The 144,179-nt window shown below is 40.7% G+C and overlaps 6 protein-coding genes and 1 long non-coding RNA gene across 10 annotated transcripts in view; 4 read left to right on the forward strand and 3 right to left on the reverse strand.

The window, feature by feature from the left end:
- si:ch211-284k5.2 (uncharacterized) overlaps positions 1 to 3,660 on the forward strand; it is a 10,653-nt gene extending 6,993 nt beyond the window's left edge. Inside the window, exons 6-7 of the mRNA XM_051380905.1 lie at positions 2,141 to 2,324; positions 3,431 to 3,660. Of these exons, the coding sequence (XP_051236865.1) occupies positions 2,141 to 2,324; positions 3,431 to 3,544 (298 nt within the window). The 3' untranslated portion in view covers positions 3,545 to 3,660. The remainder of the gene's footprint in view (positions 1 to 2,140; positions 2,325 to 3,430) is intronic.
- Positions 1 to 11,138, reverse strand: part of LOC127352507 (uncharacterized) — a 100,411-nt gene extending 89,273 nt beyond the window's left edge. The window contains exon 1 of the long non-coding RNA XR_007881124.1: positions 10,963 to 11,138. This is a non-coding gene — a long non-coding RNA (uncharacterized LOC127352507). The remainder of the gene's footprint in view (positions 1 to 10,962) is intronic.
- itga11b (integrin, alpha 11b) lies at positions 9,760 to 43,762 on the forward strand. 2 transcript variants are annotated; one of them, XM_051380805.1, is made up of 30 exons: positions 9,760 to 9,866; positions 20,838 to 20,949; positions 26,087 to 26,196; positions 26,393 to 26,484; positions 26,761 to 26,875; positions 26,970 to 27,097; positions 27,789 to 27,937; positions 28,017 to 28,161; positions 28,266 to 28,431; positions 28,818 to 28,888; positions 30,617 to 30,761; positions 30,896 to 31,044; positions 31,533 to 31,676; positions 31,755 to 31,958; positions 32,049 to 32,179; positions 32,338 to 32,510; positions 35,329 to 35,468; positions 35,596 to 35,706; positions 35,900 to 35,985; positions 36,068 to 36,272; positions 36,378 to 36,476; positions 37,561 to 37,637; positions 38,206 to 38,289; positions 38,391 to 38,502; positions 39,776 to 39,889; positions 39,977 to 40,063; positions 40,134 to 40,244; positions 40,329 to 40,424; positions 41,379 to 41,492; positions 42,120 to 43,762. In XM_051380805.1, exons 1-30 carry the CDS (start codon positions 9,812 to 9,814, stop codon positions 42,198 to 42,200), a joined length of 3,606 nt encoding a protein of 1,201 aa, XP_051236765.1. In that variant the 5' UTR covers positions 9,760 to 9,811; the 3' UTR covers positions 42,201 to 43,762. The 2 variants fall into 2 exon arrangements, with proteins under 2 accessions (XP_051236765.1, XP_051236766.1); XM_051380806.1 differs by having other exon boundaries at positions 39,980 to 40,063.
- A 1,253-nt stretch (positions 43,763 to 45,015) lies between these two features.
- fem1b (fem-1 homolog b) lies at positions 45,016 to 51,364 on the reverse strand. The gene is given in 3 exon segments (XM_051380823.1): positions 45,016 to 48,412; positions 48,414 to 49,986; positions 50,966 to 51,364. Coding segments are annotated over 3 exon segments (1,884 nt in total). The 5' UTR covers positions 51,214 to 51,364; the 3' UTR covers positions 45,016 to 48,349.
- Positions 51,365 to 60,000: 8,636 nt separating this feature from the next.
- cln6b (CLN6 transmembrane ER protein b) lies at positions 60,001 to 74,436 on the forward strand. 3 transcript variants are annotated; one of them, XM_051380882.1, is made up of 8 exons: positions 60,001 to 60,278; positions 62,506 to 62,626; positions 63,837 to 63,935; positions 64,012 to 64,200; positions 64,295 to 64,350; positions 64,935 to 65,057; positions 72,595 to 72,723; positions 73,964 to 74,436. In XM_051380882.1, exons 1-8 carry the CDS (start codon positions 60,220 to 60,222, stop codon positions 74,130 to 74,132), a joined length of 945 nt encoding a protein of 314 aa, XP_051236842.1. In that variant the 5' UTR covers positions 60,001 to 60,219; the 3' UTR covers positions 74,133 to 74,436. The 3 variants fall into 3 exon arrangements, with proteins under 3 accessions (XP_051236842.1, XP_051236843.1, XP_051236844.1); XM_051380884.1 differs by having other exon boundaries at positions 60,215 to 60,278; positions 62,314 to 62,626; XM_051380883.1 differs by lacking the exon at positions 64,935 to 65,057.
- Positions 74,437 to 77,601: 3,165 nt separating this feature from the next.
- On the forward strand, positions 77,602 to 85,007 carry calml4b (calmodulin-like 4b). The gene is made up of 5 exons (XM_051380912.1): positions 77,602 to 77,703; positions 77,819 to 77,849; positions 78,397 to 78,537; positions 81,340 to 81,528; positions 82,076 to 85,007. Exons 1-5 carry the CDS (start codon positions 77,701 to 77,703, stop codon positions 82,171 to 82,173), a joined length of 462 nt encoding a protein of 153 aa, XP_051236872.1. The 5' UTR covers positions 77,602 to 77,700; the 3' UTR covers positions 82,174 to 85,007.
- A 5,348-nt stretch (positions 85,008 to 90,355) lies between these two features.
- Positions 90,356 to 92,798, reverse strand: rxfp3.3b (relaxin family peptide receptor 3.3b). Its single transcript, XM_051380868.1, has one exon. It carries the CDS (start codon positions 92,527 to 92,529, stop codon positions 91,330 to 91,332), a length of 1,200 nt encoding a protein of 399 aa, XP_051236828.1. The 5' UTR covers positions 92,530 to 92,798; the 3' UTR covers positions 90,356 to 91,329.
- Between the last annotated feature and the right edge of the window lie 51,381 nt (positions 92,799 to 144,179).

Consider the following 144,179-nt stretch of genomic DNA (forward strand, 5'->3'; position numbering starts at 1 on the left):
TGTTCCACTAACAGTAGATGTTGTTTGTTCCACTCACAGTATTTGTTGTTTGTTCCACTAACAGTAGTTGTTGTTTGTTCCGTTAACAGTAGTTGTTGTTTGTTCCACTAACAGTAGTTGTTGTTTGTTCCACTAACAATAGTTGTTGTTGTTCGTTCCACTAACAGTAGTTGTTCTTTGTTCCACTAACAATAGTTGTTGTTTGTTCCACTAACAGTACTTGTTGTTTGTTCCACTAACAGTAGCTGTTGTTTGTTCCACTAAAAGTAGTTGTTGTTTGTTCCACTAACAGTAGTTGTTGTTTGTTCCACTAACAGTATTTGTTGTTGTTTGTTCCACTAACAGTAGTTGTTGTTTGTTCCACTAACAGTAGCTGTTGTTTGTTCCACTAACAGTAGTTGTTGTTTGTTCCACTAACAATAGTTGTTGTTGTTTGTTCCACTAACAGTACTTGTTGTTTGTTCCACTAACAGTAGTTGTTGTTGTTTGTTCCACTAACAATAGCTGTTGTTTGTTCCACTAAAAGCAGTTGTTGTTTGTTCCACTAACAGTAGTTGTTGTTTGTTCCACTAACAGTAGTTGTTGATTGTTCCACTAACAGTAGTTGTTGATTGTTCCACTAACAGTAGTTGTTGTTTGTTCCACTAACAGTAGTTGTTGATTGTTCCACTAACAGTAGTTGTTGATTGTTCCACTAACAGTAGTTGTTGTTTGTTCCACTCACAGTATTTGTTGTTTGTTCCACTAACAGTAGTTGTTGTTTGTTCCACTAACAGTAGTTGTTGTTTGTTCCACTAACAATAGTTGTTGTTGTTCGTTCCACTAACAGTAGTTGTTCTTTGTTCCAGTAACAGTAGTTGTTGTTTGTTCCCCTAACAGTTGTTGTTGTTTGTTCTACTAACAGTAGTTGTTTGTTCCACTAACAGTAGTTGTTGTTTGTTCCACTAACAATAGTTGTTGTTGTTCGTTCCACTAACGGTAGTTGTTCTTTGTTCCACTAACAGTAGTTGTTTGTTCCACTAACAGTAGTTGTTGTTTGTTCCACTGACAGTAGTTGTTGATTGTTCCACTAACAGTAGTTGTTGTTGTTTGTTCCGCTAACAGTAGTTGTTGATTGTTCCACTAACAGTAGTTGTTGTTGTTTGTTCCACTAACAATAGCTGTTGTTTGTTCCACTAACAGTACTTGTTGTTTGTTCCACTAACAGTAGCTGTTGTTTGTTCCACTAACAATAGTTGTTGATTGTTCCACTAACAGTAGTTGTTGTTGTTTGTTCCACTAACAGTAGTTGTTGTTTGTTCCACTAACAGTAGTTGTTGTTGTTTGTTCCACTAACAGTAGTTGTTGTCTGTTCCATTAACAGTAGTTGTTGTTTGTTCCACTAACAGTAGTTGTTGTTTGTTCCACTAACAGTAGTTGTTGTTTGTTCCACTAACAGTAGTGGTTGTTGTTTGTTCCACTAACAGTAGTTGTTGTTTGATCCACTAACAGTAGTTGTTTGTTCCACTAACAGTAGTTGTTGTTTGTTCCACTAACAGTAGTGGTTGTTGTTTGTTCCACTAACAGTTGTTGTTGTTTGTTCCACTAACAGTAGCTGTTGTTTGTTCCACTAACAGTAGTTGTTGTTTGTTCCACTAACAGTAGTGGTTGTTGTTTGTTCCACTAACAGTAGTTGTTGTTTGATCCACTAACAGTAGTTGTTGTTTGTTCCATTAACAGTAGTTGTTGTTTGTTCCACTAACAGTAGTTGTTGTTTGTTCCACTAACAGTAGTGGTTGTTGTTTGTTCCACTAACAGTAGTTGTTGTTTGATCCACTAACAGTAGTTGTTTGTTCCACTAACAGTAGTTGTTGTTTGTTCCACTAACAGTAGTAGTTGTTGTTTGTTCCACTAACAGTAGTTGTTGTTTGTTCCACTAACAGTAGTAGTTTCTGCCACTGACAGACTCAGGTTGTTATTGTCAGTGTCTGACAGCATTATGGAAAGGATCCCTACAGAGATAGACCTTTAGTTTAACCACAAACAGCCGTAATATCACTATCACTCTCCACCAGACTCCAGAGACACAAACACTCATTTTACCTTCAGATCATTATAACACTTCATCATCGTTAACCGTCCTCCTTTCACTTCTCCTCAGTCTGAACGCTGACAGGAGGAGGGAGGAGCTTCTACTGGTCAGCCGCCAGAATCAGGCCATCTACCAGCGAATCACGTCTCGCCAGTCAGAGTACCGCCGCCAGCTATGGTTGGATGACTGGGAGAAGGCAGAGCGTCGGCGGGACGACATTTCCCGATACCCCCGAGGGCTCGCAGAGAAACAGGTGAGTCAGATATGTGACAATATTTCAACTTAAACATAAAAAGACAACTTTATAAAACCTTTTCTTAATATTTAGAAAACAGTCAATACAAAGTAAATAATCCATCAAACAACATTTTCATATTAAGATTTAAAGGTTCTATATGTAACTTCACAACCCAAACTTAACTTAGCTACAGTTAGCTAGCTGGATGCTCCTGCCTCGCATCACTCTAGGCTAGTAGAAAGCTATAGTTAGCTTTGTACCGCTACAAAATGTATTGTTGGCTAACATCAACACCATTTGTCAGAATACATAAGTTAGTTATAATGGATCACGTTAGCTGGGGAAGCTAATGTTAGCCAACTAACATATTCACTCAGATAGTATTTTACTAGCGATAATGTTAGCGAGCAAGCTAAGGTTAGCCAGCCATACTGAATAACATTTTTCGGAACTCCAGCCGATCAGTCACCTGATTCTGGATGAAGCTAGCTGATAGCATTTTGCTGCATTAGCTGACTAGCAACTCATCTGTGTTAGCCAACAAGCTAACGGTATCCAACTAAAAGCACAATCAGACAATATGTTCCACCAGCTTTACAGTAATGTTAGCTTTGACTTTGGACTCTGTGTTGGACTCTGTGTTGTGGACTCTGTGTTGCCCACTGTTGGCACTGTAGGGAAGCGGAGAGAGAAGGCACTCGGGAGCATAAAGGTCACAACCTTTGACCCTCATCCTACATAGAGACACATAGAGATCAGTCCACAGGCAGCAGAGGGACAAAGCTACACTACAACCCGTTCAGTGATCAATAATCTGATTATTATAGAGACCGAACAGGATTCACAGTCCGACATATGGAAGCTTTAAACTTTGAAAACTGATTCTCCTGCTGTTCAGTTTTCTTCACAACATAATGCACCAGAGTGTCAGAAAACCACTTTAGTGAGATCAGAGACGTCTGGTGGGCTGAATGGATGCTGAAGCTCCAGCAGAGTCATCAAATGCAGCGAGTCGATGTACAATCGCCGCGCTCTCTCTGTACATCGATGACTGGTTGTTATCTCAGGATGACCCCTGAAGCAGAGGATGTGTCATCAGTGCAGTTTGTTTGTGTCTGCAGAGGTCGAACAGGAAGGTGAAGTTCGCCGCGGTGGAGGGCAGCGAGCGCTCGACGAGCTGCAGCACCACAGACACCGACAGGACCGACAGACAAACACTGGAGCCGCTGAAGTAGACCAACTGTCCTCAGATACTTTTAGATTTAACAACCAAACATGATAAAACCCGTCCTACTGTCTGTCTGCTGGAGATATAAAGAGAAAGAAGAAATAAAAAGTTCCTGGAATAAAACGTCTGTCACATGTTTGGAGCCACTTTATTAGCTGTTACTTTCATGATTGTACTCTGACCAGGTGTCTGCTAACTGCTAATGTTAGCGTAGCTATGACCTGATAGGGTTGAGGTCCTCGGAGTATCTGGTACAGAAAATATACTTTTTATGAGCATTAAATGAGTGAAATGTGTCAATATCTCGTAAATACAGCAACTTTTGATCAGTTCTTTTACTCTTGTGATAAGTAATATTGATCTGAAGCTCAGTTATGTAAATCGTTCTAATAATTCTAATAAATATAACAACTTGTGATCAACCCACATTAATTTCAGGCTTAAATTAAAGTCAATGTAGCCCCACCCACTGTATGTTTAAACCCCGCCTACTCAGAGTGAACTGACCGATCCTGCTTCAGACTGATAACAGACACAGAAATAAATAAATATATAAATAACTAAAGAAATACATGCAGATATACAGAAATTTAAAAAATTTTAAAATCAGAATCAGAAATACTGCTCATGAGACAATAAAGGAATAAAAATAATAATAAGAAGTCTGTTAAAATATGTATTATATTATAATATCTAACAACAATATAAATAGAAAATAGAAAAAGACAGAATCAAAATGAAAAAAGAAGATATAATAGAAGTTTGAAGTATGTACATTATAATACAATATATAAGATATAAATATATATATATATGCTACAGTATATGACAGAAGTGTAATGAATAATGAATAAATAGTAATCAATCCCTAAAGAATTGCAGTATTGGTGACAGAATAAACAGGAGTAAATATATATTAAAATACATAAATATCCAATTTAATTACTAAAATATATTTAATTTGATTATTTATTTCTACATTTATTAATGCTTCTGTGATGTTTTGTCCTCCATACACATTGCACTGGGCTCTCACTGTTAATCAGTGGAGTTGTTTCACCCCTTTAGAGACACTTTTCTTCCACTCTGCAGTTTCTCCACCAGGTGGCAGTATGACCACGTGTCTGCTGCTGGTTGTCCACACTGTGTGAGGAGGAAGAAGATTAACGAGCGCTGTGCTTTGTCCCTTCAGCTCATTTGGTTTCTATTATCAGAATCTCATTAAACACAGAGACACAATACATATACACTGTAATTTAACATAATGCCTTTTAGAAAAATATTCTTTCATTCCTTACTTTTATAACAGAATGAAATGAGGAGGAGGTTTGATACTGAAGTAATTTCACTAATGGTTTTCTCAGATTAAGTGACTATTTTGGAATCTGACATATCTGCACAATTATGTGTTATTGACACAATATTTACCCATCAGCTGATAAAAAAATCTAAAATCAACCTGAATGATAAAAACATTCTAGAGAACTCAGTATTTCACTCAAGTACTGCACATTTTGAGGTACTTGTACTTCCATTCTGAACTATTTCTATGTTTTAAATATAAAGAAATAGTTAAACATGGAAATATACTTTATGATCATTTTATGAAAGACAATATTATAGATTGTTGTGGCTGGTTTAGTTTTAGACTCATTATCTGGAATTAGATGAGTTGTTTGAATCCCAAAGAGACCAAATGATGCAATATTTCAATAAAATTTTGAGATTAGAGAAAACAATTTAAAACATTAAGAGATTTCAGTTTTTATTATTTACAAAAAACTGTAGATATGAGCACCACCAGCCTCAGTGGAGATTCCTAAATAAAGCTTGCATGCTCCTTTTCTCATGGTTGCTGCCCAGCTGAAGATGAGACAGTGGACGAGGGCGGGGCCTCGCTGAGTGGAGCACCACTGGCTCAGATCTGGAGTTGGTCCTCGGGCACCATGTGGTGGATGCCCACTGCTCCCAGTACTTGGGATGGAGATTAAATGCAGAGAATGAATTACTGTGAAGGGTTTCAGTAAAGGATAACTTAGTTTCAGCCTAAATCGCCTTCGGTAGAGTCTTCATCATTTCACTAAATACACAGACAACAGGCAAACTGCAAACACAACCAAAAACAGATTTAACTGATTGGTTTTCCTCTTCACTCTCAGGTCTTTAGTAAAAAGACTTCTGCATTATTAAGACAAACCAAAGACAATACTGCCCTCTGCTCAAGAGTTGCTGAAGTCTGGTGTCCTCCCAGCCACTACAGTCCTAGTTAGCCTCCCTTGGCTTATTGCCTTCCAGGATCCCAGGCCACATCCATTCCCCTAACCATGAACTTGGCATAATACCAGAGTAATGTTGCATTTTCACAGAAAAAGTTTACTTGTGGGTTAATTTCTTCTTGTTAATTAGATGACATGATGCTATTTAAATGAAAGAAGGCAGTCCTGGAGGTTTGCTTTATGTGGGAATTAAATGACATGTCCTGATCAAAGATAACTCCAAGATTCCTGACAGTGGTGCTAGAGGCCAAGTTAATGCCATCTAGAGTAACTATATCTTTAGACAGTGAGTCTCTGAGGTTTTTGGGGCCAAGTACATAACTGAAGTTTTGCAGCTCATCCAGGTTTTTATGTCCTTAAGACATGTTTGTAATTTAGATAACTGATTAATTTCATCTGGCTTGATTGATAGATATAACTGCGTATCATCTGCATAACAGTGGAAGTTAATGGAGTGATTCCTAATAATGTTGCCTAAAGGGAGCATATATAAAGTAAATAGTATTGGTCCAAGTACAGAACCTTGTGGAACTCCATGACTAACTGTAGTATTTATTTAAGATTCATCGTTAACATGTACAAACTGAGAACAATCTGATAAATATGACTTAAACCAGCTTAGTGCGGTTCCTTTAATGCCAATTTGATGCTATTAGACTAGTCTATTAGAAAAATATTATGGTCAATGGTGTCAAATGCAGCACTAAAAGCTAACAATACAAGTACAGAGACAACTTCGTGTTTTATGGCACGCCATTCGACTTACAGTCACAACTATTAATCATGATGGTCTTTACTAATTCTGGGGGCTGTTTCTGCTACCCCTGAATTTTGTGCAAAGTTTAATGGGTTTTTGAGCGTGTTAATGCCTCCAAACATGCGATTCATGTTAAAATAATAATAATAGCCCTAAATATATTTCCAGCCAGTAGTAAACAAAAATCTGTTATATCTGACATTGTATAACACAAACATGCAAGGAAAAGAGTTTTTAGAGCCAGTAAATGAAATGATCAGTTCTTATTTTCAGAGACAAATGCGTCAGAGCTGCTCTGAGAGAGTTAAGTATGAACACAATGTGGAGAAAATATAATGCAGTGGAAAAGCCCTTTAAACCGTCAGTCTGTCCTGATGCCGAGCTCGGTTGGAAGTCTCCTCAGGCCAGGACGCCGGGCCATCTGGGAACAGTTAACCAGCATCTGTAACAGTAAACCAGAGCAGCTCCCCCAGCACCAAACTGGGTAATAACAACTATTATTCTCCTCTTCACAAAGCTGAACTCATGACGTATTAAACAGCTCCTCCTGACCATATACAGCATGTGTTTGTGTGAATGTTTCCTCAAAATGTAGCAGAACAGACAGTCAGTGGTTTATTGGAGGGAAGTTTTACAACATTTCACTTTATTAAGATCAGAGCGGCTTCATTAAGACGACATGCTGCAGCAACAATACGCTAGCTACCAATGCTAATCCGTAAATTTATTCCAAACAAAGTGGATGTTACAGTTTAATATTTAAACACTAAGAGAAATGTCATTTTAATCCTTTAAGATCACATCCTCAGTTATATTGTTCCTCTAATTACCGATTATGAAATTGAGACCTTCTGCCTCCACCTACAGCCTCACTGCACCTGTGCGTTACCGTCCTTCCTCTTTAAGACAGGTGGGCTTGTGGGTAACCTGAGTGTGTGACTGTGTTAGCTACTTAGCTGCTAAAAAAACCTAAAAGCACAAACGCGATCAGATTGATGTTGTTTGACCTGCAGCTTCCAGCTCCATATTTCAGTGTGACGTAACAGCACTCGTTCATATATCTAATATTATCTTATCATTGTCTATTTCTGTAACTATTATGACAACTATAAACCTACTTTTACTGTTAGAGCTGCAGGTTATAACCCTCTGACTCTGATTTGAGACAAACTGAACAGACTTTCTGTGTTTCTGTGTTATTTGTCCGATATTCAGCAGGAAATTAAGCGTCTGTGTTCAGACGTTCATCACAGCTGTATTTTTAGTCTGCAGTTATTTGTTTTGTGGTTGAAATGATCTCAGAGCAGTTTAATGATGTTCTATGTCTGTTTCCCTTCTTGTTCATTTTGTTCATTTTGTTTTGGACTTTGGGGAATTAAAAGTGTCACAGACGAGAGGAATTGTACATTTATTATCTGTCAGAGTGGTTGAAGTTTTATATTTGATCCCAGACAGCGTCAGACTGCAGACGTCACAACAGGCTCCTTTCACTGAGGCAATCGCTGAAATCTGTCCAATCAGGTCAGTTTGCAGCATTCGAACAGAAACAGCAGCGTTGTGGGGACACAGACATCTTCACTCAGTTCAACCTGTAATTACAGTCGTATCCATTGTATCTGATTCTAGGGAAGAAAACAAGTAATAGTTTAATTATCTCTGATATTATTTCCTCATTTAATTAGCTGTAAGTTCTAAATCTACATAGAGATCAGAATCAGGTTTATTTCCAAGTAAGTTTACACATACAAGGAATTTGCATTGGTGCATAGGAATCAGATGATGGAGAACAAAAGAATATATATATGTATCATGTAGACATTTCTCCCTTTTGGTTTGGGATATTTTCTTATAATATTTATTGTTGTTGCTGTTATTTAACTCTCTGATACAATAAAGGAATCTTGAATCTCTTGAATGTCGAGCAGTTTCAGTTTGTTACTGCAAATTAACTCCAGATAATTGATTGTTTCAGTGGTTTTGTTCCCCACCTGTCCATCCATCAGTGTGTCTGTCTGTACGTACAGACTCTCTGTTGGACAGTACACACAGTCTGTACATACAGTTGGACAGTAACATGGTGTTGTGTTCACTGACTGACCCTCAGGCTCATTTAAAGGTCGTTTTACCGTCTGTTTCACTTTACCGTCGCTGCTTTGACTCTGAGTTTCCACTTGTTATTTCCAGCAGCTCGCTGCCGTCCAGCTCACAGAGCTGCAGTATCTTTTTATTGACGGGGAGGGGACGTGTGTGTGTGTGTGTGTGTGTGTGTGTGTGTGTGTGTGTGTGTGTGTGTGTGTGTGTGTGTGTGTGTCACATTGTGGGAACAAAAACTGGTTCACACAATTACAGTGTGGGGACCAGAAGCTCGTCCTCACAAGCTTAACAATTCATTTTATGGTCCAGACTTGGTTTTTGGTCAGAGGGACTGAGGTTTGGGTTTCAGTCAGTGTATCTGTGACATATCTCTGTATAATATTTACTAAAAATGGTAATGCCATTTATTGAGCAAAGTGCTCAATAAATAAAGGATTATCACTATAAGACAAAAACTGATTGCTTGTTATCACAGAAAGAAATAAAATAATAAATAAATTATCTTTTAACCATCTTCAAAATGTGGTTGTCATTTCAACATAGATTAGCTTAGCATATAGCATATGTCCACTGTTATTGGAGCACAGAGCCAAAAGGGGCGGGACTTAGTAGAGCAGGAGGATACGTAGATGTTGAATATAATTTCTTTTATATGTTGGATGAAAAATAATCCTCCTCAGATTCCTGAAATATATGAACAGATGGATTCAGATTCAATATCTCTGATCACCATCTGATGCTGAATCAATAAAGTTCCTCCTCCACTTTCTCTCCAGGATAATTGGACAGATGTTAACATCTGGTCACAAATGGAGGCATTTCCTGTTTGTGCACCAATCAGGACATTAAAGCTCCTGTTCTGGAAGGGAGAAGTTAAAGGTGTGTGTGTGTGTGTGTGTGTGTGTGTGTGTGTGTTTGTGTGTGTGTGTGTGTGTGTGTGTGTGTGTGTGTGTGTGTTTGTGTGTGTGTGTGTGTGTGTGTGTGTGTGTGTGGAGCAGCCAGGAGGAGGTGTGTTTACTGTGCTCCTCCTCCTCCTCCTCCTCACTCTCTCTCCTTCATCAGAGCAGCAGTTCAGATTCAACCCATCGACACACACACACACACACACACACACACACTCTCAGTATTTTCTTCTTCATCCTCACTCATGGATTATTGCCGCCTTTTTGTTCTGCTGCTGTCGACCTGCAGCTTCCTGCCAGGTGAGTGAGGGAGAGAGAGAGAGAGAGAGAGAGAGAGAGAGAGAGAGAGAGAGACACAGGTGTTGCTGATGGATTGTTGACTCCATGTTGAGCTTCAAGCATCTTATCAGAGCTCCTTATTGGAAACCACCTGTTGCCACGGCGACAGATTGATAACAGTATCGAGGGGACGGTTCGGGTCTGCAGAGGGACCAGAAAGGTGTTCCTGATATTTCACACTGGGAGGAGTTTTTAATGAAAATGTAGAGAAAGTAAACAACTCCTAAAAGAGAATTTATCTTAAAGGTAATGAACATGTTTAAGTTTCTATACTTCATTTTTATTTGTTTCTGTAACTTGTGAAAGTTTGTGTCACTTGAAATTAAGTAAAAGCAAATTAATCAGGCATCTTTTCTCAAGTTACAAAACTGGGTTTATTTAAATTAAATCGGGTTTTATTGTGAAGAAATCTTTGCTTTTTACCGACAAAACATCAAAGCACATTTTTTATTTAATCTAGTGTTCGTATTTAAAGTCTTTAGAGCAGCTGGTGAACAGTCTCTACAGGCATTCAAACACTGTATTTGATGCTCTGTGTTTCCTGTGGAGACCTTTAAAGCACATTTCTAACATTAATTATCCCCTATAAGACTTTATAAACCTCTAACAGTCTTTATAGTGAGACTTTATAACGAACTCTGCTTTGAGCTTTTATTATCAGTGTAGTCACTGTTTACTGTAATATCACTACTTTCGGTGGTAATTAGTAATGTTACTAATTATGTTTCCAAATTAAATGACAGAAATTGATTAAGATTAAGAGATTAACTAGCCCGTTAAAGTTTACATCTTCTCCTGTGTACAGACTCATTACTGCCCTCTGCTGGTCGGGTTGCTGCTGGTTTGTCTCACAACAACATTAAAATTCAATTCAATTCAATTCAATTTTGTTTGTATAGCACCAATTCATAACAGAAGTTATCTCAGGACACTTTTCAAATAGAGTAGGTCTAGACCGAACTCTTTAAAACATTATTTACAGAGACCCAACAGTACCACCATGAGCAAGACCTTGGTGACAAGGGCAAGGAAACACTGCCTGTTAAAAGGCAGAAACCTAGGACAGATCCTCCGGCTCTAGGTGGGTGGTCGTCTGTCTCGACCAGTTGGGGTGAGAGAGAGAGAGAGACAGAGAGAGACAGAGAGAGAGAGAGAGAGAGAGAGACAGAGAGAGAGAGAGAGAGAGAGAGAGAGACAGACAGACAGACAGACAGGTGCACAGCAACAACAGTATTGGCTCCACCAGGATCGATAAGAACCTGAGAGACGAGAAAGCACAAGAACTCCGGGGAAGAAGTGAAGTTAGTAACATGCATTAATGGAACATGAATGAGGGCAGAAAGAGAGAGGAAGAGAGGAGCTCAGTGCACCATGGGAAATCCCCCGATACTCTAGGCCTATAGCAGCATAACTAAGGGATGGTTCAGGACTCACCTGATCCAGCCCTAACTATAAGCTTTATCAAAGAGGAATGTCTTAAGCCTACTCTTGAATGTGGTGAGGGTGTCTGCCTCCCGAACCACAACTGGAAGCTGGTTCCACAGGAGAGGAGCTTGGTAACTGAAGGCTCTGGCTCCTGTTCTACTTTTAGAGACTATAGGAACCACAAGTAGCCCAGCATTCAGAGAACGTAGTGTTCTAGTGGGGTAATAGGGTACTATGAGCTCTTTAAGATATGAAGGGGCCTGACCATGAAGAGCTTTATAGGTGAGGAGGAGGATTTTAAATTCTATTCTAAATTTTACAGGGAGCCAATGCAGAGAAGCTAGTATAGGAGAGATGTGATCTCTTTTTCTAGTTCCTGTCAGTACTCGTGCTGCAGCGTTCTGAATTAATTGGAGCGTTTTAATGGACTTATTGGGGCAACCTGATAATAAAGAGTTGCAGTAATCCAGCCTTGAAGTAACAAATGCATGGATTAGTTTTCTGCATCTGTCTGTGATAGTATGTGTCTAATTTTTGTAATATTACGTAAATGAAAGAAGGCAGTCCTAGAGGTCTGCTTCATGTGGGAGTTAAATGACAAATCCTGATCAAAGATAACTCCAAGATTCCTGACAGTGGTGCTAGAGGTCAAGGTAATGCCATCTAGAGTAACTATATCTTTAGACAGTGAGTCTCTAAGGTTTTTGGGGCCAAGAACAAGAATTTCATTTTTTTCTGAGTTTAACATCAGAAAATTGCAGGATTTTATACCCTTAAGACCTGTTTGTAATTTAGATAATTGATTCATTTCATCGGGCTTGATCGATAGATATAACTGCGTATCATCTGCATAACAGTGAAAGTTAATGGAGTGATTCCTAATAATGTTGCCTAAAGGGAGCATATATAAAGTAAATAGTATTGGTCCAAGTACAGAACCTTGTGGAACTCCATGACTAACTGTAGTCTTATTGAAGATTCATCGTTAACATGTACAAACTGCGAACGATCTGATAAATATGACTTAAACCAGCTTAGTGCGGTTCCTTTAATGCCAATTTGATGCTCAAGTCTCTGTAAAAGAATATCATGGTCAATGGTGTCAAATGCAGCACTAAGATCTAATAATACAAGTACAGAGACAAGTCCATTGTCAGAAGCAATCAGAAGGTCATTATTAACTTTAACCAGAGCTGTCTCTGTGCTGTGATGAACTCTAAATCCTGACTGAAAATCCTCAAATAAACTATTGTTATGTAGAAAGTGACACAACTCTTTGGCGACTACTTTCTCCAGAATCTTAGAGAGGAACGGGAGGTTAGAAATCGGTCTATAGTTGGCTAAAACCCCTGGGTCAAGAGTGGACTTTTTAAGAAGGGGTTTAATTACAGCTACTTTAAAGGACTGTGGTACATATCCTGATAATAAAGAAAGATTAATCATATCCAGTAAAGAAGTGCCAATTAAGGGAACAACTTCTTTAAGCAGCCTAGTTGGGATCGGGTCTAATAGACAGGTTGATGGCTTCGATGAAGAAATGATTGAAGTTAACTGATGAAGATCGATAGCAGAAAAACAGTATAAATATATCTAAGTTTACATTGGCAGAAGTCCCTGAACTTGGAGAGCCACTGATAACTGTTGATGGCAGTTGGTGATTAATTTTCTCTCTAATAGTAATAATCTAGTAAGTCTCCTATGTTTTACATTTTTTTTTTTTAAATAATAAATCTGACAGCTGTGAGCATTAATAAGAGTACTGAAGTAACTTTCCCTAGTAACTAATTACTTTTATATGCAGTAGTTTGTAGTTATTTAATTAGAGAAGTAACTGTAAATAATTATTTTTCTTGCCCAATAACTTATAGTTCAGTAAAAAGGTGTGTTGGAAGTGGAGGGGAGTCTGGATGAAGCTAGCTGACAGTATTTTGTCCAGCTAAAAGCACAATATTACAATATATTCCACAAGCTTCGCAGTAATGTTAACAGATCAGCCCAGAGAGTCTGGATGGAGCTAACTTACAATATTTGACATATTGCATGTCCTCTAAGTTCTTCACAATAAAAGCTAAATGTTCAACAGAAAAGAGAAGAAGAGCTTAAATTTATCAGTACACATAAGTTAGTATCATGGTAGCGGTAATGTTAGCCGGCTGTCATCGCAAAGCTAGGCGACAAAGTGACCTGCAAACAGCTAGCTGACATTATCCAGCTAACAGCACAGTCAGATGTTCCACTAGCTTAGCATTAATGTCTGTTGGCACTCGGGAGCATAAAGGTCACAACCTTTGACCCTCAACCTACATAGAGACACATAGAGATCAGTCCACAGACAGCAGAGGGACAAAGCTACACTACAATCTGTTCACTCTCTGACTCACACACACTGACTCACACACACACACACACACACACACACAGACACACAGACACACACACACACACACACACAGACACACACACACACACACACACACACACACACACACACTGACACACACACACACACACACACACACACACACACACACTGATTCACAATCTCACATATGGAAACGTTAAATAAGTTTTCCTCTGTTTGAATCTGATGGTGGTTAAGATATAAGATCAGATGAGGTCACCACAGTTATTAGGATTCACTTTCATATTAGAACAAATTCAATATCAATCTTTCCTGTAGTTGCAGAGTTAAAGCACATTCAGTCAGTAATCCCAGTGGACGAAGTCAGAGAACATTTTCCTGTTTCACTCTGATTAAATTGTGTTTCTATACATTGAAGCTAAAGCTTTGTCGTCCCACTGGTCCCTAAATTGAATCAGTGTGGAGTTTGGTTGGATGCTGCGAGGCTGTGGACGTTTCCCTCGGGGTTCAGCCTGCAGGTCAGCCAGTGATGGGTTATTTCTCCGGGAACTCAGAGGTGGAAATTGTTTTTTATGGCAGGTTGTGGCTTTTAGGCCGATCGTTAAACTCACACAGCAACACATCCGTCATAATGCGGTGGGTAACATCAGTTACCACCGGCCTCGCTCAGGATGAAACACAGAACTCGCTCCCTGTTTGCACCTTCGTGTCCAGTTACTTCTGGAAACGGGTTTGAATCCCACCAAACTGTCTTCCAGCTGTCTCCCTCTCTCTGGTGTTAAACTCCACCTATGTGGCACTCCACTTGTACAAAACAAACAATCAGAGAAATACGACTTGGCCGAGTCATGCTGCCGCCTTGGCACCACATCTGCACTTCATAGTAACCACAGACATGCGTTTTATTTTGTCTGTAACGAAGAAGCTTCAGGGACAGAACAGTCGGAGGATTTTAGTTTCTTTGTCTGATGCATAAAAAAAAAGTTTTATGTAACTAAAGAAAATAAAATGAGTCCTTAATTTTTCAGCCAGTGCCGGGAGTAACAGAGTGTACGCTGGACGGGGATCAAGACAACCCTTGATACGTGTCATCTTATGTAAGGAGAAAGTTTCACACCAAACTCCATTCAGAAAATCCAGAATTTAACGTCCTTGCTCACTGGAAGAGATATTTGCACTCATTTAAAGGTCCAGTGTGTAAGTAATAGAATATAATATTCATAAACATATATCATCACCTGAATAAAAGAATCGTTATTGGAAACTAACTGTTGCCAAGGCGACAGATTGATCACAGTATATAGAGGACGGCGTCCACAGAGGACAAGATGTTTCTGATATTGGCTCCTAGCGTCCCTGGACTGAGTCAGTTAGCTTAGCAGCATGGCTCGCCGAGCTAACAGCAGTTAGCGGTTGGCTACTGATCAATCTGTCCATCAGAAACTCTGTAAATGACCTCGCTACTGTAACGTTATTCCTGGTGTGTGTTCGATCCCGGGCCGGCTGCTGAGCCCGGTTCTGTTGCCTGATCCAGTTACACCAAAATCACTGAGTACAGTTATAAAGTTGAACTTACTTACAACTGATGTAAATTAGTAGTTTGTTAACTAGTTAACTAGCATTTAGCTAACATTAGCTTTCAGATGTAACTAGCTAGCTAGTGATTGACGTAGATTAGCTAGTTAGCTAACTTGCTACAGAGCGAAACACCGGACTTCCTGTCCCTGTTGGACCGAAACTGGAGGAGATAAAAACATTAATGTTGACTTTAAAGGGAGTTTGAGCAGCTTGCTGCATCTGACAGGTCAGAAAATATTACGCAGACCCTCGGGGTTGTGACCTCTGACCTGACCTGAGCTCAGAAAGGTGAAAGGTTATCTGTCAGGAATCTTGGAGTTATCTTTGATCAGGATTTGTCATTTAACTCCCACATAAAGCAGACCTCTAGGACTGCCTTCTTTCATTTACGTAATATTACAAAAATTAGACACATCCTATCACAGACAGATGCAGAAAAACTAATCCATGCATTTGTTACTTCAAGGCTGGATTACTGCAACTCTTTATTATCAGGTTGCCCCAATAAGTCCATTAAAACGCTCCAATTAATTCAGAACGCTGCAGCACGAGTACTGACAGGAACTAGAAAAAGAGATCACATCTCTCCTGTACTAGCTTCTCTGCATTGGCTCCCTGTAAAATGTAGAATTGAATTTAAAATCCTCCTCCTCACCTATAAAGCTCTTCATGGTCAGGCCCCTTCATATCTTAAAGAGCTCATAGTACCTTATTACCCCACTAGAACACTACGTTCTCTGAATGCTGGGCTACTTGTGGTTCCTATAGTCTCTAAAAGTAGAACAGGAGCCAGAGCCTTCAGTTACCAAGCTCCTCTCCTGTGGAACCAGCTTCCAGTTGTGGTTCGGGAGGCAGACACCCTCACCACATTCAAGAGTAGGCTTAAGACATTCCTCTTTGATAAAGCTTATAGTTAGGGCTGGATCAGGTGAGTCCTGAACCATCCCTTAGTTATGCTGCTATAGGCCTAGACTATCGGGGGATTTCCCATGGTGCACTGAGCTCCTCTCTTCCTCTCTCTTTCTGCACTCATTCATGTCCCATTAATGCATGTTACTAACTTCACTTCTTCCCCGGAGTTCTTGTGCTTTCTCGTCTCGCAGGTTCTTATTGATCCTGGTGGAGCCTCCTGCCATGGTCCTGCTAGATTGCCATTGCTAATACTGTTGTTGCTGTGCACCTGTCTGTCTGTCTGTCTGTCTGTCTGTCTCTCTCTCTCTCTCTCTCTCTCTCTCTCTCTCTCTCTCTCACCCCAACTGGTCGAGACAGACGACCACCCACCTAGAGCCGGAGGATCTGTCCTAGGTTTCTGCCTTTTAACAGGCAGTTTTTCCTTGCCCTTGTCTCCAAGGTCTTGCTCATGGTGGTACTGTTGGGTCTCTGTAATTAATGTTATAAAGAGTTCGGTCTAGACCTGCTCTATTTGAAAAGTGTCCTGAGATAACTTCTGTTATGAATTGGCGCTATACAAACAAAATTGAATTGAATTGAACTGAATTGAATTATCTGTCTGTGGTCAATATGGCCGCACTGATGCTGAGCCAATAGAGCCGTCTGCTCGCCTGCTGGAGGAAGTGACACAGACAGTGTTTAAATCGCTCCCATCTTTGACCTGATTACACTCGTTTCCAGTCTGATCTGAAAACTTGAGGTTTTTGCAGAAAACAGCTCCGACTTTGTTTCTCTTTCTAACAGAAATATTCTCTCTGTTGCTGCAGTAGCTGCAGCTGGACCTTAATCTGTTTTCAATTATGACAGCAGCTAAGACACATCTGGAAAAATCAGCAAACTATGAACACGTAACAAAGTCTCAAAGCCTCCTGTGTAAAAAAATTAGAAAAATGTGTCGTGAGCGCCAAATCAGTCAAATCATCCAGTGGCAGCGATAGGAGACTTTCAGACTCGTGTCTCCGTCTCCGTCTTCGCCAACAGCGCTGATAAATAGAGCTGGCTCGGCTCAGATGGGAGCAGATTTCTCAAACACATCTGAGAGGCCGAGACGATTCTCTCATCATTCCTCTGTTTTCCAGCGTCTTTAATTTTTATCCTCAGCAGCCAAATTAATCACGCTGGCGTTCGGCCCCACAGCACGCCGAGTTTTCCGAAGGGAGCACTCATTTACACAGCTGGAGGAGTTGAACCGGAGTGCTCTAGAAAGACCACAGAGGTCACAGGGTCACAGTGGGGTTCAAGGGTCACGGGCTGGTTGTAAAATAACGCCTGACTCAAGGACACTAAAGGAGAAACAAAAAAACCTCTCAGTGGTTTAAAATTATACCTGGATGAGATTAAACAAGAATATATTTTAGTCAATACAAGAACTTTAAATCAGCTTCTCTATGTTACTTTAATTAAACTGTAGCTAACAGCGCCACCAGTGGTCGTTCATTAAACTGTAGCTAACAGCGCCACCAGTGGTCGTTCATTAAACTGTAGCTAACAGCGCCACCAGTGGTCGTTCATTAAACTGTAGCTAACAGCGCCACCAGTGGTCGTTCATTAAACTGTAACTAACAGCGCCACCAGTGGTCGTTCATTAAACTGTAACTAACAGCGCCACCAGTGGTCGTTCATTAAACTGAGCTAACAGCGCCACCAGTGGCCGTTCATTAAACTGTAGCTAACAGCGCCACCAGTGGTCGTTCATTAAACTGTAGCTAACAGCGCCACCAGTGGTCGTTCATTAAACTGTAACTAACAGCGCCTCCAGTGGTCGTCATTAAACTGTAGCTAACAGCGCCACCAGTGGTCGTTCATTAAACTGTAGCTAACAGCGCCACCAGTGGTCGTTCATTAAACTGTAGCTAACAGCGCCACCAGTGGTCGTTCATTAAACTGTAACTAACAGCGCCACCAGTGGTCGTTCATTAAACTGTAACTAACAGCGCCACCAGTGGTCGTTCATTAAACTGTAGCTAACAGCGCCACCAGTGGCCGTTCATTAAACTGTAGCTAACAGCGCCACCAGTGGTCGTTCATTAAACTGTAGCTAACAGCGCCACCAGTGGTCGTTCATTAAACTGTAACTAACAGCGCCTCCAGTGGTCGTTCATTAAACTGTAGCTAACAGCGCCACCAGTGGTCGTTCATTAAACTGTACCTAACAGCGCCACCAGTGGTCGTTCATTAAACTGTAGCTAACAGCGCCACCAGTGGTCGTTCATTAAACTGTAGCTAACAGCGCCACCAGTGGTCGTTCATTAAACTGTAGCTAACAGCGCCACCAGTGGTCGTTCATTAAACTGTAGCTAACAGCGCCACCAGTGGTCGTTCATTAAACTGCAGTCAGCGTCCTGTTTACTGTAAAATAACTGACAATCATATTTAGAATAACGTTACTATCTGCAATGTTCCTATATTTTATTTGGACCGTTAGCTCCATGCTAATAACTAGCTCGCTGTTTACAGATCAGCCATCAGCCAACACCACGAAGCAACCAACACCAGACCCACAATGCAACACCAAGATACAGCCAGCTGGACAACACCAGTTAGCTTAGCTACAGTTAGCTAGCTGGATGCCCCTCCCTCACATCACTCTTGGCTAATAGGAAGCTATCATTAGCTTTGTACCGCTACATCATTTATTGTTGGCTAACATCAACAGAATACATAAGTTAGTATCATGGATCACCTTAGCTGGCTTACAACCCGTTCACTCACTGCTCACAAACACTGATAACAATTAAATAAACAATTAGCTAACGATTGATATAGATTAGCTGGCTAATTAGCCAGCACTAGCTAACATAAAATTACACGTCTCAAATCTTTTAAGTACAGGACAGGAGGAAGTTGACCGAGACTTGCTCAACTGTTATTGGAGCACAGAGCACAAAGGAGCGGGGCTTATGAAGTATAGATTTCTTTGCTGTTATTTCAGAGAGCTTCTGGAGAGCCGCTGAAAATAAACCAGCTGAAATAGTTGGAAGGTCACCGAAACTTCTTCCATTGAAATCTGTTTTTTTGCTTTGCCACACAAATATTGATGAGCTGATAGAAGAAGAATGCCTGTCCTTACTCATAATTTATGTGCTCCTGGCTCATTTGGATGATACAGATTGAATTCCCTTCCGTTGAGAGGATGAAATCATCTCTTTCTTCCTTTTTTCCAGGACGCTCTCGGTTTCCTGTCGCGGAAAATAGACGCAGTGACGTCATCGTGCATTATTATCTCGGGTTTGACAGACAGAGGCCTCCCTCCCTCCTGTCCACCAACCTTCCTGGTAAAGATCTTAATTGAAACCAGAGGAAGTTCAAGAGTTGGTGCAGGAGGAGGAGGAAGAGGATGAAGAGGGTTTCTGATAACAGTGACTGTCAAGCTTTTAAAGACGTCTGCTCATTTTCAACACCTCCACGTGTATAATTCAGGACAGATTTCAAAGGGAGTTCGGCTGTATGTGCTCTTCTGTTCCCTCGAGTTCTGTCCAGGTCTGATTGCTCAGCGAGGTACACCTGACCTGGTGCCAGCAGGTAGAGGCTGTCGGGGGGTTTCTTTGTGTCTTCTGACTTTCTGCGTTTAGTCTTATTTAGTGTCTTTATGGAGACTAAACGTTAACAATGATCCATATCAGCAGTTTGAATCCAACTAAAAGCTCCCTGCACCAAACTCCCTCAATATCATCCATAAAGATACAGTGTATTCTGATCAATATCATCCATAAAGATACAGTGTATTCTGATCAATATCATCCATAAAGATACAGTGTATTCTGATCAATATCATCCATACAGATACAGTGATATGTGATTGGCTCATTGATATGTGATTGGCTCATTGATATGTGATCGACTCATTGATATGTGATTGGCTCATTGATTTGTGATTGGCTCATTGATTTGTGATTGGCTCATTGATATGTGATCGGCTCATTGATTTGTGATTGGCTCATTGATATGTGATTGGCTCATTGATTTGTGATTGGCTCATTGATTTGTGATTGGCTCATTGATTTGTGATTGGCTCATTGATATGTGATCAGCTCATTGATATGTGATTGGCTCATTGATTTGTGATTGGCTCATTGATATGTGATCGGCTCATTGATTTATGATTGGCTCATTGATATGTGATTGGCTCATTGATTTGTGATCGGCTCATTCATATGTGATTGACAGTACTGTTGCCGGGGGCATCGGACCCTCTCCAGTATTTGTTGTTGATCCCGTCAGTCAGTTTTGGTTCCACTGTACGGGAAGGTGTTCCCATTATTCCGTCCACATACCTGTGGGGAAAGACAGAATATCGGGAACGTCTGTGTGTGATTTAGTATTTTCATTCTTTATTTTCTGTGGGAACGTTGAGGAGAACCAGAATCTGGATTCCGGGCCAGAGGGGCTCTTAGAGGAAAGTCTGATCCAGGAGATCTTTCACTGATGGAGAGTAATTTATGTTTTATGGAATCCATTTTCCCTCCACATCTTCTTCAATTAGAGACTTTCCAATGTTTCCTTCAGCTCTCACAGAGCAATCCCAGTCTGTACATTCCTGTGGACTGGTTTTACTGGGCCCTGACTGACGTTACCGTGGCAACCACTAAAAGGCCTGTTGTGTCTTCTTCTTTCAGATCTTCAGCTCTGCTTCAACTTCGACACAAAGAACTTCAAGATCTTCTCTGGTTCCAAAGAAAACCAGTTTGGGTACACAGTCCAGCAGCACGAGGCGGGAGGACGCCAGTGGTGAGAATCCCAGTTCACTGATCATCCACCAGCTCCAAAAACCAGTCTGAACTGGTCTGTTTACATCTATAGAAACCAGTCTGTACTGGTCTGTTTACATCTATAGAAACCAGTCTGAACTGGTCTGTTAACATCTATAGAAACCAGTCTGTACTAGTCCGTGTAGATCTATAGAAACCAGTCTGTACTGGTCTGTTTACAGCTATAGAAACCAGTCTGAACTGGTCTGTTAACATCTATAGAAACCAGTCTGTACTAGTCGGTGTAGATCTATAGAAACCAGTCTGTACTGGTCTGTTTACATCTATAGAAACCAGTCTAAACTGGTCTGTTAACATCTATAGAAACCAGTCTGTACTAGTCGGTGTAGATCTATAGAAACCAGTCTGTACTGGTCTGTTAACATCTATAGAAACCAGTCTGAACTGGTCTGTTAACATCTATAGAAACCAGTTTGTACTGGTCTGTTAACATCTATAGAAACCAGTCTGAACTGGTCTGTTAACATCTATAGAAACCAGTCTGTAGTGGTCTGTAGTGGTCTGTTTACATCTATAGAAACAAGTCTGTAGTGGTCTGTAGTGGTCTGTTTACATCTATAGAAACCAGTCTGCAGTGGTCTGTTTACATCTATAGAAACCAGTCTGTAGTGGTCTGTTTACATCTATAGAAACCATATAACTATATAATCCATAAACAGACGTTAAAGAAACTACAGTAACTGGTGAGCGATGTGTTAAAATCCGACTGTCAGTAAAGTTTACAGGTTCCGACTGCAGACGTCTACGTTGTGATGTAATCTCAGTCTGTCATAATACAATAATTAATAAACTAACTAAATATTATAAACTCCGTTTTTAACACGGCTTTAAGGTGTCTGAACAGACAGCGTTCAGAGGCCTCAGTGAGTCTCAGGTCCAGGATCCTGCAGGTAGAGACGGACTAGATAACGTCTGTCAGAATAAAACCGCTGTTGGGTTTCAGGAGTTATTGGACCCTCAGGTTCTGTCATCGACCCGGTTTCAGGTTGTGGGAACGTGAGAATATTTCCAGGAAAGTTGGTTGTTGGTTCGTGTCCCCGTTGGGCTCACGGCTGTTAATCATGTTGAGCTGTCAGGATCATGTTGGGTCGACACGTTTTCCACCCCGATGTGTCGGATAAGTGGAACATATCTGTGCAGCGGCGGGTGGGGGGCGGCGGGGGTTATTTATCGTCCTTTCTGCTATAAATTAGGATTAGCTAATCTTGTTCTGATCCTATGGACACACAGCGTATTACTCACAGGTTCCTGGACAGTTTGTCCTTGGCACTGCAGCAGTCTGACTGTTTCTCTCTCATCCTTCATCTTTATGTTTCCAACCTGCTGCTGGATTCTTTAAAACCACCAGCTGCTTCTTTCTGCTGGACGGACGCTGAGACGAGATAATGTGAGGAAGTTAAATCAGATAAAGTTAGATAAATGAGATAAAATGAGATAAGTAGTAAATAAAAAAAAAACAGATGAGATGATTACCTGAGATAAAGTTGGATAAAAGAAGTTGAAGTGAGACGAGTCAAAATGAAATCAGTTGGGATAAACTGTAATATAATGATATTAAATGAAGTGAGATCAGATTAAATGAGATGAGATTGGATGAGATAAAACGGAGATTACAAGAGATAAGATGTAAAGAAATGAGATGTAATATAATGAAATTAGACGTGATTAGAAAATTAAATGAGATTATATTTGATTAAGTGAGATTAGAGATAAAATAAAATGAAATTAGATGAGATGAAGAGAAATCTGAGATTTGTTCATTTATGACATAAAATAAAAAATATAAATCTCTATTAGTTTGGCCCGACTGCTTTCACTCCAGTTAGTTTGAGCTCAAACTGATGTCTAATCTGATCTAATCTGATCTAATCTGATATAATCTGTGGATCATTTAAAGAGCAGCAGTAGAAACAAAGGTAAAATCAGTCTGAGGTTGTTGTCGTTTTATCGCCCGTCTGCGGCTGCAGGTGATATTGAGCAACATTCCCGGTTGTCCGTGTTGTTTTCCAGCCGGGATGAATTCCTCGCAGTCTTCCAGGATTACACAATCTCTCTCTGAAGCCTTTGAAGTTGCAGGTAAATAAGTGGAAAGTATTTGTTTCTGAAAGCAAGCGGCTTCTCCTGCATCCCGAGGCGGAGTGCTGGATCTGGAAACTATGTGCTGCGGTTTGTTATTCCCCAGCCTCCCTCTGGGAAGCCCATCGCCCCCCCTCCCCAGTGTGTGTGTGTGTGTTTAAAGGGGGGGGGGTTGTTTTTTTACGCAGCCTGGTGACATTTCAGGTGTCCATTATCCAGACAGACTCACTGTGGTGGAATAATCCTCGTCTTCTGTCGCTCATCCTTCGCTTTCATCCGTGATTGTTCCCAGGAATATTATTTGTTCCCATAAACCGTCAGGCTCCAGTGACCTCTGACCCCTGCCTCTCTACACACACACACACACACACACACACACACACACACACACACACACACACACTCCCTACAATGTTTTACATGTAATGACTTTTGACCAGTAATTTGTGTGTTTAAATTCACAAATTTTCACGTCCAACAAACATCTACAAACATTTTATTAACGTTTCCAGCAGAACTCACATAAAGCAGATATTGGGTTCCTTACAGCACAGTGAAGCATATGGAAGCCCATTAATGCCAAAAAGAAGATTCTGTAATTCATTATATTCAGAAACTTCCAACGATTAACTGACTTATTATCTCAAAGCCAAATATTTGCCCTTTAATCTGGTTTACGGCAGTTTGAGCCTAAAATAATCAGATATTTCTGTGGTTTAACGTCAATAAACGGATCAAAATGAGGCTGAAATAACAACATCATGATTCAAACTCTATCGGTCTGCAAGCCGACAAGCAAACAACTTCTTAAATGTTTGTTTTCTGAATGGAGTTTGGTTGATCGAGGCTCTGTTAGTAAAACCGATCTCTGGAATCAGTAACAGACACATATTTTCCATCGTCCTCTCTTCCTTCATTTCCAACACTCTCCCTTTCTGTCTGGTGAACCTCTGTAGCTCCCAGCAGACAGGTTGAGCAGAGCGTGAAGATAAATCTACTTTTTAATCCTAATAGTTAAAGTTATAAACTGTGTTTGTTGCTCCAGAAGCTCCGGCTCCAGCAGCTGTCTGTGGGCAGCAGCAGCTCCATCTTCCCCTCCACCTCCACACAGCAAACACCCCGACATACGTTCAGTATGTTCAACTCAAACTCAAAGTTTATTTGTGTCTATTCGTGTCTTTGCATTGACTTTGTGTGAAACCTGCTCACTCTTTGGTGGGAACGCAGCATCAGAGTCGAACCGAATCTCAGCTTCATCAGGCGCCGTCTGCCGTTACAGTCCGTCAGCGCCGGCCGAGAAGCATTAAGAAGAATAAATAAACCTTTGGAAAACTTTAATAAAACTGAAGTAGACCTCCGCGTTGAGCTGTGTGTGTTTGAGGATGTTGTTGATGTCGGAGGTCAAACCCGTTGACCTGTGCTGCCCTCCGAGGTCAAACCTCCGGCGGTGTTTGTGTAGCCGGCTTCATGCTGTGGGTTTGGTCTGCTGAAGGTTTCTCCTCTAAGAGTTAAACCACCGCTGCTAACGTGAAATTTGACTTTCTCGCAGCTTCATTGAGCCCGGTTCTGTCGCGGACTAACGGCAGATACAGTTAGCAGCGGTTCATTAGCGGTTAGCAACTTTAACAAGTAGTTAAACTTGCTGTCAAACTCTGTAAATCACCGAGAGAACACTAGCTAGTTGTGCTAAGTTGAGCTAACTAACAATTTATGTAAATTAGCTAACTAGTTAACTGACACTTTGCTAACAATAGCTTTCAGACGTAATTGATTTCCCAACAATTAACCTGGATTAGCTTGTTACCTAGCGTTTTGCTATAGAACAAAATGCTAGCTAACTAGTTATTTACATCAGTTGTTAGTTAGCTAACAGTTTTGCTAACATAAGCTTTTAGATGTAACTAGCTGATGATTGACGTAGATTTGTTAGCTAGTTACATTAATTGTTAGTTAGCTCGTTAACGTTACGTCTGATTCTATTCTTCTCTACTATTCTTAGGAAAATGCTAGTTAACTAGTTAGAAGACAAAAGGCTAGTTTTTATTGTTTTTCAGGAAACTCTAAAATACCAATAAAATACCTGAAAATACCTAAAACAGGACTTCCTGTCGGTGTTGGACAGACACTGGAGACGTATAAAGACAAAGGAGATAAAAACAAACTGGAAATCAGTAATTAAAAGACAAATAAGAGAATAAAGTGGAAGCAGGAGACGCAGGTAGTCTGCAGGTTTTCTAACACCTGCTGAGGACTTGATGGAGTGAGGTCAGAGGATCAGAGCAGGTTTCTGGCTGCAGGCTGCAGGATGTGGACTGTGTGGGATGTGGTTTCTCAGCGCTGCCCCTGTTTGATGTGGACGGCAGACGCATTAGCAGATTGGAAGTTAGCGCTCTACTATGGCATCTCCTCTGGAATGTGACTCAGCCTTCCTCTTCCCAGAACCGCCGTCCAGACCGCATGTGGTGGCGATTACTCCGGTTAACAACCCGCCCGCTGCAGCAGCAGGATCTGTGCTTTACATGACCGCCGCTGAAACTGAACTGACCTCTGTGTGCAGGAGGGGAAAGTTAATCATCACCAACTGCACATTAAAAGGTTTTATTTCCAGAGTATGAAATTAAAGCAGAAACAAATCTTTAAAAAAGTTTACAGAGTTTATTTCTGTATCATTTAAATGTATGGAAATATTAATAAAATTACAAACATATGAATTTACATGTAAAACATAAAATTACTGCTTATTTAAAGGAAAAAAAGAAAAAGTTATAGAACTTCAAATTAAAATAAGAAAACACAAATAATAGTGTAAATATCTTTAATTATAATTTATTTTATCCAAAATGTTTTATTCTCCGTGCTCTGTGTGTTCGTCACATGTCAAAGACATTTCCTAAACTGCATTTTCACCCTCTGGATGTTTAATCTGAGGCCTGGCGGGCTTTAAACCCATCCCTGTGTGTGTGTGTGTGTGTGTGTGTGTGTGTGTGTGTGTGTGTGTGTGTGTGTGTGTGTGCTTCCAGGTTGCTGGTTGGATCTCCCTTCGAGTCCACAGGGAAGCAGCAGACTGGTGATGTGTTCAGATGTCCTCTGGATGCCAGGAACTCTGCAAACTGCACCCGACTCCACCTGGGTGAGTCACAGCGGGCGTCTGTACCGAGGCTGCACACACAGATACAGACAGACAATAAAGCAAAATGAATATATTTACACATTAATTAATATCACATTCTCAGTCATATTCTACCTCTGTTTAACAATGAACGCTGCTGTGTGAGCAAGAACCATCCACCTCCACTGTGTGACGTTCACTGACTGTTTTCAATCAGGGAAACTTTCTCTGGACAACGTGTCCGAGAGGAAAGACAAGATGAGGCTGGGAATGACGCTGACCTCCAACCCGAAGGACAGCAGCTTCGTGGTGAGTGACACTAAAAACGCAGAGAAACCGCTTCCACGTCTGCTGCAACAACCTTTCACTTTCAACTGAAGGCTTAGTTTGAAGGATACTCGCCCTTTATGCTCTGTGCTCAATCACAGTTGAGCCTCAGTCAACTTCCTCCGTTCCTGTACTTAGATATGCTATATGCTAAGCTAATCTATGTTGGAAAGACACATTTTGAAGATGTTTCAAAGTTAAGAGAGATATCCAGTCACACCTTCAGTTAGCTGACGTTGCTCATCCTGCTGTCCTCAGACCTGTGGGCCACTCTGGTCTCATGAATGTGGAAGTTCCCTGTACAGCACAGGAATCTGTTCCAGAGTCAGCAGAAACTTCAGACTGTCCCACACCATCACACCCGCCCTGCAGAGTAATCAATACACATCCATCCACCCATCCATTAATACATTAATCCATTAATACATTAATCATCCATTAATCATCCATCCTGTATCTTGTTTTAGGATGTGAGACGTTCATGGACATCGTGATCGTTCTGGATGGTTCTAACTCGATCTACCCGTGGTACGAGGTCCAGGACTTCCTCATCAACATCCTGCACAAGTTCTACATCGGCCCAGGTCAGACGCAGGTGGGTTCCCCAGAGTCCTGACCCATCACCGTCACTCGGGATCAGCAGTGTCTCCTCTGACAGCTGTGTCCGTGGTCATCATCAGTTTACATGAAACCAGGGTTGGAACCGCCAATGAGGTCAAAGGTCACGTCTGTTGTAGTTTCCTGTCCCTTTAATTTACAGCCGCTGACCTTGTGACCTCGTTAAATCCCGACCTCACAAGTCAACACACACGTTAAGTTTCTTTTTGGTTAGAAACAGAACACAAACTCCACTCGTTAATATAGTTATAGAGACGTCACTAAACAAACCTCTCGATATCAGTCTGAGGACAAAGTAGAACACAAATTTTAACATTTAAAAATGTGAAATTTATCTAAAAATTTCCAAATAAGTCAATAAATTAATGATCAATAAAAACGTACTTTTACTAAATGTACCTTTTTAAAGGAAATTCCACTTTTAAAATTAACTAACTTTATTTTGTCTATTTTTAATATAATTGACCCTTCTCACATCTTAAGTTAGCTAATGTTAGCAAAGCATTGAATGGATAATCACAGTTGTTGGCGATTAATTTAACAGTTGACAGCAATCAATGAATCGATCAATCGATCAATCGTTCTAATTGTGATGAAGACCGTTGGTGCTGTGATGCCTTCAGGTGCAGCATTGGAGGTTTTTGAGCTGTGGTGTGTTTCGGCTGCAGGTTGGCGTGGTTCAGTACGGCTCCACGGTGGTCCACGAGTTCAGTCTGGGTGAGTACGAGACGGTGGAGGAAGTGGTGGAGGCCGCCAGGAGCATCGACCAGCGGGGCGGCGAGGAGACGAGGACGGCGCTCGGCATCAACGTGGGGAGGTACGACTCAAAACGTGACCCCCCTAAGTAATGAACCCCACAGAGTTCCCGACTTTAACTGTTCCTCCTCGCTGTGCAGGTCGGAGGCGTTCAGGCGTGGCGGACGGCCCGGCGCCCAGAAGGTGATGATCGTGATCACAGACGGAGAATCTCACGACAGTCCGCAGCTGCTGCAGGCCGTCACCGACAGCGAGAGAGACAACATCACCATGTACGCCATCGCTGTGAGTGCGTCCCCTTCAAATACCCCCCACTTCCTGTCTGGTCCTCAGACTTCCTCCTTCCTGTTCTTCCCGCCTTTCTCCGAGCTCCATCTTGTCTCTTCCAGGTTCTGGGTTATTACAACCGCCGGGGAATCAACCCCGAAGCCTTTCTGAAGGAGATCAAGTTCATCGCCAGCGACCCGGATGAGAAGCACTTCTTCAACGTGACGGACGAGTCGGCACTGAAGGACATCGTGGACGCGCTGGGAGAGAGAATATTCTCTCTGGAAGGTCAGTCGGCACGTTAATGGTGAAATGAAAGAAGTAATTTTAACTCTTTAAGATATATTGTTCTTATATTTAACAACGAATGTACAAGAACTCAATTTCTTTGTTTTTTGATATCAAAATGATGATGCTCAACTCCGCTAACTGCTAACTGAACGGGGCTCAGCAGCCTCCCAGTGAACACAACCTCAGAGACAGACAGACAGACAGACAGACAGAGGACAGACAGACAGAGGACAGACAGACAGAGGACAGTAAGACGACAGCTAACAGTAACGTTAGCTAACATTATCTGCACAAGCTAACATTAACCGACTTAGCCGCGGGGTGGCAATAAAACCACTTCAGTACTTTATTCCCTGTCGTCGATGATGATGTTTGTTTTGCAGGGACCAGCACTCAGGGTCGAGGCTTTGGTCTGCAGATGGCTCAGGCTGGTTTCTCCTCACATTTAGTCAAAGTGAGTAACTCTGATTCATATTTACTTTATTATACAGTCTGTTATTAGTTCAGGATTATTATTTTACACATGAGATTCTGTGTGTTGATGTCAGTGAAGCAGTCTGTGTATCTCAACAGCTGCTGTGGCAGTGGTGGAAGAAGTACTCACATCCTTTATTAAAATAAAATAAAGACTTAATTTTCAGTTATTTGGACTCTTAAACTGTATAGTTTTGTGTGTTTTACATAAAATAGTTAATAACTAAAAATAGTGTTTTCATTCAGCTTTGTTATAAAATATTGTGCATTGAGTCGTCAGGGCTGGAAGAGTTACTTTATCAAGATAATCATTTACAATTACTAATTACCTGTTATAAAATGTAGTCAGTATCCTAATCCAAATATCCAATTATGTTAATTATTAATATTTAATTAAATATTACTTTTGTTTGTAGAAGACTTTAAGTTTCTAGTTCTGTCAGGAGTCCAACAGAAACACAAAAGATCAAACTCAACTATCAGTGTTAAACATCAGGTATCGGTCTGGTCCTGGCAGCCGTCTGAAGTCTGAATAAGAAGCTTCTAGAAATATTTCTGTTGTTTCTCGTCCAGGGGAAAATCGCACTCAACTAAATTCCAACGTCAGGGAGTGAAAATGGTGTCGTGGAAACTTTCTATGTGTAACACAGAGCAGATGGTTTTCCTGAACGTAAAGCTGCCAAAGGAACACACACACATTCATACATCCATGAACCATCACACACACAGACAAATATGTGAAGTGTTTCCTGCTCTTTGGTTTCGGGATTAAAAGGTAAAAAAGGTGAAATCAGGTAGAAGTCAGCCTGATGTGGAAAACAGCTGTCGCAGTATCATCCTGCAGGAGCACCGTCCCCCTCGTCCTCCTGCAGGGTTACAAAGGCAGCGTTTAACTGCAGATCCAGAGTCACGTCCTGCAGGCAGGAGATGCTTTGTGGCGCCGGCGTCGCCAAGGATTGGGTCATCCACTGTGGTCCTCGACTCACTGGCCTGCAGAGACTGTGACTCAACACTTTAATAACTTTCATATCTGGACTTTACGACCGCCAGAGTTCATCTGACTGACTGCGCACACGTGTTGTGAGACAGTTCGACTGAGTTTAAGGACGATACTGAAGCTGTTGTTGTTTCAGAGACTGTAAATTATTATTATTGTTACCAGAAATGCTGAAAGAAAAACAGGATTTTTACTTAAAGTTTATTCTGTGAGTGTATTAACTGAACTGGAGACTGTGTTCTAAGACGGAGCTCAATTAATCCGAATAAAAGTTGCTCACTGAGCAGATCTTTAAAGCTTCTGTGTGTAACTGTCATTAAACTGTAGTTTACTGTAGCGCCACCAGTGGATGTTCAGTGAACTACAGTCAGTCAGCTCCAGGAGTCTGGATGAAGCTAGCTGACAGTATTTTGCTACATTAGCTAACCAGAAATTCGTCCATGTTATCCAGCTAAAAGCCCAATCAGACAATATGTTCCACAAGCTTTGCAGTAATGTGAGCTTTGACTTTGGACTCGTTGTGTTGTGGTGGGTGGCGGCCGTTTGTAAATGTAAGCTAACATTAGTTATCTAAAATCCGACCCTCTGGGGAATTCAGGTTACATTTCCACCCCGTTCACTCATTGGCTGAATCTTCCATATGGAAGCTTTTACGTCGTTATATGTGACATTATATTGATCTCCTATAAAATCGCTCTCTTTTGTCCTCAGGACGGCATTCTGCTCGGGGCGGTGGGCGCCTACGACTGGAACGGTGCCGTGTTGAAGGAGACTAAACATGGAAAAGTCGTCCCACCAAAATCCTCCTATAAGGACGAGTTTCCAGAGGAGCTGAAGAACCACGGCGCCTATCTGGGTAATACAACCTGTACTGTAGTTTGAGCAACCTCCTCTTTTCCTGTACTTAGATATGCGACATGCTAGGCTAATATATGTTGAAGACATTGTGAAGATCAGTCGGTCCATTTCTGTTTCTCTTCTGGTTTTCAGGTTACTCGGTGGGTTCGCTCATTTCGTCTCGCGGCTTTCAGCTCTATGTGGCCGGAGCTCCGAGGTTCAACCACACGGGGAAGGTCATCGTCTTCACCCTGAAGAACACCGGAAACCTGACCATCCTGCGGGCGCTGCTGGGAGAGCAGGTCTCACTCACACACACCTGTTCACTTTGATGGTTGTTCACTTTGAGTGTCCTTTGTCGCAGGTCCACTGCACAAAATGCAAAAGCTAACAGCTTCATACGCTGAGAACTGAACAACGTGTTTGGTCTACGTAACATTAACGTTGTTGTTGATGTTGTGGTTGGCAAATGAGACGGTGGCTGCTTTAGTTTAGTGCCTTAATTGGACCAAAAAAATGTGCATTAAGCTAATAGTTACGCAGGCGCTGGTTGCGTACATAGGCTCACCAGGAAGCGTCAATATGAAGAAAGGGTAGTCATGTTGACTCAGTACGAGTCCACTTCAGACCCTGGTTTTAGTTTCTATGCAGTTCGAGTCATCGCTTAAAACAGGAAGTTATGCGCTGTCATTAGCTGTTTAGCTGTTTAGCTGTTTAGCAAACTCCTCTAATATACAACAGTGAACTGATACAAACGAGTTTCTCATGTTTTGTTTTGGTCTTTTTCCAGATCGGTTCGTATTTCGGCAGTGAGTTGTTATCAATGGACGTAGACGGCAACGGACAAACGGACGTTCTCCTGGTGGCGGCGCCCATGTTCTACAGCCAGGGCTGGGAGAGAGGGAAGGTTTACCTCTACTCTGTTACCCCACAGGTACGAACACACCTGTTCAGTCTTACCGCAAAACCACACGTCATCATCACAAAGCTAAACTGAACCTCCTCCCTCCAGACGTCGTTCGTCCTGCAGGGGGCGCTGGAGGTTACCGACCACTCCCAGAACTCCCGGCTGGGTTCGGCGCTGGCTCAGATACCCGACATGAATGGGGACGGGTTCAGGGAGCTGGTGGTGGGAGCGCCGCTGGAGGACGACCACCAGGGGGCGGTCTATGTCTTTTATGGCCAAGACAAAACCATCCAGCACCAGTTCAGACAGGTAACAGAACCAGTTCAGACAGGTAACAGAACCAGTTCACACAGGTAACTGAACCAGGAACACAAATAATTCTCTCCCTTTCCTCTCCAGCGTCTGTCTGCAGCCGGGTTTTCTGCCGGTCTGCAGTATTTCGGCCAAAGTCTTCACGGTGTTTTGGACGTCAATGGAGACGGGCTCGTAGACCTCGCCGTGGGAGCGCTGGGAGCTGCTGTCATCATCTGGTCAGACCATCACACACACACACACACACATAAACTCCTGTGAATGATCCATCAGTGTACAGACTCACACTCAACCCACTTTAGCTTTAACCCTAAGATGTACTGAAGTAACCTGTAAACAGACTCAGTCCTGATGATGGTGTGCTCCCTCGCTCCAGGTCTCGTGGTGTGGTGCGGATTCAGGCCAAACTGACCTTTGAACCTGAGAAGGTCAACATCTTTAACAAAGACTGTCGGCGAGGAGGGAAGGAGGTCACCTGCATGTCTGTGACGGTCTGTCTGAGTCTGGACTCCAGGACGAAGACGAGGACGAAGAGCAGGACAGATGTTGGTATGTGGGAGGCTGACACAGCAGTTTCTCTACAGATTTATTGATTATTACAGTGACTGCAGATTCAATCCGACATCTGCAAACCAGACCGAGTGCAGGGATATTTTCACAAACAGGTCGGCTTCAGGCCCAAATTAATTACTGTTAAAGATTAAAGGTTCCATATGTAAGATTATGAGCATTATTATTTGATGTATTAATCACTTTTTATTGGCAATGAGTGAACGGGTTGTATCGTAACAACCTTCTCCGACTATCTCTGTTTCCTGTGAACTAGAGTCTAGCTGACTTTGCCACGTTAGCTAGCTAGTAATTTGTCTACATTAGCAAGCAAGGCTCTTGGCTAGTAGAAAACTATCGTAGGGAAGCTAAAATGAACCAATAAACAAATCTACTCAGATTGTATTTTGCTAGCGATAATGTAAGCCAGCAAGCTAACGTTTGTTGCCGGCCAAAAAAGTAACCTGCAAACAGCCAGAGAGACTGAAGCTAGCTGACAGTACTTTGCTATGTTGGCTAGAAAATCGTCTGTGTTAGCAAGCAAGCTAATGTTACCCAGCTAACAGCACAATCAGACAATATGTCCCACAAGCTTTGCAGTAATGTTAGCTCTGACTTTGGACTCTGTGTTGTGGACTCTGTGTTGGACTCTGTGTTGGACTCTGTGTTGTGGACTCTGTGTTGGACTCTGTGTTGGACTCTGTGTTGTGGACTCTGTGTTGGACTCTGTGTTGTGGACTCTGTGTTGGACTCTGTGTTGGACTCTGTGTTGGACTCTGTGTTGGACTCTGTGTTGTGGACTCTGTGTTGGACTCTGTGTTGTGGACTCTGTGTTGGACTCTGTGTTGGACTCTGTGTTGCCCACTGTTGGCACTTGGGAGCATAAAGGTCACAACCTTTGACCCTCATCCTACATAGAGACACATAGAGATCAGTCCACAGACAGCAGAGGGACAAAGCTACACTACAACCTGTTCACTCACTGCTGATCAATACACTGATCAATACATACAAATAAAATGTTTCACAATCTTACATATGGGACCTTTAACTCCCAGCAGGTTGTGGTTGAATTCAGCAGCGTCCACTGTAGAGAAGTGGAAGTTAATATTTAACTGTGTCTGGATAATAAATAAAGGAAGGAGTTTAATTCTAACAGCTGTCTGGTCTTCCAGCTGTGTGGACGTTTGCAACGAGAGCGCCAGATTCATCCAGATGTTTAGCGTTGCGACCGGCCGTATGTGGAAAGTCTTGTCGTGGTCTTTTGCTCGCAGCAGAGATTCCCCACAGTGCTTTGTGAGGCCGTTGTCGTGTCTCTGTGTAATTGGTCTCAGATGTGCGAGCCGGCTGCATGGAAACCTCGCTAACATGCTAACTCCAGCCAGCCACAGTTAAACCGTGTCACTCCTCCTCCCTCCATCACTTCATACCTCCCTCTCTTCTTTCTCTCCATCAACTCCTCATCCTCTCCCCAGATCATCTGGACCAGATTAGACACATACAGATGCACAGATGCACGCACACACACGGTATCGAACAAACACGCTTCAGTGGACGGAGAGAGGACATGGGTCTGAACCTCAGTTTTCAGATTTTATTTCTAGTTTATTCCTGAAAGTGCAGACGTGGCGTTTCTAACATGAACTGTGTTGGACCAGAGCAGCTTACCTCAGCTCTCTGTGGCTCATAAATCAAAAGTTCAGTTGTTAAACAGACGAGAACGAGTTCTGCAGTCCAACAGCTAATAAGGAAGCAGGAAATGCATCACTTTAATAATCAATGACAAAGAAAGTTATAACCCTGTTAAAAAAACAAGAGATTACATTACTTTTGTGTGTGTATTTTATTTGGACTCAACAGCAGAATTTAATCATTATGCCACGTAGTTCTTCTGTTAATCATCATCAGACAAATAGAAACTGCCACATCAACAGACAGCTGCTCCACACGACAGTGGTGACACTGTCAGACCTCTCGTTGTTGTTAAAGGACAAGTTCACATGTTTTCAGGTCTGTCTTAAAACAATACTCTTTAATAAAGGTAAAGGGATGTGTGCCAGCATTATCTACAGCACTGACCTGTGCCCTGTATCTACAGCACCATACTCTGCCCTGTATCTACAATACAGACTTTTGACCTGTATCTACAGCACTGACCTGCAGCTAACTGCGAACTGTAAATGTTCTTTAATAGAGAAGATTTTTTTTTCAGTGTTCGTGAGCAAGTGTTTTCCTTTTTTCCTAGAGGCAGTTCTCCTGGAAAATGTCCTTGAAAAGTCCTGGAAAATGATTCCTTGAAAAGTTTGGGACTGTGTTTTTTAGTCTTGTAGTCTGGTTCTTTGATGATTCTCTACGAGCTTCTGCTTCCTACATTTCCTGTTAAAAAAATCCTGGTGGTATAGGAAGCAGTACTATGCAACTGTAACATCTCTGGTTTGAGTCCAACCAAGGACTTTTCTTGCATGTCAACCCCTTTTAAAACTTATTAAAAATGCATGAATGTGAAGTTGGAAGCAGAGAAAATATGATGTATTACTGGGAATTGGTTATGTAATCTTGTTACGTCCAATAGGGGGAGTCTGTAACAATAGTGGATGGAAACATTTACTTTAAGTTTTACTTTGCCAACTTTTCAGAAAATGCCTTGAAACTCAAACATTTGGAAACATAATGAACTCAACAGGTGATATCACTTGCTTTTATATCACCTGAAAGACCTGTAAAGTCTGTAATCTTGAGCTGGATAAGACTGGATTGATTTGCCTCTTTTAAGCCCTCTTCCTCCTTCCCCTCCTCCTCCTCCTCCTCCTCTTCCCAGCTGCTTGGTACAGTCTGCTGCTGGATGAGAGGCGTTTTCCTCCTCGAGCTGTTCTGGACGAATCAGACCGACAGCAGCCTAGGACTCTGTTCCTGCAGGCCGGAAGGCAGAGCTGCCAACGCCTCGTCTTCTCCATCCAGGTCAGACTCAGCCTCCCTCCCGTCCCCAACACACAAAACAAACATGAAACAATCCAAATCTCCCAGCAAGCAAAAAGTCGAATACTTGAATACAAAACATACGTCACTCACATGTTTCTCTGAACAGGAGACGACAGATTACGGACGTCCCATCGCAGTTGTCCTGGAGACAGGGTTGCAGAGCCCAGACGAAGGGCCGGTGTTGGACCCGGACTGGCCGAGCATCGTGAGGACCGAGGTGAAAGAGTGATAAGTTTGGCAATGTTGATTTTGTTGTTTTATGGTGGTGATTTTTATAGATGTGTCACACTTAAAAATACACCAGCAAGCAGGTATTAACGAGGTCCTGAATCTTAACAAATATTTGTTATTGGATGGATCGTCATGAATGCCCCTTTTGGTTATGAATGAATGTTTGTTTCTTGCCGTAGCTTCCCTTCTGGAATGGCTGTGAGCAGGAAGATACCTGCGTTCCCGACCTCATCCTCCACAGTCACACTGACCTCATGGATGTTCAGTAAGTAACACCTTCATAAACAAACAAGTGTGTTATTATCATATGTCTAATGCAGGAAATTGTCTCTGTGTTTCACCTGAAGGCAGTTCTGCAGCTCCAGGGACCGGGCCGCCTGGGCACTCTGCAGCCATCAGGGGGCGTCACAGGGCTCAGTGTACGTGGTGGAGAGCGGGCGGAGGAGGATGGTGGTGTTTGCCCGACTGGAGAATCAGGGAGAGAATGCCTATGGAGCCGCCATCCACATCTCCACCTCCTCCAACCTCCTGTTCTCCAGCCTCATCGTCAAGGTGAACCAGAAATAATATGACATTTTAAAAATTAAAGATGTAATTGTTTTGGATCAATTCAGCAACAAGTGCAATATCTCATTAGGCTCCTCCCCTTCCCCACAGGACCAATCTGATATTCAGATTGAGTGTTACTCCGAGGACAGGCTGGCCAATCAGAGGAGCTGTAACATCAGCGCTCCCTTCATGAAGTCTTTGTCCCAGGTTGGTGCTGCATCCACAAACTGCGACTCAATGAGTCAGTACGAGGTGGTGTTCATCAAACATAAAAACAAACATAAAACATAGAGAACAAAGTGAAACGTCAGTTCACAGCTAGTGATTATTAGACCATCATACAGCTGTTATACAGTCAGACTAATGATAGTCATTAAACAGAGCGGGAATACGCTGCGACCGACAGCCACTGACTGAAATCCTTCATTAGCCTAACGACCGTCCTGTAAACATGATCACGGCCCCGCCCACCACTGCCTGGCCCCCGAGGGCCCGCTTCACAGAGGCCTGTCTGAATACAGTCCAGTTTATTGGTCCAGACTGTGGTGTAGATTATTGTCGGCTTCCTCTTAACGAGACTGTTGGATCAGGTGAGACGCAGCCGGAGGGAAAGGCATGAGACACAGCTTCAGTCTGAAGATCTGCAAATCCTCAAAAACAAAACGCTTCACGTGTTACAGCAACATGTCCGTAAACGTTCTCTATGTGACTGTCATTAAACTGTAGCTAACAGCGCCCCCAGTGGCTGCTCAGTGAACTGAAGACAGCGTCCTGTGTACACAGTCTGTAGCCGCGGGCGAGCATCATCCTGGGGTAGCTTTGTACTAGTAGAAAGCTATCGTTAGCTTTGTACCGCTACATCATTTATTGTTGGCTAAAATCAACACCGTTTGTCAGAATACAGAAGTTAGTATCATGGATCACATTAGCTGGGGAAGCTAAAATTAGCCAACTTACATATCCACTCAGATAATATTTTCTAGCAATAATGTTAGCAAGCAAGTGATATCAATAGATTATTATGCATTAATGTAAAAGCTGGATTTTACTGTTTTAGTTGGTTGAAAAAATCTAATCTATCACTTTGATTTGGAGTAGAAAATGTCATGAAGAGAAAATACTAAAGTAGTACTAGTTGTACTGAATAAATGTTAAATTGAACCACTGCTAATATATATATATATCATATATATATATGTATATAGCAACTAAAGGCTGTCCAGTAATTTAATCAGATAAAATGTTGTTTCAGTTTTTATTTTGAAAAGCAACCTGCTCTCTTCCTGTCCAGGTATCTTTCCGTCTGGAGTTTGAGTTCAGTCGTTCTGTCTTCCTGGATCACGTACGTGTCGCCATGGCGACCACAAGGTGAGACATCTGATGTCAATACTTGATTTTTTTCAAATATCTTTAATAATGTGATGTATTTCCTGTTGAAACAAGAGGTGTTCAGACGGGATTTAATTCACACAGGGATCTTTTTAAAAGTTCAAACCAACAAAAGGTTTAGTCTGAATGAATGAAAGGATTGTAAATTCTGGTCGGGCTTACAAACGGTCGATTAGCTGCCAAGATTAAATCTATATTATTTTATAGAGTTGCCTTTTAGACATTTTTGTTTACTTGTCACTTTTTCTGTGTTTTAGGGTTAAAATTACTGAGTTACAATCAGGGTTAGAATAAAAGTACAAATATGTTTCTGTATGTAATCAGACATAATCTCAGTTACATTGTGAGGACTCAGCTTCCATATGGGGACATGTAGCTGGTACTCACAATGTGGGGACCTCACTCCCATATGGGGACACCAAGCAGGTCCATTAAAGGTGAACCAGTACATTCAGGGTCTAAGCTTTAGTTTGTGTTTATAGATTATAGATTAGATTCCAGGTAATTAATATAAATCCTCACAAGTCTGTCTGTGTGTGTTAATCAGTGAGGGAGAAGAGGGATACCCAGACGACAACATCAATGACATCTTCCTCCCTCTGAAGTACCAAACCGACCTCCTCTTCACCAGGTGAGTGGCAGTGAAATCATTTTATTAATCTTCCTGGCAATAATGCTGTATAGTTTATTATATATTTAATGAAAGAAACTCTGCCTCTCTTCTTCCATCAGAGACCCCAACCCTCCTCGATTTGAGATCAAAGCAGACAGCTCTTCTTCCTCCTCCTCTTCATCCTGGGACCAACCAGGCAGCAGCTCTCCCACCTTCAACCTCACTTATTATGTGAGTTACAACAACACAATCTTTTTCAGGGACAGTTAAATTCAAAAAGACACAAATATGAATTTCACCTGCCTCTAGATATCAACCCAGACTTCACTGACAAAATCAGTCATTTTTATTTTTACCTATAATCCCTAAAACACAGTTCAAAGTGGACAGAAACAGAATAAAACCGTCTTTATAAAAAATTTAAAATATTAAAAATATTCAATTTCCATTTTCTATTTCATATAACAAAAAATAAAATCACTAGAAAACAGAAACGGAAAAAAGTCCTGTTGTTTCATATTCTGAGACCGGATGTTGTCATTTACAGGACGGTGCTGTGTAGAAGAAACAGTAGGCTAGTAGACTGCGGTTAATCCAGCCGTTACTCCGATCTCCGTGGTCAAATTAGCCGCACTTAAATTTCGAGTGTACAAGTATTCTCAGCATTATGGTAAATGCGGAGAAACAGCGTATTTACTTCCGGTTTTCAAAATAAAGGTATTTAGAACAGTAAGCTATAATGCGAACCTACATTTAAAATAAAATATGTTACATTAAAGCGTTTCATGCGCCCCTGATGAATAAAAAACACATTATATCAAGTATCTTTACTGCACCAGTGTGGAGAAATGCCAAAATAAAAGCCTCATATTTATGCCTCCAGAGATTGCATATTTGACCATATTTGAGGTACTGTAAAAACATATTGCTCAGTGTTTCCTGGCTACTGACTTTTACACATATGAGACTACAAGCATACTTAATATCAAGTATTTTTACTGTACCAATTTGGAGAAATTCAACAATAAAAGTCCCATATTTGTACCTCCAAGTGGCATATTTTCATATATTTGAGCTACTGTAAAAACATATTGCTCAATATTTCCAGGCTATGGGTGAAGCATTTTCATTATACAATAATGATGAAAATATTTTTTTAAATTTCGCTCATCCCTTTTTGACCATGAAAAAGAAAATTGTATTTCAATTTTAATTTTTGTATTTTAAAACGAAAATCAAATAACCACCGTTTTCTGTTTTTTAATACCCGTTACTGAAAGGAAAATCCAATGACCAAAACATACACGGACCATTAATTCACCGAGACATAGATGATGAAGTAGCTGCATAACGGGTCACTGATCTTACTCTCCATTTTGTCCAAATCATCCAAAACAGGACAAAACCCTTTAATGTGCATGAGCGAGGAATTCTGGGAAATGTAGGAAACAATAACAGTATAACTGGAGGAATGTCTTTGAGTGTGTTTTTACTTTGTGTTCAGATCCAGAACCTGGGAATCTTCTCCGTGCAGGACCTCCTGTTCAGGGCTGATATCTGGGCTGTGACCCGGCAGGGGAACCAGCTAGTGAACGTCACAGACTACAGCATCGAGCAGGTACGAAGAGCAAATACGTCTTAAAAAAGGACTTTATATATAAAAACATACGACAGTCACACCTGAGGCTCCTCCTCTTCCTCTCAGCAGGTCGCTGGGTCTCACTGCACGTTGCCTCAACCCAGAACAACCAATCAGGTCACAGCTGAGGACCTGTCTCACCTGTCACAGCTGGTAAGACTGAGTTAACTGAGAGCGAGTCCGGAGAAACGTCCAGGAATCAGATTTTGTTTTCTCCTGTCAGAACCGCAGTACCAGCACCAGCATGGCGGTCCAGTGCAGACTGAACCTGCCGGCCTCCAGAGAGCTGAAGGTGACGCTCAGAGGAAGACTGCATCTTCCCACTCTGCTCGCCGTGAGTCTCCAAGGAATCTCAGTTTCACTTCAGTCTTTTGCTTTTTAACTGCGTGACAATCAGACGACTGACGACCTGTTTCAGGTGAGCTTCAGGTCTTTGGAGTTGCTGACTGCTGCCTCCGTCCAGCTGGAAGCGTCTAGTCCGATGTTCCTCCAGGAGGACAGACCTGTCCGACAGGTAAAACTCTCACCAACAAATCATTTCTGCTCTTAAAGTCCAAGTCCATGTTTCATGTTCCAAAGTTTATCTGTGCTCATCTGATTTTAAGGGGCTAGGTAACAATGGATGTAATGAGCTAACTAACTAGCTGATCTACATCTATTGTCTTTTGCTCACATTAACTTTCAGATGTAACTAGCCGACATTGATGTAGATTCGCTAGTTTTGCTGATTAAGATGTCTTTTCCACATAGATTAGCTTAGCACATAGCATATCTATGTACAGAAGATTGATGTAAATAAGCAAACCAGCTAGCTGTGTATAACTCAGTTCTTGTTCCAACAGTGTGACGTTTGAATGACGTCTGTGCAGTTTGACACCAGAAGGATGTTTTAACATTCGTCTGCTGAAAGTAAAAGTTTCTATGAGCTCATTGAACATCTGATTTTAGGGGGCGTGGCATACAAGCATCATCTGTGACATCACGAACAGTAGGAAGTGAATTGTGGTCCAGTATGCAGCTCATACAGTGAGATCCAGCAGTGCTCAGACAGACGTCAGTGAAGGAGGAGACATCTTGTGTCCAGCAGGAAAACTTTAGAAATGAACATTTGCATATTTATAGATTCTGAAGTGTTTAATGAGGTAGAAGATTCATTTTTAAGGATTTTAATGTGGAAATTATTATTTTATTGTTCCAGTCAGACTGTTTGTACATGTGTCTTAATACACGCTGGAGGAAATCTCACATATCATATCAACTTTTTATTAATGTTTACAGTAAAGTCTGTAAATAAGGATTAGACTCAGTGTTATTACACTGGATGTGGAGGTTTGCTGCCCTCTGCTGTCAGAAGGTATTATTACTGTATGTATCTTAATATCTGAGATTATTTACAGGCAGTGATGTGTTTGATTGATCAGAGGGAGAAGAAATTAAATGCAGTCAGTGATGATATGACTGTTTTCAGATAATCCTGGAGCTGAGGAAGGAGGAGGATTACAGCGTCCCCGTCTGGATTATACTGGGGAGCTCACTGGGAGGCCTGCTGCTACTGGCCTTACTGGTCCTGGCCCTGTGGAAGGTACAAACACCTCCCACTCACACTCATATGATCAATGTGTAACTTATTTAAGGTTATGTACGTTGGAAATGTCCAGTGTGTGTTGGCAGCATTTAGGTGTTAACTTGCAAACACATTTGCATACTATCATAATCAGCTATATGGACAATATTTCAGCAACTGCTTGTCTGATTTGGACAATATAGGAGTGGTTTATTGGGGATGCTGAATCTATTTCTGACACTTAAATAATACAACATGGATGTTTAAACTGGAAGTGGCCATATTTCAACTCCCAGTGGGCCGACTTTGATGATTTTGAGGTTATTTATATTACATGTTATAAAACAATCTGACAAATTGCTGCACAGCAGAACTTTGGAGAAATATTACATCTTGTTTTCAAAATGCAGGTCCAGTGTATTTATTAATGGATTCAGCTTCCTCAATAACCCACTCCTATATTGTCCAAATCAGCCAAGCAGGTGCTGAAATATTGTTCATATAGCTGATTATTAATGCTAATTATGCTAATCATAACATTTGCCAGCTAGAATTCGGCAGTTTATGATGTCCGTGAGGTTTAATGTGAGTTCAGTGAGCGTAGATCGATTTCACACCATAAATCTGTGTCTGTTTTCTGCTCAGCTCGGCTTCTTCAACAGACAGAGGAGACAGGAGGAGGAGGAGCAGCCTGTAGCCAATGGGAAGGCGGCAGAGGAGCTATAAAGTGTGGACGACAGCGATGCTGAGTTCAGTCGGTCCTCGTCAACTTATAAAGTCACAACATCAGATCAGTAAAGGTTTGAATCACTGACTTGTTACAGGCACTTAGAGACACAACGGGACCATTAACTGTGGGACCACTTCCTGATGGTGACTTCATGGGTTGATGAGGATCACCTGAATGCATCACGAGCCTCCACCTGTCACTCAGGGACCCTGATGCCCCGCCCCCCAGCCAGAGGCTCTACCAGTTACAGTGAGCCAATCAGCCAATTAATCAATCACTCAGCCACGTCCTCAAACCATGTTCTAAGTAAGCAGAAAGTAAAAAAACTCAATTACATGTTAAAATCTTACTTAAAGCTCCCGTATGTAACGTTCATTAAACTGTAGTTAACAGCGCCACCAGTGGCCGTTCATTAAACTGTAGCTAACAGCGCCACCAGTGGTCGTTCATTAAACTGTAGCTAACAGCGCCACCAGTGGTCGTTCATTAAACTGTAACTAACAGCGCCACCAGTGGTCGTTCATTAAACTGTAGCTAACAGCGCCACCAGTGGTCGTTCATTAAACTGTAGCTAACAGCGCCACCAGTGGTCGTTCATTAAACTGTAGCTAACAGCGCCACCAGTGGTCGTTCATTAAACTGTAGCTAACAGCGCCACCAGTGGTCGTTCATTAAACTGTAGCTAACAGCGCCACCAGTGGTCGTTCAGTGAACTGCAGTCAGTGTCCTGTTGCATCATCCTGGGCGTCGGCCAACAGAGACAAACACTGAACGCTGTAAAATAACTGACAATCATATTTAGAATAACGTTACTATCTGCAATGTTCCTATATTTTATTTGGACCGTTAGCTCCATGCTAATAACTAGCTCGCTGTTTACAAATCAGCCATCACCACGAAGCAATTATGTTTTCATCATGAATGTCTTTAGATTGCACTGAAACCTGAAGTCGATCCAATCAATTCCCCAGGAGTTTGTTAAAATACAGCACATGAAAATGACAAAAACTGCATACAACTTGGTCAATAAATCAAAATGGCTGACTTCCTGTTGGGTTTACGATAAGGCTTTTTTGTAGGTCAGGACACATTTTATACACCTACCGATTTTGCGGCTGACGTTCTGTTATAGTAATAATCTGCATTAAACTCTCTGTCCAACCATATGATGATGTCATGATGTTGCAGTTTATTGATGCGATTTCATAAGAAAAGAAAAAAATGAGACCTGTTAAAATAAAAGTGATAAGTGTCTTTTACACTGTGTCTGAGGACAATAAGAGACAACACGAGACTACCTACGGCTGATTTTCCTCTTTTATACTAATGGAAATTGTAAATGCATCTTACGAACACATATTGTATATTATTTCTAAATTTATATCTGATGCACTTTTTTTGTATAAAGTCAAACTTGAACTTTTTTGTAAATATAAACTTGTGTATGAATTAATAAGGATAGTGGCATTATTGTTTCTGCAGTAGAGTTTCTACAGTGGATGTACGCCTTGTTCACTATTTGTGTTCATATTGGAATAAAGAATAAAGAAGAAACGTACACGTTGTATGTTTTTACTCTTTTTGTGATTAAATGTTTCACTTTTAGGGAGCTTGTCTTCCATCAGTTCTTTCTGCTCACGCAGACGAGACCTGACCTTGTCACTTTGAGTTTGTTGTAAAGAGAGACGGCGACTGCATATTAAGGACGAAAATCTCATTAAAATCAAAATGGTTTATTCCTCAGAGTGAGTCGATGTGATCAGAAAACTTCACTGAAGTTGAGTTCTGTTAAAGTTCAGTTTCAGAGTTTCATCCCCCGACTGAAGAATGTGATGATTTCACAGCAGTCGCCTCGTCGTGGTGCAGAAAGTGAAGAGAATTTTTTGGACGATGAGATAAAATCCAAAGTCAACGCAAAGACACAAATTGAAATTCGTGGGGCTTTTGCAGTTTTATGTGAGGAGGGCTGGAGAGACCGCTGCTAATGTTCCTGTGTGACGTCAATGTAAAGACTTGAATTTTTGGGGGCTTTTTTCCTTTATTAGATCGGACGGCTGAAGATAGACAGGAAAGGGCCACAGGTCGGATTCGAACCCACTGCCGCTGCATTTTATGAGCGTTTTGAGCGAAGAATTTGTGTATCGCAGGGCTCTCGGGAGCGTGAATATCCACTTTATTAATTACACAAAGAAGTTTTGGGCCACAACTTGTGGTGAACACAAGTTTTAGTGGAGGGAATGTTTTGTACTGAAGGTGGCAGTAGAGGAACCGGTAAGCTACAGTAAGAAATTATTATTATGTGGTAACCATGAACACAACAGCAACCTTCATGTCTGTGCTCTGAGAGAGCTTTAAGCTTTTTTTATTATCTACCCTAGTTTTTACCACTTTTGTTCAAAGATATGATATTTTGTGTTGAAAAATATAAAGTTTTCTTGTAGGAGGAACCACAAACCCACCAACACATATGTGCACAAAGTCTCCCACAAACCTGGAAAAATGCTTTAAGTTAGTAACAAAAACATCTGTACGAGTATCAGATGAACTTCATCAGAGATATATTACATTTAATAAATACTTCTCTATTATGATCAAAAACATTCCTCAGAAGTTCAATAAGGCTGTAAATATTTTCCCTATAAATACTTCTGATCAATCCATTGATCAGTTTCAGCCTTAAATAAACAACTTATAGTTAGCCCCGCCCATTCTGAGTACAGATAATAATACCGATGAACACATGAATATGTACTCGTTCATCCCTTAATTCAGACTAAATCACCCGTAAATAAACAACAGAACACAAGTGAATGCAGACAGAAGACTTTTAATTTGAAAGCTTTCATTCTGCAGGAAGTTCACCACAGCTGACATCTTTTAAAAAGTTTCCCCAACACATGAAGAAGAGAATCTTTGGCTTCATTTCAGCCAAACTTCCCACTTCCATCAACACACTCCCGCGCTTTTAAATAAAAAATAAAATTAGCACTCTGAATGGCACATTATCATCATCATCATCATCATCATCATCACCACCAAACCCCTAAAACCTGCAGGCAGAACTCCCCCCCCCCGCCCGCCTGTAATGCCCGATCACATGGTTAACAACAACTCTGAGCTCTGCTGGACAGATTATTGATTAGTGTGACACTTTAAAATTAGTTTTCCTCGACCCGATGATGAGATACTCACGACATCGGCTGCGGCCACACCAGCGTCTAATGAAAACCGAACGCCGGGATTCATTTTTCTTCTACAGCTTCAATAGGTGTTTATTTTAGAGTCCCACTGCAGTGAGCTCAGAGGACCCTGCAGCTTCAAAAATACAACGAAAACACATCTTCAATCTAATTACTGCAGCAACAGCTCGGCCACAGACGATAATTTAATCAACACAAACCGGTCCTGATGTTCCCTCTTTGTGTTGAGGAGCCACCTGTGGCATCATCCGTCCGTCTGTTACATAAAACATGCTAATGCAAGCTAATTATTATTTTCACTGTTTTAAATCTGTGGAGTTATTTCTTTAGTCTGTAAAATGTAGAAAAATAGTGAAAAAAAAGTTCACTTCTAAATTCGGAGAAATCCCCTTATTTGTTTTTCTTATTTTCAAAATAGAAAATAAAATCGGAAAATAAAAACAGATTTTTTTGTCATTAATTTATGAATCAAACACAAAAAGAAATTTAAATAACAACTACCGTACTTTCTATTTCATGCTCAAGTCAGAACTAGGAAATTAAATAACAGGCAACAGACCAAAATTGATGCATTAATGTAAAATTAACGTATCCACTTTGCGTAACCAGAATGTTCGGCTACTCACTTCATCGTGTCTTGCACTTGGCGGCCCAACATTTGTGTGATGGCGCGCCCCGATTTAACGTAATAAATATTACTCGAACATCAATAAAAGTTTTTTTAAACAGGTATTTTGGACAATGTCACGTTAAAAGTCTATCTAACGTTGTATCTAACTGTTATTGGAGCACAGAGCACAAAGGGGCGGGGCTTCGGAAGCATCAATGTCACTGGTGTATGAAGAGAGCACATGATCAGAGCTGATAAAGAGTTATTAGACATACTGACTCACAGACCTGAGACCTTTGGCAACACAACAGGACCCAACTGAGAGCCCATTAAACAGAATCTGTGGACCTGTTCAGACCTCTACCTTCATGTTTTTCAGACACGACGACCAAAGCTGAAGCTGCTGCAACCCGACTTCACTGTTTATTTAAAAAAAAAAAAAAAACTTAAAAATGTGGATTTCTGGGAGAACATTCGTTATTTCTGTTCTTATGTTTACATTTCAAACTAAAAGCCCATCTGCCAGCATCTACAGAATCAAAACAATGGTACTACGTTCAGGGAATATTTGGTTTGTATTTTTAAAGATTAGAAAAAGTGCACTACATGGCCAAAAGTATGTGGACAACCGCTGTGATAACAGCCTCCATCCTGTCCTGTGAAAAACATACATCTCCAAAACGGAGCGGTTTGTGACGATGCACTTTTCAGGTATGTTGAAACAGAAAAAGGACAAACTGCTGCCACATTGCTGGAAGGACACATCATCTAAAACAAGTGACTGTTCTCTAATAATTACTTTTTTCTTGTGAAATTCTAGATTTTAGTTTTACTATTTGGAGCCACTAAATATTGGTATAATTAAACTGTTTGTAGTTTCTAGTCTTGAAACAGACATATTAACCCTGTGACGACGGGAGTCACGAGCCAAAAACATTTGGTACCAGAGGTCTAAAATATCATTGTAAGGTGTCCAGTAGGCTAAATTGTTTTTCCCAGGGTGGCGAAGTCATGACCTGCTCTGACTGGCTAGTCCTCGTTGCCTCCGTTGGTTAGGTTTAGGTTAAGTCTATCACAGTCCTAATCCACCAACTAGGAACCGGCTCTGTTCTGATCTGGGCGTATTATTCTACAGGTTGTTTTGCAACGCCCTCTGTTGACGGATCCTTGATTACAATTCAATGCACTGATTGGTTCCACTCAAAACTGGTAGAAACATTTGCAGATTCACCAGTTAGCACCAAGCTGCCAAGAATCAGAGCTGATTTGGTGGAAAAACACTACCAGAGAAGAAGCGACTTCGCCATCCTGGAAAAGAACAAAAACAAACATTATTGTGTCGAGTACGGGACCAAAATCAGGAAAAATCCATCCCAACAAAAAGTACAAAGCATGCGGATGGGTTCGTCCGCACACTTTGGGCCATGTAGTGTAGTTTCAGTGAAACGGGCCCACAGAAAAAGTATTTTCATAAAAACATAGAAATTTTCCGATACCACCTTTTCCTTCTCGATACCGAGACCGATCCGATACATGTCCGTTAAACAACAGATAGACACACATTTTTTAAACAAGCTTATACCAAAGCCTGTACCTTGTGAGGTTAAACCCTCAAAAGAAAAGCAGACTTGCAGAGGACGTAGCACGGACCCAGTTCGGGGCTAATAAATTATGAGGCGTCAGATCGGTGCACAAACCACATTTTAGGCAGCATCGGAACAAATCTACAAACCCTTTAAAATAAACTTATTTTCAAATATAACGAACTTAAAAACCTGATGGTTTGTATAGATTCTGTCCAGCAGTCAGATCGTGTGTCCTGTTTCTCAGCGGTTCATCGTTACAGTAAAAACTAAACCCAGTGAAAACCATTTCTCATGTTAAAAAAAATAATCAGTGCATGTGGCGGCTGCTCTGTGGGCGTGGAGAGCGGTCGAGGTCGGTTGTCTATCGGCTGCTCTACGTTCACTCACTCGCTCATTCACTCAGACCGTAGAATCAGTCACATGGCGGCTCCCGCGGCGTGGAGATAAGGCAAAACAAGAAGCGGCACGGTGATGTCACTGCGGTCCTCTCTCTGCTGCAGGCGGCGTGAAGTTTCCTCTGCAATGAGCCAGAGACACAGACCGACCGCCGTCTGTCGCTGCTGGTACTTAGCAATTAATACTTAAAATAGAAAAAAAAGCAACCCACTTTTTTTTTTTTTATAAAAATGCTCAAAAACTTTGAGTACTGAACCATCGTCCTTCAGCACCGTTTGGATTCGTTAGAAAATTATAAGAAATTCTTTAAAAACAACAAAGAGTCCTTGATTCCTTCAGCTCTCAGGTCCGTTTCAGTGGAACTCCACGAACTCCTCCAGCGTTTTGGGGATCTGGTTGCGGTAGGTGATCTGGTGCTGACCGGACAGCGCGCGCCGCCAGGCACTTGAGGCTCATCTTCATCTGGGTCTTCAGCAGGATCTCCGACACGCCGGTGGTGCTCTTGTCCAGCGGCGTCTTCTTCTGCTTGTTGGTCATGTCTGTGTGGGCGCCGGCCTCCACCAGGTTGATGATGATGGCGTGCAGCGTCAGGAAGTCGCTGATGGGCCGGTTGTACTGGACGATGACGTGCAGCGGCGTGTTGCCCTCGTTGTCGACGGCGTTGACCTGCGCGCCGCAGTCCAGCAGCAGCTTGGTGACCTGGGCACTGGGGAAGCTGCACACGTCGTTGGTGTGGAAGTCGTCGACCGGCGTGCTGGAGCTGATGGCGAGGTGGAGCAGAGAGGAGCCTTCACGGGACCGCGGGTCCAGCTGGATCAGGTTGTAGATGTGCTTGTTGATGCGGGCGCGCTCCTCGTCGCCACAGGTGGTCTTGGTGGAGATGCAGGCGAGGTACAGGAAGGTGAAAACATTCGACTCGTAATTGTCCATGGCCTGAGGCAGCTCGGATTCGACCGCCGTGTCCACTCGGGCCATGCTACGCTGAATCTCCACCACGCTGCAGCTCAGCACCTGCTCCACGGCCGAGGCCAGAACCTGCTCCTTCAGGTGGACCATCTGCGAGAACACCTGGGCGAAGCGCAGCAGATCCTTGTGCGTGTTCCGGTTGCCTTTCTGCCGCAGACGCAGCGCGTGAAGCCACAGTTTGATGCACTGTTCAAACTCCATGTTATCGGCGTAGACGGCGCCGCGATAGATGATGGGGTGTGACACGTCGATATTGTCCGAGCCCAGGATGCGCTCCCGGATCATCAGCCCCTCCATGTGCAGAGCGTCCCGGTCCACACGGATGGCCTCCAGTTCTTGGGGTGTCTGGCACTCGCAGCGCCCGCCGTAGGCCTCGATGGGCGGCAGCAGCTCCTTGGTGATGATGTTCTCTGGGTCGCGGTAGCGCTCCGTCATGGCCATGTGCAGGTAGTGGTATGTCCTCTGGATGTCGTAGTTTTCCCGGTCGTTGGCGAACGAGGCGCCGAGCAGCTCCAGGGCCTCGATACGGCTGCGGGGGTCACAGTCGGCGTGCGCCAGCAGCAGCTCCACCACGTCTGCTTTGCAGCTCTCTGCCGCGACCTTCAGGGGCGTCATGCCGTGTCCATTCACCACCATGGCTGCCTGACAGCGCACCAGCTCAGTTACAATCTCCAGATGGCCCGCTTCCGCCGCAAAGTGCAGGGCGGTGGCGCCGCAGTGGGCCTTGGCGTTGGGGTCGGCGCCCTGCTCCAACAGGAACTTCACCACGTCCGTGTGGCCTTTATAGGCGGCAATCATCAGGCAGGTGTTGTTGTACTTGTTGGTGATGCTGATGTCGGCGCTGTGCTCCACCAGGTAGCGGACAATGTCCAGGCGCCCGTCGAAGCAGGCGGCCCGCAGCGGCGTGGAGTTGGTGATGGTGGTGTGGTTAACGTTGGCACGGTGACTCACCAGCAGGCGCACCACCTCAAAGTGCCCCGCTCCGGCTGCACACCACAGCGCCGTGGCCCCGTCGATGACGTAGCTGCAGGACAGACAGACAGACAGACAGACAGACAGACAGGAGACAGACAGACAGACAGACAGCAGTGAGGACACGTTAAACATTCAGGTTGTGAACCAAGAACAAGGCTTCGGGGTGGAAACTGTCCAACTCTGTTAAATATTAAAATGAAATATTAGGTGTTTTTCCTTTGAAGTTAAAGTTTCCTTAAGTTTAAATCTGTTGCAGTCACAGGTCTGATTTCATTAGTTTACCATCACCTGAATATAGGAATTGTTCTTTGTGTGTGTTGCAGCCACCGTAGTAGATTCTTTGGGCTCTGAGAGGAGGGTGAAGCGAGGGAGTTGCTATCTGGAATTACACTACTAGATGCCACTGAACTAGATAAAGTGTGTCGCAGTGTTTGAGCTGGTAGATGTGAGTAACGTGTACAGGAAGTGACACAAGAGGGTTTTTATTGGGCGCAACTAAATAAAAAAAGTCAGAAAAGGAAAATCTATAAAACGATTTCGACACATTTCTGCAAACGTGATGTAAAAATATTGTAATTTATTCTAATGAGAGAGATACTGTGACATCAGTGAGTGGGTGTGGTCGGCTGGATGAACCAGTTTCAGAGAGAGGAGCTGGTTTCTGTTTGACTTTAACACTCTGATACTGAACTTTACTTTCTTTAAGAGTTTCTGCGACACAAACAGACAAATAAAGTGTTTCACTACTTTAATACAAACTGGATTTAAACCGTCGTCAGTCTGAAGTTTGGGAGAAATTAAAGCGGTAAAGTAATGTAACTAGTAATGTAACTAATTACTGTTGACAGGGGTAATAAGTTAAGTAACATTACTTTAGAAAAAAAGTAATAAATTACTTTTTGTTTTTAGTTACACTGTTGGTAATGAATTATTCTGGAGGCAGGAACCTTAAAACATGGACTAATTATTTCTGAATGATCTTAATAACCTGATACCAGATCAATAAACATGAACACTGGAGCTCACACCCGTCGAACCGGACCGTGCCGGTCTGTTCCGTGTCCACCCTGTAGTGGTCCAGGAGCAGCCGGACCACTTTGTCGTGTCCGTTCCGGGCTGCGATGATGAGGGGAGTGGACCTCTGTCCGGCCAGCTGGGTCACGTAGGCCAGCAGGTACCGGGTCTCGGGCTCGGAGTGGTTGAGCAGCAGCGCGGCCAGGGTCAGGACTCGGCCCTCGCTGGCCGCCTTGTACACGTACCCGGCCAGAGACTCCATCTGCGCCCGGCAGGGAGCCACGACCTCCGCTTCTTTCTTCGCAGCTGGCAGCGTCCAGTCCTCCACAGCGAGCCGCCTCCCATTAAAATGTCCGAACCGGCTCCGGCGCACGCATGAAACGTTGAGCTTCTCCGTTATAGCGGCGAGAGAAACCGGAGCTAATCCGACACCGAGCGTCCGCCGCCCGGATCCGGCGACAGCGGAGGGCCGGTTAGCTTCTGTGCTAACGTTAGCTCCCACTAACAGTTCCAGCCGTCCTGATGAAGCTCCGGTCGGACTGGATTCAGCCGTTAGCTCGGTGCTCGCTTCAATACAAACAACTTCTACCGGAGCTTCTGAGGGAAAACCGGGAAAAAAAACCGTCAAAGATTTCAAAAACAAACACTTTCACCTCTCCACAGACACTCATTGGCCGGAAGTTGCCGTGCAGCGTGAAAATACGTCCGAGTGGAACTTTCTCTCGCTCATATAAGTTCCGCCTCTCTGGCTTCCGCTTGAAAAAAACTAAAAACTTTATTCAACAGTTTGAACGGAAACAAAATGCATAAATAAAATAAAAACAAAACATGAATAAAAGATGTAAAGAAACTGTAATGTTGCGAAAAAAATGAGGAGGATCTATTGTCAGAAATATAATCTAATATATTCTAAGTATATTTTCATTAATGTATAACCACCAGAATATAATAATCACTGTGTTTGTGTAGAACAGGACTCTCAAAGGGCAATATTCATATATTCTATAATAATATAATAACATTTTTATTACGGCCACTGTAGTTTCTCCCCCGCTCTTCACAACCCGTTCTCATTCCCAGCTCATCAGATACTGACGCAAGGGCTCGCAATCTGAAACTTCACCACTAAATCCTTCATACTGGTCCTTTAAGTACGCCTCCACCATTTTAAGTTTGCTATATATAATCTATATATATATAGATATAGATATATACAATATATATAGCTATATATATAAACCTGTAACTCTCATATTTATTCTTCTATTCTATTTAATGTGTCTTTTCTAATCTGTTGTGTTGTTTCTGGAGCCGCTGTAACCCCCCCCCCCGTGGGATCAATAAAGTCTGATCTTCTTTTATTCTTTTATCACACAAGTCTTACAACCTCACAGACACTTTCTTTTCTCTGATTCACTTTTTATTGTTTTTCTCAAAATAATAACGTTCAAAACAAAGACTTCACAGACAGAAAAAACAAAAATAAAAACAATATTTCAACAAGAAAACAGAATAATACAATAAAAACAATACACAAACACACATTTTCATTTAGTTTTCTTCAAACTGCGAATAGATATCGATCTACTGTGTATATTTTAGAGTTTATATTTTTATTTAAGATGTAAGCTTTGAAGAGCTGAACACAGTGAATGTTCACAGCCTCGAGTCTGAGTCTGTCTGATTGTGAGAATGATCAGAATACAGAATACAGAGACTGTATAAAAATATCAGGAAAACTCATCTCTGATCAATACTGACAGGAAATAATCAAACTTCAGCAGTGACTGAGTTCACTGTTTGGGTTCATTGATCAGTTGATCAGCTGTTCTCTGCTGTTATTGGTATTATTAAATATAATATGTAATATACAGAGAATATAGTCAGTTTACTGATGATAGAACATTTTCTGATGTTAAACTCAGAAAAAAACAAAATTCTTGTTCTTGGCCCCAAAAACCTTAGAGACTCACTGTCTAAAGATATAGTTACTCTAGATGGCATTACCTTGGCCTCTAGCACCACTGTCAGGAATCTTGGAGTTATCTTTGATCAGGATTTGTCATTTAACTCCCACATAAAGCAGACCTCTAGGACTGCCTTCTTTCATTTACGTAATATTAGAAAAATTAGACACATACTATCACAGACAGATGCAGAAAAACTAATCCATGCATTTGTTACTTCAAGGCTGGATTACTGCAACTCTTTATTATCAGGTTGCCCCAATAAATCCATTAAAACACTCCAATTAATTCAGAACGCTGCAGCACGAGTACTGACAGGAACTAGAAAAAGAGATCACATCTCTCCTGTACTAGCTTCTCTGCACTGGCTCCCTGTAAAATGTAGAATAGAATTTAAAATCCTCCTCCTCACCTATAAAGCTCTTCATGGTCAGGCCCCTTCATATCTTAAAGAGCTCATAGTACCCTATTACCCCACTAGAACACTACGTTCTCTGAGTGCTGGGCTACTTGTGGTTCCTATAGTCTCTAAAAGTAGAACAGGAGCCAGAGCCTTCAGTTACCAAGCTCCTCTCCTGTGGAACCAGCTTCCAGTTGTGGTTCGGGAGGCAGACACCCTCACCACATTCAAGAGTAGGCTTAAGACATTCCTCTTTGATAAAGCTTATAGTTAGGGCTGGATCAGGTGAGTCCTGAACCATCCCTTAGTTATGCTGCTATAGGCCTAGACTATCGGGGGATTTCCCATGGTGCACTGAGCTCCTCTCTTCTTCTCTCTTTCTGCACTCATTCATGTTCCCATTAATGCATGTTACTAACTTCACTTCTTCCCCGGAGTTCTTGTGCTTTCTCGTCTCGCAGGTTCTCATGGATCCTGGTGGAGCCTCCTGCCATGGTCCTGCTAGACTGCCATTGCCAATACTGTTGTTGCTGTGCACCTGTCTGTCTGTCTGCTCTCTCTCTCTCTCTCTCTCTCTGTGTCTCTCTGTCTCTCTCTCACCCCTCTCTCTCTCTCGTCTCTCTCTCTCAGCCCAACTGGTCGAGACAGACGACCACCCACCTAGAGCCGAAGGATCTGTCCTAGGTTTCTGCCTTTTAACAGACAGTGTTTCCTTGCCCTTGTCGCCAAGTGTCTCGCTCATGGTGGTACTGTTGGGTCTCTGTAAATAATGTTATAAGGAGTTCGGTCTAGACCTGCTCTATTTGAAAAGTGTCCTGAGATAACTTCTGTTATGAATTGGCGCTATACAAATAAAATTGAATTTAATTGAATTGAAAAAAGGTTGTGTAATACTGAGTGCATGTAGGGGCCAATATTTTAAAAATAGGTGGATTGCCCTAATGTGGGACACCTAAGCTCCAGTGGGTGTGGCTCTTCCCCAAACTAATGACTGTAGCTGTAGTGTCATGTGATCAAAATCACATGACCTTTGAACTGTCCAGTCATAAATTAGGGCAGGGCAATCATCAAACAGGAAGTACCAGGAAGCAAAAAATGTCCCACATTAGGGCAATCTACCTCCTGATTGATTTCTTTATAATATAATAATATAATTGTCTATTTGGGTCATTTCAGCCAGCAGCACATTAAAAGGGAAGATACTGTTAAACAACCGGAGTTTCTACATGTTTCCTGGATCGGCCGATCATTACACAGCCATTATTTAAATAAATAATTATTGATCTGTTATTTATTCTATTCACTGGCGGACGAAAACATGTTGACACAGTTTTCTGAAACCAGTTTGCGCATGAAAACTGAGGAAACAGTTCCACCGACACATACAGGGCAGGAATAACACGGTTAACACATAAACACAGTTACACCACAGTTATAACACAGTTACAAGAGTGTTACACCACAGTTATAACACAGTTACAAGAGTGTTATACCACAGTTATAACACAGTTATAACACGGTTATAACACAGTTACACACAGTTACACACGGTTACACACGGTTATAACACGGTTACGCCACAGTTATACAATGTTTTTAGGTAACCTTCTGAATGACCCACTCAGTCAGTTTGGCATCAGCCTGTGTTAAATCGGCCGTAAAGATTTCCTCATTAAACTTAATGAGACGCAGTAAATAATCAGTTTCCCAGAATCTGATCGCTGCGGGTCTAAAGAGAAGAATGCTAGCAGCTAACTAGCTAACGGCACTCAGATTACCCAGAAGCCCCAAATCAGACTGAATGGAACAAACTCTGAGAGTGAATCGAGTCCATTCATATCCACCGTTTTCCAGCCACTTCTCTCGCAGTGCAGCCTGATGGGAAAAAGTCTTTCTGTGCCAGTGTGCATCACCTGACGGACGCCCCCGCTGTAATTACACAGGTCAGCCTCTGTGTGTCTACCTGGGGGGGTTGATGTGGGGGGAGGAAGTATTCAGGTCCCAACCACACTGTGAAAATACTGCAGTACAAATACTGTGTTATAAACCTCACTGAGTATTATAGTAACATTTACTGAAAGACGTCAGTGTGCAGTGAAAGGTTCCTGTAGTGTTTAATATTCTATCTGATGTGTCTTTATTATATTACTGCTGTATTAATGTTATATATATATATATATATATATAATTATATAATAGTTTTGGTCCTGCTACAGTTTCTCTACCACACTGTTAGCTGCTGGCCACCGGGACCTGACCCTGACAACGGGCTGAGGAAGAGGAGTGATGATCAAACGCTCACTACTGAATGGATCATTAAAATAAAAACAAATCCACAAATATGAACGTGTTAATCCCGTTTATGGAACCTGTTGGAGGGAGAGATTTAAAGCACAGACAGCTGTCAGAGCTTCATCCAGGAGAAAAAGATTTAAACAGGTTTTTTAAAAGCTGTAGGAGTTGTAGTTAATGAACACACGGCGTGTGTCAGGACTGTGAATAGAGGGTTTGAAACTTCAGACGAAGTTGCCTGTGATCGCAGCTTCCAGACGTCCTGCGGTGTGACAGAGCGTTGTTAGCGTAGCATTAAAGCTCAGTGTGCGACTGACTGATGGTTAAACACCGTCTGCTTTATCTCTTTAATGTAAGAGAATGACAATCATTTGTTTTGTGAATTTTTGCATTAGTTGGAAGTTTGTTGCTACCTCAGACGTCACTTGAAGGTAAAAGTAAGTACAAATCACACTGATAGCATCATTGTCTTTATTTGGTTGTACATTAATTATTAGTGTTGAACGAGTACTCGGCTGAAACGAGTATCCTGTACAGATAATGTACTTTAGTATCACCACCCAGGTTTCCTGAATAGCAACATTCAGATTTCCACCAGTAGAGGGCGCTCAATGTGTATTATTATAGCATATATATGTAGAATTCAAATATTTTTCACTAAAATGTCCAGATTTAGACCAGAATCAGTCAACAACAGTAGTAAACACCCAGATACAGTTTATGAATAATAATAATATTCTCATCAGCAGCAGTGAACTGATTTGACTGCACGGGATGGATCGGACCATAATCCCACAGGGGAGACTGCTGGGACCTCAGCTGTACACAGTGAACACAATGAGGAACATCAACACACACACACCTGGACTTTGGAGGTCCATCCAGTCCCAGATGAACCAGATTCAGTTGAATGATGAACTGGTTCCAGGTATTCAGCAGCAGAGGAAAACTTCATCCTGGTCTCTGTTAGTCTCCCAGTGCAGGACGTTATGGAGGACGCAGATAGAACCTCACCATCCTCTCTGCAACCTGTGGAGACCTGAGCTCTCCAGTAGAGACGACACCGAGACCGTCCAATGTGCCGCAGGCCCCCTCCTTGTTCCTGGGTTTCATCAGCTTCCTGCTCAGAGGAATCTGCCACGGACACATGAGGGACTGGACTCTGATCTTCAGCACCAGTCAGAGGAAGAGTCTGGGTCTCCAACACAGCCAGCGGTACTGCCAGTCAAATATAGCTAAAAGCACAACAGACAAGTGTCTCTGGGAAGTTCCAGATATGATGAAGGTCTCCTGCTTTCTCCAGACAATCACAGCTGGAAAATAAACTGCTTTTCTACGATTGAGACAGGATTTAAATGATTAAACTACACAAACAGTTCAAAGCTCAACCTTATTCACACAATGCAGCAGTGACATTAATCCCCAAACCATCAGATAAAACATTTTACTGCTGTGAGCAGATTTTACTCATAATGTATCTTCACAGTGGTGTTAATGCTCTTACTAAAGGACCACCTTACTGTGTGTGTGTGTCCTACACAACCGGGCACTACAGAGCGCTAAATGTTTGATTTATTGGAAGAAACTCAGCAGAGACAGACTCTCTGTTTCTGGTTGGTCTCCTGCTTTGTGCTGTTTTGTAAAAGAGTCCAGCCTCACAGACGAGATCGTGATGTTCCCCCCTTTATATTCCCTCCTCAGCCAATACAGAGCAACAGCAAGAGCTCTACGCCAGCTTCAATCCATATTTGTTCTATTAATCATATTCGATCGCCCGGTGGCATCACACGTTCACACCGACTCCAAAACCTTCATCATTGAAGTTTTCAGAACAGGTTAAATTTTCTGCGGTTCTTCGCAGCCGTCAGATGAGGACAACTCGGCCCAGTCAGGGTTCAAAGTTGAGAAATCATTTTTCAGGGCATTTGGCTGCAGGTTGTGTGGAAACGGAACATTTTTCTGTTCGGCTTTGTCTTTCATTGATTACACTGCTGACCCCGAACTAAAGTACATATTATCAGTATATTTTATATTGATCAGTATCAATAACAGCAGAGAACAGCTTCTAAACTGAACAATGAACCCAAACAGTGAACTCAATAACTGCAGGAAGTTTGATTATATATTATATATGAGTTTTCTGATCATCTGTATTATGTATTTATTTGTTTTTAACAGTTAGACTTAATATGCTTCTTTTTTTGACGGATTCAGTGTTTACTTTACACTTTATGTTTATTAGCTCTTTTTATGTTATAACTGCAAACCTTTTTAATGCAGGATGATGAGATATCGTTCTACTGGGTTTATTTTTAACGTTTTCTTACACCCATTAAAATCAAGAAGGCCCCGCGACCCCCTGGGAAGCTTTGCCGACCCCCGGTGCGTCTGGTAAACCTGCTTTGAACTGTTGCAATTGATCCAAATTAATTCCAACTAAATACACACCCAGGTTTACATAAAGATGTAAGCGGCTAAAATACAAACTTTCCAGGAAAACACAGATCATTTCCAGGATATTTGATTAAATTTCAAGGTATTTTCATGACTAGAAAACTAGTCTCTAAATGTCCAGGTTTCCCAGGAGCACCTGAAACCTCCAGCAGGAGCACACAGCTCTTTCATCAGCAGCAGAAACACCTTGTCCTTCACACCTTGGACCCAATATGTCCAATCTGCTTTAAAGTGAGAACAAATGGAATAATTAAACACATCCCTCAGTGTGTAAAGGCCTTTTTCTGTATAAGATTATATGTGGTTGTTTCTCCTGAGTGGAAGTTAAGAAGTAGGAGTAAAAGCCTTTGTTCAGTCGGGGTTCTCTTGTAGAAACCTGTTTCTGGAGTTATTTGTTAAGTTGATGAGCTGCTAATGTTAGCGAGAACCCTGCTGCTCTAATTACCATCATACAGCAAACCCCTGTCTTCCTGTTGTTTCTATACTTCACAGTGAGCAGATCCACAAACAGAAACCCTCCCAGAGAACAGAATTGATCATGTGGAGGAGAAGAAATCAACGCAGGAGTTTTTACTTGAGTTAAAAAGTTTGAAAAATACAATAAATCAAAGTGAAAATGCAATTTGTGGAGCAAACAGGATAAAGCTCTCCAGCAGCAGCAGAGGCGGCGGGAAATAAAGCGTGAAAGTGAAGTCTGAATGGGAATAAGTGGGCAGAGAGAATGGATGAGAGAGTCTGCATCCTCCTGTGACTGTGTTACTGCACACTGTATCACAGCCTCCTCCTCAGGTCTGTCAGGACATCACAGGAACATCAGCCGAATCCAGGAAACATCCTCACACAGTGGCTGCTGCTTCAGAAACACTCAGCGACAACAGAGACACTCTGTGCATTATTTATAGAGACAGACAGAAAACAACCAACACGAGTCTGATCCTCTATAATTCTCTCAGTGGTGGAAGGTACATTTGATCTAAAGCGTCCGTATCAGATAGTGAATCATTTTATGTTTCTATAATAATCAGATTATTGATCAGTGAACAGGTTGTAATGTAGCTTTGTCCCTCTGCTGTCTGTGGACTGATCTCTATGTGTCTCTATGTAGGATGAGGGTCAAAGGTTGTGACCTTTATGCTCCCGAGTGCCAACAGTGGGCAACACAGAGTCCAACACAGAGTCCACAACACAGAGTCCACAACACAGAGTCCAACACAGAGTCCAACACAGAGTCCAACACAGAGTCCACAACACAGAGTCCACAACACAGAGTCCACAACACAGAGTCCAACAGAGTCCAACAACACAGAGTCCACAACACAGAGTCCAACACAGAGTCCAACACAGAGTCCAAAGTCAAAGACTAACATTAGGCAAAATTGAATCTGAGTGTATATGTTAAGTTGGCTAAAGTGTTAAGCTAAAGTCAAACACACAACCCCACTAACATGATTCATGATGCTAACTTATGTATTCTGTTGATGTTAGCCAACAATAAATGATGCTAACAGTACAAAGCTAACGATAGCTTTCTATTAGCCAAGAGTGATGCGTAGCAGGGGCATCCAGCTAGCTAACTAAAGCTAAGCTAACTGGTGTAGTCCAGCTGGCTGTATCTTGGCGTTGCATTGTGGGTCTGGTGTCGGTTGCTTCTACAGTTTAATGCTACATATAAAAGCTTTAATACTGAATTCAGACTGAAATCTTCTCACAACCTTTAACGGATATTTGTGATCAGTTTGTACGTTTCAGTCTTAATAAAACATGTTTTACGGACGTTGATGATGAACCTCAGCGGGACCATAAGCTTCTAACTGTGTTCATGTGAAACCAGATTAATGCTGTCTAATAAAAAAATGGGAGGAGGTTTATACAGATTACAGGATTATCTGCTGGCAGATCAACCGGCAGTTCAGCTCCTCCACAGCGGCTGCGGGATTTTATCATGAAATTATTCCGGTTTGTTTCGACGGTGAGGAACCATCAGAGGAAACTGCAGCGAGGAGGATTCACGTGTGGAAGCTCCTCAAGATCAACGCAGGCAGAGCTGTGAGGAGGCGACGGCTTCGGGATTTTCACTGCAGTCGACCTAATTGGCTCTCAGAGTCAGAAACACTGCAGCTGGATTTCAGAATAAAAGACTACAAACAGAACTGAAATGCAGCCGTCAGTCCGGAAGAGACCGAACTCTCTGCACGCTGCAGCTTTCATGTGCAGGTTGGTAAAAGGAATTTTTCATCATTAGTCCCACCTTTAATCAGCTACTCTAATTAACCCTTCCTAAGCCCCGCCCCCTTTTTTCTCTCCGCTCCAATCACAGTTGAGCTAGCCTCGGTCAACTTCCTCCTTTCCTGTACTTAGATATGCTATATGCTAAGCTAATCTATGTTGGAAAGACGACCACATTCTGAAGATGGTTAAAAGATAAAAGAGACATTTATATAGTCACATCTTAAGTAAGCTAATGTTCGCTAATGATGACGTGTAAGTCATCCAGTGAAGAGCTGAAAACATCCGATCCGAAATAAATAAATGAATGTTAAACTCATATTTCTGATTGTTTTTTTATTAAGTCCTGATGAATATATGTAATTATACATTCTGACTTTGTAATGAGTTCAAACATTATAAGAATAGTCGTTAATTAATTACTGATGTTATGAGAATAAAGTATGTTGCTTTAATTCAGCTGCATTTTTTACAGAAATTAAAAGAGATAGGAAATTATTTCCAGAATAATATTGACTTTAATCCTGAACCAACTTAAAACTGGACTTTGTGCTGCTGGTTTCCGTCGTTAGAGTTGATCCTGCTGCCGTATTCGTGGCCGGCTCCTCTCTGAAAAGGAGATTGAGGATGTCAGTGGGGCTAACCTGATTACATAATGAAAGCAGCAGGACATTATATGTGTCCTCTGCTGGATGTGTGTCAGATGAGCAGATGAGATTAGAGCTGGATCAAATCCACTTTCACAGAGTTTGAGGATTTTGGAAGGAGAGCATACGTCAGGTCACGACTTCCTCTGGCTCCAGGACTGTTCAGTACTTTAAAAACCTCCTCTGTCAGCCTGCAGCTCTACCAGCGTTCGCTCTCTTTAGTCATGCTGAGTGGATCTCAAACCGTGACCGTGCTTTAACCATACGGCTGTACTGGGACATCCTGATGTAGATAAAGAGTTCTTGCAGTTCGTCCTGAGGGGAACATTTCATCACAATCAGGGCTGCTTCTAACTATTTTGTGAAACTAAAGGATATTTTTAACTAAATCATCTTTAAAATGTTTTTTTTCAATGAGGTTTGGTATGTGTGACATCTTGAACACAAATATCTAATAAAAAGCTTTAGAATCACACACACATCCTATTATAAACTCACATTTAACTCCTTTATATCTTCTGATCTGAGGGCAAAATGTTCCCTTAAATTCCAGGATTAAATTACAGTTCACTTAAATAAACTTTAAATTAAAGACAAATTAAATTAGCTGCTATAATCACAGAACATATAAATTATTATTAGTTATTAAAATGAAACACTATTTATAATACAGAAACCTGCAGTAGCCTCAGTGGACGTTCTGCAGCACATAGCCAGAGTCCATTTACAAATCTGGCAATTTAATATTTTCAGGTGCAGTAGTGAGTATTAACAACTGAAGGAAAACATATTTTATATTTTAGAAATTCAAAGCTTTTGTTCTGTAATTCGGTGATTTTAAAGATTTTGACACTTACAAGTTTTTCCTGAAATCATCGTCAGAAATCAGCACAAAGAGCTGGAACACATCAATTTTATAAACGGGATTTATTTATCTGAAAAAGCTGCTACTTGTCATCATATACAGTATTATATATATAAACATTTATACAAACAGTTATAAACAGAGATATTATATATATATATAAAAGACAGAAAGAACAACCTCATGGTGGCGCTAGAGGAAAGTCTGTGTTATTGATCCTCTGTGAGCTGGGACAGACATTCTGGTTTTGGCTGTTGGTCTAACCCGGTGGTTTTCAAACTGGGGTCCGGGGACCAGCAGGGGTCTGTAGTGGGTCTCCAGGGAGAGCACCTCTTCCAGTGGAGGAAATAGTATAAACCTCCCACCCCTCAAACACCTCCAGAGTCCACCACTGTGGTGCTGTCTAACTATTAACCATCATGCACTGGGGCGGTTGCAGCTGCCTCTTTCACGTTGTGCCTGTGTTTATGATCCTCGCTGCTGATTCGGTGCTTTGTTAAATGTTTGTCAGTCTTTCTTTTTATTTCAGCTCCGTTTCTGATCCTTTACTGAGCCGCTGATCTCACATAAATCCCATCATGCATCAGAGGATTTAAGCTCTGCGCTGTGAAAGGCAGTCGGAGTCTCTGATTGATTAATTAGCTGCTGTCGGTGAACCGGTTGAACCCGTCCGGCTCCTCTAACGTGTCTCTGTGACCTGCAGCCGGTCGGCCGGCGCCACAGAGACGGAGGCGGTCCCATCGAAGCCTCGGTTCCACCTGGACCTGTGGCTTGGCTTCACCGTCCAGAACTGGATCCTGGATGTTGGCCAGCCTGTTGTCATGGTAACGGGATGGTGTTTTTTTATAGCTTTATTTTCCGGACACATTCAGCCAGAAATAAACATAATTCTGATTTTATTTCACTTTATTGATTTTGAATCCTTTAAGAGTTTAATGTCGAACTTTATGACAGGAAACAGTTAATTTCTCTTTTTATTGTAAATATTGTGTGTTGAGGTTTATGGATGGATAGTAACGTTGTTTTGGGACGATAACACCGACCTTTAATCAACTGTTAAACAATCTTTATAATGTCTTAGAATATAAAGTTGGAGCTGAGTTTAAGAAACCCGACAGTGTTTAATAAAGTGAGACTAAACTTTTGGTAACAATGAGTCCAAATCTGAAATGTCTCATTTTAATTGAATCTTATTGGAATTTATCAATAAATAACAGAAGTTATCTCTTTTCAAACAGAGCAGCTCTAGACCTACTATTTAAAACATTAAAAGTTGAGTATAAAAATGCATAAATATATTAAATTTAATAATAAAAAAAAAAAAATTCTCTATTATCATCCTTCAGTAATGAAGTGAAATAAAATATAAAGGAAAGCAAAAAGAAAGAAAATCTGTGTGGATGAAAGACAAAGATAAATTATTAACATCAGACCATTAAATTAGCACATTTGGTATAATTTAATAATCTTTTGTTGTTTTTAGCTTTTAATTAACTGATAACTTTTTATTAGTTCCTCCAACTATCGTCACAACCAGTAAAAGGATTTACATATAAACTTTATATGTTTTAATGTCAGTATAAGTTGATTTTAAATAAATTCTCCAATATAATTTCACTGTACGTTTATGAAGTTGGACAAACTACTGAAACCACCTCAAGTTCATTTATTATATATTACAATTTAATATATAACTCAGACTGCTTTTATTATTATTATTATTATTATTATTTACATTCTGGTTCTAGATTCAGTTTTGATTTAGATTTTAAATTTTTTTTTCTTAAAATTCAGTTTTTGCATTAAAATAACTAAAAATAAATCTGCTTCCTCAGGACAATCAAACAACCATCATTAAATTAAAATGTTGCTGAATCCTCATTGGCTCTGGGACCTATGTGACCTCATTGTGACTAACCCCCGCCCACTTTGAACCAGATTCTTGTTCCACTCATATAATAAAAAGACTTGGATGTCATTTGAGTCCTTTGACGGTCTTTTAAGGTAGAAATTAAACATTAAATCTCCTTGCAGCTTGTCCTCCCAGCAGACTGGTTTCCTTCGAACCGTCCCGGCGCCGCTGACTACCTTCACATCCTGTACAACATCACGACTCCACTCGTCCTGCTCAAAGTAAAGAGACGCAGAATAACAACCTCGCACATACGGACCTTTCTGCTCCGCACTCAGACATCTGCTCTTCCTGCAGATGCTCCAACGCAGCCCCAGGACTCTGCCCCGAACCGCAGTCCGCCTCGGCATCATTGCCGTCGTCGCGGGAACCAGCCTCCACCTGGCGGCGGACTCCATCACCCGGCGGCTCCTGCTGATTGGCTACCAGCTGCACCTGTCGGTCAGAGACAATCCACTTATGAAGGACCTGAAACCGCCTTCGCTGGTACGTGAACGCAGTCGTTATTAATGGGTTCAGGAAGACAGTCTATTATTATTATTATAATTATTATTATCATCATCATTATTTTGTTCCGCAGATCGACGCCTTCGAGCTTCTGTTCTACTATGACGACACTATCGGTCACCTGATGTGGTAAGAAAACCCCAAACTATCACCAATCACACCGAACTAAATCTTTCGTTTAAAGTTAAAATATATTTTCTGGACTGCAGTTCACTGAACAACCACTGGTGGCGCTGTTACCTACAGTTTAATGAAGGACCACTGGTGGCGCTGTTAGCTACAGTTTATTGAACATTGTCTCTGAGTCACAAACTGAAGCTCTCACAGTGAATATTGTTCAGTCCTGATGGTGGAACTGGTTCACCCACGCAGGTGATTAGATCTGTTGTGTGGGAGTGAGCAGCTCTGCTGTTAGATGTGCTCCATCCTTCTGCTTTACTACATATATTGCACTTTTAACTTCACTACATTTATCTGACAACTTTATAGAGTTTATAAAATATGATGTTTTGCTATAAATTAAACTACCCAACAGTTTAAACAAGTAATAATTAATCAATTAGTTAATTGACAGAAAATTAATTGGCAACTATTTTGGTTGTTTGAATCATTTTTAATGTAAGAACATTTAATATGTGAGAATACTGTTTTCCTAAGCCCCGCATGGTATTCGGGCTGTAACTGATCAGCTGTGATTATTCTTTCTCCTGCAGGTATGTTCCTCTCTTCCTTGTCCTCTTCCTCTTCTTCAGTGGTTGTTTCGCTCACAGGAAACAGGAGGAGACGATGCCGCCGGCAGGGTGGACGCTACTTGTCCCCAACGCCGCCTACTACTGGTCAGACTGCGTTACTGCGAGATTACTGGTTCAATTCCTGTCTCAAGAAAACATACGTTTTCACTTCCTACTAGTCAAATACCGCCACTGTCAGTTATACTATAATACATAATATAAAATAATATAATATAATATAATATAATATAATATAATGTAATATATTATAATTTAATATAATATAATATAAAGTAATATAATATAATATAAAATAAAATAATATAATATAAAATAATATAATGTAATGTAATATAATATAATGTAATAATCCCTCTAGCATCATTTCTGGATGTGCAGGGCTCAGCGGTTAAGTTAGCAACAATAACATCCGGTTAGAGAAAAAGTAACGTAATGTTATTAAATGGTCGCAGTTTGTTTAGGTTTAGGCACAAAAAAGACTTGGTTAGGATTAAGAAAACATGTTTGCTAACATTAGCTAACTTCAGATATATATGTCGCTTTTATCTTTTGACCACACGTGGTGTCTTTTCAGCATAGATTAGCTTAGCATTTAGCATATCTCTCACAGGATGGCGAAGTCATGACCCACTGTACCTGTGATTGGCTAGTACTTGTTGCCTAGTCAGATTGGTTAGGGTACGAATGTCAGAGGTAGAGCTGTGACTTCGCCTTCCTGGGAAAAAAATATTGCGTACAAGAAAGGAGAAAGATGACGAGGTTCTGTATGACAGGCATCAGAGGGGTGTAAACCTATGTATACCTGCACTACATTGCTGGGAAGATGCATTTCATCATCTACAGAGTTATTTCTCTGTGTATTTAATCTTCTCACCAGAGGAAAACTCAAAGAGCAGCTTGGCTTTGTAATGAAACAGACGGAGTCACTGAGGGAAACCTGTGTTTGCTGGAAGTGGTGATTAAGTTCATTAACGGGGCTGCAGGTGCATAAATCTACATTTACTTTGTGTTAGCAGCTCCGTGTAAAGCGAGCAAAACCAGGAGGCTCATCTTGTATTCTTCACTCGACCTCTGCACATTTACATTCTGAGAGGCTCTCATCCATCCATCCATCATCCACTCATCCAGCGAGGCCAACAGCAAATTAGATTCCTTCTTCGTCGAACACAACCTGAAGAGCTCCGGGGTCGAGCAACTCCCCGCTGAGACTGCGGCGGCATAAACAAGGCAAACAAACACGGACATGAGAGCAGACGTACTTAAAGAGATAATGCTGAGTTAGGTAGGTTTCTCAGTGTGTTAGTTTGAATAATTACGCAGAATCAATGCTCGGAGGTCAGATATACGTTATCTCTCTCCAGCTGTCAGGATTCATCCAACATTATTAAGTTAAACATACAATATGTAATTTTTACCACCCTCAGATCAGAACAATAACAAAAGCTTGATGAGGTGGTGAAGCAGCGTGGGATCATGGGAGTTGTTGTCGTCACCACCATTGGCGTCATTGCAGTCAGCTTCTCCCGGTTAGGATTCCTTCAGTGTTCATGGTTCAGGAGGTTTCTACCGGGAGCCCAATGATCCACAGAGGTCTCCTCCTCTCCAAAACAAACAGACCCGCTGATTAAAACCACTAAACACACTGAATAAAGCAGTTCCACCTTAAACACACTGAATAAAGCAGTTCCACCTTAACAATCACTGCTTCTCCCACGCTGTTGGACAGACAAAGGGCGTCCCAGAGGGGCTGCGAGTTGAGCTGCTGCTAACGTTAGTTCAGCTTGTTTCTCTGATAACTTGAGATTTCAATTCAATTCAATTTCAATTGAAGACGTCTGATGACTAAAATCCTTCATCCAGTTCAAATCTAGAGTTAAAAAGCACCAAGATCTAAACAGTGGACAGCGACCGCCGTGCAGGCCCTGACGTAAGTTGATGGCGAGGTCCCGCCCAACGCTGCTTGCAGCTTTAATTTATGTTATTTTTAAGTTTTAGCGAAGTTTGTTTATTTTTAAATATTTTTATTGACGGAATCTTTTGTTTTTTTAATCCTTTACTCTTTTGCTGTGATGTCATCGAAATGTGTGATGTCCTTCAAAGATAAAAGCCAGTAGAATGTTCCTTTGATACAAAGACGAACATTCCGTCTGAAAATGCATAAATAGGATCTAAATCCAACATCAGTTCAGACTTCGAACACAACGACAAACACAGAAAGATTCTTCAGGACTTTGGATTTAAGGACATAAACAAATACAAGGATGGATCAAACAATAACTGAGAGTCTTCGCGTGCATGTCCGACAGTGCCTGGAGAAGCTGACAACCATAGAGTGGTCGCTTCTGAAATCCGGGTCCCTCGAAAAGGAGACCAAAGAGATTATAACTGACATTTGCGTGGATATCGTGAATACGATATTCATCCACATATATGGGGTGTTTAGAGAGAAGCAACTGAAGGGGAGAGACACTCCCAAATCCTCCAAAAGCTCTCCTGGATCAGCCAGATCACAGAAGAGCAGTGTATCTGAAGACGACGTCCGTGGTTGTCTGGGGGACTTCATCTCTCTGGCCTTATCGGAGGCCACCGGTGTCCCAGACATCAGTTCCCGAAGCACGGAGAAGCTAACGGATGCTGTGATTACAGAGGTCACAGACAGAGTCAATATGGTCTCCAAAAGCTCTGAGAGTAGTGGAGGTGATGAGGGGAGCAGAACTCCCATCTCACCTTCCTTCACCGAGAGACTAAAGACCATGGTCCGACATGTGGCCAAAATCTTGAAGAAGTGTGCCGTAAAGAAAGGTCAGCAAAGCCTGACAACGGAGGCAGCGGAAAGTCAGATAACACTGGAAAACTTGCCAGTGGAGGACCCAATGCTGGTTGGAACAGTTGTTCCTTCTCTTGATGAGACCGAAACAGAGTCTCCGAAGAGCTTCGTGGACAAAGTCACAGAAGCCGTAAAAATCATTGTACAAGAAAGGGCCAAGATAATCAAACCAATTGATTACTTCGTCCAGGTTTCAGAGAAAGATGGCGACATGTTCGAGTTGGAATCCTCCTACGACATGGCTGAGGTGGCTTCTGCAATTGTCGTTGAGATAATTGAGGAGTTGAAACTCAATTCAGAAGTTTCACTGCCTGACTCTCTGGCAATACCCGAAAAAACATCCCACTGGAAAACAGTGGCAGCCAAACTTAAGGATTTTTATGCTCAGCGTTTTGCCATGGGGTCACTACTCGGCCTCTTGGCAAAACTGAGGCGTAAATATAAATGCGTCCCAGAAGAACAGTCTTCTCTGAGCCAGCTGATGGAGGAGGCTGATGAGGTAGTTAGGAGCATCATCTCATCGACACTTCTAAGGAAGATGAGAACAGATGAGACCCCTGACGAAATAATCAACTCTGTTGGCAGCGATCAGGACAACACAGCCGCCATAGAGCTCGGCGATTTAGTTTTTGAACACCTACAGCCAGAGGCTCCCACGGTGGACTTCCGCCTTCAAATACAGGGCGAAGTGGAAACCTTTATGGGACAGATAAGGCGATGGCTTAACCTGCAGCTGATCCGCCACCAACGGAAGAAGGACCACGTAAGTCTTGTCCTGAAAAAGATCAGGGAAGTGGTCTGTCAGACATCACCTACTGAGACCCCCTCAGTCATAGGAAGTGGCTGCGTGACACCTGTAGGAAGTTGCTGCGTGACACCTGTGGAGGTTGAAACAAAACCACCTTCCACCCCCGTCAGGTCCATCAAGTCACCTGTGGGACCTAAGACTGGTGACACCCTGGTGGTTGAAGTAGAATCACCTTCCACCCCCGTTAGGTCCGTCAAGAAGTCACTGGTGGGAGCTAAGACTGGTGACACCCTGGTGGTTGAAGCCAAACCACCTTCCACCCCCGGTCAATCCGCCAAGTCACCGGTCAGTCATGAAGCTGCGGTTCAGACTGCAGCACCAGCAGCCCATCAGTGGGACGATACCAGATGCAGGCTTATAGTCATTGCACTGGTTCGTAAAATTGTGAAAAGTCCGATACATCTGGACATTCATGTGACTTGCAGTGACATTGAGGCAGTCAGCAGGTCACTGGCGGAGACGTTCCTGGAACAGATCACAGGTTCCGAGTTTGCTGTAAAGCCAAGTGGCCAGCACATCAAGAAGGTTGCCAAGGCCGTGCACAAGGAGTTGTGCAAGCTGACAGGCGATGCAGAGATCTTGAAGATGTGCCTGCTGTCCCGGGATGCATCTGTTTACAGATGCATAACTGAGACACTAACAAAGCATCTGGTGACGCCGCAGAAGAAGACCGGCGTGAACAGACTCTTCTCACGTCTCTTCACGACCGTTCGCCGCTTGCTTCGGCCGCAAAGAGTAATCTTTGGCGGTTTTCGACCGGACGCTAACTGGGATGACACTGAGTTTACTCCGAGAGGCTTTGGTTCGCCCACATTTGAACTATAATGAAAAACAAAATCTCAGTAAGAGAAGAATTGTCTGGTGGATCATGACAAACAGGTGTTATAGGGACCGGACACACATACTAACTGGGATGACACAGGGTTTTCTCCGAGTAGCTTCGGTTTCTTCCCACATTTTAAAAAATAAACGATTGAGCCAAACTTATAGCCACGTTTGGCCTATCCCAGCATGCATTGTGTAAAAGGGCTTAGGAAACACCCCAGAGATGTTATTAGTCTAGACAAACACAATCACACCTACAGCCCCCCCCCAAAAACCCCATAATTTAATAACATTAACAAACAAACAATATAACATATATAACATAGAACAAACAATCTGTCTAATAACAGTCATTGAATTGAATTGAACTTGTTCATTTAAGCCTGAAATTGATATTGGTTGAATATAAGTTGGATTAACAAACTCCTCCTAGAGAACTGGTCAGTACACTCTGAAGATGTTCACAATGAAAAATATCATTATCAAGTTATTTGTTGTGTCTGTGGCGTAGCGTTGAATTTTGATTTGCAGCTTTAATTAGGGTCCCTCTTGTATCTCAAGTATGTAAATGCCTTTAAATTCACAAAACCCAACAGATACAGAACAAAACAAGCTTACCAATAACAGGGTTCCTACTTTTTAAGAAATAATTTAATAATAAAAATTAATTGACTACCAACAATGTAAATTTAACATTTCCAGTATAATTATATTTTCATCTTCTGATTGCAGCGTCTCAACTGTGAGGACTCGCTGGTTCTCTCTGCTTCATTTGATTTTAAACGTATTATCTCGTAATGGCTGTGTTTGACTATTTTCAGACATTTTATAGACTAAGCCTGTCAAACACAGTCAGTTTGTGACTGAACAGAGCTAATACAAGCTTTAAAACTATTGTTAAAAAATAAACTGAAAGCACATGAGAGCATTCAAAAGTAACAACAGGAAGTGTATGGTAAAAATAAACGGTGTAATTTCTGCCACTACGACACATTAAAATGATAAAAAAATTGGTAGTGTGATGAGGTGATGAAGCAGCGTGGGATCATGGGAGTTGTTGTCTTCACCACCCTTGGTGTCATTGCAGTCAGCTTCTCCCGGTTAGGATTCCTTCAGTGTTCATGGTTCAGGAGGTTTCTACCGGGAGCCCAATGATCCACAGAGGTCTCCTCCTCTCCAACACAAACAGACCCGCTGATTAAAACCACTAAACACACTGAATAAAGCAGTTCCACCTTAAACACACTGAATAAAGCAGTTCCACCTTAACAATCACTGCTGCTAACGTTAGCTCAGCTTGTCTCTCTGATAACTTAAGATCCAGACGTCCGATGACTAAAATCCTTCATCCGGTTCAAATCTAGAGTTAAAAAGCACCAAGATCTAAACAGTGGATGGTAACAATGTGGCTTCAGACTGGATCAACAGTCAATGTGTATACATAAAAATGTATAAACTTATAAACACAAGTTCTTTTATCTTAAGTTTTGCTTAAATCCACGTTGTTCTTCTTCCACTGAATCCTCTGGTGTACTAACAGACAATAAGTGCAGCTTACAGCTAACATTGCTGCCCTCTGGTGGTCGGGACTGTTAATAACTTCAGAATCAGAGTCAGAAATACTTTAATAATCCCAGGGGAAATTATTTTTGTTACAAACTCCAGATATACAAACAACATATAATTAAGAACAAAATATAAATATATTTTTATATAACTATATATATATATATATAACTATATATATATATATAAAGGTATAATGTACAGTTTAAAATGTGCAAGAAGTGCAAAAAATGATTGTCCGTGTTTGAGTAAGGTTACAGAGAGGGGGTGTCTGACTCTCTGAGGGAGGCGTGAACTTAATACATTTGTCTCACAGCAACAATAAAATATCTGACAGTTAAGTGCATTAATAAGAGAACTGAAGCCATTTAAAGGTAACACAAAAGTACTTTACCTACTAACTAATTACTTTTATATGCAGTAATTGGTAAAGTAATATAGTTAACTACTATTTTTCATTAACTTGCTCAACAATGTTCCTTACTCCATCCACTCATTAACATTGGATAACTATGTCTTCGCCATCCTAAATAAAGTTCAGCTTGCAGAACACTATTGAATGGTGTGTGTATGTGTTGATTACGCCACTGCACTGCGAAGACAGATTCATTTCTGCATTTACAACAGTTTTAGTGCAGTTTGTTAGTATTTCTTTAAATGTGTTGAATTAAACTCGGCCTGAAGCTACAGATGACACTAATTTGGTATTAAATTAAAGGGGAAGTTTGTTTGTTAGAAATAAAATAATAGAAGGAAAACATTCCTTTAAGCAGGTTTTCACTGAGGGTTAAAAACTGTGCTTATTTATTTCCCATAATTCCCTAAAACAACGTTTACACATTCAGTGAAGTTGCAGGAGAACTATGAAGAACATCGACTCGCTCCCGACTCAAAGTTTAAGACTTCTGGCTGTAAGACTCAAATCAATTTTATAGTTTATATATAATAATAATAATAATAATAATAATAACAATAATAATAATGTATCAGTGCGATCAACTTTATAACGCCATCTTATTGAACACGATTTCTCAATTAGTCTCACAACTGTTTACTGCGTCAGAGCGTCGACGTCTGAACTGAAACTGTAACTAGTGTCTGATGAACAATACACCAGCACCTGAGGCTGAGTGTGTGTGGTGCCTTCAGGTGTTAGCAATAATTGATTAGCTAGTTCTCAGGTGTTGCTGACTAATTACTTTACTCAGTGAGGACAGCACTTACGGATAAAAGCAGAATTCAAGAAGCATGTCAGCGGTTCTGAGTGTTTTTGCTCTTTAAATACAAATAATATATTCCTCACATTACTGCTGACTGTAGCTTCCAACAGAAACACTTTTTAGCTTTCAGGCTACAATTCACCGTCCTGCACATTTATTTTCTCACAGCCGCTGTGTTTAGAATTTTTATGTGATTGCTGAAGCATTTCCATCTTTTTATACATTCATTATTATTCAGGTTTCCAAGTGAAGAGCAAACTTTACCATAAAGTCTGCAGACTAATGTTCAACTAAACACAGCGGGGGGTTTGAACCTGTGACTCTCTGCTCACAGCGCAGTGAACACACCCGCTGACCCTCCGTTTCTCCCATCAGGTACCTGATCACTGAGGGACAGACCTTCATCCTCTTCATCTTCACCTTCTTCGTCATGACCGCCACGGTGATGCGTCAGAGGAGGCGGGGCATGGTTCCCGACGGCAACGGCCTTTTCATGCTCTACAGGTAATATAAAGTTAGCCAACTAACATATCAAGTGAGTAAGCTAAGGTTAGCCAGGAGCCTGGATAAACTATCTGACGTTATTAACTCAAGATAGCCTGTTGCTACTTTATCTAGCTAGCAATTGTTTATGTTAGCAAGCAAGCTAACGCTATCCAGCTAACAGCACACTCTGTGTGTTGGACTCTGTGTTGGACTCTGTGTTGTGGACTCTGTGTTGGACTCTGTGTTGTGGACTCTGTGTTGGACTCTGTGTTGGACTCTGTGTTGTGGACTCTGTGTTGGACTCTGTGTTGTGGACTCTGTGTTGTGGACTCTGTGTTGGACTCTGTGTTGGACTCTGTGTTGTGGACTCTGTGTTGTGGACTCTGTGTTGGACTCTGTGTTGGACTCTGTGTTGTGGACTCTGTGTTGGACTCTGTGTTGTGGACTCTGTGTTGGACTCTGTGTTGGACTCTGTGTTGTGGACTCTGTGTTGTGGACTCTGTGTTGGACTCTGTGTTGTGGACTCTGTGTTGTGGACTCTTGTTGACTCTGTGTTGTGGACTCTGTGTTGTGACTCTGTGTTGTGGACTCTGTGTTGGACTCTGTGTTGTGGACTCTGTGTTGTGGACTCTGTGTTGGACTCTGTGTTGGACTCTGTGTTGTGGACTCTGTGTTGTGGACTCTGTGTTGGACTCTGTGTTGTGGACTCTGTGTTGTGACTCTGTGTTGTGGACTCTGTGTTGGACTCTGTGTTGTGGACTCTGTGTTGCCTGGACTCTGTGTTGCTGACTCTGTGTTGGACTCTGTGTTGTGGACTCTGTGTTGTGGACTCTGTGTTGGACTCTGTGTTGGACTCTGTGTTGTGGACTCTGTGTTGTGGACTCTGTGTGTTGGACTCTGTGTGGTGGACTCTGTGTGGTGGACTCTGTGTGGTGGACTCTGTGTGTTGGACTCTGTGTGGTGGACTCTGTGTGGTGGACTCTGTGTGTTGGACTCAGTGTTGCCCACTGTTGGCACTGTAGGGAAGCGGAGAGAGAAGGCACTCGGGAGCATAAAGGTCACAACCTTTGACCCTCATCCTACATAGAGACACATAGAGATCAGTCCACAGACAGCAGAGGGACAAAGCTACACTACAACCTGTTCACTCTCTGCTGATAAACAGTGATTCACACAGAAACATATTATTAAAATGATTCAAGATGACAGAATGTCAGCTCTGATACTTCTTAGTCAGTTCAAGCTCTCTGGTCGGTAGTTTCTCAGCAGCTCTGTTCCTGGTGGCGGTCTGGGTGGTCTGTCTGTGGAACGACGGCGTCCTGAGGAAGAAGCACCCCGGGTTGATCTACGTCCCGCAGCCTCGTGCCGTCTACACCCTCCACCTCCGGCAGAACGCACAGACAGAAAATAACTTCCAACATGTTTAATCCGACAGGACAGAGGCAGAATCAGACGCCGTAATGGATGTCCGACGGCCGTCCGACTCACAAATGTTGTATTGGCAATTTTATTTATGGGTAGTAACTCAGGACCACAGGAAGTAATAATAATGTTTATTCAGGTTCATATTGGAATCTAATTTCTAACGTCTAACTTCAGTCTCTCCTCTGCTGTCAAATAAAGACTCTTATTTATTATTACTACTATTTATATATATGAATTTTATTTCTTTTTTTAAAATTGTAATTATAGCTGTTAACAGTTACTATTATAATAATTTTATCACAGTAATAATAATTATTATAATATGATATACATATGTACCTGATATAATCTGTTTGTTACATCTCACTGTTTTCTGTTATTGTTTGTTTCTTCAATGTTGTCACTTCTCATTTTCAGCAATAAAACAAAACACTTTTAAACAATGAAGAACTTGTTGTTTCATAAAGTTTCTCACTCTGCAACTTTCACAATTGTGTGATTTTTAACAGAAGTCTGGGGATATCACAGTTACTAGTTCTATGATAGTCAGCTGGGTGTATGGGCGGGACCTCAATACCGTGGCGCCGACCCCGATCACTAATGCACCGACTCAGAATTACGCCACCAAAGTAACCAGGACATCTTGGCTTCATTTTTGCACACTGGGTGGAAAGTGAGGCATCTTTTACTTGTCGAGTGGGCACTGTGGCATTATGGTGCCCAGTGTGAGGCCAGCAGTACTCAGTGTTGTGTTAATGGAGGTCAGAGCGGTGTGTGTGCAGCTCCTCAAACCAATAACAACTTTTGATGAAAGCCTTGAGGGGGATGGTGTGATTTCCAGGGTCAGAGCATTAAAAATACAGAAATTCAGCCCTATTTTTCTAATTATTTTGGAAGGCAGGGAAAAAATATGTAAAATTATGTGGATCTTCAAGGTTTAACAGCATTAAAGTTTGTTTGTGTGTGTTTGTATATTTTCATCCTTTTTCCTAAAAAGCACAATTCTGCTTTGAGAAAATTGCTGTAGATATAAAATATGAACCATATTTGAAGAATACATCCTCTGGCAGACCTGAACCAGGAGACAGCACACACTCCATAATTACTTATTAATGTTTCTGGTTATATCCACCTTCAGCAGACCTTCAGCAGCCCCGCAGGACGAACGCAGCTCTGTTTCAACTTTTCTTCAGTCATCGCTGGTCAGAGTAAAATTCCACTAATTAAGATGAAATAAATCCCCATTCGGCTGCCCGACTGTGTGATGTTCAGCTGTGGTTTATTTCCTCTCAGCATCACAGGAGCTAATCTCTGCTTCCTGCCCATTCTCTGTTTGCCTGTTGATCTCTTAATGGTAGATGTTTTCTTACTGAGGAGGCGTGTGGCGAATCGCAGCTGAGTCATTCACATCCTGGAAGGAGAAACATGTTTAAGGTTTATCCGACTGCAGCGTCTATACATTATTGTACGTCAGAACGTGTCACGAAATCCACTTTAGAAGCACACAGAGCGTTTTCGACACCCACAGGAGCAGAAAATAGAGCAGAATGCAGTAGCGAGGAGGGTTTGAGTGGCAATTTCTCAGCTGGCGAGGACACAACCGATCTCTACTACTCTCGCCCTCTCAGCTCCAACGACACAGAATGAGCATTTCTGTGCTTTTCCTGTTCTGTCATAATGCATAGCTGAAGGCCTGTCTGTCTCTCGCTCTCTCTCTCTCTCTCTCTCTCTCTCTCTCTCTCTCTCTCTCTCTCTCTCTCTCACCCCAACTGGTCGAGACAGACGACCACCCACCTAGAGCCGGAGGATCTGTCCTAGGTTTCTGCCTTTTAACAGGCAGTGTTTCCTTGCCCTTGTCGCCAAGTGCTTGCTCATGGTGGTACTGTTGGGTCTCTGTAATTAATGTTAAAGAGTTCGGTCTAGACCTGCTCTATTTGAAAAGTGTCCTGAGATAACTTCTGTTATGAATTGGCGCTATACAAATAAAATTGAATTGAATTGAATTGAATTGAAGGCAACAAGTTTACATCTGCTCTCTGGGGATTGCATTCTGGGAAATACAGGAAAGCCCTTACGAAGGCAGATGAATCAGCTTTAAAAGAGCTTTTCTTTTCTTAGCTAAGTGGCTGTGGCTCAGATCCCCAGCTCCTCTCGTGTCCTTGAACAAGACACTGAACCCCAAGTTGCTCCTGTTGCTGTGCATCAGTGTATGAGTGTGTATGAATGATTAGTTTCCATTCTGGTGAGCAGTTGACACCTTGCATGCCAGCCACTGCCATCAGTGTATGAATGTCTGTGAATGGGGTGAGTGTGGCATGTAGTGTACAGCGCATTGAGTGGTCGAGGACTAGAAAGGAGCTATATAAGTACAGTCCATTTACCATTTACTTTCAAAGGGATCCGTTGACCTCTGACCTCAAGATATCTGAATGAAAATGGGTTCTATCAGAACCTACGAGTCTCCCTTTTGAAGAAATGCCCACTTTATACTAATTGTTTAACTTCCAGAACCAAATCCCTGAATTCCCTACAGAAATCTCCAAAATGAAAAATTAGGCAATTCTTTCATGCGTCCCTCTCTTGATGAAGTCGTTTGTTGCTTTGTTTCTCTTCTCGTGCACTGATCCACTTAAGCTAAACTGCCACTCAGAGCGATTTCCCCGCCGACGGTCTTCGCTGCCATTTCAAAAGCTCAGACAGCCAGAAAAAACTCAGACGAGGGTTGACGAGTGTGAAACACACAGCAGAAACTAAAGCTACCGACGCTCACCGACGGATGGTCCCGGTGTGGCTGGGCCTTTAGACCGAGCTGTAAAATAATCTGTAACTTTGTAATGACACCAAATACTTTTGGTGTCTTATAAACCCACATTGGAAACATTGTGTGCATGACATGAAAATCAAATAAAAAATGTGTTTGAACTGGAATCACACTCATGTATCATGAACATAGTGACAGTTTCCTGGCAGTTATGAATCTTTGTCTGTCTACTTGCCCGTGTTTTAGTATCAACAGAACCCCTAATTTTCCACTTTTTTATCAGACTTGAAAACTACTGAGTTTTCAAATTCTTTTTATATCCTTTTCCTGATTTATAAAGTTGTAACTACCTTTTCTTGCAATCTTTGAGACCATAAAACTCATCAGGAAACTGTTTACTGAGCTCATAAATCAGGTGAGAAGTTGCCTCATTTCTCCATAAGACTGAATGCTATCTATGTGGTGCAGCCAGTGGAGCAAAAGTTTTCTGCATATTTTCCAAACAATAATATAATATTTCATATGTAAATTTATGAGCACAACTGTAAACTGCAACCTGACTTGTTGGTGGAGGGAAACAACCTATCAGTGGTATTTCTAATTCTAACACAACCAGACTCAGTGAGCTCTGACAGAAAGGAGGAGGGATGAGTCCTGTATCTGTCCGGCCCCTCAGAGACTTCCCCTCCACATGGCATCCCAGCCCGGATCCTCGATCCACTTCCATTACGTTTCTCATCTTACAGCGGCCTGGATCAGTTTCCCGAGCTGAGCAACGGAGCTCAGACCGCCACCCGCCCGCTGCCACAATGGTGAGATAATTACTGTGTCCTCTTTGAAGCTTCACGCTGTCATCCAGGTTTCACCTGCAACCTACTTTCTGCCTTTTCACTGCTCACTCACGCTGTTTCCCTCCTTTCATCCCAGGCGAAGTTCCTGACACAGGATCAGATTAATGGTAAGGCTCTCATACATTTCACATTACAGTTGAGGAGGCTGGTAGTCAATTACTGCCTCCAGTTAGAGGAATAAAAACTTTTTCTGATGACTTTCTCTTAGTATAAACGTTTCTGTGTCACAGACAAACAATAATCAGACAGTTGAGTACAAAGAAGCGCTTGTTCCAGCAGAGATCGTTTGGCCGGCCTGCTAATGTGATCAGATACAAAGGTTCTTTATCTGAGCGCAGTTTTTATCCTAATGAGTTATACTCAGATTATTGTCAGAGAGGAGAGAGCAGTTACTGTTCCTGTGATACTGTTATTGGTTCGTTATCTCTTTAGGGTTCAGTACTTTTAACGAGGGCTGTGCACGAGAGTGGAGACACTGTTTCCAGCAAAGCTTCAGTTAACAGATTTACAACTTTAAAATCGGACCATCGAAAGGTTCTTGGTACATTTAGATCCATCCAGTGATCTGCGTAACCAATCAAAACGTTTAATTGTTGATGGATCTGCTGATTATTTTGTAGTTTAATAGATTAATTATCTGGTTTGTTGTTTCAGAGTTTAAGGAGTGTTTCTCGCTATATGACCGCAAACGTAAAGGGAAGATCGAAGCCCGGGAGCTGATCACAGTGATGCGATGCCTCGGATCAAACCCCACCCCGGCCGAGGTCCATCGACACCTGCTGAGCCACGGCATAGGTACCTGTTTCACCTGTCCCACCTGTCCCACCTGTCTGTCTGTGGTCCTAGTTTTTACCATCCACAGCAGTTAAAAGTCTACAGGAGACTGTCTGCCAGGGCCCTCTAGTGGCTGTATTAAATATAATGAGAGCAACGGAGTCAGTCAGGGGATGTTATTATAGAATGACAAACATTGGTATATAACAGAACTATATCATCCACATATAAAAGATGTCTGTCTCCACTTCCTATCACCTTCCTCCAAAGTGATCGGGGGTTGGCGCCGCGGTACCGAGGTCATACGCCGACAAAGACATACAAGACATTCAACATAGAAAACTAAAACCAACACAGTCCTGAAACACATTTCCACAAAATATAAAATGCCTTAAATAACGATGCTGCAGTTTATCAATCAGTTCCTTAAATCCCATAAAACCTGACTTCTATCAGCCACTCTCATATTTAAAGACTTGATGTTTAAAGGAAGTTTCTTCCAAAATATGGCTGCATTACTCAGCTGATGTCTGATAAAAACTGTTTTTATTTTAAAAAAATCTTTTTAGTTCTATGATGAAATCTTAAGAACATGAAATGGGTGCAGAGAGATATATAAATATATAAATATATTGAGAGTCATTGTATGATTATATTATACAGATTGTATCAGAACCTTCTCACAGTGTGACAGCCGATAAACCTGCCGGATATTTGTTGTCTCACGGCGTGTCGGAGGTCTTTGGTTGTGACATCCTCAAAGATTTATTACTTTTGTGGGTTTTTGAGATATAAACTTTTCAAGAGAAGTTTTTACAGACGATGTCTTCAAAGTGTTTCACAGTTAAAACCGCAAAGATTTTCAATTTACAAATCTGAGAAGCTGCACGTTTTGTTTGATCAGCAGCTTAAATATTTAAAGCTTCTCTGTGTAACTTTCAGAAAACCACTGAACCGTTGCTACTAACTAGCTCGCCGTTTACAAATCAGCCCATCAGCCAACACCACGAAGCAACCAACGCCAGACCCACAATGCAACGCCAAGACACAGCCAGACAGACAACCCCAGTTAGCTTAGCTACAGTTAGCTAGCTGGATGCCCCTCCCTCACATCAGTCTCGGCTAGTAGAAAGCTATAGTTAGCTTTATACCGCTACATCATTTATTTATTGCTAAAAAATCAGCACTGTTTGTCAGAATACATAAGTTAGCATAATGGATCACGTTAGCTGGGGAAGCTAACACCTCAATCAAACAATATGTTCCACTAGCTTAGCATTAAAGTTTAGCTTTGACTTTGGACTGTGTCTGTGTTTTGTAGATGTTAGCAGACTCTATTTATAAGCTAGTCCAGTCCAGTTCTGCATTAAAATGGCGTCTGCGTCTTCACATTACAGCACATGTCATCACTTTGTGTGACATTACATCAACAGAAACAAAAGATTCCTGTGAGTCACTGCTGGGCAGAATTACAAATAAAGCAAATGATAATCAAACAAGACTCCCTGCGGTGAACCAGAGCGAACACACACACTGTGTTCATTTTCACGGCTCCTGTCTCATCTTGTTTCAGCTCTTTTCCATCACCATCATTGTCTCTGTACACGCTGTCATCATCCATGCTTGTTGTAAGATCACAGGAATATACAGCAGGAGGTTCAGTCTTACATAACGGCAGCAGTGTAAACCTCTGCGCCGACTGCACAACCTTCTACATCTTTAATATCACTAAATATCACCCAAACCAACAATGTGTGTCGGCTGCATGTTAATGTTCACACATCAACCTTTTACCATCCACTGTCCTTCCTGCAGGACGCTAACACTGCACATAAAACATTCACAGGCCTGAATATAAATAATAATAACGCCCCAAAGTTAACAAAATTTTGGGCAATGGACAAACAATTCTCAAAGGGATCCTCTGACCTCTGACCTCAAGATATCTGAATGAAAATGTTTTTATGGGAACAAACTAGTCTCCCCTTTACAGACGTCCTCTGTGACTACATTTTTGTTGATGGCCATGTTTTTTAAATGATTTATAATAGAAATGTGCATCTGTATAAAACTCTACAGGATTTGGTTTTTATTGAGCCAAAATAACAAAAGATGTCAGTTTACAGTTTTTCCGTTTATGCTAATTAGCAAATAATTTAAGTTTTTTTGCACCTTCAGCTGGACGTCTGTGTCCAATTTCAAGTCAATTGGACTTACGATGTGAAGGGCGTGGCCTTTCTGAAATGTAATTACTGTTAGTAAAAGTAAAATCTGTCAGTGTTATAAATGTTTAAATTTAAAATTGTTCTGATTATTCTTTAAAACCAGTAAGATAAAGAGAGGAAGCAGCAGGAGGTCGAGCCGGACCAGTTTTTCTTCCATATTCCTGAAAAGTTAATAAAGTTTCCCCCATTGACATCATCAATATATTAATTTTATTTTTTAATATTTCTGTCTGTACACATAAAGGCTGCAGATATTTGACTTTCTCTTGTGTTATCTTTATGTGATATATTTAAATGAGTGTGAATGTCCCAGCTGTAATTAAAAGTTTCCACTCGTATTCGACATGTTTAAACTGCCACCAGTTTATCTAACAGATCGCTCTTTACATTCTGTTTTACTGCTCCACTGTTTGAACAACTTATTTCATATTCTGTCATATTACTCTTCCTCCCCCCCCACGCTGAATCTTTAAACTCCTCCTTGTGCAGTGTCCTCGTTTCTCCTGCAGAGATCATTAACGTTTCATCTTATCTATTCATCTGGTGACATTATGGATGATCGGCGCGGTCTGGTGAAAGTGAGATCTCTTTCCTGCAGATTGGAGCGGAGAGCTGGACTTCTCCACCCTGCTGAGCATCATGCACCGGCAGCTCCAGCAGGAGGCGCCGGAGGAGGAGATCCTGGAGGCCTTGAAGATGGCTGACAAGGAGCAGAAAGGCTTCATCCTCGCTGCCGAGCTGAGAGCCAAACTCACCGGGTTGGGGGAGAAACTGACTGACAGGGAGGGTGAGAGCGCTAAACAACCAATATTTTATCTTTAATATCTGGCATTTCATTTATTACGACACCATATTTTGAATCCTCCGGGTTCCTGTCAGGTTTTAATCCCTCAGTGTTTTATTTTGCTGTTACCAAACACATTATCTTGGCTCTATTATTCTTCAATTTAATCCTGTTAAGTGAAACCTTCTGTTGGACATCCACAGAATTTAAGTCTGGTGGGGATTTTCATTACTGCGATAATGTGGAAAAGTAGAGGTAGAAAAGAAATGAAGATAACAGTCACATTTAATGAGATTATGTTTTAGTTGCAGTCGGGAGTCAGACAGCAGCAGAATAAACCTCTTCTTTTTAAAAAAAAGTGAGAATGTGTCAGTGAGGTGAAAATATCCTGTTTCCAGTTCAGTGATAAAGCAATGTATTCACATGAAAAACAAAATGTCTGCCCTGTTATTTCTGAATGAACGAGTGGATGATGATGAGAACAATGTACAGTGACTTTCAAAGGTAGAAAATCATTGATTGATTGACGGCCGTGTCGCTCTGTTTCTAGTGGACGAGCTGCTGAAGGAGGCGGGTGTTGGACCCGACGGGCGGGTCTACTGCGAGCAGTTCGCTAAAGCGGTGACGCGCTCGTCTGCAAAGCGCTGACGTCACAAACATCATGGCGTCTCCCGAAGACTTTAAAAGAACTGTGTGTTTTGTTTGTTAAATAACGTTTCGATTGCACTATTTCTTCATCACCGGGATTCCTTACTCTTCCTCTGATTGGCTAGTGTTTGTTGGCTAGGTTAGCGTTAGCCAACCAGAGGCAAAGTTGGGGCAACAAGTTCTTCAACCGCCGTTTTTAAAACATGTAAAAGCTTCAAAACTTACAGGTGAGGTATTAAATAATGGATTTATGTCGTAGTATAAAACGTGAACATGAAGGGTTTATAGGACTCGTTCCTGGGTAAACAAAGTAATAAAGAAACATATTGTCCGAATAAACAAACAACAATCTTTTTCTATATACGTTTGTGTGGAACCTGTTATACCATGCTAACAGTTATGCTACCAACATATCTTGTTCTGGTTTGAAAACGAGCTGAAAACATGAAAATAAGTCAACTGGAGACAAACTTTTAAATGGAGATTAACATTAGAACCACCAGGGGTCGCTGTGTACCTTAAAACCACCAACGTATGTGTATGTGTATATCGGTATTTCATAATGTAATTGATGGATTCAGGTCCAAATCTTGATATTTTAGTGAAAAGTATTTGACATATTGTGTTATAAATATGCCCCCTGCTGGTTGAAACCAGCTACTGCAATCAGTGCCGAAGGCTGTTGCAGAAAACTGTGATTTATTTAACACCAACACCTTAGTCAGAGTTCAGTTCCCAACCTGGGGGTCCCGTCCCCCAGTAGGGGTCACCAAAGCTTCAAAGGGGGTCGCAAGGCCTTCTTGATTTTAAGGGGTGTAGGAAAACTACTTAAAAACAATATCTCAGTATTTAATTCATTTCTGTACAAAAAATTTAAATTGTTGATACTATTATTTAATATCTAAACTTTGAACACAAACTATATTCAGAGCTTCAGTCTTTGATAAACTCGTCATGAAGCAGAAAAAAGAAGATGAAAACAGTAAATCTGTCAGAAAGAAGAATATTAAGTCTGATTGTTAAAAATGATAAAAAAAATACAGAATATAGACAGAGAATGGATCAATATATCAGGAAAACTCATCTCTGATCAATATTCACAGGAAATAATCAAACTTCCTGCAGTGATTGAGTTCACTGTTTGTGTTTATTGATCAGTTGATCAGCTGTTTTCTGCTGTTATTGATACTGAAGTCTATAAGTAAAGAAAATAAAAATTTTGAGCATTAATTTAATAATAATCCTAATTATTGTTGATGTGTGAGAGCAGAAAGCGACAATGGGGTCGGGGATTAGCAAAAGGTTGGTTCAGTGTAGTTTCAAAGCATTTAACAATATATTACATATATAATATAATATAATATCGTTTCATTCGTTACAGGAGACATTTTCATTAGAGATCATTGTTTCATCATCCTGAGGCCTGCTGCAATAATCCCTGCGAAGTTTCAGTTCTTCCTGCATGATGACATATTTGCTCTGCAAGCAGAAGTGTTTTATGAAGGCAAGATTATTCCTCTGTAAACCTTCCTGTCATTTCCTGTTAGTGGAGCTTCACGCGTGGAAAACCCATCAGCCGGTTCTGACTTTGCTGCAGTGATAATACAAAACGCTGGAAGCTTTCTGTTGTAATTCGCAGTGACACATCTTCTGGTTTCATGTAAACCCCGGAGGACAGTGTGGATTATATTGCTCTGTCAGGTCTGAACCTGTTTGCGAGGGACGCTGTGAAGCTCCTTCGTTGTAATTCGCAGTGAATCACAGACTGTTGGAGGCCGGCTGAATGACTCTCAGCACCAACACCTCGGGGCTTCGCCGGCCTGTTGCCTTTGACCTTGTTAACGCAGATTATCGGACACTTCACCCGTGAACGGAGACTTTACGCCGCATTTGTCTTTAGTGGGTCTGAATAAAGTGAACTCACTGGAGGGAACTCTTTATGTGCTTACTGAGCCTTTCTGTCTTTCAATACAACAGATATCTGAGTGAGGTTGGGGTTAATCCAATCTGCTCGCTGAAGAGTGAAGTCGGTATTTTGCCGCCAGGAACTGGATCCAGAATTAGAAACTACAGGAACACAAACCTTCAAAGACACTGAACAAAATGTATTAGAGTTTGAATTTACATAGTTCTGACCATCGTTTATTCTAACCTTTTACTGAAGTATGAGTCTGAGGTTTCCACTCATACACAATCTGTGTAACTCAAACAGTGTTTAGAAAAAAACTAAACTAAAAACAAGAACTGGACGTTTCTTTGCCCCAGATTAAATGGGATTAACAAAGTGTCTGCAAAGGGGGAGACTGTTGGGTTCCCGTAGATTGTCATTCAGATATCTTAAAGTCGGAGGTCAATGGATCCCTTTGAAAATGACCATGGCAGATTTTCCCATCGCCACAATTTAGCCTAACTTACTTACTAACGAGCATTATGTAGCCTCCTTCCCGACACGGTTGATACCAATGATGCGTTCGGTCCTCTAGTTTCATATCATACCAGGATCTTCACTCTAGCTTTAAAGCGGAGCCCGCTGCAGCCTCAGAAACACAGTGTGGAGTGGAAGGAGTAAAGATAAGGGGGTGGCAAATCAGATTTCAGGGGTGGGTCTTTATTGATCCGCCAAAGTTTCATCCTGATGAAATAAAAGGATTTATTCCTGGGTGGTGCCTGTTCTTAAATCTCTACTGCCATCTAATCAAAGGAAACCATCCCAGCCCCTGTATGGTGCTGTACTGGTCAGACTGGTTTATGTGAACATGAGTTACTGGATGAACAGTTTAAGCTTTTTCAGTCTGAGACCAATGATTTATATTAAAGTCTTTTCCTTAAAATCCCACCGACTGTTTCCCTTCATCATTCTGCACAAAACTCAGTAATTTATCCTGTAAAGAGATAAAATCAGTTAGGAGCTGATGTACCACCCACAATGTAACCACCAGACAGCACACAAGAAGTCCTCCCTCGCTCTCTGCGCTGCAGAGGTCAGACCCGACGCAGGCTGTATTTCTGAGCCTATGACCTGCAGTACCGGCGGCGTACAAACAGCAGGGGGTGTCTGTTTGTCATCAAACATTACTTCTACTACTTTCTGTAGATAATTAATTAATTATTCTGATTTTAACCTCCAAAGAAACTGGCGTTCTGAGATAACATCCTAATTATCATCCTTTAAATTATCAAACATAATTTACTTCACAATGAAAACTGATGTCTCGTATCAGGAGATAACAGTTGAGTATCTTTAATCACAAGCTTGTTACTCTGAGGGGCGTCCAGGAGGAACCAGAGAGGAGTTAATGAGGTAATTTAACCCACGCACAATGCTCCTTTTATGACAACTGTTGGTTATCTCCACCTAATGAGATGAATCTGATTTAATTGTGATCACGTGGTAACGGTCGAGGTAATGAGATCGTTCTTTTCAATCGTTATCTTTAAAAGCTGAAACTCAAAAACAGGTTTGTTATCACAATGAAATCAGATCATTATGGAGGCTAATTCCAGCCAATGTGACCACAAAGGAAAGAAAAGGATCCTGAGAGAAACTCTCAAAATAATGAGAAAGTTTCTCATTATAATGATTTACATGATCCTTATGGCTTCCATAGATAATGAAGATAATGAGAAAGTAATGAAAAAGTGCTTCGTTATAATTAATATTGTGAGTTAAGGAGGAAAATATATATATATATATATATCTATATAAAAACAGAAAAACCAGAACAGAAAATACTGTTTATGTCAAATAAAACTTCTGTTTCAGGATCTGATTATATTTAACGTAAAGAATTAAATGAAAAAATCTGCTTTTTATGTATAAATGTTTGATAAATGTCAATTAATATGAATACAATCACCAAAAACACGACAGAAAATTGTGATTTTGCTCATTTAGATTAACTATTATAATGAAAAAGTGCTTTGTTATTAACCACCAAGGGTGAACCAATATAATCCATATAATCAATATATATTGATGTCATTTTCTACATTTTGACTATTCGACCTCCGCCCTGAGTGGATATAAAGCAGTACACTGTAAAACCTGACCACACTCACTCATTCACATTAAGATGTGATTATATTTATGTCTCTTTTATCTTTTAACCAGCACAGATTAGCTTAGCATGTAGCATATCTGAGTACAGGAGAGGAGGTTTTCTGCTCGTAGGATATTAATTTGTGGATTTTTGGTTGTTGTTGGTTAAATGTTAGTGTGGGTGATTTATTGTGACCTTTGCTCTGCAGCCTCGAGGTGAACTGAACATTTCCAACAGGTCAGAATCTATAAATAACAACAACCTCCATTATGCTGTTTGTCCTGTGTCGACGGTTACAGCCTCAGGGGGGCGCTACAGGGGCTTCTGAGACCTCCAGTTTACACTCTTTACATTTGAACATGTGATTTGGGAAGGTGAGTAATGGCAGTGAATGTAAACACGAAGGGAGTAAATGGGCTGTGTCTGTTAAATCTGACCTCATTAAAAACTGTACTCATCTGCCGACGCCGTAATGGGCGGCTGTACTTTCACACAGACCACGAGTTCCCTTGTTTCTGGGCCGTTTGCAGCTTTATGTGATGAAAGATTCATGGAGCCGCCTCTGCAAGCTCGTAAGGGAGGAGCAAAGTCCACCTCGCTGTTTATAGGCCGGACTGTCTTTACATAACGTGCCTCTCTGTGTCCTGTCCTGGTTTTATTCATGTAGTCCCAGTTTGTCCTCTTTATGTGAGGAGCTCTCTGCATAAACAGTCTGGCTTTCTGAGCGCTCATATAAACACTTTCACCTGATTAAGGTTCAATTATAGCAGCAGAAGTAAATCAGAAGTTTCAGCCGGGAGTCAAACAGTCTCATGAGTTATTTTATCTTCGTTTACGTGAACAGATCCACTGTTACTGCCTGTATTTATGACATTAGGCTCCATTTCATGGGAAACTTGAGCTCATTTATACAAATGTTTTAATATTATTAGTTTTACACACATTACACTCCAAAATGATCAGGAATGTAAATAATGTGGAGCTGCTCAAAGGTGGGGTCCGCCATGAGTTACGAGTCTGGTGGAAAAACTTCTACAGTGTGATGTCTGAATGATGTTTGAATGTCTGACACCAGAAGGATGTTTTGCGATTCATCCGCTGAAAGTGGAAAGTTTCTCTCATTGAACGTCTGATTTTAAGGGGCTAACTAGCTAGCTAATCTATTTTAACCCTTTAAGCACCAAAGTCGCAAAATTGCGACACGACGCGGTACTGAATCAAACAGCTGTTTTCTCTCTCTCTGTATATGTCGTTCATACTCCCCTCCACTAGTTGGCAGACATCCCGTACTTAGACCTTAGCTCAGAAATACGTCATGCTTCAATGCAAAATGTTCGAGGAAGTCCCGTCCAAACTGAAATAGTGTACGAAGCTATTTATGCTGAAGCGGTATTGCTGGATTTAGGAGTTATTGAGATGAAATAAACGAAAATGACAAGCAGGAGTTGACGCTTAGGGAAATGATGGATCTCCTATTTGCTGATCCTGATTCTGAAGGGGAAAATCTTCCTTTGGGAGATGACGGTCGGTCGATTAGTGAGCAAAATCATAATAAACGCCTACTGTTTACATAATAATAATAATAGTTCTAGTTTACGACTGTTGGCTTACAATTTACTTTTACCTGTTCATTTGATATGTGGACAACATAAATAGATGGATGGGGGTGAATCTGATGAAATAAGTTCAACTCTCTTTTAAAATATTCATGGAAATAACATAATCCAATATGGCCGCCGCCATATGACGTCATAATATGCAAATTAGATGGGAACATTTAATCCCTAGATAAACTTTAGGTCATTCTCAATATTTGCCTCATTTACACTTTGTCTCTATCTCAAACTACTTTCAAGCTGGAGCCTCCTGAAATTTAGATTTTAATTTCTGCTCCTGATGCTGCAGTAAAGCTTTGTGAGTCTGGTTGGAGGTGACGACCAGAATAGATTCTAATATAAAAAATCAGTAAATAATAAAGTTATTTTATCCTTGTTTCCTTCAGCAGATCTGCAGCCGCTCACTGCAAACATCTCTGGGTCAGCTGGGAAATTATCTGCTTTTTATTCTCAATATATTTCAGTGAAGAAAGTTAAAGAAAGTCCAAACAAAAGTGTAGTTATTAAAAATATAACTGAACGTAAACTTTCACTGCAACAAACCAGTTCAGACTCCAGTTCTGATCAGATATGGATCCAGATTCTGTTGTTGACTATTTCTCTCCTCAAATCTGTTCACAAACACATTTTACTGTTTATCTGGAATATTTAAGATCTTATGGGTTGGGTGGTTGAAAGCAGCAGATCAAAAACCCAACTCTGCCCGACTCAGTTTCCAATGAAAATTCGTCGATGTAAACTGATGTAAAGCTGATTTAATGGATGCCTTCATTTCTGCAAAGGATACAAACACTGAAAGGTGAGGTCTGTATGAGGCCTGTATGAGGTCTGTATGAGGCCTGTATGAGGTCTGTATGAGGCCTGTATGAGGCCTGTGTGAGGTCTGTATGAGGTCAGTTTGAAGGCAGATCCAGAGTCAGCTGGTTCTGGGTTTGGTTCTCTTAAAGCTGAAATTATTGATCAATAGACAGAAAATAAATCAATAAATATAATAAATAAATAAATAATTAAAATAAATATCTGAGTTTTAGGCCAAATGATGATAAACATTAAATATTATCTTTACTTTTATTAGGACTCATTATATGAACACTGATGTTTTACATTAATATCAATATATAAGTATATATATAAGTCCAACTCACATCCATATAAACTCCATTTTACTGTAGTTGATTTAATTGAGTTTATAATGTATTTAAATTGTATTTCCCAACATGAAGGTCTGAATATGTTATTCACAGCATTCGCCTGAAATAATAAATACTGTCTGTATTTATTTATTTGCCCAAAAGTAGTTTAAATATATAAATGTGTATATTTGTATAATAAAACCTCCACACATAAATGCTGAGGAGGTAAATGTCCTCAATATGTATATATAATGTGACTAAAATAATAACAATTTAATATTAGAAACTCTTTCTGATCATTGAAAATCAGATTTTATGGGGCTAACTACAATAAATGTAAATAAGGTAAATAGCTAGCTAATCTACATCAATCGACAGCTGGCTAGTTTCATCTGAAACTAATGTTAGCTAACTAACGATTCATGTAAATTAGAAGATAGTTAGATTTTAACTAACATTAGATTTCAATAACTAACTAGCTAACGATTGATGTCGATCATTGAGATACTTAGCAAGCATTTTGCTAACATTAGCTAACGTATAATGTGACTATGCATATGTGTCTCTTTGAACTATTTTCAACATCGCAACTTTTTAGAAAAGCTGCAGTGACATCAGACATTTTAGGGTAAAATAATCCCCAAAAAAACAATGAAATCCTGAAGGGACTGAATAATATAAATAAAAACTGACAAACATTTGCGGTTAATAAATGTATTGTTTTAATCGGTTCCTGTTTCTGCTTGAAAAGTGAATTTATTTCATCGTTAACTGCGGAAATTAACACGTATGATTTAATGATCTGTTCCACATTCAACGTTATATTGATAACACGTGTTTCTGCCCCCCTGTGGACACTCTGTGCAATCAGCTGGCTGCTGTCAACCAATCAGGGTCCAGGGCTATAAATATTTATATTAATGTAAAGAATTAACCTTTAACTAAGTTACAATAGTTGGAAAGAATCATGAGACGCTTTTTTTTAATATTATGAGTCCGAATCAGCAAATAAATTCAACCAATTACAGTGAAATTCTGCAACTTTCCATAAATTTGACGAATCGTTGAAGTTTCAGAAACAACAGAATCCCCAAATCGTTGAGTCACCAAACTATTAGAGAGTTTATTCTCACTGGAAACAGTCTTTCATTTTTAATTCATTATTTTTAAAGATCTGAATTATTTCCATGACTTTTTGCTTCTTTGGTGCAAAAAAAAGCCTAAAAAAACCTGGTGTGAAATCAGACATTTTAGGGTAAAACAATCCCAATAAAAAAGCCTGTGAAATCCTGGAGGGACTAAATAATATAAATAAAAACTAAATATTTAAGATTATTCATTTGGTCCCTAAATAAAAAAAAAGTAAAAGAAAAAACAAGTCGAGACCTTCAAATTAAAAGAAAAGCAGCATATTTAATCAGTTCATGTTTCCTATTTTTTGCTCGAAAAGTGACAGTAATTACAGAAATTAACTTAAGTAGCTTTAAATTCACTGAAAAAAGACATTCATTTGGAAATAAAACAAGATAATCCTGATACCTGCAGTGCTTCATTAATGTACCACAACACAACAACACAGGTGAGTTCCAATATCTTCACTTTGAATATTTATATATTTTAATATATTGTAATTAAATCAGTGATACCCTCTGGGCCCCCTGTGGATGCTCCTGTAGATCCGCCCCTGAATACTTTACAGTCAGACTCTTAAACCTGAAACCGATTTTTACCTTTCTGAGAATAAGCTCCGGTTCCTCCACAGGCCAACAATCAGCTGCACAACCCAGACTGAACACAAACCAAATCATTTTATTCTCCATACATCGTTTTTAAGGTTGCATTGGCAGGTTTTTCTTTCTTTTTTTTTTTTACATTCACTTACTCAAAGCGTGGACATTTTACACATCAGCCACAACAAACGTCAATAATACTCCACAGAATGAAGTCCCTGCGCACGGACAGCTCTTCAGAGCGGGAAGCAGCACTGGATGAGACACTGAGCTCGAACTCCATTTATAGTAAAGAGAGAAAACAACACGATGAGCAGCGCAGGGTGACAGATCCCAGTCGGACTGAAGCGGGAACGGAACCGGATGGTTTTACGCACCGGTGCGTAATTTACGCGCGAATGTTATTTTTCTCCTTTTATGTTTCACATCTTTAAACTGTGATAAAATGTATAAAATCCATTTGATGCAGAGTCAAAAAAACATCTAATAACGCCACAAACAGCTGAGACCCGGTTCTGTGTGGTTCTGACACCAGGCGATGGGTTCTGGCACAGAAGCTCAAACAACCTCCAGCAGCGCTGAAGTCTAAAGAACTTCCTGGTGAGGCGGACTGAGAGGAACCAGGTCTCGGATCAGTCTACTTCTGCAGCGCGTCCGTGTCGCACTGGTCCGTCAGAACCGACAGTCTGCAGTTCTCCGTCTCCACGTTGTTGAGCGGGATCACGATGTGCGAGTCGTCCGGTTCCGCTCTCACGGTGCCGGAGAACGGCCGCAGGGGGCACGAGTTCGTCCCTGTGGGCGAGGAAATCCTCCAGAACAGATCCTTCATCTTCTTCCGGAACTCGCGGCGCATGAGGCAGTACAGCACCGGGTTCAGGCAGCTGTTGGTGTGCGCCAGGCACACGGTCACCGGGTGGACGTACGTGTGCACCATGTAGTACGTCTTGTCCCAGTTCACCACGTTGAACTTGACCAGGACGCCCCAGAAGGTGATGGCGTGGTTGGGCATCCAGCAGATGAAGAAGGAGAGGACGACGATGGTGACGGAGCGGGTGACCCGGGACCGGCGCTTCACCTGGTTGTTGTTCATGCTGCGCAGGCGGACGAAGCGCAGCAGCAGCAGGTAGCACACGGTGACGATCAGCATCGGGAACACGAAGGCCACCAGGATCTTCTGGAGGTGGTACAGCGCCAGCCAGGACTGTCCGTCCGGGAAGCCCAGCAGGCACAGCCGCTCCCCGGCCACGCTCTTCACCGTGGAGAAGATCGCGGTGGGCAGAGAGGCCACCGTGGCGGACACCCAGAGCCCCGCGATCACCCAGCGCACCGGGCACACCCGCCGCCGGGTCCGGTCCTTCAGCGCGGACGCCACCGACCAGTACCGGGTGATGCTCATGGCGGTGAGGAAGAACACGCTGGCGTACATGTTCATCACCGTCACGGAGAGGATGATCTTACACATGGCGTTCCCGAACGGCCAGCTGAAGTCCAGAGCCGTGTCCACCGCCCAGAACGGCAGCGTCAGCACGAACTGGAAGTCCGTGACGGCCAGGTTGAGGATGAACAGGTTGATACTGGAGCGTTTCTTCCGGCCGCGGCGCACCTTCATCAGGAAGAAGACCAGCAGGTTTCCGACCAGCCCGGCGGCGCACACCACCGAGTACACGATGGAGATGAGGATGCGCAGGGTCGGGGATCCGTCCGCAGGCACGTCGATGTCATCCAGGCTGCTGAACCGCTCCTGACCCGCAGCGGACCGGTTCCAGGAGGTGTTGTGGCTCCACAGCTCCGCCATCCTCTCCGGTAACAGAGCCGACCCGAGACCCGCAGGGCGCATCACCTGGTGCGCTCCCGGAGAGAAGCAGCTCCCAGCGCCGTCCGGAGCGCACGCTTCCCGCCGCTCATGTTAACCCCGCGCTCACTTTGCTCTCCTGGATCTGGACTCACCGGAGCTGCTCTCACCGCCGCCGGTCACCGGTTCACTGCTGAGCCCCGTGCGCGCGCAGCTCGCTTTATATGGCGCTGGTGCACAAGGAAGCGCGTTCCCGAGCGGGGGACTGTCGTGTCATTTGAAGACTAAAGTACAGGAGCGAGAGACAGGAGGCAGGGCCGGACCGGGAGGGTTCTGGGTCTTCAGTGCCCCCCCAACCCCCCAGCCTTTAACAGCAGGAAGAATCAGATAAAGTTTATATTATATAATAAGTAATATATATAAATAATAATCTGTTTATTTAAAATAAAAACAGAGATTTAAACACGCAGTCGACATTTACACGTAAATAAATAAACCTTCTGAGCTGAAAACAACGTAATTTTTACGAGCAATCAACTTAAAAACTTGTGTTTATATTTGAAGTGATAATTAAATAATAATAATTTTATTGAAGAGGAAAAGTTAATTCCCTGAACTTAATGTAGCTCGTTGGTTGAACATTATTTAATTAGAACTTTCCACAACTCAAAAAGATGTTTATTTATTATTTATACAAAACTGTCTTTATTGTTTTTTTGGTTTTTTTGGCTCAACATAAAACTGTAACAGAAATTAAGTTCAACCAACGAGCGGCGTTGAGTTCAGTGAATTCACTTTTCCTCTACAATCAATAAACACCAGTTTTTAAGTTGATTAATCATAAAAATTATCTTGTTCCAACGAGTCAAATGAATGTTTCCTACTCAGAAGGTTAATTTAAATCAACAAATCATAAGTTTTATGTTAGAACCATTAATTTATTAAAGTGATAACAGTCTATGAAAGTATAATAACGGACTCAACCTGTTCATTTAAGATAAAAACTGATTAAAAGAAACAGTCGATGTGTTTTCATCATTTAAATTTCAGATTTATTCACATTTATGAATAAAATTTGACCACCTGCGTTCTTTAAGACACTGAAGTAAATAAACCTTTATTAAAACCTCAATAATGTTTATTTATGTGATCAATATTATCTAATAAAGGTCAGTTGGGTTTTTAATAGCTCTCTTTATTGATCAGGGTCTTTTTTAAAGTAAGTAAATAAACTTTACATATAAAATGTCTCTCAGTTAGAAGTTACTGTAAAGTGAAAATATTAGATAGCTAAACAGGAAATAACAATATAAAGATCAATAAGATCAATACGAACTTATAGACAAACATTATAGATAAACTGACTCCCTGTGACACATTTAACTGTTCACAGACAGACAGACAGGCAGATAGAGAGGTCTGTATGTCTCTCTCTCTCTCTCTCTGTCTGTCTGTCTGTCTCTCTCTCTCTCTCTCTGTCTGTCCCTCTCTCTGTCTGTCTGTCTGTCTGTCTGTCTGTCTGTCTCTTTCTCTGTCTGTCTGACAACCTCAGTTATAAAGTTATATAAACATGTAAATTAATAATTTATTCTGTTAAACTTTATATTTTATTGTTCAGAGTTTAAATTTAAACTTTTAAGCAAAAATACCCCAAATTCTGTTTACAGCTTTTATTATTATTATTATTATTGTTATTATTATTATTATATTATATTATTCCTGTTAATGAATCTTTATAAATAAATAAAACTGCAGATGAAACATTTTCCATAAGTTGCATTAATATTATGATTTATAGCTGAAATACACAATGAGCTTAATAAGGCTCTAAAAGTAACGTATTATTAAACACACATCATTTAATAATCTGTTATTAGACTCAGTGACGACTTTATATTCAATAATAAAGAAGTATTTTTATTTAATGCTTCACTAATGTGACACAATAAGTTCAAATATTTTCATTTGATATTTCTATATATTGTGATTAAATCAGCAGCTCCGACCCTGTAGAAGCATCTAAAGCTTTAATGATAATAATGTTCACCAGGCAGCAGAGAGAATAAAACTAGTGAAAGTATCTGAGGATAAAGCAGCGCCGTACATTAACAGCATTAACTCAGGATGTGAGTAAGTGGATTACCTGATCCAGGTTCCGTCGGTTAATGAATACACACACAGAGAGACCACAGTCCAGCAGCCAGATGGCCCATGGAAGAATTTTTCCCATCATCCTCCTCTCTGATCAAGCTGCCTGTGCCAACACGGCTCCACTGATCCCCGTCCACAGCTTTACTCCGCGGGGACAAACAAACGGACGCCGCTGGGGCTCCGAGCCGAAGAACAACGGCCAGAAACTCAATGACAAAATGTTTCTGAACTCAACATGTCACCGAATCAAAAACAGACTGAAGCCGGAGAGAATCAGGACACTTTAACACTCAGTTATTACAAATAATGTTTCTTCTTTAACTTCTCTGTTCATTAAACTACAATATAAAACCTATAAAAACACATTTTAATAACTGTAAACATTATAATACTGTATTAAGTTATATTATATATATTATAACATTATAATACTGTATTAAGTTATATTATATATATTATAACATTATAATACTGTATTAAGTTATATTATACATATATTAGAACATTATAATGCTGTATTAAGTTATATTCTATATATTATAACATTATAATACTGTATTAAGTTATATTATACATATATTAGAACATTATAATGCTGTATTAAGTTATATTATATATATTATAACATTATAATACTGTATTAAGTTATATTATATATATTATAACATTATAATACTGTATTAAGTTATATTATATATATTATAACATTATAATACTGTATTAAGTTATATTATATATATTAGAACATTATAATACTGTATTAAGTTATATTATACATATATTAGAACATTATAATGCTGTATTAAGTTATATTATAAATATATTAGAACATTATAATGCTGTATTAAGTTATATTATATATATATTAGAACATTATAATGCTGTATTAAGTTATATTATATATATATTATAACATTATAATGCTGTATTAAGTTAATCGGTTTAATAGTTTAAGTTGAACTAACTCATCAGGTTTTACAGTGAAGGAAAGAAAAGCTTCCACCAAACTGTATTTGAATATATTAAATATTTGAGTTTATCTGCAGCTTTCTAATTAATTTAATGTAAAGTTTCCATCTATACAGTACAGAAGCACATATAGAGATTTGATTAATTTAATTAATCAGACTGTTGTTTGTGATGTTTTACAGGTTTTATTGAATCTAAAGTCAATAGATTGTAGTGGTGACTTCAATTTAAATTCTCACTTAGTTGTTTAATATATTAAGTTTTACATATTAAAACTCAAACCAATGTAAAATAAAGTTTCCATTCATTCTGTATTTCCAGACCTTCGTCTGATCTCAGAACCACATTCTCTTCAACTGCCTTTTAATTTACGTCTAATCTCAATAATTCTGGTTAAAAATGAACCAACAAATCTTCATTCTGGCTTTACACTGATACATACTGCCTCCAGGAAATAGCCATATCCTCACACTCTAAAGACTCTCTTACTTTCATCTCCAGCTCACTCGAGTACGGTGTGACTCAGTTGATCTTTAAGTAGAGCAGGCAGTGACTGACTGATACACGTTTGGCCCTCTGGGCTTACCGTAGCTGTATCAGCATGATAGGAGCTCTCGTACACACTCGCCGCCCTCCACACTTCCTTTATATGCACAACTGCATCCTGTCCAAAGACCACTCGGAGCTTTGAGGCTCGCCAGGTTCGTTCATTTGGTTTGATATTCAGACTTATTTTTATTTCCTGATGGTTTTAATAATAGTTTGGTACGACGAGAATATAAGGGCCAGACTTTTTGGGGAGGAGATACGAGAATAAAGTTGTAACATTACCAGAATAAAGTCGTAACATTACCAGAATAAAGTCGTAACATTACCAGAATAAAGTCGTAACATTACCAGAATAAAGTCGTAATATTACCAGAATAAAGTCGTAATATTACGAGAATAAAGTCGTAACATTACCAGAATAAAGTCGTAATATTAGGAGAATAAAGTCGTAATATTAAGAGAATAAAGTAGTAAATGTATGAGAACTGTCAGCCTGTTGGCTCAGCCAGCAAAACTGTTTTACGATGAAATGATGAACACGTTAGTTTACCTGTTGACTGTACGGTACGACTGAGACAAACAGCAGCTGCTGGGTTCAGGCTGAGGCTGCTGATTGGTTGAGCTGCTCACGTCAGATCTTGATAACTCTATCGAAGCTTTTTTCTCATTAAAACGACTCTTGTTCTCGTAATATTACGACTTTATTCTCGTAACATTCCGACTTTTTTCTCATAACATTACGACTTTTTTCTTGTAACATTACAACTTTATTCTCGTAATATTACGACTTTATTCTCGTAGACCTAATATTATGAATTTATTCTCGTAACATTACGACTTTATTCTCGTAACATTACGACTTTTTTCTCGTAACATTACGACTTTTTTCTCGTAACATTCTGACTTTATTCTCGTAATGTTACGACGTAATTTCCCCCAAAACAATACTTCATCGTAGTTTGGCGTGTTGATTTTGTCTCTATCTTATTTCTGCTGTTGTTCGTGATCCAACATACTAGCGGGTGAGAAATTAAAAACCAACAGAAAGTGTCAGTAAGGTAACAGTAACAGCTTCATATATATTCTACCTGAACTCTTTACCTGCCCACTTCCTGTTTACCTGTTTGGGTCCTTTTCTTTGCCGCCTCGCACACAGCCATTGCCATCCAGCTCATCCGACCCAGCTAAACCAAAGCAATGTGACACTCCTGAGGAACATATCTGGCTCAGTGTTTGGTAGTGTCAGTTAGGCATTGACTCTGAACCCTTTACCTGCTCCCTTCCTGTTTACCTGTGGAGTCTGCCTGGGTGTCTGCGTTTGGGTCCTAGCTGCTCGTTAAAACAAATAGTCTTCCACTTGTGACCAGCTCTTTGTGTTAGTAAGCCTGACACTGTTGTGCAAATCCCTTAACATCCCAAAAAACATCCGTCCCAGGCACTAGTCTCCACCATCCCCTGAGAGAAATATCTGGCTCTGAGTTTGGCTCTGAGTGGGTCTTGTGTTTGTACAGTGAGTTTATCAGAGCGTGTTTGATGCAAACAGCTGACTGCTGCTGCTGGAAATATGTTTCATTCGAATGAAATCTGCAGGCTGGAAAAACCAAAACAATGAGCAGAAAGTTTTCACACTTTCCCCTCTACTGGTGACCACATTACCACCATTTCATCATGCTTTTGCCACCGCTGCATTAGCTCATTAGACCTCCGCAGTTTGCCCTGTAGAGCAGCAGCTGTGTTGAATGAGAAGCAGCAACATTCAAGGACGACACACACACGTCCGCCCTGTAGGAAGATTTACACACTCAAAATAAAAAAATTACTTCATCTGAAAACTTTACCCTCGGATTAATTTGTTAGATGGATTTTTGTGCACAGATCATCTGATGAGCCCCGGCTGCCTGCGTGCAGTGCACTCATTAAATCTGAAGTTTGTGTTTTAATGATACATCGTTACGCACTCGGGGCCTTAATGTTTCATGGTTCAACATTACAACCAATCTAAAAGCAGCTGTGCAGAACGAATGCAACCTGTCGGCACACATTCCTCATGGGCGGGAAGAGCGTCAGGTTGTCGGATTTAAGGGATATCTTGATTTGTGGGAATTGTAGAATATTTCTGCCGCCCACCAGGAGTCAAACTCACAGCTGCCTGAAGCAGATCCAACCTGATGAGCAGTCTCTCCATCCATCACTGTGGAACAGAAGTTTCTGGTGCAACCTCACCTTCCTCCAAAGTGCACCGAGGAAAAACTGTCTAAAGAGGCAAAAACTCCAGCAGCTCATGTCGGTTATGGAACAACTTTATTGTCTGAGGTCTGATGGTTCACACCACGAGATTACATACAAAATCAATGCAAAGATTAAAATTCGCTCATGGTAATGAGAATATGCAAAATGTTCCCCATTTGCGTGAGATGTGAATTAGGTTGTGTGATGAGATTACAGCCACAGTCAGAGCAAACACACAAACAGACATTAATTCATTCCTGGAGACACAACCCCGATCTGTCACGTATTTGAGCAGGTCAGAAATATTAAACTTTGAGGGACTCGAGATTAAACACAAAAGTCAATCCAAAAACAAATAAAGATGAATTCACTTTGTGTGACACGAATACGCAAAATATGCTTCATTTGCATATTCACAAGTTAGAAATATTCAACTCTCAGCGACAAAAAAGGAGAAAAGGAAGATCGAAAATTTGTCTGTTACTGATTCCAGCTGTCAGTAAGTTAGCATAGCCCTGATCAACCAAACTCCATTCAGAAAACAAGCATTTGAACAGTTCGTAGTCTTGCAGACCGAGTATCAGCATCATGATGAAGTTATTTCAGCAGCATTTTGATCTGTTTATTGACATTAAATCACAGAAACATCAGTTTATTTTAGGCTCAAACCGCCGTAGTAAGCAAGAATGAAGGGCAAGTAAACAGAACTGATCCCACGAGGAACACTAAGGCGAACATTTTGCTTCATGTTTGGTGTGAACGGCCATTAGCAGACACACGGACTCCAGCGCATCCAAAGAGAAAAACTTCAGAAACTAGAATCTCGTTAAAGTCGCTCACATGTTGACTTTTGTTTACGTCTCTCAGAGAAATTTAAAGCTGCTGAACAACAATGACCCTGTAAAAGAACAGAACTATACTGAAAGGATGAATTCTTGTGTTGGCAAATCTGGTTAATTCTCCACCTCCGATAAAGAGCAGCTTCCCTCAGCTATTTGCATATTCATATATTCTGGATTCTTTTAATGAGGGAGAAGGAGGAGATGTTATTATAGAAATTGTAACAAGGTAATTGAACTTTGCCTGGAATACAAATTTCTGTCTGATATTTAAGAGTATTTTTATATGTGTTGAAACATGTATATGTCTGCAGGGGATTATTAAGGAGCTGCTGGAGATAACACAGCAGTTTGGTTTGTGGTATGATTAGTGTGTATAAATATGTAAATTTAAACATGTATTTCACTAACATCAAACCAAAGTTCCCACTTGAATTCAAGTTCATTAACTGAGCAAACTGCACACAGAGACATAAAAAATACATTTATGATGTTTAATTCTGGGAAAAGTAAATTCTCCGTTCAACCTGTTCGTCTTCCGTCTGTCACCTTCACACAGAGCGGATCTTTAAATCAGGGAGGCTGTGAACACTTATACAATATAATACAACATAATACAGTATAATATAATATAATATAATACAACATAATACAGTATAATATAATATAATATAATACAACATAATACAGTATAATATAATATAATACAATATAATATAATACAGTATAATATAATACAATATAATATAATATAATATAATACAACATAATACAGTATAATATAATATAATATAATACAACATAATACAGTATAATATAATATAATACAATATAATATAATACAGGATAATAAAGCACTACTGGCTCCAGCAGTCAGTCTCCATAAGGCCTCATATTAAAACTTTACAGCAGAATTAAACATGTTTACAGCCTTTTGGTCTCTAGAGATAATTTCTCAGTTCGTGACAACAGTACAACTCACTTTAAATTATATTAAGGGTTAAAGTTCTGATAATTAAGGGCGAGGCTGATTTGAGAGACGGGTGTATGTTTCCAGTATTTATTGACAATAACAGGGAAATGTGATTCTTATTGAAATCTCTAAACGAGAACAGTTTTTGATACCAAATGATATAATTATTTTTTTATGGCGTTCCTTTAAAGTCTTGTTAAAGAAGTTCTGTGTTTTTTATTTATATGAATGTTTAAGCGATAAAAAAAGCTACATAACATTTAGCTAACTTAAGATGTGACTATATAAATGTCTCTTGTATTTAACCATCTTTAAAATATGGTTGTTTTTCCAACATAGATTAGCTTAGCATATAGCATATCTAAGTACTAAGTTGGAGCACAGAGCAAAAAGAGGCGGGGCTTAGGAAGGGTTAATTTATAAATGCTTTAATGTATATTCCTGTAGAGTACTGGACTGCTTCTTTTAGAGACGCCATCAGGGAAGAAACACAGACAGCAATTTGTACATCCACAGAACCCAGAGATAGACCAGAATGCAAAGCAGCTCCGGGACAGACTAAGGTTTTAATGACCTGGAAAAAACCTTCTTCCTCCCACACAGAAAACTTAAAGGCTGAAATACTCCGAGATTAAAGTTTGAGATTGTCTCGTTCCAGTCAGCTGTTGATCCACAGGACTCGAACACACATAGAGCTGCAACTTCACAGTTCATCTGTATGAACGAGTGATTATCTGTATGAACGAGTAATTATCTGTATGAATCAGTGATTATCTGTATGAACGAGTAATTATCTGTATGAATCAGTGATTATCTGTATGAATGAGTGATTATCTGTATGAATCAGTGATTATCTGTGTGAACGAGTGATTATATGTATGAACGAGTCATTTTCTGTGTGAATCAGTGATTATCTGTATGAACGAGTGAGTATCTGTATGAACAAGTGATTATCTGTATGAACGAGTGATTATCTGTATGAACCAGTGATTATCTGTATGAATCAGTGATTATCTGTATGAACGAGTCATTATCTGTATGAATGAGTGATTATTTGTATGAATCAGTGATTATCTGTGTGAACCAGTGATTATCTGTATGAACCAGTGATTATCTGTATGAACGAGTGATTATCTGTATGAACCAGTGATTATCTGTATGAATCAGTGATTATCTGTATGAACGAGTGATTATCTGTATGAATCAGTGATTATCTGTACATCTGTATGAACGAGTCATTATCTGTATGAATCTGTGATTATCTGTATGAACGAGTGACGAGTGATTATCTGTATGAACGAGTGATTATCTGTATGAACAAGTAATTATCTGTATGAACAAGTAATTATCTGTATGAATGAGTGATTATCTGTATGAACGAGTGATTATCTGTATATCTGTATGAACGAGTGATTATTTATGTTTCAGTGATGCAAACAGAAGATCTTGTGTGTATTAGTTCAAACTATACAACAACTGCAGAGGACCACATCTGGCTCTGGAGAGCCCCCCCCTCCAGGTCCCGAAGGTCCAGGGAGCAGATGTACTGAGCGGCAGTGACCCAGCGGGCGCCACAGACGCGTGAGTACGACGGCTTTCACGAGCAAAGAAACCTTAAAACCATAAAACACTCTGAACCAGAGGAGGTCATGTGATCTAGAAATGACCCCCCCCGGTCTGCCTTCGGTGCAGCACATTATCCTGATGTGCCGCCGGCGTAAATACACAAATCCGTCAGTTTAAAGCCGCGGACCTGGTTCCACTGGTTCCACTGGTTCATCAAAGGTTCACAATAACAGCGGAATACATTTATAAAATATAACTGTTTAATTTATGAGTTCAGTTTAAATGAATTAAATCCACAATACAATCACTGAGTCAACTGCAAAGGATTATGGGTAATCCTACATGTGAGCTGGTTTTATTCAGTTGAATATTATTTGTCTCAGATTCAGTTTTTATAACGTTAACCGACTCGTTCAGGTAATAAAACCTTTAATGGTCACATTTCTCTGTTTATTACAGATTCAGTTTATTCTTGGATAACATTTTAATTTAAAATAATATATAAACTTATTATTTCTGTTTATTTATTATTACTGTTTATTTTATTTATTATTTCAGTGTATTTATTATTACTGTTTATTTATTATTTCTGTTTATTTATTATTACTGTTTATTTATTATTACTGTTTATTTATTATTACTGTTTATTTATTATTACTGTTTATTTATTATTTCTGTTTATCTATTATTTCTGTTTATTATTTCTGTGTATTTATTATTACTGTGTATTTATTATTACTGTTTATTTATTATTAGTTTATTTATTATTACTGTGTATTTATTATTACTGTTTATTTATTACACTTCTGTCTGTAATATTCTATAAATACTTATATATTGTAATATAAGTATTTTTAACTGTATTGTATTGTATTATTATTTCTCTTTAACATCCGACTGTAACACAGACTAACGAATAACGTCGCTGTAGACTTTATCTCTTCCACATCTGGAACCGTGAAACGACCTCCCAGCGGGCGCCGTCCGCCCAGATGGTCGAACTTTATTTGTTCTTTCCCGACACGTTTGCCTCCGTCTACAATTTGACCCAAATGACAGAAATGGAACCAGACGCATCACAGATGGCGTGCGAGCGTCTCCCAGGTCCCGCCCTCGTCTTCCTCTGGGGGCTTTAACACGAATCCTATCCGGAGCCCTTTATACCAACGAGAACTTCCTGAGTCCAACCTTTAATCATAAACAGCAGTTCATATTGACAACATGGTATTTGTGCACATAACAACGTCCTGAACACACCAGACTGAATCCCCCCCCCAACATTAATCATTCAGGGGAGACTTTATGTAACATTCAGCCTGAAGATTACGAAGCAGACAGAAAATGTAACAAACTCTTTAAAGGATATGAAGATGTGAGCAGAGAGAACAAGATGTTATTTACCCCCCCCCGGGGCAATAAAGATTCATTCAACTGAACTGAAAAGGGTAAAAAAAACACAATAACAGAAGAAATAATACAGAAGTGTTAAAAGATAAAATATAACGGCTGAACCAATAAAACCTATATTATACATTATTTCCTGTTTCAGGCTGTTACACAGATTATTGGCTGCCAATCAATATCATTAACTTCCTGTTTATACACCAGGAAGGTCAGCATGCTAACATTTGCTAACTAGCACTAAATCACTGACAGTGTATAATTAGTCTTAAACCTGGATTCTCTCTGATGGCCAGCAGGGGGCAGCTCCATGGGTTGCAAAGGTAAGTCTGATAGTATTGAGTCTTATGGAGAAGTTGATTGATGAGTTCAGTAAACAGTTTCAGTCTTCTTCCAAACAGATTGATGTTCATTTACTGACTGAGAGTAAAACTCCTCCAACACGAAACTGACTTCTGACAACTGAAACACTGTTAGCACTGTTAGCCCTGTTAGCTCTGTTAGCACTGTTAGCTCTGTTAGCCCTGTTAGCTCTGTTAGCTCTGTTAGCACTGTTAGCTCTGTTAGCACTGTTAGCTCTGTTAGCTCTGTTAGCACTGTTAGCTCTGTTAGCTCTGTTAGCTCTGTTAGCACTGTTAGCTCTGTTAGCTCTGTTAGCTCTGTTAGCCCTGTTAGCTCTGTTAGCACTGTTAGCACTGTTAGCTCTGTTAGCGTTTATTAAAGTTTTCTCGTTCTGAATCTGACGTTCACTCGTTTCTTCTCTCTGCGATATGAAAGTAATAAAGTGATGAAACAATAAAAGCAGCAGCTGCCATAAAGGTATAAAGACTGATGGGGTCAAAGGTCACTGACAGTCGACTTACAGGAGTTCATTAGCGGTTAGCTACTTTAGCACCAGATTACTAACAGCAACAGTGTGTGTGTGTGTGTCTGTGTGTGTGTGTGTGTATGTGTGTGTGTAGATGTGTGTGTGTGTGTGTAGATGTGTGTGTGTGTGTGTGTGTCTGTGTGTGTGTGTGTAGATGTGTCTGTGTGTGTAGATGTGTGTGTGTGTGCGTCTGTGTGTGTGTGTGTCTGTCTGTCTGTCTGTCTGTGTGTGTGTGTGTGTGTAGATGTGTGTGTGTGTGTGTGGATGTGTGTGTGTGTGTGTGTCTGTCTGTGTGTGTGTGTAGATGTGTGTGTGTGTGTGTGTGTGTGTGTAGATGTGTGTGTGTGTGTGTGTGTGTGTGTAGATGTGTGTGTGTGTGTGTGTGTGTGTGTGTGTGTGTGTGTGTGTGTGTGTGTGTGTGTGTAGATGTGTGTGTGTGTGTCTGTGTGTGTAGATGTGTCTGTGTGTGTAGATGTGTGTGTGTGTGGTCTGTGTGTGTGTGTGTCTGTCTGTCTGTCTGTCTGTGTGTGTGTGTAGATGTGTGTGTGTGTGTGTAGATGTGTGTGTGTGTGTGTGTAGATGTGTGTGTGTGTGTGTGTCTGTCTGTGTGTGTGTGTAGATGTGTGTGTGTGTGTGTGTGTGTGTGTAGATGTGTGTGTGTGTGTAGATGTGTGTGTGTGTGTGTGTGTGTGTGTAGATGTGTCTGTGTGTGTGTGTGTGTCTGTGTGTGTAGATGTGTCTGTGTGTGTGTGTGTGTCTCTGTCTGTGTGTGTGACGATAGCCACCGTAGCCACGTGCGCACCAGAGCCAATCACTGCAGAGCCCGTGTTGAAGGTGTTTCCCAGTTGTCTCCCCCCGTCAATCTAAACCCGCGGACACTTTATAATCACATGGATGCTGTTATAATGTGTAGTGATTGAGATCCTGACCCACCAAACATCCTGGAAAGTGACAAAGTGACGTTTTTCACTCTAAATGACACAATTATTACACAATAATCACCAGCAGTAAACTGACTCCCTCACTCGCAAGACGGAGAATGTTTTAACACTCGGCGAGTTTTGGTGACAGACGCTGTTTTTGGGGCAGAAATGTAACGGAAGAGTCCGTAGGACAGACAGGAGGACAGACAGGAGGACAGACAGGAGGACAGACGCTTCTCCACGTACAGCTGTGGTATTTGCTTTCCTCATATAAGTTTCCAAAGACAGTTACAGTTACTACGTTACTGTTGTTTGGTCCTGTAACGTTGCTTTGTGGGACATTTCTCTGTATTAAGTTGAGTGAGAGACCTGTGCAGTTATCAGACTGTCTGACCGACACTCCCTCGCTCTGCGCTGTTGGTTTATCCGTTCACACTGTAGGCTGTTAAAAATAATGCGTCCCTGATACTACGTCCAGAGGAGGATCAGGGCCGGAGCGACGTTCTTTCACACAGAGCAGGGTGCGGAGAATTGGCTCTGGATCCCCGAATCTCTCTCTCTCTCTCTGATGTATGCTGGCCTATATTACAGAAGTAAATAATATGTCCTAAATGTCCCTGACGTCCCACCTTCAAACACAACCTCATTTGGCCATCCATGAAAAAGCTACTTAACCTCCCACTTTTCTATAGCAATACATACTTCCTACGGGCACTGCACTAGTCTTACAAACAAAAGAAAAATGACTCCTGTTTGCCTCCGCGAGGAAGATGTCTGACCTGTAGCTCAAACCGTGTTCATTACAGACCGCAGATGTCCCAGGAGGCCCGTTACTGGGCGGCGCTGCAGAGCGAGGGCCTTCAGCGGTCAGACTCAAGTGTCCGCGGCGCTAAGTGCTTCCCTCTGCAGAGTCTGAAGGCAGCAGGTCAACGAGGGCTGACAATGAGTGTTTTTGTAGCTCGGAGGGACACTTAGCCTTCGTCCAACAACAGAGAGAGGACAGACGGGCTCCGACAGAGAAAACACTTTCAAAGCAACAATTAAAGGCTTCATACAGATTATTCATTTTAGTTACGTCGTTAAAGCCGCTGTAAGGAGGCTTCGCTTGGCGTCATTGGGGAAAAAAAGCACATAAAAGAGTCTTAAAGACCTTTGATGTTCACTGGCTGAGTGGTTGTTCTTCTGTGTTTTTAGAGGTCGCTGTTTCTCGACCCTCAACGCCAGAGCACATCTTTGTTGACGTAGTGAGAAAGGACGTCTGGACTGTCCTCAGCTCGCTGTAAGGCGCCGTCGCAGCTGCCTGTGAGGCCGCAGAGCGCCGGAGGAACGGCGAGAGAGACTCTTCACTGTGAGGTTCCACCAGTAAATTAAAATAAAATTAAACACAAAAAAGATGAAAACATTCTTGATCTAAAAGATTTCTGTAAGTCAAAAATAATTACGTTTATCTCTTAATTTTTATGTCTTGTACTGGTCACAGCTTAATTGGTCCACACTTTGAACAGCTAGTTAGCTCGTTAGCAGCAACCAATCAGGTTGAAGACAATAAAAATAGTAAACTGGAGAAAAAACGTTTTAGAGCTAATAATAATTAGCTGTTCACTGACGTTAAGCTATTGTGGTCGCAGAGTACAGAGCTTTTGTTTGAGTCCTGCTTGAAATGAAATCCTTTAACTCACATTTACTTCAGATTAATGGACTTTACACCTCGTACAAAAAGCTCTGGACCAAACATAAATCTCACTTCTACCAAAGAGAAAATTACAAGCATTGAAAATGTGTGAGTGCTTCCCGAGGCCTGATGTGAAAGTGTAAACAGAACTTTAGTTTGTTTACATGAAAACCTCCACGGGGCAACCTTTCCGACTCCTCTTCCTCTCGCTACTCGAATTATTATGTCATCCACAAGTTCTGGGTTCTTCTTGTATTTGCTGATAAGTGACGAGAGGTTTAAGCTGCCGGGGAGATAGAAGAAGATCTTTCAGGATAAAAAGCGACACTCCGCATCCAGAACGAAGCAGAGTTCATTATTTTCTCCGTAAGAATCAACCTGTTCCCGGTGGAGCAGCTGCACAGATATTGACTCCAACTGTCCCATTAACGGCGTCCTCAGAGGAGGCCCTCGCGTCTGAAGTGGCAGCGGCGTCCCGTTGTGTCTCTGGGCTGCGGAGGTCGACGAGGCAGAAGGAATAAATAATAAGCAAAATATGTTTCTGCAGTTGGAAGATATTCTTACAGCCCAGAAACAAGCCCAGAGGGTGGCGATACGAGCGCGAGCAGCCGGCTCTGTCGTTAAGATGAATGCGTTTAATAAGACTCCGGAGATACAGACGCCCTCGGGGGGAAACACGGAGGAAGCTGACGGAAATAATCTTACTAAATGACGAATTACAGACACAGAAAAAGGTCACACACATTTCCAAAATCTGTAACTGAAGATTTAGTATGGCAGTCCTTATCAGTTTTAGTTTGTAACCTATTTCTAATGCCAATCTATGGAGGCTCATTAATGCCAGAAAAATACATTCAAAAAAGTTTTTTAAATGTTGAGTCAAAAATAGGATAATAAGACTTTTCTAAGTCGTAATCTCATACTTTAATTTTTTTTATCCTATAATTTCAAGGTTTTAGCTCATATTTTTATTTTTTGTTTAGTCAAGTTTTATTTATCTTGTAACTATAACTTGTTATCCAATAATATTGATCTAATATATATGGCACTAATATTTATCCCACAATTTTGATAATAACAAAATGTTCCTGTCAAGTTTTCATCTTATTTATCTTTTATTTTACTGGCATAAATAAGCTTCCATACTGTGACGCTGCTTGTGAGCTGAGCGACAAAAAGACGTCATTTTTGGTGGATTTCGTGGCCACCGTAGTTTCTCCAGTTGTGCTTGGCTGAGTCAATTAGGTGTTATCTTCAATTCCACCACTAGATGGCACTAAATCCTACACACTGGACCTTTAAACCGTTGCATTATCTATAGCAGGCCTTTAATAAAGAGAGAAAATCCACGTAGAAAATATCTACTTTCAACAAAGCACATTTCTATGATAATAAAAAAAGGTATGAATGGATAAAAAAAAAACATACTTGAGTGTTTTTGAAACTGCACAGAACTCATGAGAATAAATGCCTCCAATGCAGTCAAACAGCCAGTAAAGAGTCTAATCTGTCTCCATTTGGTTTCTGTTTCTCCAGATCTTAAATTAAAACTCCTGCTGTTTTGCTCAGCGTGTCTCCCCCCAACCCTGAGCCTGCGGTTGCTTCCTTCCACAGTTTCTCTTTAGTCTGCAGTGAGCAGAAAAAGAAGAGATGCTGGTTGCTGCAGAACTCGAGCCCACCCCCGCCGTGTGCCCACCGCCGCCTCGCAAAGACTCAGAACTGAAGCTGTTGTTGAACACTAGCAGTCACTGTAGGTATAAAACTGTTTGTGAACAAAGATTGTGAATCACCAGAACCACAGGAGGTCATTAATGTATGTAATGACGGACACACAAACAGACAAACACAGGACCAAATGTATGACGCCTCCAGGCTAACGGACAGGCAGAAGGGATCAGGACAAAGACAAGATTTGGAAATAACCCCTATAATGCATTGTGTTTCTTATGACTGGTCAATGGTGGACTGTGAGGCAGTTTTTATTTTTTACTATTTTCACGCATAAATTCACTTTTGAGAATATCGGAAAATGCTCAAACTTTTTCTGAGTTGAGAAGCTTCAGAAGAGCCAGCGGGTGGGGGGGGAGTCTGCATCCAGACCTCTGTGACCCCCCCGCAGTCACACAGAGCAACACTTACACCTACTGACACCCAGAGACAAACGCTAAGAAAGCACCATCCTCTTCCTCCTCCTCTTCCTCCTGAGCTCAGCAGCCTCCTCTTCTGCTTCTCAGTAAAATAAACCATCAGTAGCTGCTGATGCTGCCGACTCCATCTGTGGTTTTAATATTTACCTTCATTCTTTATTCTTACACAAACAGTAGCCTTACTACTCCTCTTTACCCATTTTTTATGTTAATCTGCCTGAAAATGATCCTGGAGAATAATCCACTGAGAGAGGAAATGTTGATTTCCATCAGCTCTGGTTGCATTCAGCTCGGACCGTAATGTTGTGATCGATACAGTTCAATATTCAAACCCATCAATGTCTCTCAAGCTCCGTCCCCGAGGGTCAACCTTTTAAATCTACGACAAGATGAATCTTTTGATTCCAGCAGGAACATTTAATGTAAACCAGAGAGAAAGTACGGCATTGTCCAGGAGTTAGCATGTTAAATAACCATTAGAGGGTTTTGTTCTTCTCTCATGAATAAAGGAGTAATTATTATAATACATTAATATGGAGGGTGTAAGTGTAATCAGTGTTTCTGCTGTTGACTGTGTTATTATGGTAATAAGTGAATTAAAAACCAACAAAAAAGGAGCTTTCATATGTGACTGAAACACGAACACATTATTAAGCAGCACTTTCTAATGTGCTGACATTCATTCTTTTCCTTAAATCACAGCTCAGCGCCGCACTGAGTCTGCGTCTGTTCCCTGGGGCTGCTGGGAAAACCAAAGGCCGCTGAACCAATCCCCATCAAAGACTGTCGACACAATTAATATGCAACAAACAGTTTCACTCATTACTGATAAGAAGGCGCTTCCTGCTGCTTCACAATTAAAGGCCACATGTTATCTGATGGTTGATGTATCGGGAGGTTGTGCATGGCGCTGGGTCCTAGTCCTCGAAGTCAGTGGGTGTTTGCTTGGATGTCTGAATTTAGGACTGTGATTAATACAAGCTTAAGAGATTTTCCTGTTTTGTTCTACGATATAAAATATATCAGTAAATTCTCGGTCGAAGCTTTTACGTGTCTTAAAAGAGACGACTGTTAACAAACGGAGACATTAAAGTCCAAATAAAGTTTAAAAATATTTCCTTTTTAACCCTTTAAGATCACATCACACTGTACCCAAAAAAGTTTATGCCAAAAAAAGATTCATTCGCTAGCAACAGCTGTACAAAAACAGGCTGCTGTTAGCTAAACTAAAAACTAAACTGAAAAAATAAAACTGAACTATCAGACTTTAGAGAATAAAACACAACTAAAGAAGCAACAGAAGTTCCAACGGCGTCTACGACCTCCCGTAAACATAACGACCTCCGACAGATCATCTCCAGCAAGGAGCACCTGAGCTCGCCGTCGCTCTCTACTTCAGCCTTTTTCATGAAGTTTCCCTTCATCCAGCCGTCATGATGTGTTCAAGTTGTTTGAGTTATTTATCACTTTAAACAAGAATAAAAGATCAGCACACACGGTTCAGTAAACGTACGGAGCTCTGCACGTATCACCACAGTCACCGTTTCATGTTTTAAATGACAAATGAGTTCGTTTGGATCCTCAAACTAATTATTCCTGCACAGGAAACGTGTCCTCAGTGTCCAGGCTGCTGCTTTAGCATGTCGACACCATTAATTAAATGTATGTTAATGTGTATTGAAATGTGTTCGGCTGTTATTACATCACATTAGTCAAAGCTCTTCACACCTTTATGTAATAAAAGAAAACATGATTCTTTTTGTTTTTAATTACAACGAGCTATAAATCACTGATTTATGTTTATATTACAGGAAGCCAGAAAAAGATTATTATTATTGAATTATACAATTATTTATGGTGAAAGGATGTGCCCTGGTGCATTATGGGATGGCTTGGAGGGCTGAATGTAAACTGTCTGCACACAGATAATGGATCCATTTCATTCTGTGTTTGGAAGAAAACAACAGCGTGTGGAAGTTCAAAGGAACGACCTTTCACATTTCACCAAAATCAAAACTGGAGTTTCGGAAAAATTTGAATGTTTTCAACGATTTCCTGAAATACTAAATGATGGATGAACTGATGGAACTGCTGTTGTGTTTACTTGTTCCTTATTTTTACGTTATTGTCTAAAGAGACATTCATATTCCTCATATTTATGAAGTTAGGGAGGGAGCTATCGCTGTAGTCATCAGCGCTGTTACGGTATTAACGGTGGATGTTTATTGGTTAGTTCTTTTTTTTTTTTTACAGGAAAACACAACATACATTTATTTTTTGTAAATTCTTTTGTCAAACATAGTTGAATAGATCAATTATATATTGTTATTTATTGGACATATTTTAATTATTATGTCTTGTTTGGCAACTTGAGCAACTGTAAAGCAACCAAATTCAATCAATAAAGACATATTGGTACAGTATGAGTGTGGATCTCAAAGCTTTGAAAAGGTCATTTTTATTTTCAACTGGACTTTATCTTATTTATTTGTCATTGAACAGACAGCTCTATTAAAGGTTTATATGTTATAGAATATTCCTTCAGGTTACTTGAATTTTCACTTTTGAGTTAAAAATACGTACATTTCCTTATTAGTGCTGTTGTGAAGGTATATGTTGAATCTCGACTGTTTTGTCGAGCACGTCTCCGGCCTCAGACCCCGACACAGAGCGAGTCCACGCTGCGCCACATGAACAGAAACCTGAGACAAACACTCGGAGCTGCATTGTGAAAGTGAGCAGAGAGCGTCCGAGGCTTCACTGCAGCGCTAATGAGCCACGCAACCATGTTTTAAAGTCCTGTACGGCTGTCACTGCTGGGTGGCCGCCACCGCGGCGCCGCTCACTGCATACTTCAATCAACTGAGCACTCAGTATAGTTGGCCCCAGTGGGAGCTGCACATTGAACTCTTCTTCATTCAAAGGCTTTCAAACTGAAGGGTTGCTGTGACGGGGTGCATCAAAGTTTGGGCAGATTGAAACTTGAGCTTTTAAATTGAACTCCACTACATCCACTACTGTCGCCTGCAGCCGCACAGATACAGAACTGTAATTAAAAGGAAAGAAAGCAATCAGCAATTTACAGTTCTGATATAATCAAAAAACAAATAAACAGGATTTTAACCCAGGAGACCGCTGTTACCTCAGTACTTCAGTTCAGTCAGCCAACTCACGCTTGGAATGTTTATTAAGCAGTATAGCATATTTAGATTTTGGAGTGATGCGCAAATACCTTAACCCCCAGTCGGAGCCTACAGGTGGATGCTGGGGTGGTGGTGGGGCTTACAGCGGAGCAGACAGCAATAGCCTACAGAGGAGCAGCAGCAGCAGCAGCAGCAATACGGATGCAGGGCAACAGCGGCACTGAGAGAGCAGAGGGAGAGCTGGGAAATTGTGCAGTTTAAATAGACTGCCAGATTGGAAGGGAGCGCTTAGTTAGTGATTATGGAATAAGGCATGTCATGTGTGTAATCAGCGCAGCGCGAGTTGACCTGCCTGAACTAGCTGCAGGCTTCGCTCCATTTACGTTACATACCCTAAAACTTCCAATAAAGCAGGGTCACAAATAGAAGCACGTCTCCTGTAAAAGCCTGCTGTGGCTACAAGTCTTGACAAATAAAGGCAGGTCTCCAATAGAGGCCTGACAAAGAAACCAAACGTTTGACTTTTTGTCAACGTTAGCCACGTAAGCTTTATTTTGAAAGTCAAACAGGACGTTGCATATTTATTATCTGCTTTGAAATATGTTCCTCGTGTCAGTTGGTAGTGTAAGTTACTTGTTTTCTCCACTGGAAGGCCTCATAGGGCATTTTATCATGGTTTTTCTACCATTGGGGAACTTTTGCTCGGGGGGGGCGACTGCCACCCAGTGCAGATGTAATTTACCTTCATTCATACACTTTGTGGCCTGCAGACAAAAAGTTACATCTGTTGAATGACGGAGACGATGAATGCTTGTTACTTTCTTATGGAGTGGGAGAAAGTTTCTGTTACAGAAATATATTTAATTCCTTTTGTCGGGTCAGCTAACAGGAGAAACTTAATATCCTTATCGCTCTTTTTTAAATTTCACCCCTCGAGTACAAAGAGAAATGTGTCTGAGTCCTGCAGTGAAACTTATTTCTGCTCAGATTTGCAGTCAACATGTCTGCTGTCGGAGGAAATCAGCTTCATCAGCCGCCGGTGAAGAAACAAGATGCTGCAATCCAAAATAAGTTCATTAAGGTGACTCTTTATGAAACTCAATTTGCATTTCAATTACACAGCAGCTCTTGTTCTTCTTCGCTCTTTTTAATTCAGACTCTTGAGTCCGAATTAAAAGCTTCACTGTGATTTTTTGCCTTTTGTTTTTCCCTTTCAGGCTGCGAGCTGAAGCTAATTCCCGCCTCGCCAGCGCCGATATCCCCAGCCTGCTTTTCATTCGGCTGCTGCCCCGTCGCCTTGGCAGGTCGGAGCCGCTGTGAGTAATGACGCTAGCAGAGGAAGCTAATAGGGTAAAACAACAGAGATAGGTGACAATCCGCTGAGCATGGCGTTAACAGGCCAGCACAGCAGAAATAACAACACCTTACCGGGTCCCGAAAGACACGACGAACCCCGAATACCAGATTATATATTCTCCTCCGCTCTGAAACTTTTCTATTAGGCTGCAATGAAATCCTGCGCCGTCTGTCCGGCTCTTCCATTTATTGATTTAAATGCGATACAATAAAGCCTCGGCAGCGTTCAGTGAACTCTCATACAGCAGCTTTATTGTTCAAACATCCAGAGCCAATATCAGCCCTGCTACAGCTCACAGAGGACATATTGGATTCTGGTTAATGGGAGACTCACGGAGGACACTTCATACTCACTGAGGAGCTTCTGATGAAGCAGGAAAAGCACAAAGCAGCACCAGAAGCTGTCATTTACACACACACACACACACACACACACACACACACAACAGCGTATCCATCAAGTTAAATGAGAGGAGGTGCAGCTGCAGGTTCTGTAACTGTTCATCAAACACCTCCAATTATCTCTTATGGCAGTGTTTCCCAAGCTGGGGGTCGGGACCCCCACTAGGGGTCACCAAAGCTTCACCGGGGGATTGCATGGCCTTCTTAATTTAAAGTGGTGTAAGAAAACTTAAAAAAATACACCCAGTAGGCTCACTATGATAAAACAATGGCAGAAAAGAAGCTTACTGAGTCTGTTTGATTATTAAAAATGATAAAAATACATAATACAGACAAACAAAAAGTTCCTTCAACAGAAAATAATCTGCTCGAAATTCATCCAAATCTCTGGTTTTACACAAACTTTTACAAAAACTATAATATAAAATATCTATAAAATATGTCACTGAGTCAGTTTGATAAATGATAGAAAAGGTCCCTTAAAGAGAAAGGTTAGGAACCGGTGACTAATGGTGTGTTCCCACCAAAGGCAAATACAACATGTTAATAAATGCAAATTTGCCCCAATTGGTGATTTAGCCGAGTCTGAAAATGTTGAACTGAGCGATACATTTGCACATACTGTATGTCCGTGTGTCTGCAGTCTGTGTGGAGGAGGAGGGGGAGACAGAGCTGCTGCCGCCCACAGACAGCTGCTGGATCTCGGGGAGCTCTGCAGGAGAGAGACGGAGCTTCTGGAGGAACAAACAGTCTCACACTGGATCCTGATCTGATCCTGATCTGATCTGGTCTACTGGCACCAGAGGAGAGCTCAGGGTTTATTTTTTAAACTTCCAGGATTAAAAAGTGGATTTAGCTTCACCATCTCTTCCCAACCTGCTGCGAGCCTCAGAGGTTAAAGGTTAAAGGTTAGAGAGAGAAACAGACAACAGGGACTGGATTTAACTGAATGTCAAAGCTTGAGGATGGAAAATGATGATATAATGAAATATGAACACATGTTGTGTATCTTCTACAGTTATCAGACCCATTAATATATTGTACTTTTATAAAACAGATTCAAACAGAGAAATAATCTGCTGCTTCGTCTTGCTCCTGTTTCACTGTGAGACGTTTCTAACGTGTTCCTGTGGGATAAGATTAGTAACCCGTAACGACTGAGTATCGTATGATGGAGACGTTCCTCGCCCACGCTTTCATCACATCCAGACGACTGCACATCCTCCAGAGTCCTAAATGAACTCCAGGACGCCGCCTGCTCGCCATAAGAGACCACGTAACCTCTGACCTCCAGAACCAGGCAGCATCCTCCCTCACAGACCTGCTCCTATATATATATATATGTACAATGATACAAGCTCTATAAATAAAATGTATTCATCCAGTCAAACATTTTAATGTTAAATAAATGTATTTTATGATTTGTTTTGTGTTTTTAAAAGTAAATCAACGACCAGTTGAAGTGTGATAAATATATGGAAACATTTTTATTTTGTCAGTTTGTGTTTCCACCTTTTCCTACAAATACTGAATATTATATAATATAATAAATAATAGTTGTCAGTGGATGAATAATGTAAATACGAACCGATATGTGCATTAAAAATGTTTCCAGGTGTCTTTTGCTGTTTTATTTAAACACGTTATTAAAAGATGATCAGTCTTTCCTGAGACGTCTGTATGAAGTAAATGTCACACACACATTGAACTGTTTCCATCCAGGAAATAAAACCTGCTGTTTATTACCTGATAACATGGTTCTTATTTCTGACTCACGTCCTTCACCGTAAACACGCTGTGAGCTTTTCACAGGTTTTATTCTCTCTGAGCAGAGAAGCTGAACTGATGACTCATCGGCTTTCTGTGACTGTCAGATACCTGAGAACCAGCACGACTCAACACCTGCCGCGTATTCTTCATCCGTTCTGAGAACTCGCCGTGTGACCTCGCCGTACCGGAGATAACTGGAAAAACAAACTGCATTATCACAGCGAACTGAGCTTGAAAAGCACACGTTGTTTTCAGAAACTGTCGGCTTGATATTTTCTCAGAAACAGACGACAGTTCAATTCAGTTGTAACAAAGCTGTTCATATCTCCAGATTACACTGAACGTCTCTCACCTCTTTCTGTCTGTCACCTGAGCTGAAACATGTTCACGTTAAACCTGCAGACTTCTGCAAAAACTCTGATTTTGTTTCCTTAAAGGTTCCACATGTAAGGTTTCATTTCTGTGTGAATCAGTGTGTGTGAGCAGAGAGTGAGTCCAACAGAGTCCACAATACAGAGTCCACAACACAGAGTCCACAACACAGAGTCCAACAGAGTCCAACACAGAGTCCACAACACAGAGTCCAACACAGAGTCCACAACACAGAGTCCACAACACAGAGTCCAACACAGAGTCCAACACAGAGTCCACAACACAGAGTCCACAACACAGAGTCCACAACACAGAGTCCAACAGAGTCCACAACACAGAGTCCAACACAGAGTCCACAACACAGAGTCCAACACAGAGTCCACAACACAGAGTCCAACACAGAGTCCAACACAGAGTCCACAACACAGAGTCCACAACACAGAGTCCAACACAGAGTCCACAACACAGAGTCCAACACAGAGTCCAACACAGAGTCCAACACAGAGTCCACAACACAGAGTCCACAACACAGAGTCCAACACAGAGTCCACAACACAGAGTCCAACACAGAGTCCACAACACCGAGTCCAACAGAGTCCAACACAGAGTCCAACACAGAGTCCACAACACAGAGTCCAACACAGAGTCCACAACACAGAGTCCACAACACAGAGTCCAACACAGAGTCCAACACAGAGTCCACAACACAGAGTCCAACAGAGTCCACAACACAGAGTCCAACAGAGTCCACAACACAGAGTCCAACACAGAGTCCACAACACAGAGTCCAACAGAGTCCACAACACAGAGTCCAACACAGAGTCCACAACACAGAGTCCAAAGTCAAAGCTAACATTAATGCTAAGCTAGTGGAACATATTGTCTGATTGTGCTGTTAGCTGGATAACGTTAGCTTGGTTGCTAACATAAACTGCTGGCTAACATTGAAAAATACTCTCAGCTAGCTTCATCCAGGCTGCAACTGTCTGGCTAACCATAGCTAGCTTGCTTGCTCACTAAAGTTTTCACTAGCAAAATGCTATCTGAGTGGATCTGTTAGTTGGCTAATGTTAGCTTCCCCAGCTAAAGTAATACATGATACTAACTTCTGTATTCTTCAGTACAAAGCTAACGATAGCTTTGTACTAGCTGGAATATATTGAGACTTTAGGCTAACGTTAGTTTGTTTGCTAACTGGTTAGCTGATGTAGCAAAATACTGTCAGCTAGCTTCGTCCAGACTCCTGGAGCCTGTTGGCTGGCTAACACCTTAGCTTGTTTGTTAGCAATATAAATATACTATATAAAATACTATCTTAACATTACTGCAGAGCTTGTGGAATATATTGTGGTTTTATCTGGATAACATTAACTTGCTTATAAAATGTAAATACTCAAATATTACTCCACTACTCAAATACTCCACTACATTTCAAAAAGAAATATTGTACTTTTTAGTCAACTACATTGATTTAACAGCTTTAGTTACTAGTTACTTCTCAGATTAAGATTTTATATAGAAAACGTGATCAGTTTATTGGCTTGTGTTGCTTATAATAAATTGTTGATAATACATACCCAGTCTTTCAGAATGCTTTCAATTATGTGTGTATGCATGTAGCCGACTGTATGCGTTAGTGAGTGTGGTGGTGCTTATGGGGTGTCGGTCCTGGACTTGTGTGTACGAGGCTGGGAGGGAATCATCACAATATACCCACTACAATAAACTAGACTACACCACTGGTTGTGAATGACAGCAAATCAGCAACAGAAAGATAAAGTTTCATACGTTCCTGCAGACAGAAGCAGTATTTTAATATAAGACTGGATACTGTTAGGAATTAAACCCTCAGTCGTTCCCCTCCAGCGGACATTTTGACATGTTGAGCAGGTGGAACTAATAACATTAGCGCTGGCTGTACGTGGATCAGGTGCAGAGCAGGTGAATGCAGCTCACTGGGACTCCTGAATGGAAGTGAGCTGTCATTAATGTTATTCGTTCCACCTGAGCTTCTCCTGCTGTGACATGTCAAAAAGGTATTTTCTATATCCGCTGTGCTTACAGCTGCATTTTGTTAAGTATAGTATCTGTATGCTCCGCACATTAATATCAGGGAAATAACTGTTTTCATTGTGGCTATAAATGGGTTTATTGAGTATTTTTTAACAGTCATCATTTCTGCTGCACACAGCTCAGGTTAACACTACAACCTATGGAAGCACATTTCTGCCAATGTGATGTAATGAGAAACTTTATCAAAATAACGACATATAATCTCAAAATAACGACAAATAATCTCAAAATAACAACATATAATCTCAAAATAACAACATATAATCTCAAAGTAACAACGTATAATCTCAAAATAACGACATATAATCTCAAAATAACGACAAATACTCTTAAAATAACAACGTATAATCTCAAAATAACAACGTATAATCTCAAAATAACAATTTATTATTTCAAAATAACGACTTCTCAAAATATTGACGTATTATCTCAAAATAACGACGTATTATCTCAAAATAATGATAAACTTTATAAAATAACTTATTATCTCAAAATAATGATAAACTTTATCAAATTATAACTTATCTCAAAATATCGACGTATTATCTCAAAATAATGATAAACTTTATCAAATAATAACTTATTATCTCAAAATAGATTTCTTGTGCTGTTTAAGCAGAGAGAAACATTATTATCTGATCTTTGTAAACTAATTCCAACAGTTCTTGAATCAAACTCAACAGGGTTTTTACATTATTATTAGTTATTACAACAAACAGCGTTACTGGAATGTAATGACAGAATAAACACAGAGTATTTTTACTGTTATTATTTAATGTACATAAAATAAAATGACAAAAATTGTTGCCATTTTAGAGCTAAATGTCTTAAGGTAGGTTTTCATGGGAGCTCATGTACGTTCAAGAACATCATACTAAAAACTAAATGTACAACATTCATGGTTTTTGAATTATTTTTAATCGCCAGAATAATTTGTAGCCTGTTTAATAGTTAACACTATTTTATTGCTTTTTAGCAGATATAACAGATAAAAAACAAGCTGAAATCACTTATTCACTACCATAAATACCAGTGTGTGAATAAAGTCAACTTTTATGGACGAACGGTTTTATTTTCTCAGACTTTAGTGGGTGCTGCAGCCCCTTCAGCATCCCGACTTCCAGCACTCATATATCAGATGTTTTAATTAGAAAACGCTCCCAAACCTAATTAAGAATATCAGTGTGTGCATGTAAACTTTGTGTATTTGTAAAGACCGATGCTGCATTCACATGGATTCAGGCACAAAGTAAGACGGCAAACCAGATGTCATGTTAGTGGATGAGAGCAGGACAGGGAACTTAAAGTAGGCCAGCAGAGAATACCGGCACGGTTAACGGTTTACGGGATTACCGTCCAACTGTCCATAGCAACGTATCGTCAGACTGAATCCATGTGAATGCAGCGTAACAGAGGGTTTTGGTTTTACTTTGTTTTAATCCTGTCGAGGAGTGTTTTAAGATTATCTGCAAGGTAAAAGTACTGGTTTTGTAAACAGAGTCTGGTGGGCTGTGGCGCCGTTGCTGCTCGAGTGAATTTCCTACAAACCTTTTAAAGTAAAGTGCTCCTGAAACTGGTTCAAACTGAGCCACAACAGTCAAGAAATCCTGTAAATAATCTATAAATTCTTTCTTAAGGTGAATATGTGACAGCGTTTCTGTGTCGCTGCTGCTCCTGCAGGTTTTTACCTCCGTCATCGACATCAGTGAGAGCTAAGTAAAAGTGATGCCAGCGAGCGTTGAACCGATGTGGCTGAGTGACGTTCCTCCTGGAGGGTTGAGTGTTAATTGAGTTCAGGTTGGGGGCTTTCTGAACGAGCGCACAGTTCAACCTTTGTTTGTGGAGGGATCAGTGAGGAGCTTTATACGAGAGGTATGTGATGTGAGTGAAACAGTGTGTGAAAAACAGGTTAATTAGTGTTTATAGTTTTGGGAAATGAGTTCCTGAAATAGCTGCTGAAATGGTTTGGAAGTAAATTTTAACACAGCAATCGGTTTGTCCTCAAACACACGACTACAGTTATGATTCGTGTGTTTATTCTTAATGGAAGACAGAGTTTTCTGAGATGCATATTGTAAAGCTTCTATATGTAACGTTAAACTGTAGCTAACAGCGCCACCAGTGGCTGTTCAGTGAACTGTTAGCTGTTGTTTTGTTGTTGTTTTTTTAAGTTATTTTGTATATATATTTATATTTTTGGGCCTTTTATTGCCTTTATTGATAGTGACAGCCGAAGATAGACAGGAAAAGGGGGGGTAGAGAGAGGGGATGAACGCAGCAAAGGGCCGCAGGTCGGATTTGAACCCGTTCACTCTCTGCTGATAAAGAGTGATTATTATAGAAACAGAACAGGATTCAGAACATATTGAACCTTTTAGTTTAAGTATGCAGTGAAGAACTGGGAGAAAGTTGGAGGTTGTTTAAACAGTAAATAAACAGTTGAAACTTCCTGCCTCCTCTCTGCATTCATCCATCCTTCGTCCTTCCTCTAAACTCGCCTGGAGCTGATTCTCCCGCCCACATCGGGATCATTGCACGGCTCCTGATTCACCTGGAGAAGAGGTGGCGTATGCGCGGTTGGAGGTCGCTGACCTGTCGTTAGCATCCTGAAAACAACTCCTGCCTGAGATCTGGAGAGGCGGACTGTGGTGAGCTGAGACCTGTAGGGGGTCCATGAACCAGCTGAGCATCAGAGCGCCCGGAGGAAACTCAGACTGCAACAGAGGACAATCGACAGCGAGCGCGCTGTCGGCTCAGCTGGTTGGACAATGTCGTACTGTGTCACACGAGTAAAGACAAACACACTTGTTGAGGTGTTTCTGGCCAATTATGTTCCTTCCCTGCTGGCTTATGTTTGCAGGTCAAAGCCAAACTCGTCAATAAAAGTCAGGAAAGGCAGGAATTTAAAATACAGTTTTAATTCCCATGACATAGCACCACCAAAAAGAATAACTGGGAAACAACAAAAGTAAAGTAAGTATCAAAGTGTAAAAATAACATTTAATTTCTTGTATTGACATAAATTATTTTCTAAAAGTTTATAAATTTTTTATTACATTTTTACATAAAATTACTTTCTTTAAACTCTTTATTTTATTTGTTTATTAGCGAAAGTTAGATTCAAACAAAGGACAATAGATAATAGAAACCCTTATTGTTTCTGTAGAGGAGGAAGAAACGTCTTCTGTTAATGGTGGCAAAACGTTTTAATGTTCGGAGGAAGGAATCAAGTATTTTCAGGTCTAAAGTCATGAAGTCGACACGTTTTAATGAATCTAAACTAATTTAATAACGCTTTATATGTATGTACTAAAGGAGACCTGTACAAAAATGGACAATTCATGTCTTATGAGGAATTATCGCGTCAATTTAAACTCGAAGGCAAACAACATTTTTGGAAATACATACAAATCAGGGACTGTTTAAAATTGGTAATTGTTCAGAAATGATATTTTGGAATATCTGAATGTGCCACAGGAAAGCTGCATGGCTTCATAATTTTATAAACCAACACGATTCAGTAAGTGGTGAGTCCTCTAATGTGAAATTGTTATGGCAGAGACCTGAGAATAACCTTTACACAGGAGAAATGGTTGGGTGTACTAGCAGACTGTAAAGTATGTAAGGGAGGCAAGAGGGAAGTTCACACAATATAAGATCATACATAGATATTATCATACCCCTGTGAGATTATATAGAATGAAAGTAATGAATGATAATATGTGTTGGAAGTTTAAAACAGAGGTAGGAACTTTTCTTCACTGTGTATGGGAATGTGCATTAGTGAGTCCATTTTGGGTTAAAGTTGTGAACTTCCCGAATAACTGGTCAGGTTCAGTGATTCCCCTGACTCCTGCTGTATGTTTACTAGGGGACGGATCGTAAATACCGAATATATCAAAAATAACTTTTTCTGTCATTAATGTGGGCTTATTCACAGCTTCCAGTGTTATTTTAAGACACTGGAAAACTGCTGTATCTCCTAATCTAAAACTCAGCGTAAGGAATCAGAGACTAAATACAGCATAGCTTCTTCTTCCTTCTGTAGACTGGATTTCCCCCCATATTTCTTATTTTATTTTTCAAATTTCAGTTTTCCTCTGTGACACGTCATAATATGTTTATGCCAAGACTCTGAAACGTATGACCAACCCTGTACTCATATACTCTGCTATTAAGAATTCAATAAAAATTTAAATATCGTCTTTATATCACCATGAGGAATCATGTTTTTTAAAGTCCAAAATGGTGAAAGTCAAACCCAAATAAAGAGACGAGGCAGATGGGATGAAGACAGACACTGAGGCTTTCGAGCGGATCAGGATCATCTTGTGTTTGGGGTCTGTTCTGCTGGGCGAGTTTCAGCTCGGTGGTTCATCGCAGTCCCTCAGGAAATTACATCTCCGCCCGGATGGCTGACTGAAATAACCGGCGTGCAGTTGGGAAATCACATCTCTGAGCTCCCTGCTGACGCTGAAAGCATCCAGAGAGGGATTGACTCTCATTTCTGCCTGCTGAGGCCTTCTGACTCTCACTGACAGCCACATTTAGGCCTCAGGCACCCCGCCACTATGAGGACTTGACAGCTAAAGATTTAGTTTTTGTTTCAGCAGCGTCCTCTGATTGGTCGATGCCTTCAGTGAGGTGAAAGCTGCCACGGCTCAGAGATCGATCTGAGCTCACAGTGCGTTAATGAGGCCTGACAGGCCACGTCTGCTGCTGACAGCGAGGGCGTCCCGCGTGGAGGGAACAGTGGTGAGGCGTTCAAGTGCAGCCGTCACTGTGGCCACCTGAAGACAACGCCTAATAGTCCCTGATACCTTGAACGCAGCCTGTAGTTTTTATTAGTCGTCGATTTGCTGCACAGTTTGTACTTCAGTCTCACAGTGGTTCATTTTCACGCCGCTGGTCGCTATCGCAGAGCCAGCCCGTCGTCAGGACCAGAATTATGGTCTGGCAGAGCCACTGATGAATGCGCTTGATGCAGTTTCAAGTTGGCAGCGCAGTCGATGGCTGAGAATTCAGACCTTCATCGCTCAAACACAAATAGATGTGAGCGGCTCGGTCTCTGCGGGGGCTGAACCTTGCTCCAAACTCTGTACCTCAATTTTCTCTCCAAGACTAAAAGGTCCACAGGATCAGTAATTTCCAGGCCTTTAAATCATCCAGTGAATGTAAATATAAACAGAAGTATTTGGATACGGTTTGACTGAAAGTCTTTAAAGCTCCAATCATCCATCTCAAGGCTTTATAGAGGACAGCAAACTGAATGTAATTCACTGCATGTGAAGCCACAAAGGGAAAGAGGAGTTGAGCTGTATGTTGAGTCACCAGAGACAAATTATTATCATACTTTCTGGTCCTTTTCTGGCAGGAGGCTCAAAGTTTTAGAGAAACTATTCCAGGTTTGAACTTGAGACTCTCATTTGTTTCAGTGCAGCTGGCAGGAAAACCAGAAATCACCAGAAATCCCTACATTATTTATCATATTTAATATGGAAACAATCACGTTTTCTATTAGACTGCAAAAGGATACGTTTTTGAAAAGATGGAGAATAATAAATAAATTACACCTGAACGACCATCATTCATTTAGTATATAATATAATATTTTACTTACTTTTTTGTTTTTTGTTTTGTTTCTTTCTTCTTTAAACAAAAGTAAGAAATAATTATGATCCCTGATTTGCAGAAGTTTGCAAACCCACCATCCGTACCTGCAGAGCTCAGTACCAGAACCGACCCATTAATATACGACCTACACGCAATCATATTGCAATTATATGTGTAACATGTAGAAAATTAATTATTAAAATTGTAATTAAGCGTTTGGCTGAACCAATCACTAGGTGACGGGCTCTGGTGGCGTCCGGCACCGCGCCTTGCCGCCTCTGGAAACATTTAAACCGATGTCGATCTACAACGACAGAATCAGCGACTGCACGGCTTCGATGAACTGTTCTCGTAATGTGGGAGCTTGTTTCCATTATCAGATTTCAATGTAAGTAAACACGTTGGGAGGTTATCAATTGATTGATTGACTGATTGATTGACGCTGTCGATGTTATTAGAGGAAGAGAGAGAGATCATTCTCGTGGCTGATTGATCGTTGTTGATAACCTGATACACAAGACCTTCAGAGGTTTTATGGAGGTTGTTTCCATCGTTGGCTGGATTCACTTTGTGATGGGAACCACAGAACTTAGCTGATGGCGTCTGCGATGTGAAGCTACAGAGGATACGTTAGCTAACTGTCAGCACATACAGTTCGTTGCCAGGTGTCTGTACATACAGAGAGCCAGCAGCCTTCCTGAAGCAGAGGACGTGTGAGGCATGTTGCGAGACACTGTACATACCTGTGTACAAGATTAACTGAAAATCAGAAACATAACAAAAATGTTGTGATCCAGAACCTGAGACGACGGGTCATGAGCAGCGTGGCGGTGAGAGATGAAGGCTGCTGCTTCAAAGAGGACGAGGACACTGTGAACAGAAAGCACTGAGGGGAAATGAGTTCTCAGAAATAGATGAATGACTTTGTCAGGGACTGTAGGGACAGCGTACACGAGCGACCTTAAGAAGCAGACACTTGTTATATGGTGTGGACAGCAGAGAGGAGGGGTGGAGCATTTCAGTTTTACTTTACTTTCTGCATCTGCATCAAAATGGAAATCCTCAGAGGAAAAAAAAGGAGCAATCACAGCTGATAGAAACAGTTGCGGATGAGGAATTACAGTGTTTCTATCTGATCTACTCCTCTCATATCTTCCAGCATCTGTCTAACAATCACCAAAAACACATATTTTACTACTCGTTGACTTTATGGAAATATGGAGGAAGCGGAGGCTCATTATGGAGGTGGGGCGGTCTCAGTTTAGTATTCGTAAAGCTTCACTGAGTGTTTCTGAAGGGCAAAGAGAAAGAAAGACTGAGTAACTGGTATAAACAAGCTTTAAAGTTGACTGAAGGTCCTGACACTTGTTTTCTCGGAGTGGACGGGGGTTTGGAAATGAGCCCTTCAGTTTAAATCTTCTTTTGGATTCACCACTTGTCCTGTCGTCCAGTGTGAACGTGGCCCTGTGGCGTCCTGTCAGTCCGGTCTGTCACTCGGATGAATTTCATTACAGCTCCACATGAAACCCAGAAATACAAATAAAGGCTAGCTCAAATGCAGAAATACCTTAAATGTTTATCATGTCAGAACAACACACGTGTAATATTCTGAAAAAGATTTTAATTTAAGGAGTTTGAAAAGTCCATGTTGGAGCAACTAACAGCTGTTGGCGAATATAACTCAGTAACTGTCTCAGTTGGTTTGGAACCGGTAATAACGAACCAGGTCTTGTTGAACCGGCTCTCAGACAGAAAAACTGGTTCCACCAACACTTTAAACCAATACCTGCTCACAACAGGGCCGGAGGCCGCCTTATGACCAGCCAGCTATGTATTTATTAGCTGTTTAGCGCATAACAAGCTAGCTGTAGTAAGATAACATTACCCAAGCAAACACAGCTAATAATTTCTCACAGAGTAAATGTTTAGTTTGTACATTGAAAGTATATTTAATTATTAGTTTTACTAATCAGTTACACGTTGCAAATCTCGCAAGTCAACACCAGGTAGTGGATAAAACTAATTATCATATTTTATTATTGTGCAACGGTGGTTAATTGCGTCTTTGTGTAGCCACACACCATTAGCCGAACCAGCTAGTTGAAGATAAAATATCCAGTATGGTGACACATTATAAAACAGCTGTTAGCTGTATGTGCTGACAGTTAGCTAACGTAACGTTAACTTACATCAATCAATGAGAGAGATCTCTCTCTCCTTGTCTAATAACACCAACAGCATCTTCATCACAATCACTCGTTTTTGTCAGTAAGTTATTGTCCATGTCAGTAGCATCCCGATGCGTTTACTGACATTTAAATCTGATAATGGAACAAACTGCCCTGGGTCAACTGTGTGTAACAGGATATAGCGGATAGCTAACAGAGTAATTGTGCTTAAATTGGACAGTTTTCTTGCTTTTAGACTAGTTGAAGGTTGTTACAGTTAAAAACTGATGCTGATCAGTATTTTGCCTAAAATAACTTTCAGATTTAACTAGCTCACACTCTTAAACCCAACCTTTAAATATTCATTACAAAACTTTGGTTTTATAAATATCATTTTTTTTTCTATCTTTATTCATATTTAAAAAGTACTTGATTTTTTTGTGATTCTTCTTCTTACTTGGCAATAATTCCAATTCTGATTTTGACTGATATAAATTAGTTATGAGTTTGCTGATCATTGATTATTTAGTTAAATCTGAAAGCTGTTGTTAGATACAGCCACGGTTAGCTTAGCTCATACATTTATAGGTTTTCTTTTATTATAAATTGATTTTAGATTCTATTTTAGTTGTATAGTTTATAGACAATTTGTAACATTTCAGCTGTTTCACAGCTACGTTTATGGTTGGTTACGGTATGTTAATCTATCCTTACATATACTCAACAATAATCTGCTCAACACCAGCTTTTATATGACGAGCAGATAAATCATATTTGAAATAAATCGTTATTTCATCAGACAGAAGACCCTTTGAGCAATTGAGCATTTTATTTATTGACGATTTTCCACCCATAACTTCCTCGTACAGCAGCGCTCTCCGGGGAGCTTTCTCCTCACTGCGAGCTGGCTGTGTTCATTAATCAGCGGCCGGTAATTGGCGCTGTGAGGCTGAGAAACCACTGAGCTGCTGTCTGCTGTGTGTTATTAAAGCTTGGAGGCGGCCGGCAGCTTTAAGAGGGGAGCCTCACTTTGATGAGTTTACTTTAATTACTGCTCGTCTGCTTCTGCTTTCTAATGTTTGTATTTGAGTCCTCAAAGATAAAACACGAAACTCCTCAACACCCATATAACTGTTCACTTTCGCTGCAAAAACCGCCCTTTAAGAAACAAGAATATATTATCAAATATAATTAAATTGTCTTGTATTGAGCAAAAAATCCACTAATGAGGTCGAAACCTTAAAACTGTCATAGAAATCTAACCACTGAAAGACTGAAATGGGCCAAGTTGTGCTTTTTATAAGCAATGAAAACTGAAGTTAATCAAGATAATAATTATATTAGAGTTAGAATTCAAATTCGTAGCGAGCTGATTTAGGTATAATAATCATCTTATATCTTATCAAAGCCACAGGAAGCCAAACCACATTACCAAAACTGAACCTAGAACTTTACCGTTAATATATAAACAGAGTTATTGTACTTGTTGAAAGTGGCAGTAATAAATCACATATTTACATATTTACACCTATTTACAGCCAGATTAGATTAAATCTGAGAATAATCATTGAATACTGACAACAGGACATGGTCCACATTGCCAGAGATTGATAAAGATCGAAGGTTTCACATTTACAGCCACAGTTTTATTGACTTGTGTTTCCTAAGCTTGACTGCATTCAATCACAAACGTTTCAGTCAGTCAATCTAACTGCTTTCTAAAGTTGGCATTACGTTAGTTTAACTGCTCTTTAAAGCACTGATTCATAGACCAGTAGCTTCAAGATAAATGAACGTCATTATCACATTAAAGATTAACGTTAACGACTGCTTTTAGTCGCAGCATTTATAGTGAGAAAGAAAACAGACTTTAATAAACAAACTCTGACTCATTCTGCTCACTTCGGTTCTTAAAATGCTGGTTTATATTCGTGTTTATAAATTAACGTGTTAAAATCTATATAATAGTAAAGAAGTTGTGGATTTTGTGGAATGTGTTGCTTTTGTTTTGTTTTTTTTTCTTTCTGAGCCTCCAGCTGCTTTTGATTTGTGGAACATGCAGAGGTATTGTGGAGCAGAAGAAGTCATGTATACAGGCCAGTGTGCTGCTATGAGTCATCCCGTCCTCAGCTAACCCCAAAGCCTGAAACTGCCTTTCACTGTCGACTGAGGCAACACACAAAAGAACAGAAAGAAAAGAAACGAAGAGACTTTTTTCCGAATGAAAAATGGGCCTTGTTGAAACTAATCAGCGTGTTTGAAATGGAAGCTGCTGATGAGATATTGAAGGTCTGGTGGGAGACGTCCAACGTTGTCTCCGTTCGACCACGTGGTCGGAAACAATCTTCCTCCGGGGTGCTGCAGGCCGATGGTTGTCAGCGTGAGGTAAATAGAAGAGATAATGGGGTAAATGTTGCCGTCTTCCTGCCCACAAAACACTTTGAAAAAACACTTCTATGCTTCCAGTAGCGACAGCTCCCTTCACTTTTCAACTAGAAAATTGTTGTGGGCATTCTTGGCCTTTGCTTGAGCGCCATTATCAGGCCAAAATGTCCAGTTGTTCACTCTCCCCGAGGATAAACCCTTTCTGTTTTGACACTACGTGACCTTTCTTCCTGTGTTTTCTAGCTTCACCCTCAGCATAAAATGTCAAAAGTGCACAACAGACATCAAATAATAAAGAGGCAGATTGCTGTGAAATACTTCCTGAGCACATTCCTGCTGCTAAAGAAAATAAATCAGTTTGAGTTGGTGCCTGAATGTGAGGAACCAGACTCACCGAACGGCGTCTGAATGACACGGTTCAGTGCTAAAGTCAAGAAAAAGTACAATTACTCCCATTAAAAAATAATCAAAATAAATACCTGGTAAATAAGTACAAATTACTTTACATTTTAATGTCTAAGATTGTGATTATTACTGTAATTATAACAGCAATGTTACTGTTGAAGTTGCCGTTACGTTAGCTTAACTGCTTTCTGAAGCACATTGATTTAAAAGCCCAACAGATCACTCGGCACAAGATAAATTAATGTCATTATCTTCACATTAAAGATTATGTGAGGTGCTTGTGGAGGTTTTAAAAAGTGGAGATCTCTCGTGTTTCTTGTCATGTAATTTTTGTCTTTTATAGATTTTGGTGTCCACTGATTATTTAAATCTTAATATAATAAATCTTCGTGTTTATAGCAGATTGTTTCCACTAAGGAAAAAGTAATTCAGCAGTTAATTTTCGATTTAAACTCCATTTCGGTGCCCGGTATCACCCTCTTTCTGTCTGTATTGTATCCATCTTGTCAGGATGGTCAGCACCTGTTCCTCGCTCTGCATACGTTCATTAATCCAGGTTTAAACGCTCTCGTTAGTTTTCATCCAGCTGTGGTCTGTGAACGCAGATGGTGGACGAACTGAGTGAAGTTATTTCAGATATAAACACTCCTGATGAGGTCAGGACCTGTCTGGAGAAACTTGATTACCTGGACAGGTGATTCATGATGAAATAAGCAGAATTAACATTTTATTTTCTGGGGTTAGAAAGTTAAACAAAAACCAAACCACAACAGTAGAAGACAAATGATCACAGTGAACTGACGGTTGCCGATATATTGCATCCATTGTCCATTAATTAATTATTTAATACAACAAAATGATTCAGTTGTGAATTTATTTATTCAGTTTTCAGAGTGAGATTCAACAAATTAACAACTACATTACCTTGAGCTTTTTAAAAAACACAGATTTAATCCTGCTGTTATGTTTCGGGTCAAATTGACCCCTTTTAAAGTAAAAAATAGTTAAAAGTATATTTTTGGTATGAAACTTCTTCTGTTTGGCTTAATAAGTGTGATCAGCATATGAAATAAAAACGGTTCATTTCACATATTCACATGTTTATATTACATAGATACTGTTCGGGTTAAAGTGGAGGCTAAAAGAGGTTTAACAAGAACCTTTTCTGTTCCCAAAGGCAATCTCCACCCCCTCAGAAGGGGAGGGGCAACACAACACATACAAAGCCTCTCTGCAGGAGACTCCTACCAACATTACACTCTGCAGCTACCTGTGATATACTCGTGCTCAACTCTATACAGAAAATCCTTCTCACATAAATAACCTAGAAGGAAGGTTATGGGGGAGAAGTGGAGAAGTTGGCTGTCTATAAGTGAAAGGATGAATCAATTGGGTTATATTTCGTGCCACAGTGTCTCCGGAGACTTTTTATATTTTCTCCAGAGTAAATCCAGATAAATATTAGGACAGTGTTGGTAGAGCAACTTCCATTACTCTATAATCGAGGACCTAATGTCACAGTGGATGAAAGGCTAGTTCATTCAGAGGTCACTTCCCATTTAGGTGATATCTGCCTTTCAAACCATCTTAATATGGCATTAAAATCCAGGCAGCATGTGATGCAAACATCAGCTATGCTATCGGTGTTATGTAAAAATATAGTATTTTATATGTCTGAATATGTCTTTGCAGGAATCCCCATTGACACTGTCTCCTAATACCCATATATATGCATTACATTAATGCACTCTGGTTTCCTGTACAGTTTTCATATATATATATATTTTTTTTTCTTTATTTTTGTGTGTTTTTTATATTTTATGTACCAAGACAAATTCCTGGTATGTGTAAAAATTTACTTGGCAATAAACCTTATTCTGATTTTGATTCAAAAGTACATTAAAAAAAGTTTTAACATGCATTTCTTATGGAAAATGAGTGAATTATCCGCATTGAACCATAATCTGTGAGAGGTAAAGAACATCAAATATTGATTAAAATGATTAATGGAGTTAATAATGAGGTATTAATAATGTTTATTGGGATTTAATCAATGCTGTTACTGAGACACGAACGTAACGGCACAAGGTGAGCTTGTGTCATTATCAGCTGAGTCGGCTAACTTCTGGTTTAGCCTCCGTTAGCTTGAACAGGGATAAAATGATTTGATTGTGCTTCTTTTTCAGACTTTATAAATGTTAACAAACCATCATTTTAAAGTTTCTTTCACACATGAACTAAAAGCTCTTCTCTCTCCGGCGTCTCAGAGGTCGCTGTTATTGTGATCCTGCAAAGGTTCTTCAAAAGACTTCAAACAAAAAGAGACTCAGCAGAGAAAAAGCTCCCTGTTTACACAATCCCTCCCGTTGGGTTGTGATTACCAGTAATAATTGGTATTTGAAACACTCCATTGGCTCTGTTGATATCTCTGAGGGCGAAGCTATTTCCTAAAACCAATAAAGAATTTATATTAAACTAATGTTGAATGGGACAGTGATGGTTGTGTATGTTAATGTGTGACCTTGTACGGACAGAAAACACTTTAAACAACCACAGAGAAAAGTTACAGTAAATAATCAACAGTCTGTTTTTTTTTAAAGCTTCTCTGCTTGTAATAATTGTATTTTTGTTTTGACTGTTTGTCCTACAGAGGCTGCCGTACTATGTGAACATGAAGTTGAATAAAGTCGGAGCTTAAAGTACCGAAATGTGTCCTTAACTCATTAATGTTAATGCAGATATTCAGATATTACAGATATACACGTTCAGGACGCTGTAGAGCTCCGAATAAATATATTATTGGACTAAAAACAACATTTCGGGAAGTGATTTAAGTTTCTCGACTCAACTTTAGTGTACATGGTCCAATATCCATCAAACTTAACAGACAGGCCGATATTCAGTCCTAGTGATAGCGCCACCAACTACCAACAGGAATTGATGTTTTATACATTCATGTATCCACCACAGATCAGATACTCAGAACAGCTTCAAGGTTTTCATGATGCTTTATTGTGAAATTTGTCAACACAGAAGAAATTAATCTTATTTTACAAACCAAAGAAACTAACAAATATAATATTTATGATTTCATTGTCTCTTTCCTCTCACACTCAAATTCAAATCAGCTTTATTGGCATGAATGTAAAACAACAATATCGCCAAAGCTACAAATAACTTGCATAAGAACAATTTCATACATTTCATTAAATAAGAAAAAAAATAAAATAAAATACTTTTTGATCCAGTCGATCAATAAAGAATCAAATATATTGACACAGTCCACATTTCAGGGTTTGGTTCCCATGACCAAATCTTTGATAATTATAGGATAAATAACCAGACCATCACAGACATTCACAGCATGAAAACCACAAGAAACACCAACACTTATCGACCACCTGGAGGTCCTCCACCTGCTGATGGGCTGCTCTTATTTGGCGGACCTGCCAAATGAGGCCACCCATTGTCCTGGCATGGGCCTTGACAACCCTCCAATAAACCGTGGGTCTCTGGACCTCCGGGTCCATGCAGGCGTCAGCCTGGATGTCAGGGCGATTCAATTTTGGGATTCTGTTTATATTGGAGTCTCCCAGTATTAATACTGGTTTGTCTGAGCAGTGCCATATCGGGTTTATGCTGCCAGCTGCAGCTCCTGCCTGATGGCCTCAACCTCCGGGACGTTAATGGTGGGGAGCCTTGTCGGGCTGTTATTATTTATATTCACCTTAACTGTAGAAAAACTGTAGAGTTTGCATGTGTTTTTTTACATCACAAAGTTTGGCGTAGAAATCAGCCTTACATGCCCGTGTATCATCTCCAATAACCTGCCTTTGAATTCAGGGTTTGATTCCCACTCCTTTCTTTATTTTTGAGTATACAGTTTAGACATGATGAGCTAACTAGATGTTCAGCATCTCCTCACTGGCCTCCTCTTCTGGCCCCTGCTCTGCCACTGTACAACCAAATCTTATTAATTATATAATAAATATTCTATTGTTACACAAACACACACTTATCAACAGAGACGGCTGTGGCCACCTTGAGGTCCTCCGCCTATTGGTTTGCCTCCTCGAGCTGCCGCCTCAACTGGGCAACCTGCTGTTCGGCTGCCCTTGAGAGGCGGACCTCCCGTATTAACACCGACATGACCCTGAGCCTGGTTGGGCTGTTAATATTATTCATTACTGTAGAAAAACAGAACACAGTACAAAAGAAATCACCTACAAACATCATCCACACCATTGACATAGAAACATACAGTGAAAAACACAGAAAGTGGCCTTTCTCACAGCAACGTACAGTTGTGACTCACTTCAAGTCTGGAAATCTGAAAGTACCGTACCGGCAACCTGCGTTAGATTGAATTGGAGCCGGCGCAGATCTTACATATCTGACACTGTTAAAAGGGCGGGAACATCATTGCACACATTATAGTTGAGAACAAGAACTACAAATGTACAATATAGTTGTTTAAACACTGTCCTGGAAAAACAAAGTAACCATAATTAACCCCTATAAAACAGAAACACATTTGCTTTGGGGTTTTACATAGGGAAAGTCCACACGCACGCACTCTGACTGAAAAAAAAAACACTGCGAAATAAATGAACTACAAACAGCATCGACACATTAACATATTACCTGTGGAGGTGGGGAAGGTTTGGAGAGCAGCACCAGGTGTGCTGACGATCACAGCTGCTACTCGTTGAGTGATCACTCTTCCTTTTATATTGCAGTAGTGAGCCAACCCGGCTGGGTGGTGGAGAGACAACTGGGAGCGAGAGCTGTATGAAGTTATTGTCTGTTGTGACGGCGACGCTTTACATAAAAGTTCATACGACCCAGTGTGAGAGATTGTGTGCTGCAAGAACCCACAGTAGCACCGGCTACAGCAGTGGTTCTCAATTATTTTCTGTCATGCCCCCCCCCAGGGGACAGACATTTTTCACCCCCCCCAATTGAAATACTTTTGAGAACCTGATAATTTTTATTTATTTATCTGTACAAACCACAAGACTGCTCAGTCTGTGTGATTCTCACAACAAAGAGATGATTCACTGGGATGTGCATTTTTATAGACTTAACACAGTAACATTCAAACTTATTTAAACTATAAACACTGGTCACTTGTCAACATATTCGCGACATAGGATGTGTTTTCTGTGGTACACCATTTCTGGACATTGATAAGACATTAACCTTTTACTTTCCAAAACTTTTTAAATGCTTAATAACCACAGAAACTATTTCAAAGTTTTTAAAAAAATCAATCATTTATTCTTTAATGGATTGGAGCATCCATTGTATCCTCCTGCTCCGTGTCCCTCAGCTCCCCACTGGCCTCCTTCTCTGCGTCTGCACACATGGACACAAAGATAATAAATCTTAATTTTGTCAGTCTTTGATCCAATCGATTAAAGAATACACTCAAGCTGAATTATGTTCAGTTGATGTTAAATCCTCATCTATTATTACACAAACATTACCTGTAGCATGAAAACCACAAGAAACACCAACGCTTACTGATAGGAAAGGCCTCGGTCAACTGCAGGTCCTCCACCTGCTGGGTGTCCTCCAACTGCTGCCTGAGCAGGGCAACCTGGCGTACCTGCTGGACGAGGCCACCCATAGCCCTGGCGTGGGCCTGAATGACCCGCGGATACACAGCAGGTTTTTGGATCTCCGGGTCCATGCAGGCGTACTGTAAATATTAAACAACCAATGTATGTACATATCAAACATATCATGATTGATATATGCAATGTACATCAGGAGCAGACAGGAACGCTGCCTTAATTAACAGCGCAGTGCGCCGCTCTCCCTCCCTCTCTCTCATTGAAAGTCAGTGTAGCTCGCTCTACATTATCTCTCTTCACCGAGCTTAAAAATATAATAATAGAACCAGAGCATCCAAACAAGAGTTTTTCCTTCAGTTGAATTAAACAGCAGTGTTTCAAATAAAAAAATATATTACCTTGAATTTGTCTGAAAGCAGCTGCTGCAGGATACTGGTCTAATTAACGGATTGAACATAGATTTTAAGTAATGAAAGGTTTAATTATTAATCTGTCTCCTTAATGCTGAACATTAGCATGTTTAACCCAAGTCAGGACCAATGCTAACAATACAGAACCAGGTTTCATACTTACAGCTGCAAGCTGGAGGTCCACCCGAATGGCCTCCACCTCCGGGTCGCCAGTGTTGGGAGCCGGGTGGGACTGGTCTTATTAGGGATCGAGCACTGACCAGTGCAAGACCCTATTGTTCCTTAAGGAATTATTATTATTTTTCTGCCCCTTCTAACCCATATTTGACCCCCGCAGCATTCTCAAAAAGTCATGAAAATTTGCACAAAATTCAAACGTAGCGAAAATACCGATATGACATTGTCCCCGTGCACGGGTGCTGCCAAACGGCTAAGCCACACCCCCTGAATCCAGCCCCCAAGACACGTAAGGCCGACATGTACGAAAATTGGTACGCATGTGTATCATGATAAAAGAAGCAGAAAAGTCTCAAGGACCCATACCTCAAACCCAACAGGAAGTCGGCCATTTTTTATTTTGTGGCCATTTTTGGCGATTTGCACACGTTGTATTTGAACGAACTCCTCCTAGGGCATTTATCGGACCGACTTCAGATTTGGACAGGTATAACAGGTATACATATTACTTAAATTTTTACAATAACTGCTACATAATATCGTGTCAATTTGCAACTTTATATTTAATTCTTTAACACTATCTGGACCAAAGAACATAACACAGAGAAAGTGAATGAAAAATGTCAGTTTATTTATTTCAAAGACATTGATTGTGGAGACAGTGGATGTAAACAGCAGCATTTGAAACAAGTTATTCATGACAATTCTTGGAAAACAATTAACTCAGTTAAAATCATATTTGCTTTCATGAAGATGTCAAAACAATTAGCAGGGCACCGCAGGTCCCGTGCATCCAATTTCGAAGGTTCATCATGAAAGAGGGATTCGTAATAACTTCTGCATATATGATCCGACTGCAACTAACCTTCACATGTTTGATAAGAGTCCCGCCCTGAACACGTCAATGTGATAATATTCAGTAATAGTGAGAGCGCCACCTTGTGGCAACAGAAGGTATCACGTTTTATACTTTCATGTTCTATTCCTAATAGGATGATCAGATCATGCTGCAATTTACTTATAAATGCAAAACACATTGTTGATAATATGTGATGACTGTTGTGAGTGGGTGTGTCTGTGTTTATTCTTAAGTCATGAGTTTATCAATGTAGCAGGTATACATATTACTTAAATTTTTACAATAACTGCTACATAATATCGTTTCAATTTGTCAATTTGCTTTAGGTAATTGCTGCTGGAATACAGGTAAACAAACCAGTCCTATCAAAATGACTCATAGCTGTTAACTTTATATTTAATTCTTTAACACTATCTGGACCAAAGAACATAACACAGAGAAAGTGAATGAAAAGTTTCACAGTTTATTTATTTCAAAGACATTGTTTGTGGAGACAGTGGATGTAAACAGCAGCATTTGAAACAAGTTATTCATGACAATTCTTGGAAAACAATTAACTCAGTTAAAATCCTATTTGTTTTCATGAAGATGTCAAAACAATTAGCAGGGCACCGCAGGGAATCGAACCCCATCCCAGTATACCAGGAGTACCATTACCAGAGCCTTTTGCTTTTTGACACTACATGGAAGGTGAAGCAAAACCTGCAATATCAATAGCATTTTTGGGTCTATTAAAAAATGGTCCCGAGACAACTTCTGTTATGAATTGTCGCTATACAAATAAAATTGAATTTGAAATAATGTCATAATTGTACATTTCTTTATTTTTAAATGTGGATAATTATTTAGGTCTGTTTGCAGTATTATTTTTTTTTAAATTTCATTTTTTATATCACATTAAAACACAAATAGAGGAAAATATTATATTTTTTATATTACATAACTATACAATGCTAACCCTAAAACCCTAATCCTGTTCAAAGCCTAAAGTGTCCATAGTCCTAGATGTAAAAGAACAAACAATCCCCTCGTGGTCACTGAAATATTTTGGCAATACAAGTGATTCTACATCATAATGTGATGTTTTCACATACACGTGATCAATTAATGTGCTTTTCTCAGTTGTTGGTTGGGTTACAGTTTGGACAAACCCTCTGTCTGTCATAAACTTGCAGATTGTCGAAGAATTTAAAATATTATCATTAAAATCTCCCATGACAGCAATTGTGTTACTTTGCAGATCTAACCAATCAAGTAATTTACCTAAATTTTGTTTGAACAAAGTCATGGGATAAGATGGTGGTCGATAAATAACTGCTATCAATATATTGTGTGTAGTGCAGTTGTAAACCAAACATTCTAAATTTACATTTGGTGTTTGGAGAACATTATATGTCAAATTGTCTGCACTGTACATGCCAACACCACCATGTTGTTGGCCTTGTATTTCAATTAATTTTTGGTTGCTGCTACTGTAAGATAAACTTCTGGGATGATTATGGAAAGTATAACCATCTATCTTTACAGTTTCAACAGAGAAACCTGCAGGCAGCCATGTTTCTGTAACAGCAATACAGTTAAGCTGCAAATGCTGTGTACACAACGCCTAATCTGATACATGATGACTTAAATTTTGGACATTCATGAAAAACACATTAAAGGTTTGTGTACTGAATTTGTGCCTTGTCATATTTTTGACCAAGAAGGGAGGCATGTTTTCAATTGCATCCTTAATACTATCCTTACAATATATAGCTTTCTCCTCAAAATCTTGAACAATCAAACCTGACAAAGTCCTAACCCGACTTAAAGCCACGTACGCCTGCCCAGGTGCAAATATTCTATTAAGGGACACAACAGCTTTGTCCACAGTAAGACCTTGTACCTTTTATGTATCGTACAAGCCCACGCAAGTTTAACAGGAAATTGCCTACGCATTCCACCTTTATTTGTGACCCTTTCCTCCTCAGGTTCAATGCCTGTGGAACCCATGTCACCCACTACAGTATTTGCACAGCGTTTCCTCCTCTGTGCGCCAACTTCAGGGTCATCAAATTTAACATAGACCATGCGAGGAAACTTACCAGTGTCTGGATAAACTATATCTGTTACAATGCCACACACGCCATTAACCAAACCATCATCAACATCTATGTTTTTAAGTAACATGACGCGGGCATCCTTTCTCAAAAGCAGCACCTCTTCTAAACACGTATTATATGTCCTACTATGCTGTCCCTTCATCAGCTCAAGCTTGCCTGTTTTCTTGCTATTAACAAAATCTTGAGCAACTATTGTAACATACTCAGGACACATGTTAAATAGTTGCTGCATATTGTGCTCATTTACTTGTTTATTTGTAGCAAAAATGTGTAAAGCTGAGCAGACTTCACCAGTTACGCACTGTTTTAATATATTTATGTCACCCTCTAACATTGGCACACCCTTTGGATGTATTCTAACCCTATTCAGCAACTCTGCAAACACAACATCTTTTTGTCGAACTATAGTTTTTAATTCTACTATCCTAAATAAGTTAGCCCACAAATCACAACCTATATTGTCTACACACAGTGGTTTCCCTTTAACGGGAGGCAACTGATAAAAATCTCCTACCGCAATCACACTAACATTTCCAAACGGGGAAGAGTCACCAGATTGTTTTATCTGCTGTAATCTTCCATGGATGTAAGCCAAGAGCTTATGATCCACCATGGAGATTTCATCAATTATTAAGATCTGCAAACTACTGTATTTAGCACGTAAAGAATTAACCTTTTCCTCACCCAAAGGCGTGTAAGGTAGACGTACATCTTTACCAATGCTAAATGCACGGTGAATAGTAGCTGCATGTAAATTGTGCGCAGCTATCCCCGTTGGAGCTGTTAGCAAAACAGTAACATCATCAGGATGATGAGACACAGTAGACAACAACCTCATAGCCTCATACTGAATAGCCTTTATCAAATGGCTCTTACCTGTCCCTGCCCCACCTGTAACAAACACATGTAATGGGTCTGGCTTTTTCCCCATTACCTTATCTAAACACCACTCTCTAACCTGATAAAAAATAAAAAATCTGTCTCATTTAGAGATCTAAGTAACGCCAGACCATCACTTCTGCACAGAATGTTATTTCTCTTCTCTAAATGGGCAACTTGCTCCCTACTAACAGCTAAATCTGGTATATTTTCTATGTGGTCATCCACCGTTTGTTTTTCATTTCTAAGCAAGTCTATGCACTCTAATCGTTCTAATTCTTGCTCTGGGCAAAGCTGGCACCAGGCATCTTCAACAACACCATCACTATCAATATCATTTTGGATATTATCCAACACTTGGGCATCAATCTCAAATTTGCCTCTATTCAAATCAACTACCGTCTTCACGGATCGTAATGGTCCATCACCTATGCTGACATGAGCATGACTGTAAAACTGCTCATAAGTCTCAAAACCTTCAGGTTTGAGCTGAGCATCTTCACGGTACGGCATAAACAACTGCAAAATACTCTGATAGAACAGTTCCGGGTTTTTTGTCTCAGAAAAGCGCACATAACTAACCACTGCAGGTTGCGTACGTGTTCTTTTCAAAATGAAACCACAATTATTGGTTAACTGAATTCTATTAACAGAGGTTTCATTTTTATACAGAATTTGATACTCCGAAGCAAATGTTGCCAAACACATTTCATTAAAAGTACCATCTCTTGGCCTATTCTTGTACCTATCAACATAACTAGTCATCCACATATCTTCAGTTGTAAGATCATGTGATAATGCCTTTTGTTTTAACACACTTAAAGGCAGACTCATTTTAACAACATTGTCCCCTACAGGCACAAATTGGACCATTCTGGAACATTCTTTCAGATGCATACCTGTTAATCTATACACTGCCTCCTGAGCACACACATCTCTGTTGTGTAAATACACACTACCTAAATTTTTCAGGGCATCTTTAGCATTAACATTACCTTCCTTTGCTGCCTCCCTCTGTGCATTTCCTAACAACAATCCCATCTCTCTTTCTGCTTTAGAAATATAGGAAATAATATAAACTACACACGCATAGGCATCAACAACATACTGGATATCAATATTAGCATTCCAGCACTTTAATAGTGGTTTGCTATACTGATTTATCCAAACTTCATTAGCCTGCCTTTTCAACACAACCTCAGTCTTTCTACCAATGCGATTATATGCCATTTCAAAAAGTGTTTGATTTACACGCGCATGTCTAAACAATTGTTCTACAGTGTCAAAGCTAGCATTGTCATCTGCAAGAGCCATCTTAATGTCAGAAAGAATTTTCATTGCAACCTCTTTTTCATTTTGTCAGATTTTTCCCCACCCTGATTTTTACATGTACATTGTTTAATGTTCTTTGATTTATCTATCTTACACTTACACACTTCCTCATTTTCTTCATTATCAATATGAGATATAAATGTCCTAGCTGATGCCGGCCTAGGAAAATTAAAACGACATACAGTGTTTTTCTTTTTACAAGATTTTGAATGTCGCTTTGAATGATGTTGCACAGATTTAACAATGTCCAATAGCGTTTCATCTTCTGACGGTAATTCACAAGTTACATATTTATCAATGAACTCAACTACTTCTGATAGCCATACACTGAACTCCAGCGTGTTGAAACCGAGGATCTGCCTGATGGAAAGATCCCCTGACAGAACTTGCATTACTATGTGAACTGCCACCCTCGACTACAGCTGCAGTTGCAACTGTGACATCAACATCTACATCTGTCAGCAATGTAGCACTGTCCATGTCAGGATCAACTGAACCGGCTGTCACAGACACGCTGCTAATGCCATACCACTCTGCACCCAAAGACCTCTTAAGATGTCTGATATGGTACATCAGGTCACGCACGGATGTGTTAAACAGCTACAGATCTGCCAAAATTAGATGCCAGCCCAGATGCATCACGAGTCCCCGAATCAACTACCACAAAGTACTTATTGTGATGAATAATTGCACTGACTGAACCTTGGAGGTTCAACAAACACATCCCATCACTCAGCAAAGTTTCCTGTAGCTGTTCATACATCACACTGTCGTCATCCAAAAACCCAAAATCTCCGTACACTGGCGAGGCAACGTCTACCTTCCACTTCCTGCCAAACACACTACCCTGTTCAATCAATTTACACAGTTTAATCTCAACACTGTCCTGGCTGCCTTCAGCAACTAAACTGGCCAACTTGCTGAAACAAACAAACACCAAAACAAAACTTAATTAACCACTGCAAAATTAGTTATGACACATAAACACCTTACACATATAGGCAGAATAGTTGAATAAATGAAACGTGTACTTACGAGGAACAAAGTCACGACTGGGCCACTTAGGTTCCACGGTAACCTTCTCGCGCCCTGCCTCTCTCCTCCGAGCAGCCTCAGAGCGACGAAAGGACTTGCCACGTGGCATCTAAAAGTATGCAAGAATAAATTATAATGAGTTTTAATCACACTCACAAGACACTTTAAGGCAGGGGTGTCAATGTCAAATTGGGTTGTATGTGGGTCCGTGTATGTTTTGGTCATTGGATTTTCCTTTCAGAAACGGGTATTAAAAAACAGAAAACGAGTGGTTATTTGATTTTCGTTTTAAAATACAAAAATTCAAATTGAAATACAAGGCGTTTTCTTTTTCATGGTCAAAAGGGATGAGCGAAATTTAATGACGGCTACAGACACTAATAAATTAAATAATTTTAGCATATTCATATACATTTTCTACTACAAAGTTATGTGTGTTGTCAACAACACAAGATTGTATGAAAAACTCTCAATTTTCGTGTGGTGACCTATCAACACATGGCTAATTTTAATATTCAAATGAGCCATGTGTTCACAACAGGCTTCAGGCACAGTTGCTAGGTTACCACCAGGCTGTCAATCAAGCTCTCAGCCACAGAGAACTTAACCTTACCCTTTATCTATCCAGATAAAAACAGTTTCTGTATGATGTTTATTAGACCTATGTCATCTGAATTGGAAGGGCACGTTGTCATGAGCTGCATCTTGTATATTTATTATTAGCTATGTGGTATGTGTATGTACCTTTATGTAATCTTGTGGAAAAACATTAAAATATAAAACCGGATCATACCAAAAAAATATCTGCTTGCGTGTCCCTGTGTATGCAAAGTGTCCTCCTTTTTGATGTGGAGGAAATGGCCACCCTAATCTGGAGTTGTAACAAAAGTAATTATTAGTTTGTAAGTATTTATGATTCTGAAATGTATGACTTAAATATAGATGTTCATTTATACTTCTTCATCCATTCAAACACAGAAATACAGCATTACTGTCCAGCTGTATCTTTACTGCCAACTAAAGCTTGTTTACTAATACTTCAACATATCAGGACATAAGATGTGTTTTCTGTGGTACAACATTTCTGGAAATATGAGGCGAACTTGGAGACATTAGACATTAATCTCCTATTTTATAAAAGTGTTAAATGCTTAATAACCACAGAAACTATTTACATTTTTTTAATAAATGTATTTATTATTTTAGTTTAATTTGTTGGAGTTTCCTCCTGCTGCTCCTCCTCCTGCTCCTGCTGGCCTGGCTCACCACTGGCCTGCTGCTCTGCGACTGCACACATGGACACAGATAAAAATAAATCTTAATTTTATCAGTCTTTGATCCAATCAATAAAGAACACAAATATATTCACTCACTCAAAAAGCAGACTTGTGGTCAGTTGAATGTTAATCTATTATCACACAAACGCACATTATCTGTAGCATGCAAACCACAAAACACCAACACTTACCGAGAGGAAAGGCCGCGGCAAATGTAAGGTCCTCCTCTAGCTGCTGGGTGGCCTCGTGCAGCTGCTGGGTGGTTTCCTCCAGCTTCTGCCTCAGCACAACCACCTGCTGCTGGACAGCCCTCAGCTGGCGGAACTGGCGTACAAGGCCACCCATGGCCCTGGCTTGGGCCTGGAGGACCCGTCTATAAAGTGCAGGCCTTGGGATCTCAAGGTTCATACACGCATACTGTAAATAACAAACAACCAAAGTACATATGAAGCATATCATGATTGATATATGCATATATACATAGAGTGGCCATTTGTCCGGATTTAGGATGGACAGTCCGGTTTTTAAATGCCCTGTCCGGCTGCAGGTCCAGCCTTAAGCCTGACACTCATTTGTCCTCCTTTTGAGAAAATAACAAAAGTCCACCTTTTGACACATTACCTTGTTAGTTTAATACTTATTGGCTAAACATGTGTATCAAAATAAGTAATTTCATTGGTTACATTTTCTTGTAGTGACCTGTGAACACATGGCTAATTTAAATATTCAAATGAGCCATGTGCTGATTCCACAACACACTCACAGCAGTTGCTAACCCCAGGCTGTCAATCAAGCTCTCAGCTACACAAAACGTAAAGTTAACTAACAATGATTGTTGGACTGAAATTCTGAAAATGCTCATACTCAGAAGGTGCTGTATTTTTTTACCCTTTATCTATCCAGATAAAAACATTAAGAACAGTTTCTGTATGTTTATTCGACCTATGTAATCTGAATTTGAAGGGTACGTTGTTTGGTGTCCCTGTGTATGCAAAGTGTTCTCCTTTTTCATGTGAAGGAAATGGCCATCCTATATGCATCCTACATCAGGAGCAGACAGGAATGCTGTGTTAATTAACGGAGCAGTGCGCCGCTCTCTCTCCCGTTCAAAGTCTATGTAGCTCACCCAGCAGTCTCCCTAGCTCTACAATGTCTCTCTTCAACGAACTTTAAAATAGAATAATCGAACCAGAGCATCCAAACCAGAGTATTTCCTTCACTTGAATTAAACAGCAGTGTTTCAAATAGATGTGTTCGTTTGCAAAACGTGATAGGATAAGTTTGGTTTTCTCTGAATGTGTCTGGAAGCAGCCGCAGTCTGCAGGATATTGGTCTAATTGACGGGTGAACATACTTTTATAATTAAACGTTTCATTACTTTAAATCAGTAACATTAATGCTGGACGTTAGCATGTTTAACCCAAGTCAGGACCAATGCTAATAATACAAACCCACGTTTCATACTTACCGCCGGCTGGAAGTCCACCCGGATGGCCTCCAGTTCCGGGTCACTGACGTGCGGGAGCCGGTTGGGGCTCGTGATATTTGTGCTTTCTGTCATTTCTGTAGAAAAACAACACAGTACAAAATAAATAACCTACAAATAACATCCTCAACATTAATATAGAAACATACAGTGAAAATAACACAAAGTGCCATGCCTCACAGCAACGGGCAGTTGCGACTTACTTGTCCGCTGCAAAACCAGTAATGACCGGATCCAGGAGCCCGCGTGGAATTGGCGCTGGTATGAGATCTCGCGTTTCTGAAACTGTTAGTGCGGGAATGCAGAAATTCAAAAATAAACGGGATTTTAAGGAGACTAATATTGTCAATCAATAATCACACTTTCAATTCAAATGGCTTTATTGGCATGACGTTTGGAATTAAAAATAATAACAATAATGGAAAACAATATTTACAATAAATTAATTATAATCTATACTGTAACTATGATTGACTCCACCACAACCACAGTCACAATCAATCAATATCAGTGAATAAGTAATTAATTACAATCAATCAGTTTGTGTCAACTAAAAATGTCATTAAAACAGTAGTAAAGTAACTA

This window comes from Dicentrarchus labrax, unplaced genomic scaffold (assembly GCF_905237075.1).
Source record: "Dicentrarchus labrax unplaced genomic scaffold, dlabrax2021, whole genome shotgun sequence".
Taxonomy (NCBI): domain Eukaryota; kingdom Metazoa; phylum Chordata; class Actinopteri; family Moronidae; genus Dicentrarchus; species Dicentrarchus labrax.

Bases quoted from the DNA above. Each gene is read 5' to 3' on its own strand.
- itga11b (XM_051380805.1), top strand. From the start codon at position 9,812: ATGGATTATTGCCGCCTTTTTGTTCTGCTGCTGTCGACCTGCAGCTTC. The intron at 30,762-30,895 runs GTAATACAACCT...TCTGGTTTTCAG, and splicing joins GAACCACGGCGCCTATCTGG to GTTACTCGGTGGGTTCGCTC. The intron at 31,677-31,754 runs GTACGAACACAC...TCCTCCCTCCAG, and splicing joins TCTACTCTGTTACCCCACAG to ACGTCGTTCGTCCTGCAGGG.
- cln6b (XM_051380882.1), top strand. From the start codon at position 60,220: ATGCAGCCGTCAGTCCGGAAGAGACCGAACTCTCTGCACGCTGCAGCT. The intron at 60,279-62,505 runs GTTGGTAAAAGG...TGTGACCTGCAG, and splicing joins GCTGCAGCTTTCATGTGCAG to CCGGTCGGCCGGCGCCACAG. The intron at 64,351-64,934 runs GTAAGAAAACCC...TTTCTCCTGCAG, and splicing joins ACTATCGGTCACCTGATGTG to GTATGTTCCTCTCTTCCTTG.
- calml4b (XM_051380912.1), top strand. The intron at 77,850-78,396 runs GTAAGGCTCTCA...TTGTTGTTTCAG, and splicing joins GACACAGGATCAGATTAATG to AGTTTAAGGAGTGTTTCTCG. The intron at 81,529-82,075 runs GTGAGAGCGCTA...CTCTGTTTCTAG, and splicing joins GAAACTGACTGACAGGGAGG to TGGACGAGCTGCTGAAGGAG.
- rxfp3.3b (XM_051380868.1), bottom strand. From the start codon at position 92,529: ATGCGCCCTGCGGGTCTCGGGTCGGCTCTGTTACCGGAGAGGATGGCG.